Here is a 144179-nt window from a genome sequence, read left to right as displayed (position 1 = left end):
AGATAAATAATGAGAAACTGCTGTGTAGCACAGGGAACTCAACTTCACTGTAGAGTAGAAATGAATACAACATTGTAAAACAACTATACCCCAATAAAAACAGAAAAATAAAAAAGTAAGGAATTCAGAGAAACATGTTAATCTAGAACCCCAAATCAGCATATGTTCTATTTCCTGGCTTTCTATATTATCCTGTTCCTGCTTGATTCAGTTTTTATACATAGGGTTTTCTTTTTCAGTATGAAAATGAGTCACATTAGAAATACTTCACCAGTTGAAAAAGCTAAAATTTTCCTTTTTATTTTAACATATAACTTTTACTTTTTAAAAGTTATACAAAAAACCAATATTTTAACATGTACATTGCTTAGTTTGATAAAGGTTACCAAAGAACTAGGATGGAAATGCCTAAGGAAAATACTTAAGTCCGTCAACTGAAGTTTTTTCTGTAATCCTGGTTGTGTATGTGATTTAAAAAAACAACAACCATATTTTGTTGAGATATAATTGCCATGTAAAAAGTTGTGCATATTTACCGTATACAATTAGATGAGTTTGGAGATGAGTATACTCCTGTGAAACCATCACCACCATCATGGCCATAGAGATAGATGTCACCTCCCAAAGTTTCCTCCCATCTCTTTATTATTATTATTAATTTTGTAGTAAGAACACTTAATGTAAGATCTACCCTCTTGGTAAATTTTAAGTATTCAGTGCAGTGCTGTTATCTATAAGCACTGTGCTAACAATGGATTTCCAGAGCTTACTTATGTGCATGTGATTTGAATTCTTTGGCGATAGTTTACTAGAAAACCACTGGCTTATGAGTCAGGAGTCCTAGGTTGGAGTTCCTTCCGGCTGGGCATCAGCTCTCACTGTGACTGGAGTCCTTGAATCTTTCTGGGTGTCATGTTCAAAGACTGAATCTGAGTACGTGAATGTTCCTCCACCTTTTGTCTCTAGAGACTTAACTCCCTGTCTGTCTTCATTTACTGGGATAATATTCAAATCTACTTAGTTCAGCTGTTCCACTTGTCCTTTCAAAATCACAGCCCTGATAAGACCAGGACTCTTCCGTACTATTCTTGAAACATTCTTGCATTGCTATCTGTATTGACGAGGTTTTCAGGCGATAGGTAGTATCAATATTTTAAAAATTTCTTTTAAATCATTTGACATCTCTTAGTACTCATACTTTCTGTCCAGCAAAAGAAGTCAGTTCAAAAGAAAACTTAAATTTCTTTGCAGCCCTTTTTTTCTACTGCTGGAGCCCCTCAACCCAAATCTTAACTGGGTGAAATCTGAAGTCTTTATTTTGGCCCCAGCCCCCAAACTGCTTCTGCAATGCCCACTCTCAACTTGGTGACTGCCAGTGACACATGTCTAGATTTTTTTTTATAGTAACAGGCTTCTATTTTAGTATTTCGATGAGCTTAAAAAAAAATCAACTACCAGTTTTGCTTCTCTCCCTTAACATTTCAGTGAGTTTTCTTTTTCTTCACCGAATGTGTTCTTGGAGGCCTTGTGGTGCAGTGGGGCTGGGGAAGCTCGCTTATTGCTGAGAGCCCCGCGGCGTTCTTCAGCTCTTGCACACATCCTTGCATGTGGTTTTGATTTTATGGTGTAAGAGGGTTCTTCACTTTTTGATTCATTTGTGGTATGTTGCTGTAGCCATCACTGTAATTAATCTCCTAAGAAGAAATCTGAAGGTTCAAGTCAGTAAAAGGGAACCCAGGAAAAGGCAGCTGAGCATGAGATTTTTTTTCCAGGTGATTTTTCTGTGCTTGGGGTTGTAGATAACTTACTTTGCTCCCTGATCTCATGGAGTGTATTATGCTGCTGCTTCTCCTCCCTCCCGCTTCAGAGGGTGATGAGATGGGAACCGATTATCCAGCCTAGCCAGCTTTCAGGTCCTGTTCGACATTTACCAGGTAGTGACAGCAGTTGTCCCTGGACACTGTTTCATTTATTCATGCTTGCAATTTATTTCTTTGCTTTGTTCATTCCAAATGGGATTTTATTAATGCCACCTTGTAACTTTTGTTACTTTAAAAATATATTTTTCACTTTTAATTTTGATAAACTGGAAATAATCAGAAACATAAGAATAGTAAAATACACATCTACACACCCACAGACTAAAATAAAAAGTTACCATTTTGCCATGTTTGCTTCATCAGTCTATATATACATACTTTTGTTGCTAATTTTTAGTAGGGAAACTGGAGCTGTTTAGTTCGGTGCTATGAAAGAAGTGACCAATTATCCAAAAGGGTGGATTTTACTCTTGTATAAACTCTTCTTAAATTTAAGCATTATTCTGATTAACCGATCTATACCTCAAGTCCAAAATCTTATGAAAGCAAACATTCTAGCACTTAAATACATATAAGTAAAAGACAATTTGTTTTCATTGGAAGGACTTTTTCTGGGCTGTGGAAATTGTTTGAAAATGCAGCAGATATAAAACAAATATATCCTGGAAACACAAGTGGTTTGGAGTGTACTGAAGATTTCCCAATGTTGACTAACCGTAGTGGAAAAAGTAGAGCAGTGAGTGGTCTAGTATTTTTTTTTTCTGAGATTATGGAATTATGTACATGATAGACATTTTAAAAAACTGTAATTCCCAGCTTGGGGTAAAAAAAAAAAAAAAAGGAATGGGAGGAGCTTTACCTGTTCTTTCTAAACATTAGGGTTTTAAAGCTACAGTAAAGCTTAAGCTTATACTTATCAATGGAGAATAAGTCACTTTGGAAAGCCAAGATTCCAAGTAAATGAAAATGATTATTTTAAGTGTTGGAACTTAGAAAAATTGATGTACTTCTATTTTCCTGACTCTAGTAGATTTTCTGTAATTTCACTGTTTCTTTGTGACTGGTATTTCTAATTTTAACTGTTGAGTTATCATGCAGCCTCATTTGGGATGTAAATGTGAATAGATGTTGATGGGTTAGCCCCACTCCCTTTCCTAGCAGCCCTGGAATTTGCTTTCTTAAGGTTCCTCAGGAATTTGCTTTCTTAAAATTTTCTTTCTCATAATTTGACACGTGGCATGTAAAGAGAAGCAGGATACTTAATGGATAGCACCCTAGGGTCTAAGAAGACACACTCTATGTGTCTTCTTCAAGTTGCTCCACCTCTCCGGGCCTCAGTTTTCCTATCTGTTAAATGGATGTTAAGAGTACCTGCCTCCTTAGGGTAATTGTGAGGACTATATAGAGATACCTAAAAAGTGCTTAACATAGTACCTAGCACATAGTAAGGACAAAAAAGTTCTGGCTGTCATTAATTTTACGCAGAAATACTTAGCAAATACATAGAAGCAGTTCCCTTGTATATAGATACTTTCTTTTCACAATAAAGAAATCTTTAGGGTGTCAATCCCTTACCTCATCCCATTACTTTGGGTGAATATTATAAGCACAGTGGACCACAGGCTTCCTCAATTGCATGCATTTTTTTTTTTTTTACATCTTTTTTGGAGTATAATTGCTTTACAATGGTGTGTTAGTTTCTGCTTTATAACAAAGTGAATCAGTTATACGTATACATATGTTCCCATAGCTCTTCCCTCTTGCGTCTCCCTCCCTCCCACCCTCCCTATCCCACCCCTGTAGGTGGTCACAAAGCACCGAGCTGATCTCCCTGTGGTAGGTGGCTGCTTCCCAATTGCAGGCACTTTTTAAAATTTTACCAAGTTATTCACCGAGTGAGAGGCAGCAACCTTTCAGGAATTTTCCTGAGGTGTTTTGAAGAGCACGTGTGGTGAAGTGTCCAAATTTTTCGTTGGTACTAGAATATAGCACTTTTGCTGACAAAACATGAGGTCACAAATTCCCCAAAGTTCCCCTTAGTATTCTTGGCATGGCTTCTGACATATGCAGTATTAAAGACTACAATTTAAATATTTATAATATGCAAAAATTTCAAATGGTGTTTTCTGGTACATGATTAAATTTCATATTCATTAGTAATATTTCATATCCTAGATAATGCCTATAGGTTATATTAAGTGATACTGAAGAGCAGGAAGGTGATTAAAACTGTTACCAGTTACTAGCCCTGCTTCTACTGGGTGACCGCTGGCAAGGAAATGGCTTTCTGGTTGTGGAGTCCTGCTAAATGCTCAGTCTCTAGATCCTACTTTCTGATTCTGACTCATGTAGTTTCCAGTCTCCATCTTTGCCATTTTCCTTTTTTTCTGTTCTCTTTTTTACCTTTCTTGACTTTTTTTTTTTCTCTCCAGACACTTGGAATCAACCGTTGTCCTTAAATGATTAGGATTATTTTTTCAATTATGTCTGCTGACTTGGTTAAAAACTTAGTGTTTTGTCTGCACACCCAAATGGTTTATTTCTAGAAAGCCTGTTATGTGGGATTTCCCTTAACAATTGTATTGGGAGAGGGAACTGATAGGATGAATATTAAAATTTTTGTCCATTTCATGTATAATTTGGCAGAATTGCCTCGACACACCAGGCCAGACTTGAATTATGGGCTGGAAGCACACAGTGTTTCAGACCACTGGCGAGGCCATGCAGTTAGAGATGTATTTTGCAAACGATGCTTTTGTCTCTAGGTGCCAATTTTAACCCAAGAGAACAGTTTACATGACTGGATATAAGATTGTTCCTTCCCTAAAATAAGGGTGAAAAAAAATGACTGGTGATCCTTTTCACTGCTTGTCTTGGTTCTGTTTATTTTTCTTCTTTACATCGTACTGTATTCCCATCTTACTGGTTTGGCTACCACTGAATAGACAATTTTCTTCCTTTCTAATCTTTCGAATAGTCTAAAAGAAGCACTTGTTCAGTGTTTCATGGTATATGTGGTGTGAGAAAAATCTATAATTGTTCTTGATTTGGACATTTCTCAAGGCAATCAAACCCCAGATAGTTTAGTCCAAGATAAATGATAGCACATTTTATCTTTGCATTTGTGAAATCTTATTATGCTGCTCTGCAAATGTATAAACGTTTTCTTTTCATAAGGCCCTAGGCCTAAATTATGGCTTCTCATTAACAAATGATTTCCATACTCTGTTACATGTGTGCAGGGGAGCCTTCTTCAAGCAGCTGCTGCCATCGTTCGCACTGTCTGGAAGAGGGTTATTTAGCGTTTAACTCTACCTGCTTTGGCTTTTTGCCTCTCCAAGATAAGAGGTGTTTCATGTGTTATTGAATATTTACTTATGTGAACCTGAGATACAGAGATTCTCCACTTTAGTGACCAAAGATGGCAAGGTAGGAAGGACAGATTAAAAACATAGCTGTGTTTTATATTACACAGTTTAAGTCCAACCATATCTATATATCCTGGAGTGCCGACTCTATGGCAATCTGAGTGGAGTAAGCAGTTAGCAAATTGTTCACATGTTTTGCCCTGCAACTCACTTAAGTAGATGTAAGAAAAAGTCTTTTACTGTTTAAGATGTATATATCCGTGTAACATACACAGACAAGATGGCTATCTTCTAATGTCTAGAAGAGGTGAATATGATTCACCTAAGCTTATGCTGCAGCTGCATGTGGAACAGACATTTCTTCCCCCTACCCAACGCCCCACCCCCACCAAAAAAGTTTTAATACCTGCGAGTTTTGGTATTTTTGTGAATAGTAAATGAAACATACTTCTTTATAATCTCGAATGTATCATATTATATAATAAAGGGAGAAAGGAATTAATGTTCTTGAGAGTGTTTGGATTTTGAATCCAGGTGCCTAATACATGGGCTTTGTAGTCAAGAGAAACTTTTGTGTTTAAAATTAACCTTTTAATAGCTTTTTGAGGAATTAGAAATATAGATAATAGTGTTACTTCTTGACCTCTAAAATCAGAGTTTTTCCTTTCTTGACCACTTCCTAAATATTCATAGTTTTCTTGACCGCAGAATCAGTGACATTTTGTGACAGTTTGTAAACCCACTTTAGAATTGTGGCATAATCATTGGGACATATCAGCTTTTCACGGGACATGGATTCATTAAGCAAAGGTCTTTTGAGTTCCTGCTGGGTGTCAGGCATTGTGCTAGAAATGATTATTTGTCAGACAGTAAGAACATTGCTTTTGTATTAAAAATTTTAGTGGAAAACAAAATTTTTTCTCCTCTGAAGTTGCTATCGATGACAATTCAAATGCAGTTCTATCCACGTAACGTCCCTGAAAATTCCTGGTTATCAGGGGTTTCCTGGTGGCGCAGTGGCTGAGAGTCTGCCTGCCGATGCAGGGGACGCGGGTTCGTGCCCCGGTCCGGGAGGATCCCACATGCCGTGGAGTGGCTGGCCCATGAGCCATGGCCGCTGGGCCTGCGCGTCCGGAGCCCGTGCTCTGCGGCGGGAGAGGCCACAGTGGTGAGAGGCCCGCGTACCGCAAAAAAAAAAAAAAAAAAAAAATTCCTGGTTATCAAAACAACGTTTTGTACAAGTGGCTCTTTCATTGCACTTTTCCCTGAAGCATCCTTGCCTCTCAGGGAGTCCCTTCCTCTCCTTGTCCCTGTTGGGATGGCCCTGGCTGGGCTGCAGAGCTTTCAGATGCCTTTGCTTCTGGACTGGGTATCACAGTTATGAAGTTCAGCCAAGATGTCATGGGTATCTCTCTAACTTTCTTTCAGATTAAACGTGGAATGAGAGAATGTTGGCATGCTTCAGGGTGAGAGGTGCTAAGACTATCTTTTGTTTTTTTTCCAAGATGGTACTTTCCCCCCCACCAAAGTATTGTGGTAAAATGTATAACCAAATAAAAATAACTATTCTATTTAGCAAAAAGAGTAGTATAATGTGTTGTAGACACAACTTTAGAAATCCTTTCTTTCATTCCTTAATAGGAATAAAATATTAATTATTTGGCACCATTAGAAAAACAGAGCAGATGAAACATAATCCTTACCTTGCTGGAGTGAGAAGAGACCTCCACTGCACTCTGTCAACCCACTGCCCAGATCTCTCTCTAAGGCTTAGACAAGAAGGATTTTACAGTGCGGAATTCTCAAGTGACGAAGCATTAACATTACAGGTAACATTACAGAGCAAGCATTTTCGTCAAAGCAAACTCCCCACTACAAATGGAGTGCCCTCACCCTTGAGGTTTAAAAGCCCCACGTATCGAGGCACTTGCGGTCATGCATTCGCTCTTACCTTCCTCTGTCCTTCATCCACAGTCGGCTGGAGGCCGTTTTCACTTTTCGCAGCCTCTGTCTGAGACTGTTCAACGCCTCCTCCCTCTGGTGGCGATAGCTACCGTTCATTTTTGTTGCTGTGCCCGCAGTACACCTCGGCCGCGTGCTTCACAAGCATTCGTCGTTTCATTCACTCCTTGCACCAGCCACATGCAGTTGGAACGGATTTTGGAAACTTGCAGACCAGGAGTTTAAGGAAGCAAAGAGGCGAGACGAGAAGCTCTTAAAGCTCACGTGTGATAGAACCAGGATGGAAAGCTGGGCCTGACTCCAAACAAAGCGTTTGATCCCCCGCCCCAATTTCCCAGTTTCGTGCTGCCTCCCAGTCTGCCAGTTTCATGCTTCCTTCATCTGTTAACCATCATTGTTGCCCTAGACGCAAAGCTTATCCTGCACCCACCGCTAGTCTAGTAGTCACCTTTAAGGACTCAGATCCTTCACTTTCCCATCCTCCCCACTTTGTCACTTTGGTTCCCTAGGTGTCAGGAGAAAGCTATGTTAAGGACAAAGTTGCTTCTATTTCTTTACAATGACTCCTTCAAGAACTCAACATTTAATGAGCACCAGTACTGAGCTGTAAGGAAATCTGTGTTGCGAGCCATACTGCCTCTTTTCTAGAGTCTTCCTCTTGTGGAAGACCCACCCCCCTTTTCCTGATTTCCCTGGAAAAGGAAGGTCTGCTTCTCATTTCTCTGTGCTTCATCTTTGCCATTGTTTCTGACCACAGTTATTTAGCAGTCTCCTTCTTTATAGTCTGCTATGTCCATTTCTACTGCTTTCCCCTCATTAGCACCAATCTGTAGACATTCAGGATCTTCCTTCACTATCTTCTATTAGCTTCTTCAAACTTGGGTCATAGAGGGTTCCTTTAAATTTAGCACCAGTATGGTGACCCATGAGAGTGTGTCCTTGATCTCATTTTCTCCTCAATTACCTGTTGAAGTGACTGCATCTCAAAACCCTTCTAATTCCTAGTTCTCAAGTTTATATCTTGCATACAATTTATATGGTTTGACCTTTCCTTACCATCAATTAATTAAACTTGTTCTTTGGTAGTCACAGGTCCCTAAATTTCATTTTTTGTGGGCGACTATCAACATATCGGTAAACTCAGAAATCTGACTGAACTTATTATGGTCATTGTCTTAGTTCATTTGGATTGCTATAATAGAATATCATAGATAGGCTGGCTTATAAACAACAATAATTTATTTCTCATAGTTCTGGACGCTAGAAGTCTGAGGTCAGGGTGCCAGCATGGTCAGGTTTGGTGAGGATCTTCTTCCACGTTGCAGACAGCCATTTTCTTATTGTTTTTGTTTGTTTTTTTTGCGGTACGCGGGCCTCTCACTGTCGTGGCCTCTCCCGTTGCAGAGCATAGGCTCCAGACGCGCAGGCTCAGCAGCCATGGCTCACGGGCCCAGCCGCTCCGCGGCATGTGGGATCCTCCCGGACCGGGGCACGAACCCGTGTCCCCTGCATCGGCAGGCGGACTCTCAACCACTGCACCACCAGGGAAGCCCCCGTTTTCTTTTTGTATCCTCACATGAAGGAGAGGGGGCTAGCTAAGTCTCTGACACTTATAAAGGCACAAATCCTCTTCTTGAGGGCTTCACCCTTATGAACTAATAACCTCCCCAAAGCTCCACCTTCAAATACTATCCCATTGGGATTAGAGTTTCAACATATGAATTCTGGGGGACACAAACATTCAGTCCCTAACAATCATCTCCAGACTGCTGTCTTTAGTATCCTAAGCTTTTCCCCTTTGACCTTTTGTGATGTGAATCTCATGCTGCTAAGGGGGATTTGATATGCATTTTGCCCACAAGTGGGATTTACTACTCTATGGAAACCCTTTTCATCACTTCTCTAGGACTCTTTATTGCATTCTCTTTGACAGTGACTTTTCCAAATGTTTTTCTACAATCTTGATCTTTATTCCATGAAGTCCCTTATCACTCAGATAACAACCTTGCTACTTAATTTGCTGAGAAACATCAAAGCTATCCTCTGAGAATTCACTAATCTTTTCTCTCATTTTCACCATATTGTGTCCCCCTGTTACATACCCTGCATACCCTACTCCTCTTAAAACCTTCTTTTAAAAATGTCCCCTATCCTTTTACATTTATTTTTTCCTATTTCAGCGGAAGTGGGGCCTGTCGCCTCTACTTGTACTTTTGCTCCTATATTCCCTTTTCTGAGCTTTTCTCATATAGGATCTGTTTCATTTGTATCTTTTATCTCACATTCCTTGACACTGTCTACTCTTACTGTCAAAAGTCTTTAGGTACCTTCCATATTACATGTAAAATAAAAATATCCTTTGATTCTACAATCCTTAGAATGTACCCTTTCTGCTTTTGCCATTTCTTTCATTGTTCAACTTCTTAGGGAAAAATCATTTGCAATCCCCATAGGATTTTTCTTCCCTGCCACACATTCAGGGTTTATCTAAAATATTGCAAGGAAACAAAACCTGATTTTAGTTCATGCTTTGGGGCTCTCCTCCTAAACTGCTTGATAACTTTAAAATCTCTCTGTAGACCAGCCCTGTGCTTTCATTTGCATGCCGGAGAGCTCCATTTTCATGGCCAACTTGTCCTGAAAATGAATTCTCTGTACCTCCTCCCCCAGCCAAAACTAAACCAATGACACCCACAACTTCACTCACCTTGCTCATCACCGACTTTGCTGTTGTTTTTAGTGATACCTCAATTCTCTTCCCAGGTTGAAAATTTTGAGTACATCTTCAAATATTCTCTCTCCTTCAGATCTCCACACTCATCTATTATCAAGACTTGTTAGTTTTGGTTCATAATGAATCAAGTCCAAATTTTGGCTTGCCAGTACTCTGTCCCAAGTCAATATTTTAGTCATGATTATTGCAAAAGTCTCTTAACTGATTTTTCTCTCTGTTAATCACCCCTCTCCCTCTAAGTTTTACTCATCAGGCTGGATTCGTATTTCTATTACTACTCTTTGATCATGTCATTTTCCTGCTCAGATTTTTAGGAAACTTGTCAGTGCCTGGAGGCTAATTTTCTTGCTTAGTGTGATATTCCATGTTCTGTTTGGTCTGGACCCAACCTACCTTTTCAGCTGTCTTCTGAGACCATTAGGCATTTACTCTGTGCTTCAGCTGAACTGCAGGACTGATTGTTCCCATGCATTTTCTCACATGGTTTTTTTTCTTTTTTCTGTCGAAAATACCTTTATTTCCCCTTACCTCCCTTCTGTTTGAAGTCCAGCCCATCAGACCCAGTTCAGATGGATTCAGTGATCATCCCAGTTGAGAAGTTAGTGGATTAAAGCAGGAAATTTCAATACGTATGTTTATAACACTTACTGCCTGTTAGTAGGGTAGGTGATCTAATGCCTATTCGTGCAGTCCTTTTGATTGGATGGTTTCCAAGGGCTTCAATTATGTCTTCTTCAATTCCTCAGAGCCTTCTAGCAACAGGTGCTCAGTATTATTTTCTTGATTAATCCCTTGTTTACACCGTTTGTTATTTGGCCAACAGTGATAAAGGGTAAATGTGCCTGGCAGCTTGGTAGTCACTGGGACTCTCTTAAGGTTGATGGGAGGTGAGAGGAGCTGGGCTGACCAGTGTGGAGACTGCATGGATGAGCTCAGACCTCTTCACTACCAACTATTTCTTTTCCTTCAGAAAGGAAGCTTATGATAAACAATCTTTCAAACACTTATTTTATTCATTTGTTTTTAAATACACAGGAAAACACACTTGAAGCACTAAAGCCAGGCTGCCTGGGTTTGAATCCTGGCTTTGTCACTTTGTGGCTGAATGACCTTGGGCAACATAGCCTCTTCAGTGCTTTACTTTCACTCTCTGTATAATTAGAATAATAACATATTCATAACATTTTTATAAATATTAAATGAGTTAATGAATATAAAGCATATTAAACAATATGGCAAATAGAGTATTCCCAAATGCTGTCAATTAATATTACTATTAAGCAATGAGGGAATTGCTGCCAGAAAAAGATTTATTAGAATTTGTTTCTAATTTATTTGCCAGATTATAAAAATGCTATGATTTTAACACATGAGGTTAAGTACCCTTAAGGTCTAGAAACTCTTAAGATATGGAGCATAGTGAAAGAGAGAACGAATGGAAATGTCAGGGAAAATTAAGCAATCTAGCCTCGTATTTGTTTGGTAGTCATAGACACCAAGGGACTGAGCGACTGACTTAATTACTTAAGCCATTTTAGAACGTGGATGATTATTTATGTGATACCTAGTAGACACTGAGCAAAGCATTGATCCGGTACTTCCAAGGTGCTGGTAGCATGAAGATGAATAACACATGGCTTTTGTTTTGAGGGTGCTCAGATTTATGACTGCAATAACTACAGCTCAATGTTCAAGTGCTATGGACACAGGTATATACAATGTGCCATAGGCTTCTATGCCTCCTCTTGACAGAGGAGGGTGTCAGAGGAGCTGAGTCTTGAAAGTGGTCAGACTTTTACAGAGGGGACAGAACAACTCTTTTGCTATAGATTTTAGCACATTTTAGTAATGTGAGGTGGGATTTTTTTTGTTTTGTTTGCTTTACCAAGATCTGTGGAGACAGCAAAGTGCCAGTGGTGGTTTACTTGATATGAAGGGAATGCTAATTGTACCAAATATTCTGGGTTTTTTTTTTTTGTTGTTGTTAAATAAAATATCTTTGAATTTAATGCAAACTTTTTAAAAAGTTGTTTTTTAATACTTGGAGGACAGTATGCACAGATTCACAGGATGCCCTTGTATCTCTATCTTTGTAATATATTTAACAAAATCAAGAAAAAGTTTTCCATATCAGGCAGTCCACGGATAGACATGGTCTGTGGTTCCTAAACCTGATAATGGTGAGAATAATCTGGGGAACATTTAATGATGTGGGAGCCTGGGCCCCCCTCCAGATAAACTGAAACAGACTCTCCAAGGAAAAGCTCGGACCCTGCTGCATCCAGGAATCACAGATGTTTAAGCACCACAGGAGAAACCAGTGCTCACTGTAAGCTTGTGCTGTTGACATGGCAACTACTCATTGTGTCTGTGATACTCACTTATACTCAGAAGTGAGATGAAACACAGTAAGAAGACAGATTTGGAACTCACCAGGAAGTATCGTGAAATCTCTGACTTTGATTTATCTGGTGCCTTACTTGTCCTAAGAAGCAGCTACAAGAGGCAGTAATTTGAAGATAACAATATAATTCAGAAAAGATAGATTTCTAAAGTTCTCTTGCTACTGCCAGATACTCAGGTAATCATTTGGTCTTTTGTGTCCATCATATTATTTTCTTGGAAAAGGATCTAATCTTGTCCCCGTCCCCTTTTTTTTTTTTTGGTCTTCCTACTGAGCAATGGTCAAAACTTGGAAGGTGTGTTTACCTGGAAGGAGTTTTCAATAGGTTTCAATTATTTAACATAAAACCACATGCATGTTCTGGCTGGGGGAGAAGCAAAATAGTGCTTGGGGGAAAAGTTGCTACTTTCATTCAAAACATGAAGAAAATAACACTTGGCTTCTGTGTAGGAGTCTGCTTGGTCATGTGAGGTTATCGCAAGATTAAATGTTCCGTGTGCACATGCACATCTTTTCTAGACTTTCTGTTAACCTTCACATGGCTTTGGCCATAGCCTGGTCACAGCAAATCTTCCTCTGCTTTGTTGCTACTGTGGCCCAGCACCCTCTCCGCTGGGCCACTGCAATCATTATTCTGAGTCGTACATAAAGCAGAAAAATAAACATTAAAATTTTTTTATTATGAATTTTTTCTGTCAAACCACAAATAGGGGATACCCCCCATATTCATCACTCAGATTCAACATTTATTAAGAATATATATATATTCTATATATGCTTCATCTGTCCTTTTTATTTTGTACCTGATATTTTAAATCAAATCTCAGATATCATGTATTTTACCTTAACGTACTTCATCATTTATCTATAAAATGAGGTTATTTTATAACCACTGTACCGTTTCCAGAGTTAGCAAAATTAACAATCATTCTTCAGCATCATTTAGTACCTACCACGACCAAATTTCTCAGACTGTCTCAAAAATGGCTTTTTATAGGTTGTTTATTTGAATTGGGAACCTAGTTTGGGAAAAGGACATTTTTAAGGGTGGTACTTAAGACACGCGTAAAGAACGTTTTATTCCTGGTGTAATTAGAACAAGTGGGGGGAAAACCCAGAACCTCATGGGATTTCTTAAGTATTTTGTGGCAGGAGCTAATGCTTTCTCTAAATTTTCTGTCCTTAAGGAGCACTGTGATCTATCCCCTGAGAATGAACGACTCAAGGCAATTTTTAAACACTGTAAACCACAGTTTCTGGTTTAATGAGAGATTACTTTTCACACTGCATTCCATGTTGGTGCAGATACAGTGATTTCATGTTCTAAAGTTAGTCCTGCAATTACCATTTTGATTGCTCTTAGAAAAATGCACACGAAGAATACTGTGACTCAGCGAAGGGTGTTGCCAGTGGGTTGTCATTTTTAGCTCTCCAATTATGATGGAATTGCATAAAGAATGTTCAAGTTAGTGCTGCGTTTTTCTGCCCCCCATGCCTCTCTTTCCGCACACCAGCACCAGCACCAAGCGCATCCAGCCTCCTTTTCTTCATCTTGTTGTTGTTTAAAGATTAACAAGCGTCTGAGAAGCACAGTATACAGGTGAATGGTAATAATACAGGTACTCTAGCGAGAGCTGCGTCTTAATAAGAAGTAAGCTTTCTGTTCCCTTGCAATTACAAAGATTTGCAAGACTATACTTAAAGGAAATAATCAGAGAGTCCAAAGAAGTCTAATTTTGAACATAACTTGATGTTCATGTGGTACCTCAGTCCGTGAAGTACTTGAAGTTCATGTGGTACCTCAGTCCGTGAAGTACTTTATTGCAAACATGTGAAGGGACACTGAGTTGGTGAGACATGGCACCTGCCTTCCAGGCATGACTGTCTTCTGAGGGGGATGGAAGTGGGGCTTGGAGAAGACTAGTGTTTTGGAGGGGAAGGAAGCTGGCATTGGGGAGGCTACCTAGACATTCTTGCTGTAATCTTAGCACTAGTTAATTAGAACTGGACAAGGGTCCTAGCATTGGGTGACAAGAAGAGATGCTAGAAAGGTTTAGAAGTATCCTTTCAACTGGTGACTTATTGGATCTGAGGAATGAAAGAATGGGGTGACCAAGAATTTGTGCCACAGTACACAATAAAAGATATTTACTGTGTTTCTGAAAAGAAACATGAAAATTGATAGGGGAGGTTAATTTTTTTTTTTTTTTTTTTAATTTCAATACCTTCACTTTGAAAGCATAGGCAGCCAAGAGGAAATGTGCCCTGTATCTCTAGGAAATGTGGCCAGGACACAGGATAGAAATGGAAACTACTGATCAACCCTCATGTAATAGAGACCGTATTAAGGTGTTAGTGATAAAAATTTAAGATTGTCTGTCCTCAAGTAGTTCATAATTTATCAGGAATGAAGATGAACGAGCAGGTACTCAGAGGGATAGACCACATGTGAACTATGTAATTATTAAATATTTATGATTATAGGTAGGCCTAGATGTGGTAAAACCAGTAGATGTTGGGTTTTTTTTTTCGTGTAAATTCCTCTCTACTTTTCTTTCCTGTTTTTGTTTTCCTTTAAAAAAAATCTTAATTTTAGAGTTAGGACAAGAGTGTGCAAAGTGTTTTACTGAAGTTGTTGAAAAGGTGGGAGTGCGGCCAGAACTTATATTCGTACTATCTGCCTGTGGTCTAGTCATCGTTCCTGGGCTGGGGCTACCTCCCATACAAGCTGTGTGTGGGTGCATGGGGTGACAACCTCTCCTCCATCCCCTCCCACCCTCTGGCCTCTGCCAATCTAAGCCACCATTGTAGCTTCTGGGCCACCTGGGTTGAGTGACATGTGGGGCACCAATTCTATTTTATTCGATCACCTTTCTTCTCTTCTATTAGTGCCAGAAAGTGGAGAAGCTAGTTACTGTCTACAAAAGACAGCAAATAACTTTTGCAGCTTGGTGGGTCCCTTGATTCAAGGTTACTTTTTTCCCCTCTTCCATTAACAGGGAGAGTGGAAAAATGTGGAAACAAAGTCTGCTAACCAAAGGTTTCATCTTTAGTAATCCCAGTGTCAGTAAATATTTTTACATTTTCACTCATGGATGATCTTGAATTTTTAATATATAAAATTATGGTCTTTTATTCTCTGATTTTTATGTCAGTTCTTATTCTCACCCAGGTGACACTTAATACCTGTATTCCTCTTGTTCTGAAAGGGCATTTGCAAACATAAAAGATTTGGTCTCTTTTAAAATGGATTGACAGTCTACTCTCTGTTTTTCAAAGTGCGTGGTGTTTTTAATAATCAGTAATAAACATTACAATTTATTTTTTCAAGTTGGTAGCATAATAAGGCCGTTTAGTTACACCACAAGAAAAGAAAGCTTATAATGGACTCCACCTGTTTACGCTTACTGCTTCCTGAGTCAAGTTTTCTGCACCATGTAACAGTGATCCATTAGTGATGCAAGATCTTTGGGATATTTTAAGTGCCCTCTTTATAGCCATTATTTGAAGGAAGATTAATCTGGTGGTAGGTTCAAGCCTATAACACCATGACTTCTAAAGAGACTGGTTCAAGTTATGCTTGTTCCAGTTTGGAAATGTAACTTAGATGCATGTCCTGTGAGATACAAGAATAATTTAACAATGGAATTGGTCGTGTCTGAAAGAACTCAATAAATGGGAAACACTAATTGTCTCTCTGGTAGCATAAAGAGTTATCTCGATCCTCAAAAGATACTAACACAGGTGTATAATCATCAGTGGCTAAGTGCTTGCCAATTCTTCAGGTACCCCATGCAAGGATTTCAGTGGAAGATACACTTGATGAAAAGTATCCCATTGTTATACTGTATCTTTAGAAGGAAGAAAACATTGACAGAAATGTGAAAAGAGAACCATTTCATAGCAAGGAATGGCTCTCCTTGTTACATTCTTAAAAACATAACTGATCTTCCTCAGAGTTCTTTTTTTTTTTTGTGGTACGTGGGCCTCTCACTGTTGTGGCCTCTCCCGTTGCGGAGCACAGGCTCCGGACGCGCAGGCTCAGCGGCCATGGCTCACGGGCCCAGCCGCTCCGCGGCATGTGGGATCTTCCCGGACCGGGGCACGAACCCATGTCCCCTGCAACGGCAGGCAGACTCCCAACCACTGCCCCACCAGGGAAGCCCCAGAGTTCTTTTTGACTTGCCTCAACTGGTTGAATTCGTAGCCCCTCATCCGGATTCCCATAGGAACTTGTACAGACCTCTATCATAGCACTTACCATGATGTATTAAGATACACATGAAAATAAAACTAAATGAGTAGGGCATATTCAAGCCAGCAGAGGAACGACTAAAGGATTGTGGGTTACACTCCCAGTCAATTTGTCCAGTTATTTCTGGGCATCCCTGGCAGTCACCATATAGCATCCTCCATCATGGTTTTCCTCCTTTGCTTAGACAGGACTAGTCAATGTCTGTGGTTCATGAAGTTATTTGGAGGAACCTCTCCATGGCCACTGCTCAGGACAGTGCAGGCGCCCGGCAGGACCAAAGACTCTCGCTTCTGAAACATCTCAATTTGCCAACCTGTAGGGTCCAGGAGCCATGCTAGCTTCCATGCAGACGCAGAGACACCAGCGCCCTCCCAAACCCTAAGCTGAACTTTGGTTGTATAAATGAATACTGCGTGGATCTCTGCAGTCTTCTCAGCCAGCTCATCTGATCTGGCTAGGATTTCTTTCTTTTTTTAAAAAAATTAATTAATTTATTTATTTTTGGCTGCTTTGGGTCTTCGTTGCTGCGCATGGGCTTTCTCTAGTTGCGGCGAATGGGGGCTATTCTTTGTTGCGGTGCACGGGCTTCTCCTTGCGGTGGCTTCTCTTGTTGCGCAGCGCGTCTCTAGGTGCCCAGGCTTCAGTAGTTGTGGCACACAGGCTTCAGTAGTCGTGGCTCACGGGCTCTAGAGCGCAGGCTCAATAGTTGTGGCGCATGTGCTCAGTTGCTCTGCGGCATGTGGGATCTTCCCGGACCAGGGCTTGAACCCAGGTGCCCTGCACTGTCAGGCGGATTCTTAACCACTGCGCCACCAGGGAAGCCCCTGGCTAGGATTTCTCACTCTTCTAACTTCTGGAACTAAAATCCAGTCCAAGGGGCTTGCCAGCATCACAAGCTTAGCTGTCTTGTCTTTTTATCTGTCCTAGGACCCTCCCTTGCAGAATTCTTCCCTCCATCCCTGGTACCAAACAAAACTGATCTGGAGCTGAGAGAAGGGTAGAAGGGTCATTTCTGCTAAGTGTTTGAACTCCAGCTAGAAGAATTTAGATAACCTTGTTAAATGCATGTTTTGTGTTCTTCATTGGACTTTGAATTCTACAAGGACCAGGACTGTATTTATTTTGGATCCCTGACACTTAACACAAAGTTAAAGAAGTCAAAGTTAATTGGGAGAAGAATTATTGCAGTGTCTTAGTCAGACTTAATAGTTTTCACAACTTTTTTCAAGCTGGAATAACTCTCGTCAGTACCCTCTGCTTCTCATCCATTAAAGAATATTAAATATGTAAATATACTTATTCTTGTTGCTCAAGTTCTATTTCAAGATTCCCTTTTAGTGGAAAAAATGTTTAGTGTATCTTTTATTTCTCTTGAGTCATCATTGTTCTTGGGAACACTGATTAAACGTCTTGTAGATGCTTTTCAGTGTGAGAGTTCTGTGGTTGGTAATGCTTCCTGAGCCTCTAAATTTGTAGCAAATTAAAAATGATGATTCTTATGGTCTGTTTTCCCCTCTTTTAGGTGTGGAATATTTGAGTATAGGGTATTTGAGCTGTTAATTTTGTATGTTCATAGGAATTTTCTTTTAAAAAAATATTACTTTAAATATTACCATGGTATTTAAATTGATAACAGCCAAAGATACGCTAGGCACTAGCAATAAATAGCATCTGATCTGTAATCCTTACAACAATCCTTAGAAGAGGGCTTGGCAAACTTTATCTGTAAAAGGCCAAAGAGTAAATATTTTAGGCCTTGTGGGTTATAAGTCTCTGTAGCAACTCCTTAATTGGGGAAAAAATGGGACTCTGATGTCAAGAGATTTACTCGAGACCACCTTGCTAATAAGTACCAGGCCTAGGATTTTTTTTTTTTAACTGAAGTAATGTTGCTGTACAATACTATATAAGTTACAGGTATATAATATAGTGATTCATAATTTTTAAAGGTCATACTCCATTTAGTTATTTTAAATATTGGCTATATTCCCTGTGTTGTACAATATATCCTTATAGCTTATCTTACACCTAATAGTTTGTACCTCTTAATCACTCTTACCCCTATAGTGCCCCTGCCCCCTTCCCTGTCCTCACTGGTAAATGCTAGTTTGTTCTCTATATCTGTGAGTTTGCTTCTTTTTTGTTATATTCACTAGTTTGTTGTATTTTTTGGATTCCACAAATAAGTGATATACAGTATTTGTCTTTCTCTGACTTATTTCACTTAGCATAAACTGACTTCACTTTGCCATACTGAAAAAAAAAAATCAATAGTGAAAGATTAGTATCTACTCACTTGGTTAGGAGTGCCTCCTACATGCAAGGCACTGTACAGTATGCTATGGAGATGTTACAGGCCCAGTTATAGGAACCTACAGTTTAGAGGGGGTTGTAGTTGATAAACAGTATTCCTTTTATCTGCCCAAGTTGCGAATGATAACAAGATCAGGGTTTTCAGATGACAAATTAAATATCATTTTTGTTACTTGTGAAGCTGATGCTCAAGAACGTGGCTTTGATGTTCAGCAAAAATGAACTTCCTAATCCCATACCTTGGAGTCAGACAAGCCCATCCAGCCAGGCATAGCATGGAGGCCTGCTTCTATAACACTTTGGCAATGCAAGACAATCCCAGACAGGAAAAGATGGAGAACGGTGCTGGTCTGCAACGCGTAGTTCCTTGTCCCAAATCTCCATACAGAGAACTTCCTCCCTCTTTCTTGGGGAAGAATTAGTGAAAAGGAGGAGAACGTGCACAGCTTATATATACAGATATCGCCCCCGCCCCCCGGGGGAGAAGAAAACACCAGAAGTGAGGAGTAAGTGACCCACCTCTTCCTCCCCAGCATAGTACAAGTGCCACAAGGGAGAAAACAATTGATTTGCTTTGGAATTTACAGTGAAGAGAAATTACCTCCAGGTTTGGAGAAAAGCAAACGTTTGACTGAGAAGGTGACATTTGGGCAAGTTTTTGAATAATTTTCACTTAGATATGTAGAGATGATGGGGGTAGGATGAGCCAGAGAAAGTGAATATCAGAAGCAAAGGTGCATTTGGGAGGTCAAGAGGTCAGTTGTTGGGTTCCAGAACTAGCATGACCAAATGTCTCAGTTTGCCTGAAACACTGGTTCTCAGCCCTGAAAGTCTAGGATCCCAGGAAACGCCTCAGTCCTAGACAAACTGGAGGGGTCTCTTGAGTGTCAAGCTAGGAACCTGAAACTTTAATTTGTTGGATGGTACAGTATATAGAATGGCTACATGTTCGTCAGGTCATTGAACTTCTGGTATATACAGTTACTTCCTCAGGGGACCCACTAGGCTGGAAATAAGAGGTGAGAGACCAAAGACTATCAGTAGATGTTGGGAACCACTGAAGAATTTTTGAAGGGTATGAGGGTTGCGTTGAATCTTTGAGTATGCAAATATACAGAAAGGAGCTTGCAGACTGTTGAATATAAAACCAGATGAGAATATATTAGGGAGTAAACTGAAACATCAAGGAGGGTTCTGTTTTTGAGAAAGATGAAATCCTACAAGAAATATGATCCCTTTTTAATTGTTCCTATTAGGCTCTGAAAAGAGCTACTGGGAAACCACTCCCCCAAACTACATCTATCCTGATCTGTCCATTCTAGTTGGTAGTGGTTTATGTGATGTGATGGGGGTGTTAGCTAAAATGGTGGTAATCATATTGCAGTATATAAATGTATCAGATCAATGCATTATACACCTTATACTTACACAATGTTTTAAGTCAATTATACCTCAATTAAAAAAAAATCTAATGGATAGTGGTGATTAGGAATGAATTGATACAAATTAACTCATGGATTTTTTTTTTTAAATGTAAGCCCTCTACTCTTGTATTTTCCTGGATAAAAATGCACTGAAGGATGCATTTCTAGTAAGTTCCTTGAAATTATTATTCAAGAATTGTTTTATTATCATGACTGTATTGAATGTTCTGCCTGCATGTGGTAGTCCTACCAGACTGACCAGATTACCAGATTGGTAATTCATTTGGCAAAGCCCATGGGGTAGATCTTGTATAGTGGTTTATTGTTGGCACTGAAATGGATGAACCAGATGTAGATGTTATCTGTTTAAGCATCTAGACAGTGTCTTTCATTCAGTAACTATTTGTTAATCAGTTGGATAACTTCCTCTACTGAAAAATCTAAGAGGAAAATGCAGTATTTGGATATGCTAGTCTTTTAAAGTAATAAGCCTTATTATCTAATAAATATCAGAGGTGGTTTTCATGATTTACTCAAAAACTCCAAGAAATATAAAAGTGAAATAGAGATCCGGTTCCTTGGAAAAACCAGAGGTATTTTCATAAAACTTCTTTGTATTAATTGCTATCATTTTTTATAGGTAGTTATTATTTTAATTACTTTGAAATGGATTGGTTATTGCTTCTTCTGCCTAAACTTGAAATCTTATATTGTTTAACTTATTTTGAAATAATTTCAGACTTATAGAAAAGTTTAAAAATTTGTACAAAGAAATCTTATATACCCTTTACCCAGATTCCTTAAGTGCTAATATTTAACACACTTCACAATTGCTTTATCATATTATCTATTTTTTCTGAAATTATAAGGAGACGTGATGCTCTTTATAAAGACATCAGTGTGTATTTCCTAAAAATGAAAACCTGATTTATAACCACAATACATTTAAAAAAAAAACAGTATATATCAGTGTTATTTTCTTTACCTAGCTTATAGGACTTATTCAAAATTTCCCAGTTGTCCCACTAATGTGTTATGTAGTAAAAGAAGAAAAGTCTGTTTCAGATCCAATCCAGGATCATACATTGCTTTATGTTTCTTTATTCGCCTTTTAATCTGGACTAATTCTTCAGCCTTTGTCTTTCACGAAGACAAAAGCTTTGTCTTTTTGACATTTTTGAAGAGTACTGGCCAGTTATTCTGTATGATATTCTTCAGTTTGAGTTGGTCTGATGTTGCCTCATGACTAGATTGAAGTTCTGCGTTCTTGCCAGGGATATAACAGAAACGATGTGGTTTTTTTTTCCAGTGCATCATATCAGGAAGCACATGATATTGATTTGTTCCATTTCTGGTGATACTAATTTTGATCACTAAGGTATCTTGTCTGTAAAGTTACTATATTTCTCTCTGAAATAAGTATTTTGTGGGAAATGCTTTGATGCTATATAAAATCTTTTACTCATCATACATTTACTCAATAGCTTTAACTAGTGCCTGAAATGATTATTATTATGGTGATTCCAAGTGAGGGGATCTCCATTTTATTTAATTAATCAAAATATTTATTTAGTTGGTTGCGCTGGATCTTTAGTTGTGGCATGCAAGCTCTTTTCATAATAGTTGCGGCATGAGGGCTCTAGCTCCCTGACCAGGGATCAAACCCGGGCCCCCTGCATTGGGAGTGCGGAGTCGTAACCACTGGACCACTAGGGAAATCCCCCTCATTTATTTTATATTCATTACTTGGAATTCTGCAAAGAACTTCTCCCTTGTTCATTCGTTCATTCATTCATTCATAGCAATATAGATTCATGGTTTGTTATTTTCTTCTATGGATTATAATCTGTCAATGTTTATTCTGTTGCTCAAATTGTCCTAGATCGGGCCACTGGGACCTCCTCTAAACTTCTATTTTTGGCATGTTCCCAACATTCCCTGAAGACTTCTCTGCTTTCTGGTACAAAACGTCTCAGGCTGATTTTGTACTTTCCCTGACCCTGCCTTTGAATCAGCCATTTCGCCAAGAGGCCATAGCTCCTTTTATCTGAGAATAGTGTTTAGAAAACAGAATCTGGATGCTAGGTATGTTCATTGCTATCGGGAATGGCATTAATTCTAGACCTTCTCAGCAAACAAAGCTAGAAAACATATGCACGTGTGTTTGTGCTTGTGTGTATACACATACATACATATCTGTGCATATATAATCTATCTCTATGAACATATTAAAAGTGATTTCATGATGTTGTGGCCTCCAGTTCCAATCCAGCATCTCAGCGTTCATTCTAGTGTGTTCTCTTTCCATGTTTCTAACTCTTTTCTAACAATGAAAAACTTAACTCTCATCCGCAATATATTTACTCATTTGTTCAATTTGAGAATATATTACATAGAAGGCTTTTAGAAATGCTAACCCATACCACTGTGAAAAACAAACCTACTCAGAATCACTATTTGTTTATAGTTCTCTTTGTCTTTAGCTTAAGGATATGTAGTCAAGATATTGTGTTCAAAAATTACTTAGTTTCCCTCCCACTTCAGTGTGGTTCTGTTCATCTAAAATTCAGTTCGATTTTTTTTTTTTGGTGGGACATTTTCCCTCTTCTCCATCCTTACTGTTTTCATTTATTGAGTATGTCAAATATTAACAAGATTATGAAGGTCAGAACAGTATAAAAGGAGTGTGTGTACTTCCCACACCCTACCCCTTCTAACCTATTTACAGTCCCCTATCTTTTTAACTCCATTTCACCTGCCTACTGAAGGTAACCTATCTCACTAGTTTCTGGTTTATTCAACTTATGTTTCTTTTTGCACAAGTGAACAGACATTTTAAAATTTTCTTATTTATCTCCTTTTCCCTGATACCAAAGGTAACACACATTAGAAATTCTGTTATACTTTTGCACTTTGATTTTTTTTTTTTAACTTAACAGTACATTCTGGAAATCACTCCATATCAGTTTAGAGTTAGAGTTCTCCCTCATTCTTTTTTATAGCTGCATTGTGTCCTGTTGTGTGGATGTACCATAATTTATCCACTTACTCTCCTGTGTGTGGACATTTAGGTTGCTTCCAATATTTTGCAGGGACAAACAAGGCTTCAAAGAATAACCTGGTACAAGTGTATTTTCAGATTAATATAATTTTTATTTCATTGAAGCAACTTAATCTAAGTCTTCTCCAAGTTGTCTTTGATGGAGAGAATTTTGGAGTTATGTATGCGTTAACTTGTTTTTCTTCCTTAGGAAGCATCCTCAGTGTATAAAATTGTTAAATTCTCCTGCTTTTAAACACAGAAACACACCATATTGGGACTCTATACCATGAAATTTCAGTAATTTAATTCATGTTTAATGTGTGGTCAAAAGAGCCCTTATGCTTCCTGGCTTTTTATTATCTTAGGTAATCTGAGTAGCTTCTAACGAGAGGTTCTAAAAGAATTTGGGGAACTGGTTTTATAGCCGTAATTGAGACACAGCTCTGCATAACTCCTTCCATCCACCACGTCCTCCTCCCTGTACAGGATACAGGCCTTAAAGCACATGGCCCTGCTTGTGGTCTTTTCTGAATTAACAGTTGTTCTTTTATTATCAGTAGTCTCCTAAACACTGTACTTTCTAAACACTTGGTTATCTAATATCTATTATCTGTGACCATAACACAATGTCCTATTAAGTAGAACTCTCTATATTGTGGATTTACAAATAAAGATGTTTACATGCTGCTCTGTAGCACTTTTACTATTACCACTTTCCTGTTCAACTGTCACCACCTAAGAGGAAGCCAATCGTAATTTTATTTGTACATCCTTTCTCTTAAGTGTTTGCATTCTGCTGGTTTCTTAACGTCTAATCTAAAATCAAAGCATATCATTTTAGTTCAGATGCCATGTGTTGTGTTTTATCTGATCCTCATGCACTTGAACTCGGGTTTCCTTGACAAAGACTCTGTTGTTTCTGAGTTGATTGACTTTAACCAGAAGCTGGTGTTTTCTAAGCTTCGTTTTTGAATGGGCTCTGAGGGTAATGTGGCGTGCTCCTCAGGGATGCTTAAGTCTTATGATGTTTTTCTTAATTCTGAATTTGTTGCATTTGATTAAAGTGATATAATTTTATTCCTTTGCAGTAACCATGAAGAAGAGTTGTTCTCACTATTTCTGGAGTAAATTAATAAATAGTAATGTGAATACAAAGGGAGTTTAACTTGAAAATTTGATCATTGAATCATTTCATTATAAGGAAGCAATCAATCTATCTCCTTCATTTCCTCTCTTCCTCTTTCTCTCCTTTCATTCTCATTTTAGTTACACTTGTTATACACAGATACATCTTCATTGTCAAGGAAAAAAAGAAATTGAGAAAAGAAAACAGTGAAAAGCATGTCTCCTGTGTTCCCTTTAATTATCCTTCTCTAGATGCAACTATTATTTTATATCAATTTCTGATGCTTTCTATATGTTTGTACCCTCACACATATAAACTCTTAAAGTTTGGGAGCTTGAGGATGAAGGGGAAGTGTTCTTCTCCGCAAAGGCAAGGGTGGGGACTTTAAGAAAAAACTGTTCCTAAATTGTGTTGCTACTGTCAGAAGGTTGCTACCTTTCCTTTCATTGTTGGAAGACACTTAGGCAGTAGACTGTGGCTGTCACTCTCTCTGAAGAAGAGAAAGGAGACTGTGAGGTGGAAACTGCCTCTAGAAGGCAGTAAAGATGGAGCCTGCATATCTGATTACAGGGTGGATGAGATTAGGGATTACAGTCTTGACAGGACCTTTATAACATGGTGGGGAGGTGGCCAGCTAAAGCTTGTATCGGGGGAATACAGTGTGAACACAGTGTTAGCTGGAAGGTGCGGTGAGATTTGTAAAGGGACTACCAAAGCTTAGGGAAGTTGCTATGGGTATTAGCCCCTCCCCAAAAAGGTTCCTGTTGATGAAGGTGATGTCATCACTCTTCCTTCCTGAGCCCTTCGGCAATGAGACCATTAAGGCCAACTAAGGAGAAGGATAAAACCTCATCCTTTGAGTGGGAGACATGCCCTTTTCCTCTGTAGCACACTGGGGAGTTAATGCATCCAACTCCTCTGTACTCCAAGCTGTTAGGGAATTAGACTTTTCCTGCCTTTGTAGGTGGAGTGGAAGAAAGGCGTTGGCTTTATATTAAATCTAAATTGATGTTTTAAAATAAAAAGTAACAGGCCTTAAAAATTCAAGAACTACTATAATAAATTTCATCTTGCTTTCATTTATGGAATCTGCTCAGTATACCTAGGGAATTGATACCCAACTGGAAAGCAGGGGTTCAGGGTAGCAGAAGAGGGTAGCCAGTTTGGGGGGAGAAATCTTATTTAAATATCCCAGTGAGTCAAACTGTCTTAGTAAATGGGTGAATGGTTTATTTGGCAAAGAGATATAATTGATTTGCTTTTCAAATTCGTGATCTCTAAAACATTGTCATAATATTGTTCAAAACAACTGAGACCAAACCTTAGAGATTTTTCCCCTTATTATTTAATGTTGCACTAAATTTGACATATCATGCATACATATCTTGTTAAATTAGATGGTATGGTATGTTTCTGGAGACCAGGAGCTTTATTTTCTAACAAGCTAAGTAAAAGGTCTGTGCACTAAAACTTGTTAATTGAAAGGCACTGCATTTAAGCAGTATGTTCTTGCATAACAACAAACATCTATACTAGATGCAAAGCGCTGAGCTGGACTCTGGGCACATCAAAATGTACAGGAGGTGATACCTGCCTTTGAAGAGTTTACTGTCTACTGGGGAAGACATATAGACAGCTGGTTAATTTCATCATAATGTGACAAATATAGTAATAGAAGACAGTCCAGCATGTCTGAGGGGCCATACTGTAGTGGCCCTTAAGCCCTTAAAAGTTGTTCAAGGATCAGAGACAGCTTCTTGGAGGGGTTGCATGTTCCTTTTTAAGTTGGGAAATTGTAAATTATTTTACTTATCATTGTGTCCCTAGTGTGTGTGACATAGGGAATAATCATAAATATTTATTGAATGAATAATTTAATGAATAAAATAGAGCCTGATATGAGACTTGAATAATGAATATAAAATAACTAGAAAAATAAGGGCAGATGGGGGTTGAAGGTATTCTGGGGATGGATGGTGAAGAATGGAAACAGAAACGCAAGAGTTTGGGGCTGGTGTCTTGTGTAGGGTTGAGGCATAACTCAGAGGTGAGACTGGGCTTGTGGATTCTTAAACGGGGGAGTGATAGGAGTTATTTAATTTTTCAGTCCCTCTGAAAGTTTAGTGGAGAAAGGATTAGATGGAGGTGAGAGTTGGAAGCATGAAAGTGTGTAGGCTTGTGGAATAGCCATGGTAGTAGAAATGCAGAAAAGAGATTGGAGTGAAGGATGTATTGGAGAGTGAAGGTCAGTAGGAGTTGGTAACTGACTGTGGTGAGGGGATGGGAGTCTAGGATGGATGTAAGGTTTTGGTCTCTGAGATATAAGTAGAAGTCTCCTGGATAGGGCTTCTGGAAAAGCTGTCGGTTTCTTATTAAAAAACAAGAGAGACTTGACTGGCATATACCCTTGTCCCTGCCTACATGTAACAAATGCCTCCTTACTACCACAACGTCTGGGAAGTCAGCTTTTTGCCCAGCATAATGCCTCCCTAAAGAGAAACGGGATCCTGAACAAGGGTAGGCAACTAACTAGTAATGTCTGACACACGGTGAGTTACCTGTTCATCTCTCTGCTACTAGTATTAAACAAAAAGCCCAAAGTCTATTCTTTTGAAGAACGCTTTGAGAAAACCATCCTATACAAAAAGGGGATTACTATATTTGCATGAAAAATGTGGCTGTCATATTTTTAACATGCACTCAACCAGCAGGTGCTTTAGCGCTTCCTAAGAATGATTATTGTTCTAATCACAAAGAATAAGAAAAAAAGAAAAACAAAAAAGAAAGGAGGTGATTGTGGTCTTCTCACCCAGCTTGATTTGAATGAAAAGTAAAAAACAAAAAACTTTCAAAGGAACATTTAAAAGCAGCATATAAATGTACGACTATTTTGTGGCTCAGACCAACAGGCTGAGGGAAGCCCACAAAAGGGAAAGCCTACCATGGAGTGTGGGTCAGCTTTGCAGAAATACAATAAAGATATAAAAGGGAAAGGGTTGTATGGGTTATATATATATTTTTTAAATAACAAGGGTCAGTGTTGGATAGTTCAGTGTAACATTTTGAGTTGAATTCATTTTGTTAGGCTTGAAAATATTACAGACTATGAGGTCCATAGACCAGAAATAAAATAATAAATCTTCTATCAAGTTTGCTTTTATATACGCCTCTTTTGTACTTATATTTAAAATCTATATTGTATACACTTAACTATACCACCATATGTCAGTTTTCAAAACTATTTCAAACATATATGCAGTAACATATGTGCAGTTCTTGGGCTGGCATAACGTTTGTTTTCTTAAAGTATGAACTGTTAATTTGAAAACCAAATTCACTAAAAGATCATGGATCATGAAATTCAGAGTACTGGCACTTTTAGATTCTTCATGTTTTATGGAAAAAAATCTTCACATTTGGTAATACATACATTTATTTTTAATGCTTTATCTGGATTTTCTATCACGTCTCTACCCCCTTTCCATTTCTATTTAAGACTTTAAGACATCTTGGCAAAGAGGAACAAAGAGACTTAATTCTTACTGAATATGAAACTCCTTAGGCCTGGATAATGTCTGTATTTTTGCTAAGTCTGGAAAGATGTAAGTTTTAGCCAACACTGGAACAGTTTGAGAAACTATTGAAATCATACATGTATTGTTTTGTCTCTTATGTAGGAAAGTAGTCCTGTGTGGCCTGGTTTTACTTGATGTGGTCCTAGTTAATCTGGTTGTCTGCTTGAGGTCTCTTGTGTTGACCTAAGGGAGGTTTGGGAAATATTGGTTAATATACCACGGTGTGAGAAGGATTTATTACAAACGCCATGTGTCATTAGTATAGGCATTCTTTCCTTGTAAATCAAATATTTTATATAAGAACACATCACAATAACTTGGATTCATTCCCTCATTTCCCTCTGAGTAAAATAAGAGACCCCCCCCAAAAGGGTTCATCATAGAGGTGAACTGTGTGTCCGTTTTGAGACTCTTGCTTTCTGCCAAGATTTAAGTGAAGTCCTCTTTTAGTAGGGAAATATAAATGTGAATTAAGGATATAATTTTATCCATAATTAAATAAAAACATTATGGCAAATAATGTTTTGTTCTTCTCTACATCAAATAAATTGTTCAGTTGCTGAATGAAGGAAGATACTGTACACTGAGACTTGAGATTCTAAAGTCTTTTTTTACTTGCGAACAGTTAGAACAAATCTGGGAATCTGAATATTGTGATATAACTGCTGACAGCCCACAGAATATTAACATTCAGCTGTATGTTTATTTCTGTTTGACTTTGTAAGTGCTATGTAATTAAATCTTTAGTTTGTAATTTCTTCTAATTTAATTGCATAAATTTGAAATTTTCCTAAGTATAGTTAAATTATTCACTACTAATATTACAAGGAAACACCACATCCTTTGTTTTTATCAAAGTTAAACACACATATGGTTTAGAGTCAAATAGTTCCACCAAGATTGCTATGAAAAACTACTGCCCTTGTCCCAATGCCCTCCTGCTAACTGTGCCACGACTACTTTCAATTCTTTTGGAATCTTTGGGTATTTATGGTCATAACTGTTCAAAACATGCTTTTATTGCTCTTGCTGTGCTTTTTAGCTTGGGGCATTATCTGTTGAATTCCACTATGGGAGATAAGGATTTAGCTCACTCTCACTACTTCCCTTCCTCACTACACACGAGCATGCTTCTCCTCTCTGTCCTCTCATGTGGTTATAGTATAAGTTTGGAAGGATGAGTAACTAGTGGTTATATTCTTATAACCATGCAAACACAGCTGGGTCACATAGTATGTATACATTTATCACATTTTGTTTCCTGTATAACTTGTTGTTTTCTCTGGAGTTGGTTTTTCCTTCATATATGCACCCCTCATTTCAACTCTAAATTCTCTTCAGCTTGTGTAAATCTCTTCCTAGTATGTTAGAATATATTAACTATTTTATTAATTGTATCCTTTTGAAGAAACTTCGGAGTTTCTGATGTGGTGCCATCTAGACTGATTGCTGTATAGCCTGCTTCACAGACATCATCTTGGGATTTTCCTTAACCATCATCTTGGGGATTCCTTCTGCCTCTAATTTGTGTTTAATATGCTGTTTCCTAGATTCCATCTTTTACTTTCTTTCTTCTTTTTTAAATTTATTCCCCTGTTTTTGTAGAGCATGTCCTTCAGTAACTTACTGAGAAAAGGTACACGAGATATATATTTTTGGGACCCTACATGTGAGAAATGTCTTTATTTTTCTTCACACTTGACCATTTTGGGTGGTCCTGGATACTTTCTGAAGACTTTCTATAGCCATCCCCTCACTCTCACATTTCAGCCTCAGGCTGGGTCCTCCTGAAGCACTCACTACATCTAACTCTCTTAATTTCCTCTCTAGTTCTTCTCCAGTACCCAGGTGGGTAGTGGAAGTCAGGAGCATGTGCAGAAGGGTATCTTTCCTTTCTCTGCACCCTCACCTTCAAAAGTTACCATGGGTGCCCATTGTCGGTATGTGATTGTCAAATATAACTAGAGCTGGATGGTAAAGTGGTAAAAGCAGATTTTTTTTAAGGAACTATTCCTACAGGACAAAAGAGACCTCAGTTTAGAACTGGGCTCAATTTTGAAGTATGTAGCAAGTTGGGAATTTTAAAGATTGAGGATCAATGTAGTCTTAATCTACTGTTTTCAAAGGGTATACAGGTTCTATTTTTGGCTGCCAATACTGGTAGGAAATGGTAGAAGGCCAAGCCACACAAGAGGAGAAATTGCAGGGTAAGCTCTTGAGCTTACCCGAGAAATAGAAGTAGGCAGATGAATCTATGTTCACAGCGGTGGACAGGTATGAGAGAGAAGCCCCCCAACACCACCAGCAAAACCCAACAAACAAAAAAACAAAGAAGGCAAATTATAAGTATGGGAAGTTAATCTAGTTTGTTTGCTTCTAGTTTTGATGAGGGGTTACAGGATCCCTAAGAATTTTGACTGAAGTCATAAATCCTCAGGAAATGAACTTTGAAATCAAGTGGAGGGCATTCTCTTATCTTTGAACAAGTTAATAGTATACCCACTCCTTGTAATAGACTGATAATCCCCCCAAAAGATCTATAGTGAAATCAGAGAAGATACGAGGAGTCTAAAATGGCCACGACAGAGGATACCTGCCCATGGGAAGAAAAAAAACGATAGGGATCTATGGACACAAGTGCTGTGAGAAGATATGGCCATTTTCCTTTTACATCATGGATGATGTGAATAATATTGATAGTAAGAACACTGCCTTATTCTAAGATTTGGTGAGCAATGGGATTAGAAAATATCACCTTACCCAACTAGTTAGAAACTTATGGAACTGATTACTCTAAGAGGAAGTAGGGGTGGAAAATATAAATAACCTCAAAAATGATTTAACTAAGTTTGTGGATGACAGCTCCATAATGGGTTATTACAGGGAGCTAGGATGTTTTGGGTACACTCCTAACCTTTGAGGCTGACATCAAAGAACAGCCATTCTTCCCACAGCATGTCCCTTGGTGCTATCATCAGAATCCTGGGCAGGAAGGAGAATGAGTCTGATCCAGTGTGGCAAGACGCATTAGACACTGATCTGTGCCAGATTGGTGTGGGTTGTAAATTTAGGGTAAATTCCAATATGAGGGTTGTAAATTTCAATGAATGAAAACTTGAAAACCTTAACTTTTCTATTTCCTAATCTTTGTTAATTCTTCTTTATATAGTATACTATTAAAGCTCGTTTTTCAACTTTTTGGAAGATCTCTTATATGTAGCCTTTACTTGACTAGGATGGTACTTTGTGACCTAGCAGTTTCCCATCCTGTAGGGTGAATAGGGTCAACTAATAACTTTGGAAAATAAATCTTACACCGTTGGAATTTCTTTTGCAAATTAACCTATTTTCAGTTTGTAGTTTGAGTGAAAGAATAAAATGGAAAGATTCTACTTTAATTACGACTTTTGGTTTTTCTGATAGAAAGATACATAAAATTCCCCTTTGAATTGATTATAATCTACGTATAGGGAGACACAAAGGTAGTTTTAGTGTTTTCAGGTACAGAGATTAATTTTCCTTATTACTTTTATTTTGGAGGGGGAGGCTGCATTCAAAACTTGGATCGGAATGCCTTAGATCAATGTGTAGGAATCATGGGGGATCTTGTTTTTAATATGGATTTGGATTCGGTAGGTGCGGGGGAGGCTGGTGATCGTGCTTCGAGTGGGTGCTGCTACCGCGGGGCTGAGGACCACGTTTTACATAGCAAGACTTGAAAGGGCTACTTGCTAATGTAGCCCTGTAGTTTGGAACACCAATCATGGTTTCAGCTTTCCCACTAAATGTTTTTGGAAAGTTTAGGGAATAATTAAAACAAATAACTTATATGAAGAGGATCCAAATACTACATTTATTTGGATGTTGAACTAATCTAGAAATTCCTTCTTTTCCACCTATTCTGAATTCTTCCCATCTCTCTTCCCTTTCCTTCTTGAATATTTCCATTTGGTATTGAAAAGTGGGGACTAAATGACACAAACGTTTCTTGAGTCTATTAAATTTAAATACACACAAACACATGCACACACACTCTTTCAGTTCTGTCTACTTTGGCTAATTACTGGCAATAAAACTCAGTAAAGGGATTTAAGGATTATGAATGTTCTACTTGGAGGAAATTGCAATTAAGGTTATTAAGGCCTTTGGGTTTCTGTGTGTATTTTAAGCAAATTAGGAGTTTTATGTTTTTTAAAGAGACAGTAACTTCTTCCTTGCCCAATTATGCGCCCCCCCCCCCCCAGCGGTGCGCATGCGCCTGCAGTGCCCGTGGCGCAAAGGCACATGGCCTACTTTATTCTTTCAGGTGAATCACCATGTAAGTTACGAATGTCTTTTTTCTCAATTCCATATGTGAAAGTCAGGATAACTAAAAGTAGAAACTAAGAAATGGAGAGAAATTGTCCTTTGCTACCAAAATTATTTTAAAAACCTAATGATTGTTTTAAATTCTTTAAAACATTTTAAGGCAGAATAATTGTCATTTACCTTTTATTTCCAAAATAGCTTTGTTTTCTATTAAAGTGATATGGGTTCGTTGCAAAACTTTATGAAATGCTGAACAGTGTACAGAAAAAGATGAACTCATTCTCTCTCTTCTCATTAACCATTGTTAACGCTTTTGCATCTATATTTGTAAGATATTTTTCTGTGTATATGGAGAATGTAGAAATTTCCTAAGATACACACCCCGGGAGTACAGCAAAGTCACTTTATTTTCTAAGCTTGAGTTTAGTGTCTATCTCGAGACCTTGTTCTTCTTAGTAGTGGAAAATTTATCCTGGTAAATTCATATACTCTGTCAATTAAGTGTTTTTCCATTTTCATCACCAGATGAGCTCTGGCCTTCCCTCTGTCTCCATCCACCCGCTTCTCAGCAAGGTTTGCATCAAGTTTGTCTGGGGAGAGGAAGCAGTGGAGGGCCTCTGTCATCCTGATGCCACTCTCCACGACTGTGTGCAGTTAGCGTTGGTTTGACTCTTCCATGTCTAGCTCTGCATACCTTCTGTCAGGGCATGAATTCATGTCCACGAAGTCTGCGTCTTTTGTCCTGACTGTGAGGCTGTCCCTGGCCTGTGGTCTCTCTCCACCGTGTCTGAGCTCTTCTTGAGATGTGAGGTTATTTCGGATGTTTTCCTAGACTGCTTTGGGCTTGAGAGGCCTTCTCAGGCCCTTTCTGCCCCAAATGCCTCACTCCCATGTCTCCATCCTGAGGCTCTAAGTACCCAGGTTGGAGGCACACACCTGGGCACTCCTTTCTTAGGTTTCACATATATCTTCTGTTCTGATTCCCTAATTTATCTGGACAGGATATGAATATTATTTCGTGCAACCATTTCCCCCAAGGTTAGGGCATATGACTCTTTGTAGAGACCCACTCAACCTAAACTGAGTGTTCTCTTCTCCCTCCCTCCTACATCCCCAATTCATGGGGTCTTTATCCTATCTAAGCAGGTAATTGGCTCTGATAGTCTTCCATGCTTATTTAAGACAGAAACATTTTTCCTCTGTGAAATTTGTCTCCTGTTTTTGAAACTCAGAACTCAGTGTCTCATAACGCAATGAAATTAAAAGAATGGGAAGGTTTTGTCTCTTCTAAGAGTTTTAAAATAGCATTTGGAAACTTAAAATTTGAGCATTTGCACTTCTTTCTTTGAGAAACTCTTCCCTGAGCCAATGAATGCTACTTGTATATTTGAATAAAGAAAAACCTAAGGACTAAGAATGAACTTAAAAGAAAAAAGTCAGTTCATACTGCAGAATATCATGCCATGTATGATAATATAATATGTGTAATATAATATGTGTAATAATATGTGTAACATTATACACATTTGTTTTTAAATAGAGTCTTACATTATTTTTATAATCCGCCTTCTTACATTTTTCTATATGGAAAGAGCCTTCTTTGCATGTTAACTAACATTTCTGTGTATAATAAATTATCTTTAAAGTCAATATTTTAGATCTGATAAATTATTCAGTGTTCTATTGATGGACACTTTGGCTCTTTACTATCTTTTCACCATTAAAACAAACGCTGTGATGTGAATTGTGTGTCTTTATGTATTTGTCCATTTCTTTCCATAGGATTCCTGAGAGCGACATTGCTGGGTCAGAGGAAAAGTATAATATTGCTAAACTATAGAAGATTTGTACTTATTTACATTACCGCCAGGAGTATATGAGGTTGTCATTTTCTAAATGCTTACTGATAGTTTTTAATCATCAATCTCCTGAACTTTAATATATGATGAAGTTGGCTGCTTATTTTAATTTGTATTTTTTGTCACTAGTGAGTTTGAACATATTTTCATGTACATTTTTCCATTTCTTTGATCAACTTTTAATAGTTTGTTTATATTCCCTACTTCCTCTTCTAAAAGGACCATTCTCCATGTTGATCTGCAAGTATTCAATATATACAAAAGCATCTACCCTTTTTGTGTGTGTTGCTGTAATTTTTTCCAGTTTGTTCCTTTGTTTAGTAAGTATTTTTTTTGCTGGTCTGACTTTGTCACACAGCCTTTCAGGAGATTCTTTTGCTTTATTAACATAGATTTTAAAATAGGCAAACCATTTTACAAAGTGATTTTTTATTACATATGTGTGAAATTTGGGTACCTTTAAATATGTTTATAATAGTTTAATTCTTGAATCTAATTTTGGTTTTCACTGATATTACTTAAATAGTAACATTATTTCTCTTTATGCCGACTGCTCTCTACTAGGTTACAGTGAAAAAGCTGCTATTTCATGATTATAAATTCACAAAGAGAAAGTTGCACCGGTTTGTGAGATGATGTACACCCCCCAGTTAGTAAGTGAATTGAATGTTAGGAAAATGTTGTTCACAATAGCATGAACTTGAGCATCTTATCTTCTTTGTGGAAGGTGATCCCCAGAGGCCAGGTGGCTGCTCTGTGCATGAAGTTGGTCATGTGTTAGACCATGGAGAGTGATGAGCTGAAGTGGACAGGGCATGTCTGTTTGATGCAGGCAACTGTCATCCAGCTCAGTTGATAGTTATCAAGCTGGAATGTGGGCCATACCATATGACTATTCAAGAAAAAAGCAAGAAATCTGAATTTCCATTAAAAAATTGAGAGGAACAGATATGTTGTGAGTAAAACAAAGCACTTCTACAGACTGCATAGGGGCTCATGGTCATCAGGTAGGAGCCTTTGCTTTATATTTTTTTGAGGCAGAACTGCTCTATGTGAACAGTGTCCCCCAGAGCTGTGTATAGAGTATAGCCATGTGTGGTGGCCCTAGAAATGCTTCTATACCACAGTGATGGAATGATTTTCCCAGAGAGTAGCTAATGTCCCCCCTCCTCTATTCCCTTGGGGTGTATGGGCTTGCATGCACACGTCTGTGCATAGGTGTGTGCCTGTGTGTATGAGCCTAACGATTGGCTCCTATGGTGGGAAGACACCAGATGCCTCATAATCTCTGTCTACTGTCTCCTTGGTTTCCTCTTTTGCTACAATCCTTTTTGAAATGCGTTGCTCTCAGAATCCTGTGAGTAAAAATGAAAAGAATAAAGAGGAAGAAACAGGTTTCTGCAATATCGAGTTCAGGATCCCTGAAAATGAAATTGGAGACTTAGTGATTACAAAGTAATTAGAAGAAGTACCTATTGACAAGAATTCTTGACAGATGTGTGCTTCTCATTTCATCACATCAGGTAGCACATGAGGCAGTTTGTCCCATTTTTGGTGATACTCAGTCTGATCCCTTGGTTAATGCGGATTCTGCCAAACCTCTTCATCATAAAGGGAACTTCCCCCTTTGGAATTAGTAAGTAATCTCCTGGGTGATACTTTTTCCCAGTAAGCTTGCACCTAATGGTGTTAGGATGGTGATGATTCCTGCCTGAATTAGATTATCGTATTAATGATGGCAGAATGATGCATCTAATTATGTGGCCACAGTCATTCAAATGCAGATTGTAGGATATTCTACAAGACAGCCGGCCTGGACTCTAAAAATCTCAATGTCAAGAAAGACAAAAAATAATGGGGGAGGTGTTCTGAATTAAAAGGACTAAAGAAACAAACCAAATGCAATGCACAGTCCTTGATTGGTGTCTGGATAGATGGAAAGACATTTTTGGGATGGCTGATGAAGTATGAACATAAACACCATAAAATATTATTTTACCCATGATAAATTTTCTGACATCTGACAATGGTATTGTGATTATGTAAGAAAATGTCCTTATTCTCAGAAGGTGCATGCAGAAGAATTTGATGTGAAGTATTGTGGTGTCTGCAACTTACTTATAAGTAGTTTACCAAATATGAGTGTGCTATTTCTATATCTTTCTATCTGTGTGTATATAGACAGAGACATAGATATAGATGTTGATATATAGATAAGGAGAGAAAGCAAGGGAAACTGATTTTTTTTTAAATAATGAGGTTAATTTTGACAGGACTTGTTCTTATTGACATAAACACCGTGATAGGTATTTATGATAATTATTTTAAACTATAAGTGCTTACAACCCTGGTGTCCTAAAGCCTCTTCTAAAATTTGGAGTTTTTGAAATTCAGTTTTCCCAACTTATTGAAAATCAGACATCGATTCATTTCCCTTCTTTAAAGCCCTCCATTTTTTTTTCAGGAATCAATTTCTCAATATTTAAAAATATAAAGATATATTCACTAGGGTCTTCTTGCTTATAGTCAATATTTTTTCCTTAAGCTGTGATTTTTTTTCCCTTTTCACTTTGAAGGTCTTTGTTTTTAATAAATACAAAATGAAAGCAGAAAATAAGTTTTTCTACCTTTCATCTAGTATTACATTATATTAATAATTGGACTGAACAATTTCATCTTGTTAATTTTGCTCTTAAAAATAAAAGTTCCCTATAAACCTTAGGAAAATTTAGCCTTCCTAGGAAAATTTAGCCTCCCTCACATTTCTTTGTGACTAACCTATTTTTCTCCTGAATGTATCCTTTTGTACATGTTGCTTAAAATGTTTGAATTCATCAGAGGACTTCCTATGAAACCTTATTGGATTCTAATAGAATATCATTCATTTCTTTTCCCATTGGGATTATATAAGTAGATTCTTATTTTGAAAATATCCTCTTTTTTTTTTTTTTTTTTTTTTTTTTTTTGCGGTACGCGGGCCTCTCACTGTTGTGGCCTCTCCCGTTGCGGAGCACAGGCTCCGGACGCGCAGGCCCAGCGGCCATGGCTCACGGGCCCAGCTGCTCCGCGGCATGTGGGATCCTCCCGGACCGGGGCACGAACCCGTGTCCCCTGCATCAGCAGGTGGACTCTCAACCACTGTGCCACCAGGGAAGCCCTGAAAATATCCTCTTAATTCCTCTTCTAACTTAGAAATGTTGGCTGCAAAGCCAAACTTGTATCCTTCCAAACTTAAAAAAAAATCCATCGTTGAAATCTTGGATTTTACTTCTAGGGTCGCAGTTTCTGTATATTCTACTCTTTTAAACCCCATGGTAACATCATAGTTTCCATATTCTCAGCAAATTCTTTCTTGTATCCAAGTTAAGTATTGAGTGGCTCCTTTTGCTATTGTCTGAAAGATAGATTGTCAATAAGATAGGCCAAGGTTTATCAGACATACAAGGACAGAGAGTTCAGCATCCCCCAGTCCTGTGCAGACACCTGTGCCCGTACTAGTCCTCCCCTTGGGATATCCCCCTCCAACTGGCAAACTCCTGCTCCAACTGGCAACTCATCTTACCACCTATTTCTTAGCTCTTCCAGGATAAATTTGATCTCCTTCTTCTCTACCCCTAAGCACTTGGTAGCGTGCACATAAAATGCAACTTAAAATCCACAGCACCTTAAAGGGCTCTCAGTGAACAAATCTAGGATAAGTTGAGCACAGATTACAGTAACAGATGATAGTACACTGAATAAAATCTGCGATTCCCTACTGATGTAAACAAACAAGCAGAGAAATAAATGAAGGGGAAGGGAAAGCTCTTCCTAACGCTAGAACACCCCCTAATAAATGGAGAAGAATGATGGAGTTACAAAATCACCTTTGATAACCATCAGAAGAATAGTTGATTTAGGCAAAAGGATCACAGGTGGATGCCAAAACCAGTGTGTGGAAGTTTGAAGAACAGGATATGTATGTAGTTTCACTATATCTCCTCAAAAAAAAAAAACACAAAAACTTCTTATAGAGGGAAAAATAGTGACTTTATAGTATAGAAACCTGACCGACACCACCTTAGTCAAGGGATCAAAGTTAATATCACCAGTAATGCAACCAAATTCATCAAGTGTCTCTTGACCTGCACGAGAAAAGGACACAACATCAATTCATACATAATCCCCAAAATGTGAGATCAGTCCGCCAAATAGATATTCTGTAAATAACTGATCTTCCAAGATGTCAAGCTCATGAAAGAGGAACTGTTCCAGATTAAAGGAGACTGAAGAAATAGTTCAGCTTAATGCAATGCATAATCTTGGATGGGATTCTAGTCTAGGAAAATAGTAGATATAAGGGACATTATTGGGATAATTGAATATGGACTGGGGGTTAGAAAATAGTATTGGATCATATCAATATGGCTGATATTCTAAGACAATGTCCTCGTTTTTGGAAATACATACTGAACACTGAAATTTAGAGGTAAAAGAGTGTAATGTCTACAACTTATACTCAAATGGTTCAGAAAAATAGTATATGCATACATTTATATACACATGCATAAGTGTAGGTATCTATATACACATCTATGTCTGTAAACATGCATACATACAGTTTTGCCACTTTTTTGAGAGTGACCAAACACTATTTACAGTTTTCCAGTAGTGCATATGGAGTTTGCTTTTGGCTTCTGAGGCTTGGAGGGAGTGAAGGAGAATTATGGTTAGTGAGCAGGGGCAAACTGCCCTCAAAGTCTTTGTGTCAGTCTGTCAGTCCAGCCTCTTCACTTTAGCGCATCTTTAAAGTCTAGTTTTGCTCATTTGGATGGCGTAACGAGCCTTTCTAATTACATAGCTATGCTTGCTGTGTTACTTCAAAGGCCCCTTGTCCAGGACACGATTTGTCTTCAAAGACAGTGAGGAGAGTGGCCCATTTGCAGGAAATTGCATGGTTTGGGGGTGATGTTTTTTCTTTGAACTTGTCAATTGGAGTAAAGAGTGCTGGCTTTTTGCTGTATGCCCAAACAGTTAAAGACTTTCCATTTATAATTTTGAAGATTTCTCTTTAACCTCTGCCAGAAGAAACCTGTAACTCAGTTTCCCCCATTATCCTTTGTGCTGTATCAGCAGTTTGACTCTGAAGTGTTTTTGTGGATGGCATCCTAATTTTGTTGGTTTATGAGACTTAATATAGTCCTAGTTATGTTAGGAAAGAGTTAGTATGGTACTCTTAGTGGCTAATCACCAAAAGGAACTTTGATTGTTTTGCTGTAGCTAAAAACAGAGCACAGGGGCAGTGAGCAAATTACAAGGGTACAGTCTAATTTGAAAGAAAGTTCTCACAGTTTTAATCATGGTACAATGCATTTTTTCCCTAGGTGCTGTACATATATCTCTTAATGAGGAAATTAAGAGCGTGGCTTTTGAAATCAGAGGTCAGAACTGGATTTAAATTAGTCACTAGCAAACTGTATGACTTTGGAAAGGTTTCTTAAACTCTCTGATCTGTTTATTCACTTTTGATAAACAGAAATTATGAGTAATAAACATTACTTAGAATGTTTCCCCAAGTTCATTTTCTTTTCTTTCCCCACCCCCATTTTGACTTTTCTCTTTTTCATTTCTTCTTGTTCTGAATAGATATAACTTCTTAGAGCAAGAATGGTTAAGCAGCTAGATTGCAAACTGTGTCTAAGGTATTGATTGCTGTGAAGTTAGCAAACTGACGAAGCATGTTAAAATGAACTGTTGATAAATATTAAATACAGACAATTGATTTAAAAATTACTGAGAACTAAATCCTGTGTAGGCCTGAAGATTTAGTAGTGAATCATTCTGATTTTTATTAGCGTAAGTAATATTTTACCCACGGCGACCTACACTGAGTATAATAAAGCTTTCACCTTTTTTTGCATTATAGTGTATTCCGGAATAATTGTTACATAATAATGTTTGTCAACCCAAAGTGTTTGTTAGTGTGTTTTTCATTAAGGCAACTTAAAAATTTTTTTTAATTATCTTTGTTTGAAGAGACCTTTCTCTAGAACAGTGTAGCTAACAGTGTTCACTCCCAATTTTAAAACACAGTGGTATAATCCATGGGAGTTTCCACATCTAAAACACATGGAGTCTTTAATCTGGTTAGTTATGGCATGGGTGGTTCTTGAGGGCTGTGTTTATGACACCAAATAAGCCATCCAGTTGGCTTTCCATTCATTGTTTTAAAATTAAAATCGTGAAATAAGCAGGAGTTAGTTTATATTCTATTAATCTTTGAATAGACAGGAAGGGGAGTTTTTCCTATAGGCAGTTGGGTAGGTCAGACGCTGTGCGCACTTAAGTTACAGTACTTAGGAAGTATGCAAAACTATTTTGAAGTAGTGTTAGTATAAGAAGTATTTAAGTACTTTATGGAATAAAAATCTGGCTCTGTTTATGAGCAGTTTGCTTTTTTCTATTTAAATAATTGGATTATCTCCTTGTGTAAACATGGGACCATGTGAAAGTGGTGGTTTCACAATCTTCATAAATGTATCTATTTAGATCTGCTCGTGTTGGAGTTACCATTAGCACCAACATTCTGTCAACATTTCCACAGGGTCTTTTAAGTATGTTGTGAAAGTCCAAGCCAACCCTTGGCATGAGTGATCTATACTACACAGCAGTTTCTAGCCACAGCTTAGAGGCTCCCATACATTATAACTTTACGCTTACTTTTCCTCTGGCATTAGAACAGTTTTATGGAGTAAATCTTTTTCTCTTTCACGGTTTCAAGCAGGTGGCTTATTTTATACAACATAAAATATGAGTCTTCCCTTGTTTCAGAACATCATATATCTTTGGGAAAATGAGCAAATCTCAAACCATCTTATATTTTTCTCATCAACTAATTAATGTTACTGGTGTTAGCAGTTGTAGAAGCTGAAGAGATTATGATTCTGGTATTTTGCTTATGTTAATAGTTTAGTTCTGGGATGCGGGTGTTCTGACCCTTAATTGTATATATTCCCCTGTTACCTGTCAGCGTTAACATCTAGCATAGGAATATGCATTAAGATTTTTGTGTCAGAGTTTGTAGCGGGGGTGTGGAGGGAAGAGGAATAATTCTTCCAGGGCTTGGCTTCGACAGTGAGTGTTAATTATGAGAAATACTTCACCATTTGGGGAATTGTATATGCTAACTTGAGGGCTCATTATTTTAATTTTTTGTGAGAGTCTATACATAGCTACTTTTATCTTTTCTTGTGTCTTTTTACTTGACGTTGGGTGTTAACGACTGTTTTTGGAAACCTGTTTCTGGGTCCCATTTAACTCATTCAGATTCTTGTGTTTTACTTCATGTTTAGTTGGTCAGTACATAGAATGGCACATCAAAGTGCTCATTTCAACTTTCCTTGAGCTTCTCTCTGTGGTCCTGAGCCCTGAGGATCAGGACCTGATGGATTCTGATTAAAAAAAAGAAACACTTAAGTACCTTGCATTGAATGTAAGATGTGCTTTCAGAAGCTCTTTGGGGAAATCTCTGGCTCCTATCACCAGATGTGTGACTTGCATCTGCTTCAGCTGCTCACGTTTTGGGTGAAATATGTTAAAGGGATACTGCTTGGTCTCAAGGTAAAATGTGTTGAACCAAAGTAATTTTTCCTCTGATGATTGCAGTGACTGCTTTGGTACATTCTTTCAGTTTCCTCCAGTTCTGGCAGACTCTCTTGAATATTAATGATGATGTGTTAAATTAGAAGGGGAATGTGTTTTATCATGTTCTGGATAGGTTCGTTGTGCCCTCAAACATACTTATGTAAGATTCCATCCACATTTATTTTGCAACCGTATCTTAGCTCATCATCTTTCCTTGACCTGCCCTTATTGAGTATTCTGGACTTCCCTGAGACGTCTTAGTTAATTTATACTTGAAGCATGCATGACATGCCTCATCCAGACTTTCTGCTTCCTGTGATGTGTAAAAAAAAGAAAAAGAAATACCCCTTCCAGTTAACCACACTACAGCCATGGTTAATCGTGGTTGTAACTGTACTTCTGAGGTGCCCGTCTATAAAGGATGATGACTCATGTAGTGCTGACACTGGCGAGAAATCAGGAGCTTACAATTGTGGTCCTTTTCCTCATTTTTTCTGAAGATGTTAGCACTTCATGTGTTAAAATAAACCTGTAATTCTACTTAACTTTCTGCCTCCATATTTTAAAATCTAGTAGCTTTGAGTTTTTATACAGTGAGACACCCACTTTTGTAGGAGCAGCAAAATCATCTGATTAAATTCCTTTAATCCTGATGTCATTAAGAATATTCATCTCTAGAGATGATTTCAATATTTTAGGAGGCTTATAAATCTTTAGAAATAATATTTTCCTAAGGAACATTTCTGAAGATGAGGATATATACATTCTTTCATTCCTAATTAACATGTTTTAGGTGGATAAACAATGGTATTAATTATCAACTAATAACATTTTCAGGCAGCCAATTAATATGGGTTTCTCAAAGCTAGTACTTTGAGAAGTTAAAAGTTTTGTAAGCCTTTTTCCTAAAAATATTAGTATCTATTGAAGGACTCATGATAAAAGATAAAGCGATTCTGAGAAAATATGGTTTAATTCTACAGGTTGTAAAATTTTGGAATTTTTGGCACGTTTGCCCTTTATTCTCAAAAGTTTTTCTAGACTAAATTCATGTTATTTTACCTCCTCTAACACTTTTTTTTTCCTCCTCTAACACTTTAATGGACATTTAGAAATTTATCTCTGTCAAAGCTTTATTAACATTGTTAATTTTAACATCTATTTTCTAAGGCATAATGATTATAATGGTGAACATCCAGAGTGTTAAAATTTGTTGTCTTTGCATCAAAGATCAGATTATTTTATTTTCTATAAATACTTACAATTTAATGTAAAACTAAGGAAAGTATCCTAAGATAGGCATTTCTCATTTTGGTCAAATCTCGTGTGGCTCCTTAATTCACGACCTTGATTCCTTAGTTGAGTTTGCGCTTGGGAGTATACATGATTACATGGTTTTTTATCCCAGTGTTGCCAAGCTGTAGTGGAAGGATCTATGCCTGACTTGATTTGTATAGAATCTGACATGCAAGTTCCCTGTCATTGGTGCCAGAGATAGGGTTTTGGTTTCTAAATATATATCTTGAATTTGGGATTGGGCAGAGATAAATATATTAGCAATTTTATGATAAGATTGATCAATGAAGTTAATAGTAGTTTTTCCTTTTTTAAAAAGCTGTTCAACTTGTAACATTATTGAACCTGCAAATATGGAGCAAGGCTAAGATGCCAACAGCCCATTGTTCAGTCCCATTATTTTCAGGATTAGAAATCTGTACTCTTTGTCAGGAATGGATGCCTTCACCTAGCAGGAATTTAGATTTCTTCTTGTTTGGCAGGGCCTACTCCAGAAACAGGGGAACACTTTTAAAAAGTATTAGGAGTAGATTAGAAACAGATGGTCATTCAACACCTACATAAAATGTTCTATGGGATAAAATGTGAATAACTGGGTTTGATTTAACAAAGGATCAAACTTAAAATATCAGGATTCATGAAAAACCAAACTTACTTTGCAATTTAAGAGGAATACAAATCAGATAATTAGAATCAAGAGTAAGGAGTTTGGGCTTCCCTGGTGGCGCAGTGGTTGAGAGTCCCTGCTGATGCAAGGGACACGGGTTCGTGCCCCGGTCCGGGAAGATCCCACACGCCACGGAGCGGCTGGGCCCGTGAGCCATGGCCACTGAGCCTGCGCGTCCGGAGCCTGTGCTCTGCAAAGGGAGAGGCCACGACAGTGAGAGGCCGGCGTACCACCAAAAAAAAAAAAAAAAAGAGTAAAGAGTTTTACTTATACTGGTTTTTTTTCTCCTTATATACTTAGTGATATAAGTAATTGTTACCTGGTTTCTGCCTCATGATTTTTGTTTTCTGTATCCATATATTCCTTTCCCTGTCAGGGAGATATGTGTGGATTTGTGTTTACACCACTGTCCAGCACCTTTTTGAAGATTTTTAATGTTTTATGTGATATATTTCATCTTTAGAATTTTGGGTGGATCTAGATTTAGAAAAGTGTTTTGGTTGGAGTGATGAGGCTCTGGATGTCAGCAGGCTTTAGGGTTGGAAAAGTTGAAGCTTACGGGGAGAGCAAATAAACACAGTCATCAAAGCTGGGAATTAAGATTTGTTTATTCACCTGCACACTTGAATTAAATCTCATAGAAATAGGCAGAGCCATTTGACTTATTAAGATCCTGACAAAATAAATTACTCTAGTCATGCTTAAAGGTCTATTTTTGCCTGGCTTTAGATACAGAGATTGGTGTAGTCACCATATAACGGATGAAGAAGTTCTTGTTGAATTAAGCTGTTGACGTACAACATAGAGGTGACTAGGATAGTTGACATTGGACAATGGTTAATTAAACCAAAAAGTCCATTTGAGGTTTGGGGCACAAAGCTTCAAATTGCCAAAATTACATGTGTTCTTGTCCTTCAGTATTGAGGAGCACGGTTGAAGAAGATTGGGGGAAGGGAAAGAGAGAGCACTTAGGTTGGGTGTGGCTCACATCACTTTTGTTTTAAGAGAATTCCTCCTGTGTAGGGTTATAAAGATATCTAAGATATGGACTCAGGTAAGTATTCCCTATTTCATTTTCATTGTCAGTTAAGGTTCAAGTAAATAAAGCAATGCTTTATTGATTTTAAGAATACCTTTTAAAAAATGTAGAGTACAATTTGTTGACTCTGAAATCTTTGTGGTCAGGATGAAAGTTGGCTTCTGATACATAAAACAAAACAAAAAGCCTTTAATTTATGATGATTCTCTTAGCTCTGTAATTCCCTTTTCTCCATACTTCTTTCTACAGAGTGTGATTTATAGTGATAAAGAGCTCTTGGTTTAACTTTTGAACTGAAAGTAAGTATAGCTTCAGTTTTACTTTGTGATGACTGTGGTACAGAGAACCTTCTCCTTAAACCATTTTGCTATGTATGTAAATCTTCCAAATTCTCCTTTTACTTATGAAACTACGTTTGGGATTTGGACAACCTTGATCGTACCTTTTCATGTTTGTAGTTAAGTTGCAGAGCAGAAGGCAGCCAGTGAACTGTTCTTAGACGTGCTGCAGAGGACCCTGCAGTGTGGGGCTGCCTTTGATGCAGCTCCAGCCAGCAGCTCCTGCCCTTGCCTTAGTCTCCTGGTTGCTCCTACATAAGGACTTTTTCTTTCACAAGAGAGTCATAAATTTCTTCCCCAAATATCATGCCAGAGGGTCTTTGTGCTTAAGGTGGGTTATGTTCTTAGGCAGCCCTGAAAATTAAAATGTGTTGGGTTCTCCCCAGTCACCACTTCCTCTGCCAAAGCCATTTCATCCATCATACAGCTGCTGAGTCTTCCTAGTTCTGTCCTTTTCATCCCGTGTTCTGCACCCTACCCACCCCACTCTCAGTTTTTTACCCCTTCCTTACACAAAAGTTTGTCTGTATCCCAGTTTTTGAAACTTACATACTCACTCCTTACAACCTGCTCAGGACACTAATAACAAAATGGGAGAATAAAACCTCTTCAGAAGGCAGCTGGGGAAATTGTAAATAGTCTAACCTTATTTCCAGTTGGCTATGTGAAAATGCTTTATAAGTCATAATTATTTCATGAGAGTAAGGGATAACAGAAATCCTGTGATGAAAATAAAAGCAGAAGAGCTGAGCCAACAGTAGAACACAGAGAGAGGTACGTGGGGAGTTGGGGCACTATAACTGTCTAAGTGAGAAGTAATAAGGGCCTGACTTATGAGAAGATTAGTGGAAATTACAAGAGTGAGGGCTGGAATTAAATCTTTAGAAGGAGACATTCTCATTCGTCTAGAAGAGGAAGAAAACTTTCAGTAATGACCCAGCTACAGGAGTTGGGAGGACAAGAGACTGAGAATGAGGTCTTGAATTGAGGATCTGAAAACCAGTTGTGGTCTTCATAAAAGTAGTGTTGGGGATAATTACATGGGTGGGGATGGTAGGTTGAGGCTGCAGATAAAACTGACACTTCCAAGAAATATGAGTGATATTGGTCTGATTCATTGATATGAGAAGATGCTCACAACTTGATTGAAATTGAGCAAGTTATCATACTTCATGTAAAGTCTGATCACAGTTATGAAAAATACCAATTACATATTATAAATACTGTATATGCGTACATATATAAAGGAGTATCTGGAAAGTTTGCCAAAATTTTATTAGGAATTCTATCTGAGGAGGTGACTTTTAATCTGAATTGATTCTTTTTTGCTCCACAATTGCAGGTTTAAGAAAATAAGGTGGTAAATAAGAAATTAGTTGGGAAGCATAGATAGCTTTGCAAGCAAGAGAAAGTCTCTAACATAGATTCACTATGTAAATAAAAGCAGTTTTGAACAGTTGATAGAACAAAGTCCTGGAATAAGTGGGAAGAAGTAGATCTTAATGCCCAATTCAGAGGGTCATCTTGACCATGATTTCTGGTCCTGAGTGTCTTGGTTCTTCTTTGGCCCCTTCTCTGAAAGGTTAGACTAAGCTCTTGTTTGGGAATCTCTCTGGAAGAGAGGCTGCAAGAACAAGTCAGGGAGCCCAGAAGTGGGGAGAGCATGTTGTGGAACTGAAACCTATGTAGATCTGCTGCAAGTAGTTGTAAATATATTGGATGTTAAATCATTATAAATAAGGACTGGTGTGGTATACAATGTACTTTGTTGTATAGCTGCTAGTCTGAATACTGTCGGCTTGGTATTAATTTTATATGCAATAAAGATTATATGTAGGGCAAATAGGATGTAGTCTCAAAGCAGAAAGTTTCAATAATTGATGAATTTTCTGTTCCTTGTCTTATTTCTTTTGTGGGTTAACTCAATAAAATGAAGTCAGTGTGGCCTTAAGCTTATGACCTTACATGAACTTTTTATACTTTAGAAATTATACTAGGATTTCAGATTGTATCATTTCTGAATTTTATACCAGGGCTAGAAACGGAATTTGTTTTCTTTTAAATTACCATTTTTGTCACTAGCTGTAGTGAACTTCATAAGGTTCATATATTTCAGATACTGTTTTTTCTTACATGCTTCCTACCTTTTTAATATTTATATCTTGTTTTGTGCCACAGTTCTTTAAGCCTGTTTTCTAGTTAAGTCCCTCTCCCATTCAACTTGTCCTTAGAATTTTTTTCAGTTTTAGAATTTTAATTTTTCTAATTTGCCCATTTTATGATACTGCTTCTTCTCATGTGATTTCTAGTCATTTCATCTCTTCAAATACTCTAAAGATACTCATTTTAAAGTCATTTTCAGATGGTTCTGTTATTTCTGACTCTTTAGGTATGAAATCTCTTACTCAGACTGACTCTTCCTCATTGAGGTTTGCTTGCACATGTGATTTGTTCATTTTGATGTTAAGGTGGTTTTCCATGAAAGTTCCAGGTTGTAGTCCCAGTCTCAGGATTGTAGAAAATTTCTGTAGGGTTGTTTCATACTTTTTTCTTTGTGGATTTTGCTGGATCTGGGCAAGTTTTTTATGTTAACCTCTTGACTTAGGGACCCCATACTACATTGATGATTTAAACTTGGATACCACACTTGGAAGTCTCATAGATTTGGGGTAGCTTTCTCTCGTGGGTTATATTTTTCTCTCCTGTGCTCACGTCCTCTATGCCCCAATCCAGGGTTGGAAACCTCTTCTCTGGCCAGCTGGAGTGGGGGCTTCTAGTGCTTGTTCCATGGACACACAAGCCTTTACGACTCCAGTCTCCATAGAGACAAGCATCAGCTCTTTACATGCGTATTTCTTTTCTTTTTTATATTGAAGTATAGTTGATTTATGATAGTGTGTTAGTTTCAAGTTTATAGCAACGTGATTCTACATGCATATTTCTTGATCTGGACTGAGGACCCTGCCCTGAGGTCTGCCTCTGTCTGCTCTAGCATCTCCATAAGCCATTCAGTTTGAGCTTCCAGCCTCAACTCTGTCTCTGGGTTTCCTCTTTGTTTCTAAGTTTGGTTGTGTATGAACCATTGTTTTTTGGAGGGTGGCAGAGGTTATTTTGTTTAGCATTTCTATGTGATTAAAGTAAAAGGACAAGAGACACTTGTCTTTTCAGCATGTTGCATTGACCAGAAGTCTGATCATATTCATATTTAAATGTATTTTGTCTTTTCTCTTTTACAGCTAGTTATGTATCAAATCCCATTTGCAAGGGATGCTTGTCTTGTTCAAAGGACAATGGGTGCAGCCGATGTCAACAGAAGTTATTCTTCTTTCTTCGAAGAGAAGGCATGCGCCAGTATGGAGAGTGCCTGCATTCCTGCCCATCCGGGTACTATGGACACCGAGCCCCAGATATGAACAGATGTGCAAGTGAGCAGTCAACTTCTGTCCACCCTATTTTATTGTTTCTGCAACTTAGGGGGAGTTAAGTTGAAAATTTTGATCAAGAAAGAGTACAATTTTAATATGCTACAGAAATAGTTTAAGCTTAAACTTAAAAAAAAATAAGTGAGGTGGTATAAGAACACTTTTGCTTTATCTCTTGTATAGAAGTATATTGTATACACACACTTTTTTTTAAAGATTACCTAAGTATTTTTTCATAGCATGTATCTTAAACACAAGCATGGTAGGCAGATCTTTGTAAGGCGTACTCAGCACTTATCAATAAATAAAGGGATTTAAATTGGGAACATCCTCTTGAGCTTACCACAGTGTCTATAGCTTCTTTTTCTCTTATACTTGAGTTTGTAATACTTGAATTAGTCTAATCTGTAATTTAATACATGAATTTAAAGCACCACTGCTGATAAAAGGTATAACTAAAATACACTTTACTTCAAAGTATTCTAAGTTTAGCAACCACAAAAAGGTTATTAGGGAATGGCATTCTATACATAGGAATACAAGTACAATTATTTTACCTTTTAGTCCAAAAAGTCACTTCTCATTATAGAATTATTCTTAACTTCTGGGTAAATGGTAAAAATTGGAGTTTAAAAAAATGAGTAAGATACCAAAGGAATATCCCCCTTTTTAAGGAGCTCAAATTTTAGGGGATAGAAGGAGAAAAAAGGGGAACATGGAGTGAAATGACAGATGGGTAAGCTGTTTAATCATAATTCAATACACTAAGTACTAGATCAGCAGGCAACTTGTATGTTATGGGAGTGATTTAATTATCTCCAATTAACACAGTGTGCATGACTATTAAATCAGCTGAGGTCTTTAGGTAAGAAGAGACTTTGAATTTTATCATCCAAGGGCAATGTTATTTTGAAAGAAGGCAGAACTACTAGAGGAAGGTTATATAGAATCTGGGAAGAAGAAGGGACACGTTTGTAAAAATAATGTGTTTGGGAAACAAGAAGTCTCCTTTGGGGATGCTGTTGGCATCTTGGCAAGGCAACTTGGCCTGCATTGCCGGACATTTAACATTCTTAGTCCTTGCTCGGTAAATCTTCTTCATTCCCCCAAATCACCGTGACAATAAAAAATGTCCCTAAAAATTTCCAGACACCTCCCAGGGGAACAGTACCATCCCTGGAGAACCATTGAGTAGTAGCTGCTTAGTGTGAGGTGTGGTTGGAATTGAAGATGAAAAGGGAGGCTTGAGTGCAAATGATAAAAGTCTTGAGTGCAATGCTAAGAAGTCTGGATGTTATCTGAGGGTTCTGAGCAGACAGTGAATTAAAGCAATTGCTTTATTTAAGATAATTCTTGCAGAAGTGCAGGAAATGAATTGGAGAAGTCTATTGTAACAATTGCAGATGAGAAATTGTGTTCTGATGAAAGGTTTTTGGGTAATGAATTCCAGAGACGTTTAAAATAGAATCAATGAGACTTAGTAACTAACTAATTTCACAGAATAAAGAGAGAATCAAATTTGATACTAAGGTTTCTAGCTAAGGTGACTAGGTGAATAGTTTTGCCATTAGCAAGATAGAAACATATGGATTTAGAGGAGATTTGTATGGACTTCCATTTTATGGAATTGTTGGGATTAATAACTAGAGGGGTACGGCTCCCCCAGAGTATCAATAGATTGGCCATTTTTTTCAAATATGTACCTTATCCTTAAGGTGTATGATTTGGGCTAGCTAGTAATGTCTATCCTCATAGTTTTTGAACCTTCATAGGAGGATGTGTCCATCTTGAAATGGATTCCTGTTCAGATTGCTTTAGACCACCTATGGGGGGGTGGATTTGGGTCCATGAATATTCTGTGTGTTTTTTATTCCAGACTATCAGTGCACAAGGAAGATAAGAGTGTAGATAGCTCCAGGCATTTATTCCAAGTTCTATGCCTAGCACTCTACACACTGTGTATGGACAATAGGGTGACCATATAATTTATTACTCTACCTGGGACATTGGGGATTGAAAGTGGCTGCTGTTAATAACTATGCAGGGACATTGGGTGTAAAGAAGGGCTGTCCTGGGCAAACTGGAATGGGTGGTCATTCAGCAGTACCTCATAGTCTTATCAACAGGGTCTTCCTTAGAGAGATACCCCAAGGCAGGGCTTAACACAAATATTTTGGTTAAGTTGATCCCTTTTCCCAGAAATGGAGAGGAGAGCAATGACTGTAAATCAGCCTTGGAAAGAGAATCTACACGTGAAAATGGGTTTGCTATGGCTATACTTATTGTAAGTGAATGCAATCGATGTTGCAGTTTACTGACCTAGAAATCATTACTTATCTGGTACAAGCGGGAAGTGCTTATTAACAAGGCTCCTGTGAAGCAAAGTGAAAGTGGAAAATTATTTCTTAATTCTCAGTATATGACTTCAGATGATTATGGTTCATTCTTAGTAATATTGGCTCTTTTTCATAGATGCTTGAAATATATTGCATTGTTATTTGTATTCCATACAGAGAATGAGACAGATTTAAATTGGAAAAGCTGTCACAAACTTAGAATTTGAAATCATATTGACTTTTTGTTTTAGAAGATTAACGCTAGACAGTAGAGAAGATTATACTTCAAGCAACAGTAGCTTTAAAAAATCCTCTAAGTGAAACTTGCTCATCTATTTCCTAATCACTAAAGTAAGATTTCATTGTAAAGAAAAACCTCTCTTCCAAAGAAAGACTTGCCCTATAGAATATTGGCTGAGGTTGGCTTCTTGTCCATACAGTGTGGATCTTATAAAATTCAAACATGCTTATTAAAAACCAATTCAATAATCATTTGCGGCATAGTGTGGAAAAAAACATACTACCACACTGAGTTGCCATTGTCTCTGATACTGTTAGGTGAGATTTCTCTCATATTTTCTTTCTCATTCATTGATAAACTCATTTACATGAAAAAGCTTAATTTTAAAAATTGCTATACATATTCCTTGCAGAAAGCTTGGAAAGTACATAGAACTTTAAAAAAATAAAAAGCAGAAACAAAAATAAATACTACTCAGAGATAACAAAAGTCAACATTTTGGCTTCTATTTTTTTTTTATAATCACACCTGTATATATATACAATAATATTTATTGCTCAGACTAACATTTAAATTTAGCTAGGAATTATAATTTTCTCTAGATAATTTTAAAATTTTTATTGGGGTAGAGTTGATTTACAGTGTTGTGTTACTTTCAGGTGTACAGCAAAGTGATTCAGTTATACATACATATCTATTTCTTCAGATTCTTTTCCCTTATAGGTTATTACACAATACTGAGTATAGTTCCCTGTCCTATACAGTAGGTCCTCATTGGTTATCTACTTTATATATTAGCGTGTATATGTTCATCCCAAACTCATAATTTATTCCTTCCCACCCTTTTCCCTTTGGTAACCATAAATTTGTTTTCTAGGTCTGTGGGTCTATTTCTGTTTTGTATATAATTTCATTTGTATCTTTTTTTTTTTTTTTTTTTTTTTTACATTCCACACATAAGTGATATCATATGATATTTGTCTGGCTTACTTCACTCAGTATGACCGTCTCTAGGTCCATCCATGCAAATGGCATTATTTTGTTCTTTTTTATGGCTGAGTAATATTCTGGCTTCTATTCTTGACATTTTGTTTCTGTGTATATTTATGTCTTTCTTTCCTTACAAATGAGTCATCATTCTGTTTTGTGATGTTTTAATTTAATGAATTATGAACATTTTTCATGTCATTAATTATGACTGCTTGTTTTCTACTGAATGGATATACCATAATAATCTAGCTAATTATCTGTTGAAAATTTGCTTTTAGTTTTCACCACTGTAAGCAGTTATATGAAGAATTTCCTTGTATATAGATTCTTTTGCTTATACACACATGTATAGTTTTACACGTTTTTTCTGATTTATTTTCATAAGATAAGCTTTTAAACATAGCATATTTTTCCAGCTTTACTGAGATATAATTGAGATACAAGCATAAAATATATTTTAAAGACTTTTGATATATATTGCCAAATGGCCTTCTGGGAAAGTTGTACTCATTCACGTCTTTACTAATAGCAGACATTTTCCCTTGCATCTCACCAACACTGGGTATTAGTGACAAAAAGGATAAAATGCATCTTTTTTTGTTTTAATATGCTTTTCTTTGATACAAATGAAGGTAAACATTTATTTTTCTCATGAATATTGGCATTGCAGAATATTTACCAGAATCCTTGGCCTTCTTTTTTCCTCTAATTGCACAACTATTTTCTTAGTAACATAAATAAAAACCTTCAAGTGAAGGATAACACAGAATATGCTCACAGATCATAAACGGAGCGTTCAATGAATTATCACAAAGTGGACACACGTATGTTACCATCACTCAAGAAGAAATGTTAACAGTACCCCAAGAACCCTCATTATATCCTTCCCAATCACTCCCATTTCTCCTTCAACAAAACTGCTATCCTGACTTGTAACCAAAACCATATAAAAGATTATTCATGATGACACTAATCATACTAGCTACAAATTGGAAACAACTCAAATGTCCAAACAATAGAGTATTTAAAAAAGTATATATAGAAGTAGAGATGAACTACTGCAACATGAAGCATCATAAATAAATCTCACAATATAACATTGGGTGAAAGAGGCTATAAAATAATATTTACATACTTTTCGAAAATAGGTAAAATTAGTCTATGGTGCTAGATGGCAGGATTGTGGTTTTTACTGATGTGCATTTATTGAACACCTACTATGTGCTGACTTTGGTACTAGATACCTGAAGATACAATAATGAGTAATAACTAGTTTCTGTCCTTGAGTTGCTTATGGCATAGTGCAGTGACATTCTACCAGGGGTGATTTTGCCCATTAGGGAACACTTTAGTAGTGTTTGGAGACATTTTGGTTAATACAAGTGGAGGGGTGCTACTGGTAGCTGGTAGACAAAGGCCATGGGTACCACTCAACGTTCTACAGTGCAGAGGACAGCCTCCTGCAGCAAAGAATTATGTGGCCTGAAATGTCAGTAGTTTTGAGGTTGAGAAAGCCTGGTCTAGTGGAAAGACAGATAGTTAGTGTATTATGTGGTAAATGCTGCTAACTATTTAGCTTCCATTCTGTGCCAGCTACTCTATTAGATGTACTTTTCCTCATTTTATTTTTCAAATAAGTGTGGAAAGTAGATTATGGTGTTTCTATTTTATGGATGAAGTTACCAACTAAGTAAAACGCACTTTCCAATGGTTGGGTGGATTTCAGCAATGAAGGAGCTTCCACTTAAAAAAAAGCTGTGGGTGTTTGCAGAATTATTAGGATTAAGTATTATAGGTAGAAAAAAGGAAAAAAAAAACACATGGAAAGGTATGGAGAGGCACAAAAAAATCATTCCTTGTGAAGTAAGATGCAGGTGGTTGAGTGCAGTTCCACTGCAAAATCAGAAAACTAAAAAACTAGTTAGGTTGGTGGGGACTAGGTCATTGCAGACCTTATGTGCTAAATTTAGGTAGTAGAAACATCCTGAAAGCCACAAGTAGTCAACGAAGCATTACAAGTAAGGGAATGATAAAGGTTATGGTTTTGGGAAATATTTTTCTTTTAGCTGCATGGAAGATGGGCCAGAGGGGAGTCTGCAATGAAGGCAGCAAGATCAATATTCTGGGTAAAAAAAAAAAAAAAAAAGAGAACAGCTGTATCCTCACTAGACCCTCCCTGGCCAATCTATATAAATTTTAACCTTCTCTATTCCAATATTTCCTTTTTCCTTCTCTTCTTTATCCCTCCCTCTCTTCTTTGCTCCCTTCTTCACTCATTCCTTCCCTCCCTTCTTTCCTTAGCACTTATGGTTGACTAACACACTGCATATTTTACTTATCTGTTTTATTCACCTCTCCCACTAGAATACAAGTTCCCAGAGGGAAGGGATTTTTAGTCTGTATTGTTCAGGCTCTTGTTATGCAGAATAGTGTCTGACACATACTGGGTGCTCAGTAAATATTTGAATGAATAAATGACCTAAGATAGTTATAGTGGAAATGGAGAAGTGGAGAGAGATATTGAGGAAGAATCGATAGGACTTCATAACCAATTGGAGGATGTTAGCCAAAAGTGAAGTGAGAAATTAAGATTACTCTTACGATTTTGACTTGAGAGCTGGAGAGTAGAATTTATCAAGGTACAAAATATAGGAAGAAGAGCATATTTGCTGGAGAGAAAGATCATGATGGTGGAGAATGGTTGGTTTGGGGCATGTTGAGCTTGAGGAAGTATGAGACATCCTGGGGAGGAAGATACCCAATAAGCAGTTAGATGTAAGGGTCTGGAGCTGTCAAGGGAGATCTGAACTGAATTATTGAGAAGAAGAAAAGAATATCAACTGAGAGAGAAAGAGTTCTGAGGATTGAAGCCTGAAGAATGGGGACATTTTACAGCAAGGAAAGAAAAGCCTGTGGCAGAGGCCATGACAGAATCACCAGGAAAATAGAAAATTAGAGAATGATGTCCCAGAAGCAAGTAGGAAGACTTGAAGTATCAAGGGGTCAATGTCAAAGTTGTACTGTTTAAACAAGAGTTGTTGACCTCGATGGGAGTTGTTTCATTGTTAATGTTGGAGTGCTATCCTGATTGCTACGGTTTCAGGGAGTACATTGAGTCTTAGGGAAGCAGCCAGGTGACTGTAGACCCTCCTTCTCTTTCCCTTCCCTGCTAAGCTTGTTGCAAAAGAGTATCTGATGATAGCTAGAAGGCTCACAAATTAGGAAATCGTGTGTGTGTGTGCGTGTGTGTGTGTGTGTGTGTGTGTGTGTAAGATGGAAGGAGACTTGAATGGGAAATAGCCAGTTGAAGTGGAGAAAGAGAGGGATGATTAAGGCAACAAAATCATTAAAGAGACAGAAGAACATAGGATCCAAAACCTAACTGAGGAAATTAGCCTTGGACATTAAACAATTGTTTAATCAGCAATCTATAAAGTATCTACCTCATGTTAGTCAAGGTTTTTGTTTAATTCATGTACAAGGAAGGGGATCAAAAATAGGCTGAAGTGAAAGAAAATGGACTAGTAAAGTTTTTTATGTATAAGAAAATAATATATAATTGTCTTGCCAGAGGCAGTATATTTTTAAAAATCATTTGCAAGCAAAAAATTATGGAAATGACATTTTGCAGTTCTGTATCCAGTGAACTTGCTACTTTTGTTTTCTCTCTGCTATATTTTATGATTCTGCCCTTGTTTTGGCACTTTGTGAGAAATATCTTTGGGGCCAGGAGAATACTATAATTTGTTTTTGAAATGAAAAGACATAGGTTTAAAAACTAGGAATTTTGAATGTATAAGAAAATTCAAAGTTAAGTATAACCATCCCTTAATTTGTGAACCCCAAGATCAGTGTTTAGGTGTTTTTAAAGAATTACTGCATGTCAAGTTTGAGTCCTTTTGGAAACCCCTGCCATTCTTGAATCATGCAGTGTGATGATGCATTTGAAAAAAGATCAAGGTATTTAGAGTTAAAGAAATATGTTTAAGATGTTTTAAATCAAATCTGGATAATTGTGAACTACAAATAAGAGGACCTATATAATTACTCTGAGTACCATAAAGTCTTTATAATTGTTTAAAGATCTGTGAAGATGCAGACCTCTAACAAATATGTTGATGTAACCTCAGTATTTGTGGGATTACAGGAGAAGTAAAATAAAACTAAAGAATGTCTTTATTTAGAAGATACTTACAAATTGACTGAATACACATTTGGGTTGCACGTGAAACCGATACAGAATTAGACAGCAGTAATATATAGCACCATTACCTAAACTGCTGCTGAAGCACACAGGCGAATGGGGTTGGTGTGTCACATAATTATAAGAGAGGTAAGAGAAGGGAAAGGTTAGTGTTTACGTGAGAACAGTCTTTCATGACTGTTGGAAATGGTATGGAAATTGTGTAACTTAATTATATTATCTCCTTCCTTCACCATCTAGCCTGGGTAGCTAGGTCAGTAGTGAAAAGTTAGGGGGTCCAGAGGAAATGGGTGAGCATGATGTGTGAAAGTGCCAGTGATGAGACCTTGATGGGAAACCTGGAGATGGTAAATGATTGTTACTGCTCCAACTCAAAATAATATTCAAATTTAGGGACTATTCTGATTACACTTAAAAGAAACCAGAGGGCTTCCCTGGTGGCGTAGTGGTTGAGAGTCCGCCTGCCAATGCAGGGCACGTGGGTTCGCGCCCCGGTCTGGGAAGACACCGCGGAGCGGCTGGGCCGCTGAGCCTGCGCGTCCGGAGCCTGTGCTCCGCAAAGGGAGAGGCCACAGCAGTGAGAGGCCCGCGTACCGCAAAAAAAAAAGAAACCAGAAATGTTCTAAATCATGTATTGTGTTAGAGCTATTTTACTTTAGGTTTGATCTTTAGCAAACTAGCAAATGGATTAGGGATCATTGAAGGAGCCTATCATATTCTTTATTTTGGAGTAGAGGTTGCACTACAGTCAAGGAAGCGTAATCATGAAGGGGCCACTTGGGTAGTCTGCCCGGTGCTAATAGTATGTATTTATCTGGTGAGGAAAGAGAGGGCACTCTATAATTTGGGCGATACTTTAGACTGCTTAATAAAGTGTATAAATGTAGCAAACACTTAATGCATACCTTTCTTACACTATGCAGGGACAAATGTGTGTTTTTAGAAAATAATGCAAGGGAATACAATGTGGTAGGAATTGTGACAGCGATGCACTGGGTACTCAGGGAACCCATGGATGTCAGCTAATGTGCACTTGGAGATGGGTGAGTCTTAAGATTTTCTAGAGAGTATATTATTATCTGAAATGATCCCAAAGGGAGGAGTAGGGTGAGTAAGAGCAAAAGGGAAAAGGACATTCGTAGCAGACAGTCAGCTGAGAGTTGGCACATAAGGTTTGAGAGTGGAATCCTGGAAGATGAGGATGGAGAATCCCTAAGCTGGGCAGACACTTTACTTGTTTTAGAATGTTCTCTAGTGGCAGCAAGGGAGTAAAGTGAGGTGGTTCTTAAACTGAAGGCTGCATCAGAGTCATCTGTAAAAACACTGATTGCTGGGTCCTCCCCTAGAGTTTCTGATTTGGTAGGTCGGAAGTGGTGCCCTAGAACTTGCCTTTTTAGCAAGTTTCAAGGTAATGCTGCCATGGCTGGCTCAGAGACTACACTTGGGGAATCAGTGCTACAGTGTAATAATTATGTTGTCTCTATCTGTCGCTAATTCGGGAGTACAAGGCTTTGCCTTTAGTAAAAGACACATCTTAATATCCTCTAAGCATATTAGGATATTGTGAAGAAACGTCCCTCATTAATTATCAACATCAAAATCACTAATCATATATCTGATATGGACTCTACTGAGTTGACCATGGTAGAATACACGGGCTGTCAGGTCAGGCTTCTAATGCTTCCAACTCTCTGCTGACCCCTTTTCTGCCTCCTTTACTTTCTCATAACTCCCTCTTCCTAATTCTCTAAGATTCCAAGTATTCTGGCACATATGGTATTCTAATTTATAACTGTGTCTTGATATCTTAGAATCTGATTCCCTTATGTTTTGATTTTGTGGATAAGGTTTTGACGAAAGATTCTGATTGAAATGTGGCTTCTACATGAGTAGAAGCATTGTAAACCTTTATTTTGGACCAGACTTTGAAGGGAAGAGCAGGGGAGTGTTAACTGACAGAAAAGTGGGATCATGGTGACTACTCAGGCAGAGAGGGGCCTTCTGTTGGCTTTGTCTGCAGCTGGCTCAAGAATGGAGATCAACCAGGTATTCTAACTTACTCTTTGACAATGGGTGAGCCTCATGTTCTGAGCCCCAGTGTCCTTATCTGTAAAAACTAAGGGAGCCTATGAAATCATTGCTCTAACATTCTGGGATTCTGAATGCCTTCAGAAATCACTTTTTGTTATTCCAGCCTAGCCCCTCTTCTCAAACTCTGGGTGGGAATGACTATTCCAATATTCTCTTAACAATTCTGTCGCAGATAAATATTTGCATTTTACCATTGAAAAGATAAGCTCAGAATGGTTCAGAAGCCTACCCAAGGATACACAGTATGAAGATGAGCTGAGTCTGATTCCTGTGTTCCTTTAACCATACCTTTCTGCTTCTCTTGGAGAAAATAACAAAAATCACATTATTAGATAAGTTTTAGAATCTGTCTTTTTTTTGGAGGGGGCGGGGAGGGTAAGGTCTTCACTTTCAACTGGCATTCTTTGAAAGAGTACTTTCCTGAGCTGCTTTCTTCCCTGAAGAGGGACCTTGCCTTGGGGGCCGTTCTACAGAAGGTTAACAGGTTGCTGCCTGCTGGAGAAAGCTTATTGTCCTAAAGTGGCTTGACATTGAAAGAGCTGCTCCTAGCCAGTTAATAAACTGACCAGGACTTGATAAGGTTAAAGAATAGTTCCTTAGAGGGACCACAGACCGTGACCCTCTTGTCCCCTTATCAGAAGACAATTGAGATGTGATTACCTGCTGAGTCTCTTGATTCTTATGCTTTCTTCTCAATAAAAGCCATCTCTGCAAGAGAGCTGGCTATATTTTGATGCACCTATGACTGGGATAAAACATTTCTCAACTGATTTTAGTTTTAGGGGGTTGTATCTAAAAGCTTGGTCTCACCTGCTCCACAGTTTAATTGGCTGAGGTCAGCTAGTCAAGAACTTGGCGTTCTAATAGGGGCTCAATATATATGAATTGGATGATTGACATATCCCAGGTGGCTGGGGTCTCTGAGAGTAAGAGGGAGGGCTCAGTAACGCTGGCTGCTCTTCTGTGAAAGACACCATGTGCTTACTAGTAATAATGAAGACTTATTTAGCGCTTTCCTTCTGGTTAAGTCTTTTCAACCACTTATGAAGTACATACATGACTGTGGGAAGCAAGTAAACTGAGTCCTAGAGAAGTTAAATCACTTGTTCAAAATCTGGTAGTGGAGTTGATACTGGAACATGTGTCTGCTGACAACCCATGTTCCTTGTTCCTGGGCTATATGCTTCCTGGAATTCTTTGCAATTTGTTTGAAAGAGGGATCACTTTATAAATTTGTGGAACAGGCAAGCTAAAAGTTGAAACTATTTTTGCGTTTTACGAAGACATTTATATTAACTACTTTTAGCATTTAAAATCATTTAAAGATAAACAAATTTCTTGCTGAAATGCTAAACATGATTATCTAGGAAGGTGGTGGTATAATGGAGCAACCTGGTAGGTTACTATTGACCAAGTGACAGCCCTTTTCAATTCTTTTAATGAGCCAGCATTGATGATAATGAGGATAATTGGGTGATTCTTTTCTATTAAATTTTTTTGTGTGTGAATGATACATAAGTCTTTATTGAAGTATAATTGATTTACAGTGTTTAGTTTCAGGTGTACAGCAAAGTGATTTAGCTATATGTACATATATATCTATTTTTTCAGATTCTTTTCCCTTATAGGTTATTCCAAAATATTGAGTATAGTTCCCTGTGCTAACCCTAACCCTATACAGTAGGTCCTTGTTGGTTATCTGTTTTATATACAGCAGTGTGTATATGGTAATCCCAAATTCCTAATTTATCCTTCCCCTCCCTTTCCCCTTTGGTAACCACAGATTTGTTTTCTATGTTTGTGGGTCTATTTCTGTTTTGTTTATAATTTCATTTGTATCACTTTTTTAGATTCCACATATAAGCAATATCATGTACTTGTCTTTCTCTGTCTGGCTTACTTCACTTAGTTTGATAATCTCTAGGTCCATCCATGTTGCTGAAAATGGCATTATTTCATTCTTTTTTTATGGCTGATTTATATTCCATTGTATAAGTATACCACATCTTTTTTGTTTTAATGTTTGCTACCATTCATACTTTAAAAAAAATTATTTATTTATTTATTTGGTTGCATGTGGGTCTTAGTTGTGGTAGGTGGACTCCTTAGTTGTGGCAGGTGGGCCCCTTAGTTGTGGCATGTGACCTCTTAGTTGTAGCATGCATGTGGGATCTAGTTACCTGACCGGGGATCGAACCAGGGTCCCCTGCATTGGGAGTGTGGAGTCTTAACCACTGTGCCACCAGGGAAATCCTTATACCATATCTTTTTTATCCATTCATCTTTCTATGGACATTTAGGTTGTTTCCATGTCTTGGTTGTTGTAAATAGCGCTTATGTGAACATTGGGGTGCATGTATCTTTTTAAATTATGGTTTTCTCCAGATATATGCCCAGGAGTGGGATTGCAGGATTATATGGTAGCTCTATTTTTAGTTTTTAAACGAACCTCCATACTGTTCTTCATAGCAGTTGTACCAATTTAAATTCCCACCAACAGTGTAGGAGGATTCCTTTTTCTCCACACCCTCTCCAGCATTTATTGTTTGTAGACTGTTCAATGATGGCCATTCTGCTCAGTGTGAGGTAATACCTCATTGTAGTTTTGATTTGCATTTCTCTAATAATTAGTAATGTTGAGCATCTTTTCTTGTGCTTTTTGGCCATCTGTATGTCTTTTTTTGGAGAAGTGTCTATTGAGGTCTTTTGCTCATATTTTGATTGGGTTGTTTGCTTTTTCTGATATTGAGTGGTATGAGTTTTTTATATTTTAGAGGTTAATCCCTTGTCGGTTGCATCATTTGCAAATATTTTCTCCCATTCTGTAGGTTGTCTTTTTATTTTGTTTATGGTTTCCTTTGCTGTGCAAAGGCTTTTAAGTTTAATTAGGTCTCATTTGTTTATTTTTATTTCCATTACTCTAGGAGATGGATTTAAAAGATATTGCTGTGCTTGATGTCAAAGAATGTTCTGCTTATGTTTTCCTCTAAGAGTTTTATAGTATCTGGCCTTACATTGAGGTCTTTAATCCATTTTGAGTTTATTTTTGTGTGCGGTGTTAGGGAATGTTCTAATTTCGTTCTTTTACATGTAGCTGTCCAGTTTTCCCAGCACCACTTACTGAAGAGGCTGTCTTTTCTTCACTGTATATTCTTGCCTCCTTTGTCATAGATTAATTGACCTTAGGTGTGTGGGTTTACTTCTGGGCTTTCTATCCTGTTCCATTGATCTATATTTCTGTTTTTGTGCCAGTACCATACTATATTTTTTGAAGTATAGTTGATTTACAATGTTATGTTAATTTTTGTTGTATAGCTAAGTGATTTAGTTATACATATATACATTCCTTTTTATATCCTTTTCTATTATGGTTTATCACAGGATATTGAATATAGTTCCCTGTGCTGTACAGTAGGACCTTGTTGTTTACCCATTCTATATATACTCGTTTGCATCTGCTAACCCCAAACTCCCACTCCATCCCTCCCCCAGTACCATATTTCAAATACTGTAGCTTTGTAGTGTAGTCTGAAGGCAGGGATCCTGATTCCTCCAGCACCGTTTTCCTTTCTCAAGATTCTTTCGGCTATTTGGGGTCTTTTGTGTTTGCATACAAATTAAAAAATGTTTTATTCTAGTTCTGTGAAAAATGCCATTGGTAATTTGATAGGGATTGCATTGAATCTGTAGATTACCTTGGTGGTACAGTAATTTTGACAATACTGATTCTTCCAATCCAAGAACATGGTATATCTTTCCATCTGTTTGTATCATCTTTGACTTCTTTCATCAGCATCTTATAGCTTTCAGGGTACAGGTCTTTTGCCTCCTTAGGTAAGTTTATTCCTAGGTATTTTATTCTTTTTGATGCAATGGTAAATGGGATTGTTTCCTTAATTCCTCGTTTTGATCTCTTGTTGTTAGTGTATAGAAATGTGACAGATTTTTGTGTATTAATTTTGTGTACTGCCACTTTACCGAATTCATGGATGAGCTCTAGTAGTTTTCTGTAGTAGCATCTGTAGGATTTTCTATGTATAGTATGAAGTCATCTACAAATAGTGACAGTTTTACTTCTTATTCTCCAATTTGGATTCGTTTTATTTCTTTTTCTTCTCTGATTGCTGTGGCTAGGACTTCCAAAACTATGTTGAATAAAAGTGGCGAGAGTGGACATCCTTGTCTTTTTCCTGATATTTAGAGAAAATGCTTTCAGCTTTTCACCATTGAACATGATGTTAGCTGTGGGTTCTTTTCTATTAATTTAAATTGGATATACTGTGAACTGTTTCCTATCTTTTCAGTCTGTAAACAAAGTTCAGATAAAGGTAAGCAATAGCTTATTGCTTTGTGCTGAGGAAAGCAAGTACTAACAACATATTTCAAATAGTTCTTAAAGGAGATGTTTTGTTCAATTAGTAAACACTTTCACTGACCAACCTGTGTGTGTGTGTGTGTTCACAACCCTACAAGGCCTCTGTCAGGCATGTAGAAGTTCTCTTAAACTAATTAAAAACTGTACACATAGATCTGGAAGAAACCTAATTGATTCTGTTTCTTCTTTCCCTCTCCACCCAACCCCAACAAATGTGCATATTGAGGCTTATGAAGGAAGTGCTTCCCCAAAGTCATACAATTTGTCAGTAGCAGGGTGGCCTAAGTGTCTGAGTTACTGACTCCAATGGAATATTCTTTTCATTATACTGTTCCTTAAAAATAAACCATGTGATGTAGACAAAACTATTATGTACAGTTATAAACCTGAATATTAGAAAAATCTCAAAGTTTCTTTGACAATTTTTTAAATGAATGGTCAGTTTAAGTGTTTAAATCCCATTAAGGATTGCAAACCATTTGGTTTTCTAAAGAGAGAACTCAATTTGTGGAAAATCACTTTAAGAGAACACTGAGGACTTCACTGGTGACAGTGGTTAAGAATCTGCCTGCCAATGCAGGGGACACGGGTTCGATCCCTGGCCCAGGAAGATCCCACATGCCAGTGAGCAACTAAGCCCATGCGCCACAACTACTGAGCCTGTGCTCTAGAGCCCACGAGCCACAAGTACTGAAGCCCGCATGCCTAGAGTCCATGCTCCACAACAAGAGAAGCCACCACAATGAGATGCCCGCGCACCGCAACAAAAAGTAGCCCCCACTCACCGCAACTAGAGAAAGCTCGTGCACAGCAATGAAGACCCAACACAGCCAAAATAAATAAATAAATTTATAAAAAAATAAAAGAGCACTGAATTGGAAGGAACTCTGAGCTGTGATTTGAGCTTTTGCACTAACTAGGTTTACAAGCTTAGACAAATACATAACAGACGCTGGAATAATAACCTTCTAGTTCTAATAATTCTCAAGAGTATCTGTTAAGAAAATACTGGGTAACACAGTATTATCTGCTATTGGCTATTCACTTCTTTAATATTGATCTCTTTGTGACTTTATATGAATTTTAAAGTCTAGTTTCTGCTGTGTTCAATCTCTCCTTCCAACCCTTATCTCTACTTGGTTTACAGGAATATGCCTACTTTTATGTCTTATAGAAAGACAAAAAATGAGACATCAGCGCTTCAGTGTAGTTTATGATAAATTGGTGCCTAATTTGGAAATGGAGATTTTTATAATTTAAGTATTTTTGTTTTAAACAAACAAGGTGAACTCTGTTTCAGTGTTTATTCTAACCTGAAAGAGATTTAATATTAAATTTGTTAGTCATTCAGTAGATACATCTGTTGTCATCTGTTGTGTCAAGTACCCATACCCTGTGAATACTGAATAGAATAAGACACGCTCTTTTTCATGGGCTCTCCATTAAATAGGATGATTATAATGAACATAGTTATTAACAGCTATGAGAAGAATTATTGTCATGGGCATCTGGGTGCTGGGAGATTATGGGGAGTCTTAAGGAAACTTCATGGCTAGGGTGAAAGGTACATGGTGATGAAGTGAGGATAGTAGATGGGTATGTCTATCAAGAAGGATCTTGTGTTTGAAAATCGAGGGTTTGAACTGATTCTGGAAGTGAAAGGGAGCCACCGAAAAATTTTAAAGCAAAAAAATGACATGACTAACTTGTGTTTTTGAAAGATCACAGAGGTCCTCATGCAGCTGCAGTCGAACAATCTTAGTTTGAGTATTATGATTTGAAGCACCGGTATGGTTAAACTATCAAGGATTTAAGATGTAGGCCAGGTTGGAGATACGGTTAACAACTTCAGTTACGGTTATTCACCTTCACACTGCAGATGTTTAATATACTGGTCTAGGGTAGCAGTGCCATGACTACTTGTTGCAAGAGAGACCCTTTTTTAATTGTATTGGGTAACTGCTAGAGAAAACTCAAAGGGTACTCTTTCTTGCTATTTGATCTGGATGACAAATTATATCAAATAGATACCCTAAGAGCTAGGATGTATATTTTTCTCCCTGTGGTAAACATGGCTATGTGATTTTCAATACTACTTATATTTAAAAATTTTAAATGATGATACTAATATTTGGAATGTTAAAAGTCTGTTCAGATATTTAATAGAGGAAATCTTTTTCAAGCTTACATTTAATTTTCTTGTGGGTTTGGTAGCTCTCTTGAATGAGCCTATTATTTCAGGATAGACCCAAGTTTGACAGCATCATTCTCTGTTAAAGGCAGATGCTACCTTGTGCTCTGTTTCCCTGTGTCTAAGTAAGGCATCTATTTTGCACTTTAGTTTTTAAAGTGCTTTCCTGTACATTCTCTCATTTGTTGCTGACAATCCTATGAGGGAGATAGTATTATCCCTATTTACAGAGCAGATAACAGAAGTTCTGAGAAGTCCACTTACAAGCCTAAGTGTTGCCTGCCACTACATGGCACAGTGAAGGCTGTATCTACTTTTATCATCAAAGCTACCTTCACAAACAGAGCTGGGTAAAGACATCAGACCATAGGACTAGATATAAACATGATGCAGGTTTTAGCCAAAACATTATTTTGTAAAATTATTCTTTTCTCTTCAGTCAACCCCTTCGCTGACAAGTCAATGCCACACATAATCAAGAAATTAAAAGCTTATTAAAATAGGGTGGAATTTTGACCTATTACTAACTGATAAGGAGTCACCCTTTTTTATTTATCAATATACTGTGAAAAACATTGAAGTAAAACATTGAAGTAATATTATCCCTATGTTGAAATAATTTCAGAGTCCTCAAATTCATTTGATATTTGTCTTACACACACTGCCAGATGGTGTGTATAAGACATCACTATGCCTCTCTAAGTTTAATGCTACCATTTGGTGTTTTAAAAATGAAATTCTTTTCTTTTTTTCCTTCAATGTACTCCATGGATTTCCATCATTCTCTAGGCATCATAGTCAACATACTATGACCAGTGGTAAAATCAGTCCTGTCACCTTTTTGGTAGGACCCTTGAGGTGAGAATAGCTTTCAAATTTTTCATTGGTTGGAAAAATTCAAAAAGAATAGTATTTTATGACACACAAAAATGATATTAACTTTAAGTTTCAGGGTTCGTGAATAAATTTTTATTGGAAAACAGTCATGCTTAATCACCTACATACTGTCTGTGGGTGCTTTTGTTCTACAACAGAGGTGAGTGGTTTAGACAGAGACGGTGTAGCCCACAAAGCCTAAAATACTTTCTATCTGGCCTTTTACAGGAAAAGTTTGCCTATGCCTGCTCTTGCCTATTTGGAGGGTGAAGGGATTCAGAGAGTCTCCTTGTTTTCCTTGGATGGAGGTTGAGTGGAGGGCAAGACATATATTAGCTTCCATATGCTTTTCTGTTAGTTGGGTGGAGAGATTTGCATTTTCCAACATTTGGAAAAATTCAACTAAGTCTTTTTTAGGTCTGAAATTTATTAACCTGCCTTGGTTCCACCTTAATATGAAAGGGTGACAACTTCCCAAAAAAGGAAAAGCACAAGGAGTAACCAAGATGAGAGATCTGCTACTGGTAGGAATTTGAAATCTGATAAGAGATATTAATTTGGTTTATAATTTTTTTAACTTTTTTCATTACTGTCACATTTCTTTCCTATTTTATTCTGAGGTAGTTGTCCTTCTCTCTCATCCTCTTTAGATGGGGGGAAAAAAGCCCTTTAAACACCTAGCTTTGTATTCCCAGCAAACGTGTCCAAGTTTTAATTTCATTTGTTTTGAGAATGATTTCAAATATCCATCACTTGAACATATGAGAAATGACGCCAACATTTTTATAGTTCCTTATTATTTGACCACATGGTTTTACACAAGCCTCAATGTTTCTTCAGATTTCTTTGTGTGGGTGGGCAAGATATCATTTTTAAAATAGTCAGATGTCACAGTGAAGCTCCCAGCAACATATTTTACAAATTTGAGGGGTTTTTTTTAAGAAGTGTTGTAACACTTTAAGTTAAAATAAATCAGGAGGAAACAATTTTTGATAGCATATATATCCTGTGAAGTTGAAATAAAGGGCACTCTGGGCATATAAAACAGAATTCTATAATTATCTGAAAAGCAATGTATACATTTCTGGATTGAGTCCATTCATCCTACCTAACTGCAATTTGAGAATTAAAATTACTCCCAGGCCATGATTTTTCCCATCCTTGTGGTCACTGCCCTAACGGCCATGACGGACCGTGTTTAGTGCACTTCATAAATTGACCATCTTTATAGAGCTTGGAAGTGGGTGCTGCATGTTTGACGCAGTATTTGTTGAAGGTTAGGCTTATTTAGCTCTAGGAAGTAATACACATTTTATGTGGTACCTTTTAACCTTTTCTTTTTGTTCTCACCTTTAATTTGATACTCTGAACAAAGATATGATATAGGTAAGTCAGATATTTTCTCCTCCTATCTGATGGGGAAGGAAGTAGGGCACAAAAAGCATGTAATTTCCCGCCCCCCCCCCCCAGTTCAGACTTGCATTTAGATCTCAGTTTTCCTAAATCCTGGCTCTGAATGTTTGAAGTAGATGACTTTCCATGTAGGTACTCAACAAATGATTGTATTCAGTTTGTTTAGCCGTATGACCTAAACAAGGGTAAAGCTACTATGTTTACTGTAGACAGTGGTCTTTGGATAATGCCTTTCATTTAAGTAGTACATTATGTATGTATGTGTGTGTGTATATATATATATATATATATATGTATACATATGTATATAATTAAAATTTATTATATGAATGTATAGGATATAGAATTAAAATAATTATACATACATATACCCATATATATACAGTGTCTTGGTACCTTATTTGATCTTCCTTCCATCCGCCATCTTGGACTATCCTAGTTGGCAAATTTTTATACTCATAATAGCTCACGTTCTCTTCTCAGATATTATGCTGAGATCTTTGCCTCTATTAAACCTCTGACTTCTCTCAACTCTGAGATAGGGCCTGATGTTACCTCCTTTTTAAAGGTGAGGCAAAGATAGCTCTACTGACTTGCTGATGGTCACACAACAGTAAGGGAGCCAAGATTGTAACCTCAGACCCGCTCACCACTGTACTATTTGAAAGGCCACTATATTCTCAGCATAGTACTTATTCCCTGCCTTGGCTTTTGTTTGAAATGTCCTGTTCTGCACTTGACATAGTTGCATTTCACTCTATGCTAACTCTCCTAGCTAATAAAGGCAATCTTTATTTAAATCCACTCTGGTGGGTTTTACACAGACTTCTACCCTGGATCTTCTCTTAATTTAGTGAAATTAATGCTGGTTTACTGCATCATCATTCAAATAGCTCAGTGGTAAGTATGAAACACTGAGTCCTGAAACCTCTGAATCTGTCCTTTATTTTCTTTAGGTTGAAATATAATGAAGCTTCTGATGAGCTGCATGTAACTAGACCCTACTAGAAAAAATGTAATTTTAGATTTTAGGTCATAAGTTTTCATCAGCCCCTACTCTAATGGGATTACTGCAATAGTACACATTAGAAAGGCATGATTTGTGTAACATAAAGCTTAAAAACTTTATTTAGGGATATTTATAAACCATTGCAAGTTTTGAGAAGGAATGTTAAACAGCAGTATTTGAAGTTGTTAGAGAAGCCTAAAAATATTTAAACAATTTTAAGAAACCTCATATGAAGTTGCACAGTCTAGTACTTTCCATGTGAAAACACTGCTAAAAGTCTAATTTCAACTGTCTTTTGGAACAACCTGTCCCTTTAATATCTGTTCAGATGTTAGTATACACTGAGCCAAGAAACCTCTAGGGTTTTCCAGGGGTTGACTTGATGCTCTTTGATCCTTGCAACTGCTAACTAAAGACTAAATCTCCCCCCCAGCCGCCCACCATGGGTGTGTATGCCACGTTCTGAAGGAGGTGCCAGGAAGCTGACACGAAAGGGCAATTAGAGAACAAGAAGCGGTTGGATATTCACAGTGTGCTGAGGAGCCTGCAGCCCACCGCCCTGGTGCCCAAGAAATAACAGATTCCTCAGTGTGTGTCTGAGGTCCTCTCTACCTCACTGATTCTTTCCTTTCTCTAATAATTGATTGTAACCTATAGAATTACGTGTTCACAGTTGGGTTGAACAGAGGTTGCTTTTTCTCTGTTTTTCATTTTTTTGTTTATATTATTAGCCGCTCTGAGATATTCAAATAAGAGGTGTTTTTTGTCATCTAGATTTTGCTGGGGAGATAAATAAGACTCTCGGTGTGTCAAGGCCCTGAGAGCTGCGGCACCAAAGGAAGAGGCAGGGGAGGGGGATGACTGGATCTTTCTCTTCTCTCAGCTCATCTTCTCCTCCACCCACTTTGTTGGTTCTGTTGATCCACTGTAACTCCTTTTCCCATGACTGTTAGCTCTTAGAGCATGAGGCTCTCAGTGGTTTTCCCTACCTCCCCTCTATCCCTGCTTTCAGGTAGCTTAATTTCCTGAAAATACCCTCTTCCCAGTTCACTGTAAAGACTTTAGCGTAGTTACATTATTACCTCGTTGCCTGCCTGGGTACCTTTCCTATTAGTAGACAGAATATCCTGCAGTGCAGGAACTTTGCTTCTTCATCTGTCCCTCTAGCTATCATCCTGGCACCTGGCCCCAAGGGGCTGTTATCTGCCAAAATGAGGGAACAAACCAGATACCATTTTGATCACGTTATTCTCATGTGTAATCTATGGGGACCTCTTACTGCTAGTTAGACCAAGCCCTAATTTGAACTTTACTTCAATTTTGTTCATTTTAATTGTTACTTAAATACTTAAAACCACAAATAATGTATAATTTTACCTCCTTTTTTGAAACTGAATAAAACAAGAGGTGAAATTCTCCACCCACAGCCATCTAAAGCCGAGTAGCCACGTCACCCATCTAACCCAGTTCATTCCGGCCCCTCCTCATCGGGTGTCATGCACTACGTGAACCATCGCCGTTGTGTTACGATGGAGGAGTCGCCCTCCCAGGACTCTGCTCTCCCCTCTGTCTCTCTCAAACCTGCTCAGCGGAGGCTCCAAATTCCATAGCACACATGACCTGCCACACATCAATATTTGCGTTCTCCATTATACTTGTTTTCAGGTGTTGGACTATTTGTTCCTCCCATAAGATTTGTAGTCCTTTACCAGCAACCATAGATTTTCTTTTTCTATGAAAGATATTTACAGTGCATTTGAAACAATCTCATATTAAGCATTCAAATGAGATTTTAAATATAAAGGAATTGAGTTTTTAAGTGGCATTCACTTGGCAAGCACTAAAACTCGACCATGTGTCCGGCACTGTGTTAGAAACAAGGAATTCAGAGCTTGGAAAAAAAAAAAGTTTGTAATGGCAGAACAGAAATGGATCTTCTCTGCCTCTAATGTACCCAGCACATGCTTCTGATATCTCCTGTGCTATGTTGCGATGCCCTGAAAGTGCCACATGGCCCCCTCTCTTTGGCTTTTCCACCTCCAGGACAGGGAATGGGTGTTACAATTTTATGTTCTCATAAAATGGCACAAAACCTGGCACATACTCAATTTTTGGAGGATGTTTGGAATGAGCTATTGAACTGAACTAGAGTATAATTTGAGAAATGTTATAATGGAGCTGGTATGGCTACTGTGGAAGGACAGAAAGGGCACCCAGGCTATTTTTCTGTTTCTTGGCCAGAGCAAGCCTCCCTTGCCAAATGACAGCCCCATCAGATTGCATTTGGACACAGTTTTACTTGGACAATAATTTTACTTAAACCGATACTGGCAGCCCTCACTTGGTGGATTACAGTTTTGAGGAGGCACTATAATTTAGAAGCATGTAAATTGGATAAAACAGGGTCTTGTATTTCTGAACAAGGACTTAAAGCCCAGGTTTCTAGAGACAAGACCTGTGTTTAGTAAAGTTTGATATACCCGTTTTCTTAGTCAGTATAAAGTTTTGCAAAGTTTTTCAGTCTGTTGAATGATCCCATTGGTGTTTTAGAACTCATTTATTTATAAAATGGACATAAAGATTTTCCTGAAGTGTTAACACAGTGGCTATTTCTGGGGAGTAGGCCCGATGTGTCATCAGGTAAGGAAGACGTTCTATCTTTTCCTTTAAACCTTCTGTACTGTTTTGAATTTTTATTCGTAATGAGAATGTTTTATATATATATATATATATATATATATATATATATATTTTTTTTTTTTTTTTTTTTTTTTTTTTTTTTTTTTGCGGTACGCGGGCATTCTCACTGTCGTGGCCTCTCCCGTTGCGGAGCACAGGCTCCGGACGCGCAGGCTCAGCGGCCATGGCTCACGGGCCCAGCCGCTCCACGGTATGTGGGATCTTCCCGGACCGGGGCACGAACCCGTGTCCCCTGCATCGGCAGGCGGACTCTCAACCACTGCGCCACCAGGGAAGCCCTGTTTTACTTTTGTATGAAAAAATGAGTTAGTAGAATTGATGTGAATTCCTGAAAAGAAGCAGACTGGCAGTGTAGTTGGTTTTATGCCGCTGTTAGCTTTAAAAAGCTTTCGGCTCGGGCTTCCCTGGTGGCGCAGTGGTTGAGAGTCCGCCTGCCGATGCAGGGGACACGGGTTCGTGCCCCGGTCCGGGAAGATCCCACATGCCGCGGAGCGGCTGGGCCCGTGAGCCATGATCGCTGAGCCTGCGCGTCCGGAGCCTGTGCTCCGCAACGGGAGAGGCTGCAGCAGTGAGAGGCCTGCATACCGCAAACAAACAAACAAACAAAAAACTTCTCGGCTCAAAGGTGTTTGTGAGTGAACGCATTGTGTCAGTTCAGGCTGCTAAGTATGTGGGCGGCCTGCTTTGGTTTTATGTTGTGGCGAAGAGTGACGGAGACCAGGAAGATCAGTGGTGCTCCTGACGTCGTTACAGCTTTGCACCAATCAGAGCTTTTATTTAAATGCTTCAATGAATAAAAAAATGTTTAACTTTTTTCCTAATGATTTGGAAAGCACCATTGAACATATGAAAGCAAAGGACACTGGCAAGAGCTGGTCTAATGATTATTTTGAAGGCTAAGGCAGGTTCAGCATTATCATATAACGGGTATAACCTCATGCTCCCAAATCTGAAAAAAAATTGGGATGGGATAACATTCCTTTATTCATTCTTGCCTGTTTAAAAATCAAAAGAATTTCTTTTAGAGTGTAAATACAGCGGCATTTTCTGTATATTTAAGTAGGTCACAAATGTATATTGAAATATCTTTTTCTCTTTTACTTTTAATACACAAATACATTGCAATTAAAAAGATTCACATGACTCAGAAATATAATTTTTAACATTTCAAAATTCCGCTATTTCCCCTTCCCAAATTAACTTCTCACGCTACTTCATATATGTACACATACACGTGTATATGTGCTTTTATTGCATCATACTCTATATATCCTGCAACTTGCCATTTTTCATTTAATGATGGGGCTCACAGCTTATTCTCAGTCATTGCTTATAATTCACCTTGTGCTTTGTCATGGTTATAGTATTTTATAATTTGAATTCATCAGATTTTTATTGTATTGAAATTTGAGGACAAATAATTAAGCTTTCTTCTAGCCAGATTTATGCCTGAAGAAGTCCTAAGGGACTTTAGAGAGAATGATAGGTATTTCAGAAATTCCACATTCTGTGAACTGGTTTAGGAGCATGGAATGAAATGAGGAAAGGGAGCTACAAGTAACAATAAAGATCAGGAAAGGACCTTGTAAAATTATTTCCAAATGCTTATTGCTATAACTTTTTGGCCTAAAAGCTCATAGGTGCAGGCCATGTTAAAAAAAAACAAAAAACAATCAGATCTTATACATAACAATTGACTTATGAAATGTATAGTCCTTTTTTAAAAAAATATATAAATGCTTTGTTCTCTTCACCCTTTAGTTCTGTTTTATCCTTTGGAATGTTTATCATTATTTCTTGGAAAATAATTCTGCTAACAGGAAGGGCTGCTTGCTTTTTCGAAAAATGTAGCAAGAAAACCAACAATTTGTGGACATGATGGTCATGTATTTTGACCATGATTAAGAAGCTACTGACCAGCGATAGACCACCGTTTTATAAAAATACAGGTTACAGCATTTAAGGCTGCAAATGAACATTTTATAGGGTGATAAACCATTCTTCTGTGTCCACTATCCTCCCCTGAAAGAGCAATAGTGTAATTTGACTATGGACTTTCACCCACACAGAGTTGGTTTTCCCATTGTAAATTTGGGTAACATTTTAGAAGAATTAGCTGCTTCATGGTGGTCACTTAATACATGCAGACATGTTTAGACTCAAACTTGAAAGGTGAAGATTGCCGTTTTCTTTTTATAAGTCTAGAAACTGTCATTATTTATAATGTAATCTATTTTAACAAACTTTTTTAGTGTTTGTATTTTGGCTTTATCTTCTCAATTTTCAAAATTTTGATATTCAATGATTTCATGTTTTGGTTATATTTTTTATTCAATTATATCTTCGGTTGTGGAAACTAGTTTTTAAAGCTTTTCTGAATCGTTAAATCACCAAATATAGTACTGGCACTCAGAGGCTTGTTAAAAGAATAAAAGTGTTGCCAGGGAGTTTTCGTAGAGCTTTATGTGCTGTTAATTGCCATCAATTAAATCTGTTACAAGTAGTAATGTACTGTAATCTGTCGAAAACCTCTCCTTTCAATTAGCCAATTCTCCGACTTTTCCTTCCTTCTCCTTGAAGAGTAGTTTAGAGTTTATTTATTTTCACCCCTACAAACCAATTACCTCTGGCCCAGCTGTTCCTCGAATACAGGGGAATCTGACCTAGAATACAAGCCTGTAAATTATTGCTTCTTTTTACACCTTGTAATGTGAATGGTTTAGTGGAAAAATACATGTTTCTGTTTCTAATTCACTGGTGCTTCTATCTGCAGACTACCGATTATGAGCTAGTCGATTTACATATATTATTGTAGATCCTCACAATAACCTTGTAAAGTCAGTGACATCCCTGTTTTATACAGAAGGAAACAGGCTCAGAGAGGCATGTAGCCATTCAGAGTCACATAGCTGGTAAGGGCAGAGCTGGGATTCAAAACCACACCTAGCAGAACTGAAAGCATTTCTCTTTCACCAACTGTTTCCAACGAAATTCAGTTAGTGTGTTATACAGAAAAGAGAACAGATTTAGAAGACAGTCCATTTGGGGGCTTTCAGAACCAACTCAGCCATTACCAGCTTTGTGACTTAAGTCTCAGGTTCCTTATTTGCAAAATAGGGGTACCATTGCTCACCCTGATGGACTGTTGTGAGGACTAAGGAAATGTATTACGGGTTTTCCAAAAAATGACTTAAAGTACCCCTCCTAGTTAAGACACCCTCTGATGAAAGTAAATGCATTAAACAGAATTTTAACTTACTGTCTTGGAACAGAATATACTGATTAGAGTGTTCCCATTGTGTTTTTCATAGTAGGTCTTTGGAAGAGCAGAACAGATTTCAATCCCACCAGCAATGTAATTTGTAGGGGGAGTGTTTTTCTTTTTAATCCTTCGTTTTAATCCCATTTGGAGTTGCAAAAATTTCTGAAGGGTCTCATGCTGCCTAGGGCCCCGGGCTGGAATTTTGTCTTAGCCTATTGATGTGGTGAGCTGTTGGAAGAGGTAGGAGTGATTTAGAAGGAGATGGCATGAGGAAACAAATGAGTTGAACACATATTTCTCTGACCACTAGAATTCCAATTGAGCTAACCGGTGAGTTTGTGAAAGTTTTATTTGCAAAACCAGTAAATTTTTGACTGAAATTTTCTCTTTCTCTTTAAAATTGTTTTTAGGATGCAGAATAGAAAACTGTGATTCTTGCTTTAGCAAAGACTTTTGTACCAAGTGCAAAGTAGGCTTTTATTTGCATAGAGGCCGCTGCTTTGAGGAATGTCCAGATGGTTTTGCACCATTAGATGAAACCATGGAATGTGTGGGTGAGTAGTTTTCCATGTAACTTTCAAACTTCAACTTTTATTTTAACACCCGTTTCTTGGGGGAAAAAAATGCATGCTGGATGTATTCATCATAGAAACAAATCGGTTCTCTTGTTATTTATTAGAACTGAAAATTATTTAAGTTCTTTGCTGACTTTATGCTGTTAGGCAGTACCATATATTACATTTTGCTTCAAAATTTGTTAGTTTTACATCTAAGTTAAACCGCTTAAATGCTGAGAATAATGTTTTTATTATCTATGTAATACATCCATTTCTTAATTAGCTTATAAAGTTATTAGTAACCGTTAGAGAAAAGCATTTTGTTTAGAAGAAAAACAAGATTTTCAAGCCGTGCCGTGTGCTTAGCTGGTCTGTCACTGTTGTTATGTGTGTTAATTATGGAGCTTCTTGCTTAGCCATTTGTATGAAAAAAATTCAATTGGGAAGAGATTTTTTGTGCCAAATGTACTTTGTTGATGATTGACTGAATGTTGCAAAGTGCAGTAAAACAATTTTACTTTTACTAAATTTAGATATGTAGAATGCATAATTTAATATACATATATATGCTGTTTGTGAGTAATAATTAGGAATACACATTTTATACATTTTATATTTTTTGAGTGTTTAAAAAAAGTTCGGTAATTTTATACCACTCATTAAAAGGTAAAGATCTGTCAGTACCTACGTTTTGATAAATGCCTCTATCTAATCTTAGGTGTGATGGCATCTTCACCACTCCCACCTCTGCCATGCCTGAATTTTATTTGACATGTTATACATCTGATATGGTGTACAACAGAACAATGTATTCTAAATGAGGCTTTCCATCTCTTTAAAACGGAGAGTTAAATTGAGAACGTTTTCCCTGTAGAAATTTTGAAGTAGTCTGTAATTATGTATTCGGAAGCTTGCAGAGAACACATTTAAATGAGAGGTTTTTGAAGAAATGTGTACATATATTCCTATATATGTGTGAGTTAATACATGCATACAGGCAACACCTTACTGCAAAATAAGAAAGTCACTAGAAGAGCATATTCAAAACGTTGAATTCGCTTGAGAGGCAAGACCCACACCTATTACAAATGTTCAGTGGAAATGCTTATGAAACCCTTAACTATTAACAGATTAACCATAGAGTCCTATGCATTCCCCTAAATAAAAATCTTAAGTAGCTTTGAAAAATCTAAGAGTTCCCATGACGCCTGCTGAGATCTGGAATGTGGAAATACTAATGGTGTGTGGACTCTAGGCCTGAGTCCTCATCTGCTAGTGTGATGGGGTTTTTAATGGTGAATTTGAGGAGGAGGTTTAACTTTGCATATTTTTATGCTTTTATCTCCTCCCCCTTCCTCTCATCGCAGGGTATTGGAGAGTAACCTACTTTTCCACTATATGAACTTACAAAAGGGGATGCTAAAAGCTTACATATCTAGGCAAAACATACATTTTCAAATATCTGACCATATTTGTTTACTTTTCAAACTATGGTAATGTGCGGTATCAATTTAGGGAGTAAGAAATATATACTGCAGTGTAAGACACCTTTTAAAAGAATTGAGACAATCAGAAAATGCGAAACACTCACTATCCTTTTCATCATATACTTACTTCCAAAATAAAACTAACACACTTGTGAATTTCGGGGGGGGGGTGCATGCAGAATTAACCTGTAAAATTTTGTGTCCTGTCATGGTATGAAAAGAGTATATTTTACTGTAGGTTTTAGCTGTTGAACTTTTTAAAGATTATATATTTCAATGTCTTTAGAATGGACCAGTAGCATCCCTTCAAAAAATGAACTAAGACAAATAGTAATTTTTAAAGTACTTATGTGGTAGTTATTTACTTTTATCTATAACTTCATAATTCAAAGAGTTAAAGCTCCTGAAAGGTGTATACAGGTCTTGTGGGCTGTACAACTTAATTCTTGGTATCTGAAGGTGGGGGAGTTAGAGAAACACTGCTATGTAAATTTGGTGATGGTGGAGAAATGTATACCAAATTGTCATCTGTGTTTGTTTTCTCTCTATTAGAAGGATGTGAGGTTGGCCATTGGAGTGAATGGGGAACTTGTAGCAGAAATAATCGCACATGTGGATTTAAGTGGGGTCTGGAAACCAGAACACGGCAAATTGTTAAAAAGCCAGCAAAAGACACGATACCATGTCCAACGATCGCTGAATCCAGGAGATGTAAGATGGCCGTGAGGCATTGTCCAGGAGGTGAGTTCAGATAATCCCTATTGTGGGCTGTGTGCTTTCTGAATTCTCCTCCTGTCTAATCACCCTCGCTCCCAAAAAAGTATTTATCTATGAGGGAAACCTGATAATAACATTGGTGTGAATATTCCACGTTACACTTCCTTAGAGACGAATGCTTAAACTGTGAAGAATGTAAAGTGAATATTTAATTTCATGGTACCTTGAAAATAATTTAGAAGACTACATTACAAATGAGCTTTTAAAATGAGATTTCTAAAAGTGTGTGTGTGTGTGTGCGCGCTGGTTTTTTACTTTTTCTTTTTTTTTTGCTAATGTACCATAAGAGCCAGTTCTTATGAAATCAGGCCTTTGCTCTAAGAGAAGTAGCCAACTTTCAGCTGAGAACAGTTTAGATTAGAAAGGTTTATGGAATCTGTAAAATCATCTGTATCATTACTAGTTGAAGATGACAACTTAAAATAAACTTGCCCAAACACTGGGAGGAATAAACATTGTCTTAATGTTACCACAATTAGCCGGTTCTCTTTGTTTTGATAATAATTTGTGGAAAACAGCTACTGGTATGTGTATGTTTATTTGTGTCTTTGTAGTAATTGTGCTGATTTGTAGTAATTATTCTGTAATAACAGGATTAGCCCCACTTACAAATTAGGAGAAGTGTATATAGCTCAGGTGCTGGCTGGAGCCGAGTCCGTATGTTGAAATGCAGTTCTTAGCGCTGGTGCTGTGCTTCTGAAAGCATAATCTCTTGTTACTATTTATTTTATCACTAGCGGATGCCGCATTGCCAAAGATGAAGTTAGGATTTTTCTAGTGCACAAAGTAGGAAAGCAAAAAAGAAAGTTGTGTTTAGAAAATTGCCCTGTGAAACAGTCAAAACTTTTGTTTGCTTTCGTTCTTCCTGTTGGGCATAGCTTTTCAGCTTCGTGGCTATAGCCCAGAGAGGGAATATATATCTGCTTAGAATGGATTTATATCCATATTATGCTGCCTCATAGAGAATGTCTATGATCCATGGAGGAAGACAAAACTTAAGACTTGAAGACTCCAGTCGGCCTTTGAGAACTATTAGATCCAGATTCAGAAGCTACTATTAGGAAGGCAGCTTTTCCTCTTGAATTAGTTTTGCTTTTCTTTGCTGAGTCTTTGAAACAAAGTTTTTTTGGGTCTGCTTTTCACTAACAAGGATGGTTTTGTTCAGTTAAACTGGGTATTTTTCAGTCAAAATATAAGAAAATATTTTCTTACAAAACTAATAAGCCACTTCTTGGATAGCTGAGAGCATTTAACCTGCAACCTTGTACCTAAAAACAAACCTGATGTATTCAGGTATTGGAAATAAAGACTTTCTTTGTTGTATATTGTTTATATAACTACCCCCCCATTCCTCTTCCAGCAACGTGGTCCCCCAATTGTGGTTTACGTTAATAGCAAAAATTAACCTGAAAATGCTCCTATAACAAACATGCTTATGTGTAACAAGAGCCAGCACGTTCCCCTCCCCTCTGAAACTATTTTGACTTAGCCCCAGCCTTGCTTGAGAATTTTGTAGGTAACAGCTAAATTTTTAACCTGTAATGTTTATTGCATTTTAATTTTTTATGCTTCAAGCAACAGTGCATTGTCTTAATAGATACAACCTGACACTGTCAACAATTAAAATTATGTCAAAACAAATGTTTATGTATCATCTGTTAATATTCTCTTTTTGACAAGTGAACCAGCAATGAACTCTTATTTAATTTACATTTAGGTTTTACCAAATATTATTTATTAGGATAGACTTTAGGAGAGACTAGCTATTGCTCTAATCCCTGTATCTACATATTCAGTTTAATAAATTCAATTTTTAAGTAAACTTTAAAGTTAGTAGGTTTAAAAAATTATATTGGAATTTGTTTTATGTTTTTAAAAAAGGGAACTAACATAGGGTTGTTGATAGAAATGGAAAATGACTCTGCAATAAAATAACTTCAATTTACAAATGTAGGAAATGAAAACTAGAAAGTTAATTTTGGAAATTGAGCACCAATTGATAAAAATTGGCATAACTTCCAGTGGAGTATCCCACCTTGCCTCAGGTGAGAGAGGAAAAAGTTCCTTTCTCCAATAGGTCACGGGGATTAATGGAAGAATAGAGAAGAAAACCACTTTATCCCATTTTACATCTTGACTTGATTTCGGTGATCTGCTTTGACAAACCATGCAAAAATGTAAGTCGTAATCAGGTTGGGAATACAGGCATTTTTCAGATCTTTTCAACATATGTATGGATTTTTCTCCTGTTGGAGCCAATCTTAACCTGATTGCACACAAACGCAGCCTTAGCCTCCTTCACACTGGAGCATGGGCACATTAAAATCAGCTGCTTTTCATTACTGGAAGCCGTAAGTTAGAGGTCAGCGAAATGGAGTAGTCCTAAGTATATAAGATATTACACTGAAAACTATTAGAAATGAGACAATAAATGGCTGTAAGATTTAAAAACAACAGCGTAATGCTTTTGCCTATTTTCCCTTAATTATTGTATGCTTATTTGCTTTTAAACAGTGAAAGAATATTTGGAAATGTCTTAAGTCATGGATTGATGTATGACTTGAAGTTACTGTTCATTTCCAAACTTTTCTTGATTAGTTATCCTTTCTTTCATTTCTGATGACATAATCTGTGGAGTACCTTGGGCTTTTCTGACTCTCACTCTTCAGGATTCCGGTCTGGTGATCAGGAGATCTGGGTCTCTGCACCATGTCAACTCATTAATTCTATGACCCTTGGCAAGTCACTTAACCTCTCTTGGCCTCTATTTCCTCATTTTAAATTGAGGGTATTGAGGTAGGCAATCTCTAAGATCCAGTCCAGTCCTAAAATCCAATGACTCTACGACTAATTGCCAAAAGATATGGGTAGGTTTTGTGGCTGTCATATGAAGGGTAAGGAGGAGAACTGTAAGCCCAAGAGCATTGTTTTACGACCAAGAACTGACCACTTTTCCAGTAGCTGTACTGTGCATTTGCCAAGGCTTCTACATCTGGCAGTTTTCATCCTCTTCCTTCCTCCTCCTTCCTTTTCACAGATAGTGAACCCTCAAAGACTGTCCAAGACTCTTGTAAAGTCTGCATATGACCTATGCTTTAGCTACCAAGATAGCAGCAGGATGGAGAAAGAAAGAGGAGGGGATCGTAAAAGACGATGGGAAAGAGGGAAAGACTGACAATGAGTTAGAGGAAAAACAATTGAACAATGAGTGTAGGAAACAAGGGGAAAATGAACAGACTACTAAAAATGAAGACTGTACTCAGAGCAGATGTAACTGTCTTCACTCCCTTCCCTCCCACCCTGAGCACACTAATAGAATTCATCCTCTTGGGACCAAGTTATTCTATTAATATATAACCTGCAGCTTTATTATGACTTAAAAAAAATTTTTTTTTGGCCACACCATGCGGCTTGCAGGATCTTAGTTCCGAGACCAGGGATTGAACCTGCACCCTTTCAGCAGTGAAAGTGTGGAGTCCCTACCGCTGGACTACCAGGGAATTCCCTAACTTGCAGTTTTAAATGGAAGGACTTTCAAGTGTGGACTATGTTGTACATTAGACAATATATTAATAAAAAAATACAAACATGCTATGATGAAATTTAAATGACAAATGGAAGAACAAAATCATGGTTGCTGCAGTACAAAGTTGGAAAACATTCACGTACAGGGAGCAGGGGTTGGTGGGAATGTCATTTGGAGGTGACAGTAGTCTTTCATAGGATTGGCCAACACCACCTCAACCTGAAATCTTCTGTCCTGTATGTAAAGTCCCATGATAACTAATTTTAATTTATTCATCAGGTGTTTATTGAGCAGTGCTGTGTACCAATCATTGGTCTAGGCATGGTATTGCTCAAAGTTCTTACGGTGTTTTTTCTAGTGGGATCATGGCAATAAAAAAGTGGTTGAGTGCATAATTTCATGTGGAGATGGGAGCTATGTGAAGAAAAATAAAGCGGGGTAAGGAGCTAGTGAAAATTTGGATTGGGAGTGTATTATGTAGGGTGTTCAGGGAAATTGAGGGAGTGACATTTGATCAGAGATCTGAATGAAGGAGATCTTTTGAAGACCTAGGGGAAAGATTTTTTAGCTCTTGACTCAATAGCTACGTTTTATGAACATCATTGATTCTTCCATTACGTACTAGGGAAGAGGAAGGAACTGAGATCCAGGAGGCTCTGCCTGGTCCATGGAGATGTAGCAAGTTATTAATGGTAAAGCCAAGAGTAGGACCAACATCTTGCCCAGAAAACTCAAGTTTTCCTGTACCTTTTCCTTGTTCCTTATCATAAAATTCAAAGATAAAAGCTATGGTTGTCCAACATCGAAGAAGCTGACTTTAAACGGTCTCTCCCTCCACCCCAATGCATCATTTTACTTTGTTTTACAAATATTTTTTAAAAACATGACACTGCAATCACCACCCCTCCCAATGTCCTCCCACTTGAAATAGCTGGTGAAACATACCCCAAAGGTCATTTCACAAGTGCCGAAGTGTTGAGCCCACTGGCTTTGTTTTGCTTCAGCCATTCCTACTAAGGCCATCTTCTTCTGTAATTTTAGTATCTTTGGTCCTCAATTTGTTGTGGGGGAAAAAATGTGATTTCAAGATTATTCTTTCCATCCGCAGTCTTTCACGGTGGCCCTCCCCCGGAGGCTGTCTTGGTGGGACCACACCCAGCACTCCTCTCTGCCCCTTTGCTCCCTGGCTGTCCAGGAGCCTTGGGGCTCTGAGCCCCTCCCTCACATTTAGTAGCTCTGTGTCTGGAATGCCCTTTCTCTTTCTGACCCATCTAAGCAATCAGACTGCTGAAGTACTTTAGGTGATGCTTTGACAGATGGTCAGATAGCTTTCTGTCTCTTTTGCTCGTGGCTGCCTCAGCTCACAATACTTCAGGTGTTAGTAATAATATGGCGCAATTCTTTAAGCCCTCGTGTTTTCGTAGTATTTTCTCAGGATTGTGCTACAATTTAAATATAAAAACTGCCCCTACCTACGATTTCAACTTGAAAACAACTCACTCCTCTTATTTGACATTACTTGACCAGCATCTACTTTTTTTTTTTTAAGTGGCTTTTAACTTGGTAGGATACAAAAGAAAATACTATTTAGCAACTTAGAACCAGAATCTCTGCAAGCATCTACTTTTCAAAAGGCAATAGTAATAAGACCTCTCCAATTTTTGTTTTCTGTATATAAACTGACAGCAACATGTGGATTAGGTATTAGAGACTATAACTAAAGATGGTTGTAGATTGTGATGGATTAAACCAAGAGCAGGAAATAAGCACATTTTCAGTAGGATAGGGTCAAGAAAATATGCTTTAGACATATGTTCTTTATTTCTCTACATTTTGTTTACATTTGAGTTGCAATTTATGTGGTCTGTTTTATACATGCCAACCTCAAGAGTAGTTTGGGAGAGGATAAGAGAAAAACCTCTTTTCTTTTGAAACTTTCAGAGTTGTCAGGAATGTAGATATTGAAATTTTTATATGAATAAGAGAGCATCTAAAAAAGGGCAATTCTTGTTGCCTCTTTGCTATGCTAAATATGTTGTTTCCTTTAAAATCAGGGATTTGTGTTAGTCACTATAAATTAAGCAAATTGTACTATTTCCCAGGTACTCTGGACACACGGCAGTGAATGGTAATGTTTATTTTATAGTGATTAGAAACTGGGACAGTCATTCATAAGCAGCCACATCTCAAATGTAAATGTATGATTATCTTATAAAACTGAGGTTTAACCAAGATCCACCTGCTCCCAAACATTTCTCTCAGTAGCTAAAGTATCTGAAATTCCTGCCTCATCTGTCTTAACAATGAGCCTTTAGGCAGTATCTTGGGACGTATCCCCTCCCTTGCGGCTCCGCCCACAACTACTTTTTAAATTTTTTTAATTATTTTTTTTGCGGTACGCGGGCCTCTCACAGCTGTGGCCCCTCCCGCCGCAGAGCACAGGCTCCAGACGCGCAGGCCCAGCGGCCATGGCTCACGGGCCCAGCCGCTCCGCGGCACGTGGGATCCTCCCGGACCGGGGCACGAACCCGTGTCCCCTGCATCGGCAGGCCACTTTTTAAATTTTATTTTATTTTATTTTTTTTACTTCTTTCTGGGAAAGTGGGTAGGGGATAACTATGTGGGCACCTGGTGGTGGTGGTACTTTTTGTTTTAGTTTCTGTATTTTTTTTTTAGCAATGATTTCTTTCAGATTTTCTGATTCTCACATTTCAGAGGGTAAGGGTCTGAGGAAATTGAGGAGCAGAAAAGTGGGCCCCGATGTGCTGTGCATGGGAGCTCATGGAAAGTCCAGAGAGGGCAAGATGAAGTGCAATCTTGGACTTAGACGTAGAAATCCAAGGGCGTGCCAAGCACCAATCGCATGGAGGCTGATGGAGGGCATATAAGACAACCTCTTCTCCAGTTGCATTTTGAGCCTGTCCTGGTGCCAGACTTGCTTGTCGGAGGGGCCAGGGAGTGAGTGAGCGAACCCACACCTCTGTGCCAGTCTCTACAGCTTCCCATCTGGAATCTCTACTTAGCCCCACTTAATTATAGTCTGGAGCAACATGTACTAGTCTCTTTTATGGGTACTTGTAAAAGGCATTTCTCAACTACATATGCCACCGAAGGCCCGACAGTCTATGTGTAACCAGGCAAGGACAGGAAAATTCCAAAGGAGCCTTTCTTTTATGAATTCTACCCAGCAGTACGCTACTCTGATCTTAATGTAAAATATATAAAACAATTTTTACAACACTCTAAAATAAAAACAACTTTAATAGGACACACATGGTGTCAGTGGTAGATTTTTTTCCCCCCTCTTACAGGGGACTTTTTTTTCCTTATGAGATAAGACAGTCTCAAGTATAAACCCCTAATGATTTCTTGGAACAACTTATTTTCTTCATCAGACACCTCTCTGGGATTTTTAAACGGTGTTGATAAAAAGAGCGCAGGCTGTTTGCTCATTGAGATTTCCTGTAAATACTTCTCCAGCTACTGGATTGACCTAGACTTGGACTTGTGGATATCCTCCAGGATTAGGAGGCAGAAAGAAAACATTTTCGTGGAAATAATGACAGAGTTCTACTCAAATCCCAGAGCGATTCATGTTGTCATCGTACAGAAGTGGTTAAGACGACAAAATTACTTTGTGCAGCACAGAGGGGCAAAAGGTTCAGGTAGCAAACTTTATTACAATTTAAACTAAAAATGTAAGGGCAGTAGATTTTGCTTTACAATTGACTCTTTATATAATACTTGGGCCTAATATCCTGTGTGTCAGCATTATTTTCTTGTATTTGAGGACTTTGGAAATGAGGAGTAAAATACTTGAACTTGCATAGTCAAGAGACATTTAATAATTGGTATTATACCCTTATAGACTGCCCGTTACTCAAACGATTTAATGATAACTTAATGTAAAAAGTATTTGATAACATGCTAAAACAAAACAAAGCCAAACAAATTTTAAAAGAGCAGAACTAGGGAAAACTTAGACTAGGAACTCAGGATTGACAAGGAAAATAGACCATATGAGTATGTGTTGGTTGAAATAATTGGGCCAAAAATTTGTCCTACCAGGCAAAGGGAAACCATGGATATGATTCTACCTTAATTTAAAATAAATGATTACTTATAAAATACAGTATCAATTTAATAACAGCTTTTGGAGAGAAAATCACCATGTATATACACAGCACATATGTACACATACATGCACACAAACATGAATAGATACACATGCACACATACATGTATATATGGATGTATACCTACATATATATACATATACACACATATATACATGGCACACACATTTATATGAATACTTCAATTTCAGGCACATTAAAGTGTGCGCAACCTGTGGGACCTACATTGTAGAATTAAGGAAATTAATAATTCTCATAGTAAAGGGAATATTCTAGTTCCATAGGGAGATAAACACTAAACAGATTTCTCAAATGGGGAGTCACTTCTGGAGCATTGAGTAGTATGGTGGACAGTGTCTTCAACAACATCTGCACCACAAATATCTGCACTACCTTCTATGTTTCTAGAAGGTAGAAGGCAGCTTGGGAGTGTTTATTCCTCAATAAAAGCTGAAGGTATAATAGTGAAATGTGAGATATAGAGGAACAGGCATCATGGAATCGGGACTTTCTGGCTTACCAGTTATATTTGAATGCAATCATCCACTGGGTTCTTTCAGTGAATATTGAATCGTTTAGAACTTCATGGTATCTAGAGAATCTAGAAATGTGCATTTGTGTGGAGGGTCAGTTACCCTTCGAGCTTGTCAGTAAGCCAGGTGTCTTTTCTACCTAGTAAGATGTTCTTAAGTAAGATCAGAAGTTGCATATTTAGATGGAGAGTTATTTCTGGTGATTATCTCCCACCCCGCACTAACATTTTAAATAACCTTTTGTGATTTTTGTTTTTTCTCTAAGGCTGGACTTCAATTATTTTAACCTGTAAAGGCTATTTGATATGAGAGAACCATGTGGATTTTGAGTAAATGCTTACTGAGTTGAATTGACTTTATTAAAATATTTTACAAGCTGCCTTCTAATTCCTGTTTCGAATCTACTTCCCCAATATAATTCAGGTGTTAAGCGATGGAGCTGAGCTTCGAATGCAATCTATGATTTTTCCATGGCCACATCTACAGGTTCAGCAAATCAATTATTTAAATCAGGTTTTAAAGAAATGGGCAAATTGGCAGTGGGGAGTGATAGAAACCAAAGTTTATAGTCTAGTTAGGGATGAAGAAAATGCACATTACAAAATAACAGAAGAAGCAAAATAGAATTTGTAAATGTAAGTATCATCTTAGGCCCTGAACTGATATGAGAAGTATCCTATTTTAGCTGTTGTGGCTAGGGGATGCTTCCTGAAGAGCAAAACATATTAGGAGAGGTGGGTGGAAAACACCTTAAAAAAAGGAGATGATTTGAGACAGAACCTTTTAGGGAAAAGATGTAGATGCCAAAGAGTACCTCTTGTGTCCAAGGGAGGATAAGCCCAAGAGCCTGGCTGGAACTCAGACTTTGAGAATGGCAGTCATAGCAGCTCACAGCAAAAATGTAAGTTGAAAACTGAGTGTGCGAAGCACCTCTATGGAAAGGACAGGATTTTGAATTTTACCTTGAACACAGTGGGGCATGGAAGTATTTTAGTGGAACACTGATTGAAGGTGGAAGTGACTGAGGGGTGTGTCAGTAAGATGTATGGAAGAAGGTAACTTGCATGTCCCCGATTTGGAGCAGAGCATTAAGCAGAGCCTGAGTTTGGGAGAATTACCAGAGAATACTTCTGGGTTCTGATGTTTATGCATTTTTCTGTAATGCTTTGCTCTTCTAAAGAGCGCAGGATTTTGCCTTGACTTGCAGTCCACTGTGACACTTAAATCTTTTTCTGCCAACTTTCTAAGCCAAGCCATTCTCCAGTTTATATTAGTTCAGTTTATTTTTAAAAATCTAGACACATTTTGCATTCACCCTAACTGAACTATATTTGCTTTCTAACTGCTGCTTCCATTTGCCATTACCAAGACCCTTGGATGTATTAGCCCCTATTTTCTAGCTTATGATGTTAACCTTTTAATGGGTTTCCTTTACCAGCTAGCTTGGAATACTCTGACAATTTAAAGTACAAAAATTAAATATTATTCAGGTCAAGGATAAAAATGATCCTACAAGACCCAATGTCGGTTGTATAACCTAAGATGTTTTTATCTAGCATGTCGTTTACTAGCAGCTGCCTGGAACACTGGGTTGAGAAGGAGTCTGAGTTAAATGCTGGGTGCAGGAGAAAACGGTATAGTTATCAATTTGTGGTGTTTGTGGTGTGTGGTGGGAAACAATGTCTCATGTATTTGTTTGCCCTAATCCTTTAACCCTCCAAGCCCCCAAGACACACTTGGCTAACTTTGACAAATACTCATCAAGCTTCTGTTTTATACCTTTAGTGACAGTGAATGAGTGTATATTGGAAAAAACAGTGTGAAAAAATAGTGGAAAGAGTTATAAATTTGGTACATACTGGTCTCGATCACATATTGGTTGAATGGCATTGGTCAGATTACTTAATTTCCCAAAGTTTAGTCATTTATGAAATGGGGATAATAATATGTCACAGGATAATTGTGAGGAGTAAATGAGCATGTATGCAAATAGGTGAATTGTTATTATTCTGCTACATTTTGTTGTAATTCCATTGTGAATTCTGCTATATTTTCCATTCTTCCCATGGCTTACTCTTACCTCTTCATGCTCTCGTTCAGATGTGACTCATCTTCCATTTGGGCCCCAATCCCACAGTTCTGGCTGTTGATGGGCATCTTCCTTAGAGATCCTGCCAGCATGCCAAACCAAGCGTAGCTGAAACATACCTTACTATCCTTTCAAGATCTTATTTTTCTGGGGATGGCTATCCTTTCCAAAGGCATCACTAGCCTCCCAGTTACCAAGGACCTCAATCCCACCTTTGAATCTCTTCCTCGCATTCAGACAAGTCTTTGCTCAACCACCTAAAAAGAGTGCAAACTTGAGAAGTTTATTTAATCTCTTTAAGCTTCAGTATCTATATTTGAAAGATAATAACAGATGCCTGCTTCATAGGATTGCCAAGAGGATTAAGAAACATCATTCATACCTTGCCTTGCACAGAATCAAGGATCAGAAAATGTGGGTTGTTATTATTTTATCTTTTTAAAATAACTGCTCACCCAGTCCTGTTTCTCCACTGTTCATTCATTTTTATTTCTATTGTCTCTACTTGGCTTGAAGCCTTTTTATTCTCTTTACCGAGAAGATTGTAATAGCCTTTGGTAGGCAGAGGGAGTGTAGGTTAATTTGCATTCCAGCTAGCAGATGTGTCAACGTATTCAAAGTTAAACTCATTTCAACTCATTTACAGTGTAATCTAGGTGGTAAAATTGAAACAGTGAGTTCTAGAAATGGTTTGGACAGCCATTGAGTATCCTGATTAGCGTAGGGGCTAGGACAGAGCAAGCCTCAAATATTGAACGGGATGAAGGTTGCAGTATGACTAGAAAAGGTTAATAGTGGCTGAAGAGGTGATGCATTCAGAGTACAGACCTGGAATCATGGGAGGATTTGACTAAGTGAAAATGAGTAGAGGGTGAAGGGAGAAGATCAAATGAGCAAAAACGTGAAAAAATGGGATGTATATATGCTGCCATATATGTAAACACGGAGAATCTACTTGATATAATGTGTGTGTCAAGAAGCAAAAGGGGGGAAATTAGGGCAAAAGGAGTAGAAATAAAGAGAAGAAGTGAACTCAGCAGATACTTCAAAATTAATAGTTACTAAATTGAGCCTCATGGATTAACCAGTGCCAGAAAAATTTGAGACTGACTGAAGAATTGCCACAGGGAGGAGACAGTTTCTGCTCATTTATGATGATTCATTTGCAAACCTCAAGTTCAGGTATGTAGTTATTCAAGAAGCATGGGTCTAGCATATGGCACATAGTTTATAACAAGTGAACTAGCTACCTACGTCATAAGAGAGTAATGAGCCTAAAGTTAGGAATGTGGTTACAGATGTATAACAGATACAGTAATGTGTGTTGCTTCACTGTATCTAAAGACATTTTTGCTATGGGAATTCAGTTTCTTAAACCCATATGTATCAGTCATTTAATCTCGAGGAGAGGGTAGGATCCATAAAAGGGAAGAAATCTCTAGCTGTAGATCCAAGAGTGCTCAATCTAATTCTATTCAGGATTTCATGGTGTGTGGCTTGTTTCGTGGCTTGTGGGGAGGAGGCCCAGCAGGTAAGGATCTGGCCCCTCACCCTGGCTGAATGAGAGTAGCTTTCCTTTTTTCTTTTTTTACGTTTTGGGGTTTATTTTTATTTATTATTATTTATTTATTTTTTTTTTTTTTGCGGTACGTGGGCCTCTCACTCTTGCGGCCTCTCCCATTGCGCAGCACAGGCTCCGGACGCACAGGCTCAGCGGCCATGGCTCACGGGCCCAGCCGCTCCGCGGCATGTGGGATCTTCCCGGACTGGGGCACGAACCCCTGTCCCCTGCATCGGCAGGCAGACTCTCAACCACTGCGCCACCAGGGAAGCCCTATTTTTATTTTTAATATTTATTTATTTATTTAGGCTGTGCCAGGTCTTAGTTGCATCATGTTAGCTCTTAGTTGTGGCATGCATGTGGGATCTAGTTCCTTGACCAGGAGTCGAACCCAGGCCCCTGCATTGGGAGTATGGAGTCTTAGCCACTGGACCACCAGGGAAGTCCCCGTTTTGTGGTTTCCGTAGGAGTTTTCCTTTGGGGAAAAAGGAGCATGTCTTTCTCTAAAACAAAACTTTAAGTTGCATTCATTTACATCCCTTCCTTTACATGTCATGAAGCTAAGGTGCAGAGAGGCTGAGTGAATTCCCCATGGTAATGATAGAAGATAAAGGCAAAGCTTGTTTCTTGCTTAGACATCAAACCTAGAGCTTTCTCCCATACAGCCTCTTTATTGTTCAACCTATAGTAATTTCTGGGAATCCTTCAGAGGTACTGCAGCTAGGGTTTTCATGTTCTTGCATACATATTCTCTGTAGTGATTGGCCCTTTATTTTTGCAGTATTTTCTCTCCAAATAGTGGTATGAAACTTAGCTCAGACTGATTCAACAATGTATCTACTTTTTATGGTTGACTCTGCAAGATTCTATGATGAACCAATAAAAAACCCCAAATCCTCCCTTAACTTGTTTACAGTTATTCATTTTGGTATACAAATTATGTACAGTTAAATATGGTATAAGCTGGACAAGCACATGATATGCTCCAAACACAACTTTGTTTCGTCTTGAGCTGCCTCTTTAACGTTTTTATTCAGTAGGTATTATCTTTCCTTGCTCCTAGGAGAAAATTCTGGCAGGTCTCACATCTTTTCTGCTCACTTTTTGGTGAAACAGTCCTAGGGTCATTTTGTCATTGATAGCCTTAATTTAGTTATTAGAATGTCTAGTCCAAGATAATAACCCAAAACTAGAAACTTGAATTAGTAATAAGTCTTTGATTGTTATCTTGGACTTATACACAGAAAACGTACAACAGATATTGGCTGATATGAAGCATCTATTTTCAAAAATATCTACATATAGAAAAATCTACTTTCCAAACTATCTGTTGCTTGAAAATTCTAGAGGAAATAAACCTCTGATGAAATGAAAGGGTAAAAAGTAATCCCTAGTGCTAATCCCTGGAAGATAGATATTGTGTCGACTCCCATTCCTTTCTTCCTCTCTTCCTTTCATCTTATGTCAAAACCTGTAGAAGGAAACCATATGCATGTCTTACATGTGTGCAAAGATTTCTTGTAGTATTCTTGTATTTTCATGTTGAGAGTGGTACTGCTAACTTGAGTAATTTAAAGTAATTTCTGCTTCAAATGTCAAGTGTTGTAGCATTTCAGACCTTCCTCTATTTGGTATAATTGTCAGCTCTAAGTGCACAGATTGACCTAATATGGTCATCAGATATGCTTTGAGTTGAGTTATTTTGCTAACTTCTGTAGCCCTGTTTGAAGCAGTGCACTGTGTTGCCGTTACCAGTTTACTTCTACTTTATCAGAAACATAAGACCTGTATATCCCAAGAACCACTATGTGAAATTTTCCACCAGGTGGATGACATGTGAGCATATCTAGTTGCAAAACTGTAACATTGGTAGTAGCATAATTTGAACCATTCCTTTTATAATAGCTTACATTTATTAAGAACTTGCTTAAAGGAGTTCAAGTAAGGGAGGTGACCTCTTAAGCACCCATATTTTAAAACTTTTTTTAACTGTACAGCCCTTAAGATGTTCATCTTTTATGCAACTTTAGTACTTGGTAACAAATGATTCCACAATCAGTATTATGCAGTGAAAGCACAAGGAAAGATGATTGAAAATTCAAAATATGTGGTCATTTATTCTTGTACACACGCGTATGTGTGTGTGTGTGTGTGTGTGTGTGTGGCGGGGTTGAGAACTAGTGGTTTCAGCACTGCATTTAGGGAAGCGTTCAATGTTGTGCTCCGCATTTTGTTTGACAGCTGTCACATTGTTTTCATTGTCTCTCCTTTTGTTTATTTCCCTGCTTCTTAAGCAGCCTGATGAAATCTCATCAGCTAGCTGGGATTGAATTTTGATGAGTGCCAAGTTGCTTTGATGAAATCTCGAGTAATTATCTTAAACTCAACTTTATTTGGCTTTCATGCTGGCATTTTCCGTACCGAGAAAATTAGTGCATTTGTCTGCTACTGGAGATAGAAGTCCAACAAGAAACAAAGATAGCTCAAAAACAAACACAATTGAAGTTCATTTTATACCTCTGTTTCAGAACTAGCTGTCCACTCATTCAGACTTTTTAAAAAATGTTTTAGCATCTATTCCTTTTAGTAACGATAAAATCAGAATTAGCTATTAGCCAAAACTACTTCACCCGTGAACTTAGAGAAATAATTTTCCTGTTGACCAAAAAAAAAGCTTTGGTGTCCCATTATGTGGATTTTCCTAAGGAGGACAAAATTTTTTTAGTATTTTAAATACAAGATGATATTTCGTTTTGTCAACCAAGGAAACAACTGAGCTTTTAAATTGTACTTCCTAGTGATATTTTAGGCTACAAAGCCAGTGCTGTAAAGGATTAAAGAATTTTGGAGTCAGGGGCTTCCCTGGGGGCGCAGTGGTTAAGATTCCACCTGCCAATGCAGGGACACGGGTTTCAGCCTTGGTCCGGGAAGATCCCACATGCCGCGGAACAACTAAGCCCATGCACCACAACTACTGAGCCTGTGCTCTAGAGCCTGTGCTCTGCAACAAGAGAAGCCACCACAGTGAGAAGCCCACGCACCGCAACGAAGAGTAACCCCCACTCACCACAACTAGAAAAGCCCGTGCGCAGCAACGAAGACCCAATGCAGCCAAAAAAGAATTTTGGAGTTAAAAGATTCCTAAATTTAAATCTTAATTTCTGATACTTATTATGCAGAGGAAATTAAACTTGCTGGACTCTTATGTGATTAAATTAGGTAATACCATTGTTGTATCTCTTCAGAGATCATTATAATGCCAGAATTTCAAGAGGTGTGGGCTTTAGGTAATGGTGCTGCAATAGGGTTTTCAGAATGTTCACATAGTCTGAAATAGGACATTTAGCTGTTTGGCCAGTATATTTTCCCATCTTAACATAGGACGCCAGCACCTTCTGCTGTCCCCGGGGCTTCTAAATCTAATGTGTGTTGGATGTGGAATTGGAAGAGACAGACTGCTTTTATTCAGTAACCATGGACAACCCAGCCACCCTCAAGGGTTCTTAAGGAGACTGGGGCTGCTTTTTGGACACTTGGAGATTAGTTTTTACTTATCTCAGCTTTCTGGTTTGAGGTTGATTCCCTAAAGTTACCATAGAATTATTTATTTATCTATCTATCTATATATTTATTTATGGCTGCATCGGGTCTTCATTGCTGCGCGCGGGCTTTCTCTAGTTGCGGTGAGCAGGGGCTACTCTTCATTGCGGTGCGTGGGCTTCTCATTGCAGTGGCTTCTCCTGTTGCGGAGCATGGGCTCTAGGTGCATGGGCTTCAGTAGTTGTGGCACGCGGGCTCAGTAGTTGTGGCTCGCTGGCTCTAGAGCACAGGCTCAGTAGTTGTGGCGCATGGGCTTAGTTGCTCTGCAGCATGTGGGATCTTCCCGGCCCAGGGGTTGAACCCATGTCCCCTGCATTGGCAGGTGGACTCTTAGCCACTGCACCACCAGGGAAGTCCTCCTATAGAATTTTGACCTGCAAAGTCTGGCACAGAACATCCCCACCCAGAATGCTTACTGATGGTGGCAATTTAATTGAAGACAGATAATTGATGGCAGAAATTGAAGGCAGTTCTATAGCCCTGAAAGAAAGTTATATATATTACAATACATTTCTTCAAAATCATGTGTTTTTATGCCTTTGCATAACTAATTCAAATATATTTCCTTTTCCATGTTTTTTTTCCTGGGTCAGTTTTCAGTGGGCATAACCTACCCGATTTATTAAACACTAACTGTAAAGAGTTCATTTCTTCGTTTTACTACATTGTTTATAGAGTGTTCAATCAAGGACCACTTCAGAGTTACAGCATTACTGGGTTCTGCCAACTGTGAAACCAAGCTGCTTTCTATGTAAAAACAGAATGGTATCAGCAAAATGCCGACTCCTCACTGGTTAAGTTTACTCAGGGTCTGACTGATGCCCATTCTGATGGAAATGAGTATTCATCAGAGTAGTATCTTATGGTGGTGTAAATTTCATTTCATTTAATATTTTAAGTAATCCATGAACTATCTGCAAGGGTTATCTTAATGGATTTTTCAGATATAGCCCCAAAACACAAAATAAAAAATGGTCTACATTAATTTATGTACAGTGTGCAGAAATTACCTCTCCATAAACGACTTCAATGTACTCCTTGTTATAGTGATTTTTTTTGCACTCACTTATTTGACTCTTGTAGCTCTTATTATCATCATCATAATCTAGATGAAGAATGTGTTGAGGCTTTTGTACACCCAAGTCCTAGACTTTCATGAAGTTTGATTTAGTGTAAAGCTACCATAGAAGATAATCTCTAGAATGAAGAATGTAAGAGAGTGAATTGTAACAGCTCTGTTCTTAGCCTCTTTTTTGGACTCTGACTGTGGTCTATGCCACAGCTCCAGATGGGTTGCAAATAGTTATTCTGGAGTCTGGATACAATTGCTGTCTTCTTGGTAAAGGGTTTCCTGATCAATAGACTTGAAAGAAATTAATAAAATACGCATTTTTCTGGTAAGATGCATGGCTTGTCATTATAATAGGTATTCTACAAACCATGAGCTGTGTTGATTCAAGATTTGAAAAGTTTAAAAGCTGCTACAGCTGAAATTAAAGCAAGAACCAAATGCTGAAAGCAGGAACAGGCACCATAGAAAAATGTTGATGCCAATTGCTTGAGGTTCATAAAGGAAGTATATTATACCTTTTATTAAAAAAAAAAACTTTATCAGAAGGGAGCTGTGATTGGTGTTTTCATCCATGGCTAAAACAGTTCAGTATATTTGATTCTTTTTCATCTATTTGTTAAAATTTTTCAAATTGCTTTTTCTATATAATGACTTTTCTTTCAAAATTGTGCTTATGTTCTTTATATTTCCAAGTTCTTTTAAAATTTATTTTTATTTTTTAAATTGCGGTAAAAGCAGTACATTTTTAAGGTGTACAAATCCTTTCTTCTTGGATATCCTGGCTCTCCATCACTTGCGAGGCCCAACTTCACGAAGGGGCTTGTTGAGGCAGATCTTAAATGGCTTTGGGCCAAGAGGCCATGAGCAAAACACCTACAGGCACACACTGGGAACTGAAGCATTTCTAAGAGAAACAGACCATCTGACTTTTTAATTAGAAAACTGTCTAAGTCTACACCTCAGTGTCATCTCTTGGGACTTCTAAACCAGAATCTAGGGTATCTTTACTAGTGTTTTTCTTTTATAAAACATGCAATAAAAATGTAGAACCATAGCCAGGGGAGAGATCAGGGGTAAGGGGGTGTGTCTCAAGGGATTGATAACAGGATTAAAACTTTATGGAAATCATTTGCATTTCTGGCTAGCGTCTGTTATAAAACACACATACTTAACTTGGCTGCAGCTGTGAAACCTGGTGTTTTACATTTCAAGTTCCTTTTAGACAAAATGCAACACTTGATCTTCTCAGCAGAAATGACCACCTCTGTGAAAATTTAAGAACTAGCCCTGAGCTCAGGAAAGAGTAGATCAGCATGAAAGGAAGTCCCCTCATGACAAAGCATTTTCTTTAGCCAGATAAGTGGCAAAAGGCAGGACTCCTTTCAAATTGTTTGGGTGAAATTGAAGATGATATTACAATAGCAAAATCAAAAGGGTCTAGGGGGCTACAAGCAACAACGTTGAGGAAGCTGTGTTCTATGTTGGACTTCTGGGATGTCAATTTGGATCTGTTGGTATCAGAGATTTCCTTAAAGTTATCTCTGGTTCAAAGACGATATTAAGCACTTGTAGTTTTTTGGGTTTTGTTTGTTTGTTTTAGGAGAGATTCTATTTAGAGAAAAACACCTAAAATAGGCATTTTATTTGTAAAACAGCTGCAGAAAAATCAAGGATTGGTTTTATTTTTTTATTACCAAGTTTGTAGCACACACTGGACTTTGAGACTGTGCATAGTTTTTTTTCTTATTATGTTAATAGGACGCAGGCAAAGTACTTGGCATTTAACTTACTTGCATCTTTTGTCTCACGTTTCTGTGTGGCTCAGCCAGTGCTTCATGGGGGTCAGTAACACAAGGAAGAGTACAACAAATGTTTGAAATGTTACTTCTTTACTTTCAGCGTTTCAGGCTGTGCTCTTGCACGTGTTCTCCATTTTGTGTGGTTGAACAGCAAAACAGAGGCAAAGGCACAATAGAGACAGCTTTAATGCTAATAATTTAATTAATTTAAATTGCTGTTCTATATAACTGTCACATAATAACTTTTTAACCATTGTGCACTTTGGTCTAGTAACTTTCTCGGTACCTTTCTCCGTCACCTCATTCTCCCTGCTAAACAGTTTGCGAGGGATCAGCTGTACTACCAGGCCGTCAAATGTATTCAATTTTGGAAGCAAACACTTCATGGTTGTTTAAAAATCCAAAGTATTCACATGGGGAAAGTGTGGGAGGTTTCAAGTTTCTGAAACGTTCTGCAGAAAATGAAGTGATAACAGTTCCTGCCGGTGGCCATATGACTCAATGATAACTGGAAGAAAAAAAAAAGTTTGTTTAGGCTTGGCCAGAGTTAATAACAAGAGTTGTAATCTTATTTTTGCTCACAAACATGTTTCTTTTCTCCGTAATCCCTTTTCTCATCTTCTGGAGACACATCGGTCTTTTCTGAGACCTGGCTTCACTCTTGGAGAGATGTGCAGTGTGTATTTTGTGCTGACTCAAGGCTTTGTTTTGATTCCTACCATTCATTAAAAACACAATAACAGCAGAATCTCAAATCTCTTGCCACAGTACAATGTTAGCCTGTGTTATATGGCAAAATGTGGGGAGCATTTGTGCCCGGCAGGCAGGGGTAGGTGCTTAGAAGTTTTTCATTTCATGACTTATAGCCTCAGTTCATCAAAATGCTTTCCTCTCAAAGATTTCAGGATACATTTGGCACCAACATGTGCTAACATGAGCTTTTGTTGTGTTTAAATTCCTTCTCAGCTTGGTTGGCCAGATCTTTATTTTATTTTGGTCCATAGGCACATCTGTCACCTGTCTCCTCAGAGATTATGTGCCTCTTGGGAGGGACTCCTTTTTCCTGAACCTATGCTTTGTGTTTAGCTTCCAAATACTTTTCACATTTCTAGAGCCACAGTCAGGTGACTGTCAGGTACACAGTCAGGCTACCCAATTTTTAATCCGTTTGGTGGATGGGCTGGGGAGTTAGGGTCTGTTTTATTGTATTTATTTATTTTCACTAAGTGGGTGGGATATTACAGCTTTAATAAATGACCTTTTGTGCTGATAGTGTTGTGGGCAGAGAGACTGTGTATTTTGAAAAGAAAACCTTTTACTTCAATATGTTAAGTAATTCTGCAGGAATTCATAAATGAAAGGTTTGAGATAATGTTTTTTAAGGAGGGTTCTGGGAGCATTTGCCTAGGAAGATGGTGGGTAGTTGTAAACTGTCATGAGAATGAAAGTATCTGAACATTTCTGGGTTAATTTTAATTTCTTAATATTTTCAAGCTCTGATTTCATAAAGACTTTACTGTAAACAGAAGCAAAACATTTGATTTAATAAACATGCCAAGAAATGTAGCAAAACTAAAATTTCTATCTGTAGCAATAAAACTACTGAGTCTATTAAATGCTTTATCTCTTCTAACTTGAAATTTAAACTCTAAAGGACACTAAATGTTTATGTTATGAGACTGTCGCCCGATAAAGCACTACTAGATTGCAGTTTCAAGAATCCTATTGTGGACAGGTTCAGGATTTTAAGCAAACATACTATCAGCATTTATATACCTCATTCATTCATATTGCCTTTGTATGTGTGTATATACGACCAAGATGTATATGTTCTTAAGTGGTCTGCTGAAAATATGGAGGAGGAACTCTTCTTACGCTTACTGTAACCCAGTTACTAAATGGCTTGGAGAGAAAACATTCCAGAAAAGTCATAATGTAGAATTGCAGGTTTACACATCCAGGGGTAAATATTCTGGAGTCTCACCTGTGAATTGTCTTAAGTTCCTTGATGACCTGCCATCTCTATTTGATGCCAACCTGTTCAGCCTTGACATCACCATAATCTGGGACTCCACTGTGGGCCACCTGCTCCATCTGTTTCTATTTTTTGCAACCCTCAAATGATGAGAGGCAGAAGAACAAAGGAGTAAAGAGAGAAAAGGCTTTGCAGTTGGACCGTCCTGAGATTGTCTCCCCAGGACGGCCATTCATTAGCTACTTGCCCTTCAAGAGTCTCTGATACTCTTGTTCTTTTCTGTAAATTGGGGACAGATGATGGAATCTACCTTTCAGGCTTGTGAGGCTTAACGGAGAACACACAGTGTCTGTACATAACTAGTATTTCCTGGGTGCTTACGGTTGTTTATTACTGTGAGTCTGTCAACTCCTCCAGCTGACCTTGGATGGCTTGCTAGGATGCTAAAGAGCTTCAGCTTCCAGAAAGTAGTAGTACTGTTCCAGACTCCTAGCTCCTTCTCTTAGACACATAAAGCTAGGTCATTTATTCATGAGGTACTAAGGGCACAATTCTGCCATTGAGTAGAGTACTATTTTGTGGCCCTGGTGCATCAGTCCCATGCCTTTGTGTCTTCTGATTCTTCCCACCTGCTTGTGTTACTGTCCCCAGTTGCTTGGGCAATTGTCTCTAATTCAGACCCGGTCATGGTTTCCCCAAACCTTGACCATCTTCCCACGGGGATAAGGATTTCTCCCCAATCCAGGACCCAGCAGAAAGCCATGAGATTGTAAAACTCAAAGATGAATATGTAGATTACATCCATTTTGAGCCTTATCTGATAATGGGTATCTTTTGTACCATTAATATATATTTTCTGAAATAAGTTTTAAAATGACTAGCTTATAGATTTATAGTAGTACATAATTTTTGTGTATCTGGACATTTTTATACATATTAAAGTCTGACTATTGTGTAAAATATATGTTAAATTATATATATAATCGTCTACATATATTACATATAAGTATAATCGTATGTAGATATATGATATATATAATCATAGGAATAAGAAGATGCTTTGCATGTAATAATCCTATGATTTTTTTTAACCATACCTAAATTATAAAGTTGAACACTTAAGATTTTCCTGCATTTGAGATTCGTTTTCTTTTGTCAGCAAGGCTCCTGAACAAAAAAATATCAGGATGGAAAAATCAATATCACCCCTAGTCATAAGTATCAGCCAATCAACCATAAGCCAACATGGTTTATGTTTATGATGGAAAGGATTGTCACACCCACTACTCAGTCCCCAGTGTTTAGAAGTTCCTTGCATATAAGTAGGTAGTCAGTAAATAGCTGAATGAATGTAGATGCGTAAAAATGTTCTTCCTTTGTACGTTTTGCAAGTTTTAAATTTTGTGCAGATAACAATGTCTTAGTATTATAATCAGGAAAAAACCCTGAAGTTATTTTACAAGAAAATATTTTTGTGATTATTATTATAAATGTTCCAATATTTTGAATTATTTTCTTAGAATAGATTGAGTAGTAGAATTACTGTATAAAAGAACATCAATTTTTTGCCAACATTCATACTGCCAAATGCTTTTCCAAAGGGCTGTATTATTGCGCTACCGGCATAATATGAGTATTAGCTTTGCCACACCTTGCCAGAACTACGTTTTACATTTTCAAACAGTTGTATTATGTTTTTAAAAATATTTCATCTGTTTTCAATTATATTCATTTATTAATGAGGGGGATCCCTCTTCCATTCCTTTGTTTACCAGTTGCATTTCCTCTTTGGTGAATTGTCTTCATAACCTTTGCCCATGATAGGCAAAGAGCATGTGCATTCCTTAAGAAGCTTAGAAAAAAAGAAATATAAAAAATTATGTGGTAATTTTATTTTTTAAGATGAGGGGTCCAAGACTTCCACTATGGAAAAGAGTTTTGAAATTATCACAGCTGGATACTTATGAATAGATTGTCAGGTCCAAGCACAAGGTTTTTAACTTTTAGATGGATTGAAATGAGTACAAAGTTGCACAAAAATGCTGCATTTATAACCTTCTGTGTTGTACAATGATAGTTTTAGCTTCTGTTCTTCTAAGCTTTCTAAGTCTTGAGTGGTGCCAGCTAAAACAAATAGAATTAAGGACATGTCAGCTTCTTTTTGAAAAATTGTTTTATGAAAATGAATTTTAAAATATTTCTTCGAGGTAAAACTTGGCAAATGTGCTCCCCCAGAAATCTGTTCATGGGTTTCAACATGTTTTAGAGTTGTTAATGTGGTGAAACTTAAAACATTTTTTTAAGATAAATATGTATTTTTTTATATAGGTGATAAATTTGAGACCAGCATTTTTTATGAGCATTGAAGTAAATGAAAAAGAATGGATAATTTAAATACATGTATATTTCATATGAATAAATATGCAATCTCTTAGCCAGTTTCTTTTCAAAAGTGGACTATTTTATGTGAGCTTCAGTTTACTTTTATAGCAGGCCTAACATGTGTGTGGCTTCGTTTGTAATACTGGAAAAATTATGCCCTCTGATTTTTTTCATGTTGATAGTGACAATGTTCATTTAAACTCAGCATCAGATCAGAGAGGCATATGTATGTATAAGTGGAGGTTGCATCATGGGCATTAGTCTTTCTGTGATTGAACAACACACACAGGCTCAGCAGGAGAGGCTGGAACTTAGCCTCTTCTTCTAGTGCTTCAGAATCCCCCAAACCTGAGTCAGTCTAAGGTTGAGGAAATCACAGACCGTGTGGACAGAACACTTCACAATCTTAGCAAATTCCTCAGCCCAGCTTGAAGATCCCATTACTTCTCTCTAAGCTCTTTCTCATTTGTCACAGAAATTATTCCTAATCTTGACTCTTCTCAGAGATGATGTCTTCTCCTTATGGCAGACAATTTTTTTTTGAATTTTATTTCATTTTTTATACAGCAGGTTCATATTAGTTATCTATTTTATACATATTAGTGTATATATGTCAATCCCAATCTCCCAATTCATCACACACACAACACACACACCCCGCCGCTTCCCCCCTTGGTGTCCATACATTATGGCAGACAAACTATACTTCACCTTTCTTCCCATCTGTATATCTTCAAATACTGTACCTACTTAACTTGTATTTTCCCATGAAAGAGACAAACCTCTTTCTTTCCAGGCTACCCCAGTATTCCTGAATCTTAGCCCTTCTCCACAAGGATCTTATTTGTCTGTTATGACATTTTCTTTATTATATTTTCCCTCTCAGTGCCTTCATTGCCCCAGCCCCTGACCTGACATTTCTACTTGGTTATCTCAAATGTACTTCAAATTTTAAAAATCTAAAATGACTTCTAATGCTCCTTTCAAACAGGCTCTTCCACCTACTATGCCCTATTTTAGAGGCTGGCATCACCTCCTTCCTCATTTTGGCCTGGAAATCATCCTACTCCTCTATCATCCTTATTTTCCATATCCATTTGGTCACTTATTCCACTTGATTCTACCACCTGAACAACTTCTCACTCCCCCTCTTTACTCAGTCCTACTCTTTCTTCACACTGCCCACCATGACTACTTTAGTGGTCTCTTGACTGGTCTTTATTTTTTCCCCTCAAAACTAACTGTAGAAGAATACCTGTTTAGTATGTGAAACTAGAATCTTTTTGCTTCATCCAGGTATTACCCTGAAACAAAGAAATATACATGTTTATGAAATGTTGCTGAAATTTCTAGGTTAACTATTATTTAGTGATAGTCTTTTTTTAAAACACATGCTGCACTTGTTCTATTAGTGTCACCTCACTTTAAATTTTAGCCAACATTGGGGCTTCCCTGGTGGCGCAGTGGTTAAGAATCCGCCTCCCGATGCAGGGGACACAGGTTTGAGCCCTGGTCCGAGAAGATTCCACATGCCGCGGAGCAACTAAGCCCATACGCCCCAGCTACTGAGCCTGCTCTCTAGAGCCTGCAGGCCACAACTACTGAACCCATGTGCCATAGCTACTGAAGCCCATGCACCTAGAGCCCGTTCTCTGCAACAAGAGAAGCCACTGCAATGAGAAGCCTGCACACCGCAACAAAGAGTAACTCCCGCTCGCCACAGCTAGAGAAAGCCCATGTGCAGCAATGAAGACCCAATGCAGGCAAAAATAAATTAATTAATTAATTAAAAAAATTTTTTAGCCAACATCTTGTTTCATATTAGTTGTTAGTTCCTAGTTTTGTGTAACTGGACTTCTGCAAATTTTATTTTATTTTTTACTTTTCTATTTTTGGTACAATATTTGTTTCCGTAACTTGACACCAAAAATGATTCAATTAGTTTTGGGAGCGCCAAGCATCCAAACATAAGTTATGTGGAGTGATAACATTCATGTATTTTGACAGCATTTAAAGGGAAAATAAAGGAGGCTTGTGTCAAAAGTGTACTGCAGATCTCAAATTACCAAGGGCATTGCTGGACTTTGGCTATCTTGGAGCCATAAGTATTGCAAAACTATGATTTGGAGGATATGTGAAGAATAAAGACCCACTTTATATTAACATTTCTTTTTACTATAAAGGAAATAGCATTAATTTGAAGAGAGTTAGTTTACACAAAGTAACTCTTGTCCATTGTTGGCTTCAATTTTTAGTGCAAGATTAGTAAGAATTAAGTAGTTTAAACCTTAAGCTTGCATTTTGTAATTAGCTTAATTTCGTGTCACAGGTTTTTATGGGAGCCATCTAAGCTTTTTTTTTCCCCGCTGGCAAAGTGCCATTATGTTACCAGCCTGGGTAGAGGAATGCTGGATTTTATGCATGTCCTGAAACAAGTTAGCACATTTTGGTTAAAACAGCTGCCTAAATGATGAGGAACAAATTGGATTATGAAATCCTACTTGGTAGTTCAGCATGTCAATTAGTTAAGTTAGGATTTGAACCATATCATAGTCAATGGGATGAAAAATGACACATGGTGGTCAAGACCAGTCTGGTAATAGGTCAACCTCAATGCCTGGCTCCGCTGTTGATCTAGGGGATGGTGTATGTGCCCCCTGACAACAGTCCAGTTTCTCCAAGTGTGAGATCAGAGTTGTATTTTTAATAAGGCTTTATGGAGGACCCATCACGAGTTAGATGACTTATTTAGGGATGAATAATGATTCTTCAAAATCATTGCAAAACCAAGACTGTATAATTTTCGCTATTATTCAACTTTGTGGTTCAGACTGCATCTGCCGTTCATGAGAAATCCTGGTGGCAACATGGCGTCATGCAGGACATTTATTAGGTCAGGTCTCTGAGTGGACTTACCATGTTCATCAACAGTAATTGAGCAGTTGGAGGATCCATGCTGCTTCAGAACTGGGGACCATACAGCAATTAGAGTGACAGAGATCAGGCTAATAGAGCCTGTCAAGTTTAAATCTTTTTCTTTTATCTTCATTATTCTTTCAAATCTGGTTTCCTGTACTCCACTCCTACTTTATTTCGAACTCTTGAAGCTCTTACATAACTGGGCGATACAACATATTGTTGAAGGGTGAAAGCTTTGGAGTTTAGGTCCTGACTCCTTTACTTAGTAGCTTGGTGACCTTTGCAGCTGCTTAACTTCATCAACCCTTAGTTTCCTCATTTGTAAAATGATAATGGCTACCTCAAAAGTCGTAATGAATACTAAGTGGATCAGTGCCTGGCATAGTACCTGGGTACATATTGATGTTAACTAATAATGATGTTGATAATATCAGTCCATTTAAGAACACAGATAAAGCAGTCTTAGTGGTGCTCATCTAGAGAGAGGATCCAATCCAAGGAGAACACATCAGAATCACCCAGATGGCTTAAAATAGGTAGGAAAATAGATACATAGTTTTTTTCTTTTTTATATGAATACTATAGCTGAACAGAGGCTGTGTAATCCCCACTGGCAACATTTTTCCTCACCAGCAGGTATTTTGCCTTATAGCTTCTTTAAAAACCAGAGTTAATAGTATAGACAAGAGACAAGATTGCTTTCCATTTCCCTTCATAGTGGGAAACCTATTTGGGTGGGTGGAAAAAAATAGAAGAAAAGCAGCTATTGAAATATTTATCTAAATTTCCTACAACTTAGCTAGTTGTAAGATGGGAGCAAGAGAGAAAGAGAGTTATAAAGCATCCTTTAGAGATTTTGTAAACTTAATTGAATGTTTCTACCTTGGCAAAGCTGAACCCATTTATCTGTATAATCTCTTCAAGCTTGGAGTTATTGAAAAGTTTCTGTCTTTTCTCTCTATTCTTAGCCGAAAGCAGTTTGCATGTTATTTGCTTACTTGGGTGCAGTTCTGCAAGTTCGTGTATTTAAAGCTTGTGAGGGAGCCAAGCCACAGGATCTGGCTGCCTTTCAGCTGCTAAACAGGGGGCATGTAATTTGCCATTGGTCCCCAACTGCGAGAACTGTGGATGTAATTTCTTTTTGGTCAACATCCATCCTGAAGTGAATTTATCTCCTCTACACATTTGTTTTCCTTTGGGTGTTTTCCTTTTGTTGCATGATCCTTACTTTGTTGAACACAAGTACTTCTGTAGTGTTACTTATCCTCTCAAAACAACGAAAAATTACTTTTGCAAAGCTGTTTAAATCAGAGGATGTAGAGTAAATCCCATCCAAACCAGCCGTTACCATCCATCCGGAGATGGGAAGAGCAACTTCTAGTACAAGTCAGAAAACTCACAGTCTGTGGCGTGAGTGAGCTGGGATGGCACAGCCATGACGGGCTTACAGCAGTGTCAGGGAGTGTGGTCCAGCCTCCCCTGTGGAGCCATGACGGGCTTACAGCAGTGTCAGGGAGTGTGGTCCAGCCTCCCCGGTGGTTTGGCTGTGAGTTAGACTGTTTCATGTGGTTGGTTTAAGGAAGGCTAAGGAGATCTCTTCCTCCTCTCTGTCTCATTTATAGTCTTTTTTGTTATTATTATCATCACCACCACCACTACTAACATACATTCAATGCTTACTACATGCCATGAATTGGGCTAAAACTTTATTTCCTTGTTTAATCATAACACACCAACTTTATATGGTAGAAACAACTATTTCTCACATTTTAAAAATGAGAAACTGAGGCTTAGAGAAGATACTAGCTATGAGGCTTTGGATAAATTAATGTGGCAGAGCTAAGGTTTATACCAAGGCTCTTCATCTCTGAAGAGCATGTTCTTAACCTCCTATGTAATATTGCTTTCCTGAACTAAGATGACTGTTGGAAAGCATCCACTTTAGGAACTCACCACTTTTAAATGTTCCATACATAAAAATTTGGAATGGCATTTCTCCCAGTTCTGTTACTTTTATATAATGTAAGTACCTCTAGTAAAGAGAATCAAAAAGAGAGAGTGGCATTGACATATATACACTACCAAATGTAAAATAGATAGCTAGTGGGAAGCAGCCGCACAGCACAGGGAGATCAGCTCGGTGCTTTGTGACCACCTAGAGGGGTGGGATAGGGAGGGTGGGAGGGAGACGCAAGAGGAAAGAGATATGGGGATATATGTATATGTATAGCTGACTCACTTTGTTATACGGCAGAAACTAACACAATAAAGCATAAAGTATAAAGCAATTATACTCCAATAAGGATGTTAAAAAAAAAAACAACCCATAGAATAAAAGGTATATGATAAAAATTAAAAGAAAAAAAAGGGTTAGGCTAGAAGCAGTGTCGGAGAAATCTTTACATAATTTGGCAAGACTAAAATTTCAGTTTCTTGTTTAAAATAAATGTGACATTACAAAAGAAGAATAGGCAGTATTTACACAAAGCTAGTTATTTATGAAAACTTTCTCAGCTAAGCTGTGCATCTGTTAACTACATACTTTAAAAAAAGGGTAGTATCAATAGTGTATATATGTCAGTCCCAATCTCCCAATTCGTCCCACCACTCCCCCTTGGTATCCATACATTTGTTCTCTACGTCTGTGTCTCTATTTCTGCTTTGCAAGTAAAATCATCTATACCATTTTTCTAGATTCCACATATATGCATTAATATACAATATTTGTTTTTCTCTTTCTGACTTACTTCACTCTGTATGACAGTCTCTAGGTCCATCCACGCTACTGATACTATGTATAAAATAGATAACTAATGAGAACCTACTATATAGCACAGGGAACTCTACTCAATACTCTGTGGTGACCTAAATAGGAAGGAAATCCAAAGAAGAGGGGATATATGTATATGTATAGCTGATTCGCTTTGCTGTACAGTAGAAACTAACACAACATTGTAAAGCAACTATACTCCAATAAAATTTTTTTTAAAAACGGTAGTAAAGGATGATCTAATAAGGTTTAAAGAATATAAAGATGACATAGAACCTGATGGCCAACTATTTTTCTCTTTGAAGAACTGTACTTATATAACCAGAGAAGAGGACTTGGAATTCACATAATCGAGCTCCTTGGTACTTATGTTTATTAAGAATACTTTCGGTCTCTAAATACTTTTTCCAGGATAAATTGATATAGACGCATTTTAAGACACATGTATGGAGTAGATGAGCCCTCAAATTTCTGTCCAGCACTGCAATATTTTTTGGCCCACAGTTCATAATTCTAGTTGGGAGATTTTTAGAATTTCGCATTTGCCATTGGTGTAAACAGAAGAGAATTGGACCTGAGAGCTGTTCTCAGTCATGTAAACTTGAGTTTTAGTATTTGAACATATTTAGGATTAATGATCAATGGCCTGTGGTTTAGAATGGTACCTAGATGGATTTGCCTTTGCTACACCCCTCCTGACTTCTCACTAAAAGCCTTATAAGGATGAAATGGATGACACTGTAAAACAAAACCAACAGGCAACCTGTCATAAGAATCCAGAAGGACGTTCCAATAACTAAAAACCAAAAGGAGTCTGTTTAAAAACATAAGTGGAGGGTCATGTACATTATGCTACTGATGACTCTGGCTCCCTGAAAGCTAGAAATGCTTTCTCCCCTCACAGCCGAATTGCCCCTGGGTCAGAAATGGAAGTTCCATATCAATTAGAAAACCGGACAGATGTCATTTTGTTGTGTGGCCTCTGCTTTATAACAACAGAATGATAATTATAACTAATAGTGAATACTTGTAATAGTCCAGATATTGTGTTAAATATATGAGCTCATTTAATTACTGCAGTAATTGTGTAAGTTAGATTCTCTTCGTTTTCCTGATTTTCAGGTGAGGAAACAGAGGCACAGAGGTTAGCTGTGTGGTTTGAGCAAGTTGAATAACGGAGCCAGAATCTGAATCTAGACCGTCTGGCTTCAGGGCTTGTGCTCCTAGTGACAAGGATAAACTGTCTATGCCAGATTCCTCTTTCCTACATCTTTCTCTCTAAAGCCTGTTGGTGCTGTGCTTCTTAGAAATACTCAATTCCCAGAAAATAAATACATAAGAATGCATACTGTGTCCTGGAAAGTGTGGGTCCCTTAAGTGCTATAAGTCAGGGGAATGATGGGAAGAAACCTGATGGGAGTGATTGTTAAAGATCATAACTTAATGTATTTCCCTTCAGTGTGTCAGAAATCTAGACAGTCATTAAGAGAAGGTTCCATTTTAGTTCAGCATAGTCACAGCAGAGAAAAAGTGCTAAACATTGGATTCGGTTGGGGGATGGGTAAATCAAGTGCTAGTCATGAGTTGGAATGAATATGGAATTTAATCAATACCCAGATGGGTAGAGACTGTCCAAAGGCAGTCCCCCCACTTCATCTCTTAAATCTGAGTAGACTTTACTTTTTTTTTTTTTTTTGAGGAAAAGATGAGTTTATAGAATAATTACTGTAGAATAAGAGGGAAGTCATTCTAAAACTTGATGAAGTTCAGATTCCTGACATTGCTGCATTATAAGACAGAAGAAAAATTTAGGGAAAAAGTTTGTCCTCAATAAGGTACAGGGAAAACATAATATTCATAAAATAGCTTAGAAAGCAATAGTAAATAGAATGAGATAAAGGGAAAACATGATCAGATTAAAAGAGAGATCAGGTGAGATAAAGAATTGAAGGCAATTTGAGCATAGAGTAGTCACATTAACATTTTCATTGGGGAGTGTCAGGCACAGAATTGATCATTTGGAAAACAGAATAATGACATGGAGGAAAAACTTGGGAAACGAACAGAATTTTAGAGGATAAGGACAAATTGCTGAAAATGATGATGGGAAAAAGATGATATTAACAGTATTAACAGTAAAAACTTGAGTTGAAAAATGGCCTGGTTTTAGAGAGCCAAAGAACTGTCTGTGAAAGAGAGATCTACATATAGTCATAGCCTGGCAAAAACGTTTGAAAAAAAAGGATAAAGGAGAAAATTCTAAAGAAAGTACTTTATATCCAAAGGACAAAAATCAAAATCAAGCTGTCCTCAGACTTCCAGTTTGGGTGTTTAAAAGAAAAAAAAATAGTGGAAATAGCATCTAAGTTTTGAAAGATGAAGACTGTAACTCCAAAATCTTGTAACCCAGCTAAGTTATCTTACGGATACACCATGATACCAGAATTGTCACTATGGGAATATTTGCTATAATAACTTGCAAAAAATTTTACTCCAAATTTATGAATCAAACCCGACCATAATGGGTTCACATGCACTTGCCGGCAAAAACATTTCAATGGTGTGACTCCAAGCAAGGAGGATGTTCAGTGCATTTCAGTCTTACCTCAGTAGTCTTCCCAGTTGCGTAGTGTATGCTCTGGTTATCTATTGCTGCATGACAAACGTTCCAAAAAAACATTTCTGGTTATTTTTATTTCTTTATTTTTCATGGAAAGGCCTTTTATTTTAAATTATAGCAGTGTGTACATGGCGATCCTGAACTCCCAATCTATCCCTCCCCCTACCCTCTCCCCTTTGGTAACCAAAGTTTGTTCTCTAAGTCTGGGGGTCTACTTTTGTTTTGTAAATAAGATCATTTGTATCTTTTTTTTGTTTTAGATTCTGCATATAAGCCATATCATATGATATTTGTCTTTCTCTGTCTGACTTACTTCACTTAGTATGATAATCTCCAGATCCATCCATGTTGCTGCAACTGGCATTATTTCATTCTTTTTATGGCTGAGTCATATTCCACTGCATATATGTACCACATCTTTATCCATTCATCTGTCTGTGGGCATTTAGGTTGCTTCTGTGTCTTGGCTATTGCAAACAGTGCTGCAATGAACATTGGGGTGCATGTATCCTTTTGAACCATGTTTTTCTCCAGCTATATGCCCAAGTGGGATTGCTGGATCATATGGTAGCTCTATTTTCAGTTTTTTAAGGAAGCTCGATACTGTTCTCCATAGTGGCTGTATCAATTTACATTCCCACCAACAGTGCAAGAGGGTTCCCTTTTCTCCACACCCTCTCCAGCATTTATTGTGGATTTTTTTAAACATCTTTGTTGGAGTATAATTGCTTTACAGTGTTGTGTTAGTTTCTGCTGTATAACAAAGTGAATCAGCTATATGCATACGTACATCCCCATATCCCCTCCCTCTTGCATCTCCCTCCCACCCTCCTTATCCCACCCCTCTAGGTGGACGCAAAGCACCAAGCTGATCTCCCTGTGCTATGCGGCTGCTTCCCACTAGCTATCTATTTTACATTTGGTAGTGTATATATGTCCATGCCACTCCCTCACTTCATCCCAGCTTACCCTTCCCCCTCCCCATGTCCTCAAGTCCATTCTCTACGTCTGTGTCTTTATTCCTGTCCTGCCCCTAGGTTCTTCAGAACCATTTTTTTTTTTTAGATTCCACATATATGTGTTAGCATATGGTATTTGGTTTCCTCTTTCTGACTTACTTCACTCCGTATGACACACTCTAGGTCCATCCACCTCACTACAAATAACTCAATTTTGTTCCTTCTTATGGCTGAGTAATATTCCATTGTATATATGTGCCACATCTTCTTTATCCATTCATCTGTCAATGGACACTTAGGTTGCTTCCATGTCCCAGCTATTGTAAGTAGAGCTGCAGTGAACATTGTGGTACATGAATCTTTTTGAATTATGGTTTTCTCAGGGTATATGCCCAGTAGTGCGATTGCTGGGTCATATGGTAGTTCTATTTGTAGTTTTTTAAGGAAACTCCATACTGTTCTCCATAGTGGCTGTATCAATTTACATTCCCATCAACAGTGTAAGAGGGTTCCCTTTTCTTCACACCCTCTGCAGCATTTATTGTTTGTAGATTTTTTGATGATGGCCATTCTGACTGATGTGAGGTGATACCTCATTGAAGTTTTGATTTGCATTTCTCTAATGATTACTGATGTTGAGCATTCTTTCATGTGTTTGTTGGCAATCTGTATATCTTCTTTGGAAAACTGTCTATTTAGGTCTTCTGCCCATTTTTGGATTGGGTTGTTTGTTTTTTTGATATTGAGCTGCATGAGCTGATTGTATATTTTGGAGATTAATCCTTTGTCAGTTGCTTTGTTTGCAAATATTTTCTCCCATTCTGAGGATTGTCTTTTTGTCTTGTTTATGGTTTCCTTTGCTGTGCAAAAGCTTTTAAGTGTCATTAGGTCCCATTTGTTTACTTTTGGTTTTATTTCCATTTCTCTAGGAGGTGGGGCAAAAAGGATCTTGCTGTGATTTATGTCATAGAGTGTTCTGCCTGTGTTTTCCTCTAAGAGATTTATAGTGTCTGGCCTTACATTTAGGTCTTTAATCCATTTTGAGTTTATTTTTGTGTTAGGCAGTGTTCTAATTTCATTCTTATACTTGTAGCTGTCCAGTTTTCCCAGCACCACTTATTGAAGAGGCTGTCTTTTCTCCATTGTATACTCTTGCCTCCTTTATCAAAGATAAGGTGACCATATGTGCATGGGTTTATCTCTGGGCTTTCTATCCTGTTCCATTGATCTATATTTCTGTTTTTGTGCCAGTATCATACTGTCTAGATTACTGTAGCTTTGTAGTTTAGTCTAGAGTATAGTCTGGGAGCCTGATTCTTCCAGCTCCATTTTTCATTCTCAAGATTGTTTTGGCTATTCGGGGTCTTTTGTGTTTCCATACAAATTGTGAATTTTTTTGTTCTAGTTCTGTGAAAAATGTCATTGGTAGTTTGATAGGGATTTGAATCTATAGATTGCTTTGGGTCGTATAGTCATTTTCACAATATTGATTCTTCCAATCCAAGAACATGGTGTATCTCTCCATCTGTTTGTATCATCTTTAATTTCTTTCATCAGTGTCTTATAGTTTTCTGCATACAGGTCTTTTGTCTCCTTAGGTAGGTTTATTGCTAGGTATTTTATTCTTTCTGTTGCAGTGATAAATGGGAGTGTTTCCTTAATTTCACTTTCAGATTTTTCATCATTAATTTATAGGAATGCAAGAGATCTCTGTGCATTAATTTGGTATCCTGCTACTCTACCAAATTCATTGATTAGCTCTGGTAGTTTTCTGGTAGCATCTTTAGGATTCTCTATGTATAGTATCATGTCATCTGCAGTGACAGTTTTACCTCTTCTTTTCTGATTTGGATTCCTTTTATTTTTTATTCTTCTCTGATTGCTGTGGCTAAAACTTCCAGAACTATGTTGAATAATAGTGGTGAGAGTGGGCAACCTTGTCTTGTTCCTGATCTTAGAGGAAATGGTTTCAGTTTTTCACCATTGAGAATGATGTTTGCTGTGGGTTTGTCATATACAGCCTTTATTATGTTGATGTAGGTTCCCTCTAGGCCTACTTTATGGAGCGTTTTTATCATAAATGGGTGTTGAATTTAGTCAAAAGCTTTTTCTTCATCTATTGAGATGATCATATGGTTTTTATTCTTTGATTTGTTAACATGGTGTATCACAATGATTGATTTGTATATATTGAAGAATCCTTGCATTCCTGGGATAAACACCACTTTATCATGGTATATGATCCTTTTAATGTTCTGTTGGATTCTGTTTGCTCGTATTTTGTTGAGGATTTTTGCATCAATGTTCATCAGTGATATTGACCTGTAGTTTTCTTTCTTTGTGACATCTTTGTCTGGTTTTGGTATCAAGGTGATGGTGGCCTCACAGAATGAGTTTGGAAGTATTCCTCCCTCCACCATATTTTGGAAGAGTTTGAGAAGGATAGGTGTTAGCTCTTCTCTAAACGTTGCATACAATTTGCCTGTGAAGCCATCTGGTCCTGGGCTTTTGTTTGTTGGAAGATTTTTAATCACAGTTTCAATTTCAGTGCTTGTGATTGGTCTGTTTATATTTTCTATTTCTTTCTGGTTCAGTCTCAGAAGGTTGTGCTTTTCTAAGAATTTGTCCATTTCTTCCAGGTTGTCCATTTTATTGGCATATCGTTGCTTGTAGTAATCTCTCTTGATTATTTGTATTTCTGCAGTGTCAGTTGTTACTTCTCTTTTTTCATTTCTAATTCTGTTGATTTGAGTCTTCTCCCTTTTTGTCTTGATGAGTCTGGCTAATGGTTTATCAATTTTGTTTATCTTCTCAAAGAACCAGGTTTTAGTTTTATTGATCTTTGATATTGTTTCTTTTGTTTCTTTTTAATTTATTTCTGATCTGATCTTTATGATTTCTTTCCTTCTGTTAACTTTCGGCTTTTTGTTGTTCTTGTTCTTCTCTCTCTCATTGCTTTAGGTGTAAGTTTAGGTTGTTTATTTGAGATATTTCTTGTTTCCTGAGGTAGGATCATATTACTATAAACTTCCCTCTTAAAACTGCTTTTGCTGCATTCCATAGGTTTTGGGTCATCGTGTTTTCATTGTCATTTGTTTCTAGGTATTTTTTTATTTTCTCTTTGATTTCTTCAGTGATCTCTTGGTTATTTAGTAGCATATTGTTTAGCCTCCATGTGTTTATATTTTTTACAGTTTTTTTTCATGTAATTGATATTTAGTCTCATAGCATTGTAGTTGGAAAAGATACTTGATACAATTTCAATTTTCTGAAATTTACCAAGGCTTGATTTGTGACTCAAGATATGGTCTATCCTGGAGAATGTTCCATGAGCACTTGAGAAGAAAGTTTATTCTGTTGTTTTTGGATGGAATGTCTTATAAATATCAATTAAGGCAATCTGGTCAACTGTGTTGTTTAAAGCTTGTGTTTCCTTATTTATTTTCATTTTGGATGATCCGTCCATTGGTGTAAGTGGGGTGTTAAAATCCCCTACTATTATTTTGTTTTGTCGATTTCCCCTTTTACAGGTGTTAGCATTTGCCTTATGTATTGAGGTGCTCCTCTGTTGGGTGCATAAATATTTACAATTGTTATATCTTCTTCTTGGATTGATCCCTTCATCATTATGTAGTGTCCCTCTTTGTCTTTTGTAGTAGTCTTTATTTTAAAGTCTATTTTGTCTGATATGAGAATTGCTACTCCAACTTTCTTTTGATTTCCATTTGCATGGAATATCTTTTTCTATCCCCTCACTTTGTCTGTATGTGTCCCTAGGTCTGAAGTGGGTCTCTTGTAGACAGCATATATACGGGTCTTGTTTTTGTATCCATTCAGCCAGTCTATGTCTTTTGGTTGGAGAATTTAATCCATATACATTTAAGGTAATTATTGATATGTATGTTCCTATTACCATTTCCTTAATTGTTTTGGGTTTGTTATTTTAGGTCTTTTCCTTGTCTTCTGTTTCCTCCTTAGAGAAGTTCCTTTAGCATTTGTTGTAAAGCTGGTTTGGTGGTTCTGAATTCTCTTAGCTTTTACTTATCTGTAAAGTTTTTAATTTCTCCATTGAATCTGAATGAGATCCTTGCTGGGTAGAATAATCTTGGTTGTAGGTTTTTCCCTTTCATCACTTTAAATATGTCCTGCCACTCCTTTCTGGCTTGCAGAGTTTCTGCTGAAAAATCCTCTATAACCTTATGGGGATTCCCTTGTATGTTACTTGTTGCTTTTCCCTTGCTGTTTCAATATTTTTCTTTGTATTTAATTTTTGATAGTTTGATTAAGATGTGTCTCGGCGTGTTTCTCTTTGGGTGTATCCTGTATGGTACGCTCTCTCCTTCCTGGACTTGATTGACTATTTCCTTTCCCATGTTAGGGAAGTTTTTGACTATAATCTCTTCAAATATTTTCTCAGACCCTTTCTTTTTCTCTTCTTCTTCTGGGACCCCTATAATTCGAATGTTGTTGTGTTTAGTGTTGTCCCAGAGGTCTCTGAAACTGTCCTCAATCTTTTCATTCTGTTTTCTTTATTCTTCTCCCTGGCAGTTATTTCCACCATTTTAACTTCCAGCTCACTTATCGATTCTTCTGTCTCAGTTATTCTGTTATTGATTCCTTCTAGAGTATTCTTAATTTCAGTAATTGTGTTGTTCATCACTGTTTGTTTGCTCTTTAGTTCTTCTAGATCCTTGTTAAATGTTTCCTGTATTTTCTCCATTCTGTTTCTGAGATTTTTGATCATCTTTACTAACACTACTCTGAATTATTTTTCAGGTCAGTGCCTATTTCATTTACTTGGTCTTGTAGGTTTTTACCTTCCTCCTTTGTCTGTAACAAATTATTTTGTCATTTTATTTATTTATTTTTCTTTTTTTGATGGGTGGTGCTGTATTTCTGTCTTCCTGGTTGTTTGGCCTGAGATGTCCAGTACTGGAGTTTGCAAGCAGTTTGATAGAGCTGGGTCTTGGTGCTGAGATGAGGACCTCTGGGAGGTCTCACTCTGATTGATATTCCCTGGGGTCTGAGGTTCTCTGTTATTCCAGCGGTTTGGACTCAGAGTTCCCACCACAGGAGCTTGGGCCTGAACTCTGGTCTGGGAACCAAGATCTTGCAATCTGGTCACTGGTGGTTCCTCCCATCCACTTAGGTGTCCATGGTCCCCCACCGGTGCCTGGTAGGTGCCCTACTTGTGAGGAGACATGAATTCCATGTCCTCCTATTACACCATCTTGACTCCACCCTCTGTTTGTGGATTTTTTGATGATGGCCATTCTGACTGGTGTGAGGTGATACCTCATTGTGGTGTTGATTTGCATTGCTCTATTAATTAGTGAAAAACATTCCAAAATTTAGTAGCTTAAAATCAAGAATTTGATTATCATTTTGCATGGATCCAAGAGTGGACAGGTTGTGGCTGGGAGGGTCTCACCTGGGGGCACTCATTCTGTTGTGTCAAGTGACTGCTGAAGGTGGACCCATGTGTAGGCTTCTTACTCCCATGTTTGGATCCTGGGCTGGCATGGTGGAACAGTTGGTGCTGGCTGTTGTCTCTCTATTCACATAGCCTCTCCATGTGATCAGCTTGGGTTTCCTCGCAGGATGGTGGACCCAGAATGGAGATGCAATGCTTCTAATGAAAGAAGTTCCAGAATATTACCTCTGTCATGCAAGCTGCTAAGGCCAGTCCAGATTCAAAGGGAGTGGAGGAACAGACTCCTCCTGTGGATGAAGTGTGGCATACGCGTACAAGTAAGGAAGAAAATGATGGCAGGAAGAAAATAACAAAACAAAACACACTATAGTGTTTCTCACTGCTCACTTTACTCCCCAATATAGAAGGCTTCCAGTACTATACAGTATCATTGCTTGGTTAACACAAACACATCTATCAGAGTTTATTGAATTTTATTAAACGGGTAATTAGGTTATTTAAATTTCTTTTTTAATTCAGAAAGCCTTGGTTGGATTATTGCATAGATGTTTTCAAGGATTTTAGTGATATTCTGGGAAATTACTTAGGATACTTTCATAAACTGGAAATAAATTACTTTTTCCATTTTGGAAATAGAAGACAGGTCTCCATTATCCAAAAATTTGCCATCCAGCATGTTTTCAGGAATGAATTATGTTCAGATAATGAGGATTACTGTTTTGAAAAGACAGAAATATACTTAAATATACAACAATTATAAAGTATAATGCCAATGTTTTCATTTCTTGAAAAAACATTGCAGAATATCTTACGAAACCAAGTAGTTGATTAGCATTTATGATACAGTAACACTTTTGTTTACAGGATGTATATATATATAGACATATATATATATGTATGTGTATATATATATATATATATATATATATACACACACACACACACCTTTGGTTAACTATGGTTATTTCTGGGGGTTGTTTTTCTATTTGGGGAGTGGATATTTTACAGTGATTTTGTATTTTTTAAAGAAATATTATACTTACTAAAAAGTACACGTAATTTATATTTACTGTTTAAAGAACAATGATAAAATCATCCCTGTACCCTACCATTCAGTTTATAAAGTAGAAAATTATCTCTGACTTCACCAAGATTGCAGAGTAGGAGATCCCCAGCCCCCATCCCTCCACAAAAATCAATAATTAGACAGCTATCCACAAACAAAAACAGCTCTGGGAGAGCTCTGGAATCCACTTGAGAAACTTCAGCAACCTAGTGGAACAAAAAGTCCTGAGAATAACCACACAAAAAGAGAAGGAAGAATGTTTCCTTTCACCTCCATCATCCTATCCCCCAAGGCTGCACTCTTGGCACCAAGGAAAACTCCCCAGCTGGAAAGAGTTTGCCTCACAGGGAGAGGAAGAGTGGGGTGAATGACCAGCTTCCCCAGCCTTTTGGAGTATTACATGAAGGACCCACTTCAGTCACCACCACCAGAGACCAGCAAACCTGAGACACGACCCATAAAGATGTGTGGGAACGAGGAAGAAGAGCACGGGCTCCAGTGTCAGATACACAGTGAAAGAAGCCACTGCTCCCAGTGACGTGTCCTACGGATGAAAACAGCAGCTTTCACTACTGAAGAAGCCAAGGGCCAGCACAGCCATCACAGATGTCACTGGGTTTTTGCCCCCCGGTATTCATGTTTGCTGACACCAGCCACCTGAGTCCCTCCCTGCTCCCCTCTCCCTCCCACCCCAGCAAAAGCCCAGGATCCTCTGTGGCTGCATGCGTACCAGATGCCAGCCCAGAGCCCCTCAGCTGACCTTGCTGCTGTGTGTGCTCTCTGGGCTAACCCCTCCAGCTGTGTAGCTGCACACTGCTTATCTGACCTCCACTGCCATGTGTGCACCTGTGACCAGGTCTTACAGCCATGGAAGTGCATGCTGATACCCAAGGCCTCCACAGCTGCTTGTGGTCCTGGATCTGGCCTTGTCTTCTGTCACTGGCCTGCACCACTGGGCTCATCTGCAGCAAGCCACAGCTGCATGCCTCTGGCCCAACCTCCATCACTGGAGAGACTACACAGCCACAGGAGGGAATGTTGACAGCCAGGGCCCCCACAGCTGCTTGTGGGTCTGGATCTAACCCTGTCTCCTATCACTGGCCTGTACCACTGTGCTCACCTGCAGCTAGCTGCTCCAGCTATATACCACATGCTACCAGCCTGACTCCTGATGCCAGGCTTCACTGCTGGCACCAGAGATCAGAACCAGAAGCCAGCACCCTCACAGCTTCCAGTGCACTGCAGTTGGCCTTAGCCCTTACTGCTTGCCCTGCTTCCCACCAGTGTGTGTGTGTTTGCAACTGGCCCCTGCCACTACACAGCTACCTGCAGCTGGCTTCCTAAACCTGAGTGTGTGCACACCACTGGCTCCAGCCACTACTGCTGCCTGCCTTGGTGCCTAACGTCTGAACTGGGAGTCACCAGTGAAAACCCCAAAAGCCCTTGTGGCCTCTGAAGACATCCTTCCCCCTGCAGCATTCACCAAAGACCATGCAGTTGAGAGGGTGCCTACTCTTACCATTCAACATATTACTGGAATTCCTAGCCAGAGCAATTAGGCAAGGAAAAGAAATAAAAGGCATCCAAATTGGAAGGGAAGAAGTAAAATAGGCTGTTTGCTGATGGTATGATCTTGTTCCCAGAAAAAATTTAAAACTCCACCAAAAAATTGTTATACCTTATAAACAAATTTAGTAAAGTTTCAGGATACAAAATCAACATACAAAACATCAGTTGCATTTCTGTACACTAACAATGACCTACTGGAAAAAAGAAATAAAATAATCCCATTTATAATAGCATTAAAAACAGTAAAAAAAAAAAATTTTAGAAATAAATTTAACTGTGGAAGTGAATGTTCTATACAAGATATTAATGAAAGAAATTGAAGAAGACACAAATAAATGGAAAGATAGCCCATGTTCAGAGATTGGAAGAGTTAATATTGTTAAAATGTTCATACTACCCAAAGCCATCTATGGATTCAGAGTAATCTTTATAAAAATTCCCATAGTATCTTTCACAGAAATAGAAAAACAATCCTAATTTTCATATGGAACCACAGAAGACCCCGAATAACCAAAGCAATTCTTGAGAAAGAACAAAGCTGGAGGCATCACACTTCCTGATTTCAAACTATATTACAAAGCTATAGCAATCAGAACAGTATGGTATTGGCATAAGAGCAGACACACAGATCAATGGAACAGAATAGAAAAGCCCAGAAATAAACCCACACATATCTGGTCAACTAATATTTGACAAGGAAGCCAAGAATACTCAATGGGGAAAGGATTGTCTCTTCAATAAATGGCTTTAGGAAAACTAAATATCCACATGCAAAAGCATGAATTTGAACCCTTATCTTACATCACCAAAAATTAACTGAAAATGGATTAAAGACTGAAATGTAGGACTTGCGACCGTAAAATTCCTAGAAGAAAACATAGGGGAAAAGCTCCTTTCAGAAGAGTTGTATTACTTTACACTTAAACCAGACATATATGTAAATACTTCATTATTTTTTTCATCTACTTCATATTTTAATTTGTGCACTTATTTTGAATGTATACATATATAGGTACATACCAATCGTAGTTGATAGTATATAAAATTCCCATGGAGTAGCACTTAGGGAAAAAACTCTTTGCCTGCATAACGTTATGCGTTAAGATAACCCTTAATGGGAACTGATCTAATTTCTACCTATAAAATAAAATTTTGCTGGCATTAGGGAATATTTATTACTCAATGGGAAAGCCACAGTATTTCATCAGTGTACTCAACTTACATAATGTGCAACTTGTGGAGTTATGTGGAATGAATTTGGAAAAGGATTTATGCTCAAATATTACTTTTTTTTCCCTTTAACTTTATTTATTTACTTTTTATTATCACAGTTTGGCACAGAGAATACATTTATTCAATTCTTTCCTGCTGGAAAGACCATTAATTTTTTGGCTTTCTCTTGTAAAGAGACCTAGGAATGACAGTATGAGGAAGGAATTAGGAATCAAGGAAGGTTATTAAACATGTCCGTGGCCTCTGGATTTCCATGCACTCCATAGACAGAGCGATTTACACAGGAATTAGTTTCGATTGCTCAAATCTAATATTACCAGTTAAGTCGCTAATACAGTTTTGCCTGGAGAGAATTCCTTATCTTTGCTTTTTTCTTTATCTCTTTGATAATGTGAATGTGGCCAGGCACATTGTAGCCATAGAAGAAACCATTTCTACCCTCTGTTTGCTTCTGTTCCTCAGCCTTCAATAACCTCAGATTCCCCCATCCTGAAGAACCCCTTGCTCGCCTCTCCTGTCTCTCTCAGAACAGTGCTGTGTAGTGGAGCATTCACTCTCATCTTCCCTCTGACTTACTCCAGCCCGCCTGGTCTCTGCATTCAGCATCACTGAACTCCTGCCTTAAAGGTCACTGATGACATCCTAATGACCAAATCAAATGCCCATTTTCTTTTCTTTTCATTTTTAAATAAGAATTGTATATACTTCACGTGTACAACATGATGATTTGATATACATCTACATAATGATTACTGCAGTTTAGCTAATTAACATGTCTTCTCACATAGCTACTTTTTGTGTGTTGGATGAGAGCACCTGAAATCTACTCTTAGCAAATTTCCAGTATGTACTACAGTATTAGTAAACTGTAGTCATCATACTGCCTTTTTACCTTTTAAGTATTTCTTTAATACTTAGAACAAAATGGCATATGACCCAAATGTTGCCATTTTGTTTTTGTAACATCTCCCATGCCAACTTCCCCAAAGGATCATGTGTTTAGAACCTCTTTATGATTCAGTCTCATTGGTGTTTTTGTAATGGAAATCCTTAGGATAGGACCTATGACAAAGCAATCTTTATACCAGCTTTATACCAGCTTATAAGCTCTAACTAGTAGTAGTATAGTAAGCCTTCAAAAATCATATCCTATCATGATGAAAATGTTTCCTTGTCATTTGGGTGACATCAGTGATTGATTTCTAAATGAGGAAATATTTCTAAAATGGTCCCCTAGACCAATTTGTATTTGAGTTGAGTGGTAGCCATAATAATCATTTATGTCTCCCTCCTTTTCATTCCTTCCTCTCTCCCTTCTTTCCTCTCACCACACAACTTCCTCTTGTCCAGATTTTTGGTTGTTTCCATATTTTATTTATCAATACAGGAACTGGAGGAGAGATCTTAAGTCATGCTCTGCTCTTAGTTAATAGGAATCATTTTCCTGTATTTTATGGCATAAAAACTGGATGCTTAAAGAAACTCTGCTCTTCAGTGCAAAATGTTCTGTCAGAGCCGGAAAAAAAGCATTGATTAGTGATGACTCCAAACCATAAACTTTTACTGGAGCAATTTTGCTACTCCTTTTGAGTTTATAATTAAAATTAAAATTAAAAATTAAAAATTCCCGAGATTTTTTTTAGTCTTATCTTAAAAGAAACTTGTAATTTGTTGGTCGTAATCCTAAAGAATATAATTTTATGCTGTAAGATAAACACACATATATTTACATGAAAGTAAGCTGTTCTCTCAACTAATGTGCCCAGATAGTCTATGGAGGCGGATATATTTTGGATACACATGCATTGATGAATACACACACACCTCAGAGAAATTGTCTCCAGTAGTTTTGAATAGCCTACCTCATTGCTACTGAAACTTTTAATGACCCAGAATTTAAGTTTAAATAGTCATTAAAATATATCTGCAGTTCTCTTTCAGAAAAAGACTTGATTTATGTTAGAACCAATTTAGCTTTTAACAATATATTTAAATGGCATTATTTGGTGGAATTTTAAATTTTTCTATAAGAAGACTTGGAAACACATTAATTTAAGGCAGTTTAAAAATATTTATTCCTTCAAAAAAGTATCAAAGTATAAATCTTATATTTATCACCCATACATTTTTTTTCTGTTTTGTATTAGAATCAAACTGATTGGAAGCGATTTCCAGAAGTTTCTTAATTCATTCCTTGTTTTCCAACTGTGTTCTAATTAAGCTGTTGTCAGAAAAATGGTTACCTAATTTTTGAAAAATGCTACAGCAGAAAAGCTTTTCATATCTGTTCTCAGTAACTCGGTCTTTAACTTCCCTAATAGATAAAGAAATTATTATGGTTGTATTATAGCTTTGTAGCTATAATTTTATGTATTTTTGATTAGCAACATAGTGAAAAGTAGAAAAAAGTTCTATTTTAGAAGATAATCTTTCACATATCCTGTGAGCATTGACATCTTTTTTTTTTCTCGGCAAAGCATTCTCTGTAGTCTTTCCTCAAAGTCCTTTTTAAAATAACCATTTTCATGTTGATGCTTTTAGGTCAAGTTTCAGCTCAGGTCCTGGAACCTGCCCTGCTCAGACTGTGAGAGTATGTATTCTATAACATAGTAATAGCTCACTGATATTCTTTTATGTAGTTTTTCTTCTCAAATTCCAGGTGATGTCTTTACTGAAATTATAGTAGTTTGGAATGCAAGACTCCTCTTGGATATCTGATTCAGTGATGATTTATTTTAAATAATTTCCATTACATTTAAAATTTTTTCATGTTATATGTAAGCTTTTCATTTCTCCTTTTTCTTTAACACCTAAGTCAAATAAAACTGATTAGGACATAGTGATATAAACATGACCATGAGCAATGCTTGGGAAATACTACAGACGCTTATTATGTAAATGAGTGTCTGTGTGTGTATGGATGTTTAGCACTTTCTTTTGATTTCAGTTTATATTATATGTTTAACAGTCTATGTACTTTTTCTGGAGAGTGAAATACCATTTCCAGTTGGGGGGAAGTAAACTCATTTTATTAAACAGTAGGATGTTTGTGAAAAAAATAATTATTAGCTATATTCTGCTCTTTTAATATCTGGCAATCACCAAGATATTAGGATTCAAGAAAACCCAGCAAAGGTTGCAGACTCTTTGAAACCTTAGAGATGTGATGTCTCTAATAATCATTAGGTGTGTTGAACATGTTATTTAGAGTACCTTGTAAAATATGTTTCCTCTGATTGAAATCCATTGCTGCTATTTGGGTGGTTGACAGAGATTCTACAGTGACCAAAACATTTGTCTGGTCTTTACTTATAGATGGAGACTATTTATTTTGGCAAATATTTGTTTATTTTCCTTGTTCTGCAAGAATAACAAAGAAAATATGCCCTTGATCATCTTGGTCTTGTAACAAACCAATGATGGTCCCAGCCTCCATTTTATGAATTTAGTGGTTCAACCCTTTGACTGAAGACCTATTCATAGGGTTTGTGGGAGTTTATGATTAAAGGGAAGAGTGTAACACTGACTCCTTCCTCCTCTTCTCCCTCCAAGGAGATCACATTTATTATACCACAAAGGTGATGAGAGAAAGTATAGCATAATGGATAAGAGTGTAAGCTTTGGGACGAGACTGCGTTCAAATCCAAACTCTACCACTTATTGGCTGTGCCATCTTAGGTCACCTTACCTCTCTGATCTGCTGGTTCTTCTTCTGCAAAGTGGTACCGAAGAGAGTATCTATTTCATAGGAATATTTTTAGTATGAAATGAGTTGACATATGTAAAACACTTAGTGCCTGGCTCACAGCTAACAGCAGCAGCATGAAGATGATGATGATTTAATAACATGGAGGAAACTCATAGTTAGCATCTTTCTGAAAGAAGGAAAAAGACTTGTAATATGCTTCCTTCTTTCTGGGATACAACCAATAACATTTTATTTTATTTATTTATTTATTTTGCGGTACGCGGGCCTCTCACTGTTGTGGTCTCTCCCGTTGCGGAGCACAGGCTCCGGACGCGCAGGCTCAGCGGCCATGGCTCATGGGCCCAGCCGCTCCGTGGCATGTGGGATCTTCCCGGACCGGGGCACGAACCCGCATCCCCTGCATCAGCAGGCGGACTCTCAACCACTGCGCCACCAGGGAAGCCCAACCAATAACATTTTAATACCTCTGGTATTTGCGTCACCTGGTCTAAGGGGTCCTTTTTTGTTTGTTTTTCCAATTTTTGAAGTGCCACATCTGTATCCTAGTAAAAGGCAGAAGCTCCAAATTTGATGATAATTTTAATTGTTTTCAACCATAGTCTTGTTTTCTTTTTTTTCTGTCCAACTCCTTAGAATTTCTGCAAACCAAGTAGATTGTCTTTCAAACCAGAATCTGTTGAGTGAATTGAGAGATTCTTTAGAGTAAAGCAAGTTTGTGGAATATAACCACAGGAGAAATGAATCTGCTGTAACATGAGTGACCTACAACATGAGTGACTTAGCTTGAACAAAAAGATAAGGGACCCTTTCTTCATGTGTACATTCCTCTCAACACAGGCAGCTTGATCTCTGCTGCTTTCTCGGGGCATCACCACAAAGAGAACCTAGGGAAGGGAGTCCGGGCACAAAGAGGCTTGCTTCGTTGCACAGTTCGGAAGCTACCTGTCAGCTCAGTCGGGAAGGAGGAAGCCATTCATTTTGAAGGGATGCCTGGCACTCCTTTCTTTATCCTGTTCCAAAGTCCTTTCTCTCTCCTGCCCACACCCTTTTCAGCACAGCGTTATGCTCTCGACTTGCATGTATCTTAACTTTGCACTGAATCATGTCTGAAGCTTAGCAAAAAAATTCTGGATTTTCCCTCCTGAAGGTTTCATTCAGGAGTCAGTGTATGGCTAGGAAACCTATATTTAAAAAAAGAAAGAAAACTCCCTGGAGGATTATACTATCTCTGGCCCATAAACGAGCTTTTGGAACCACAGGTCTAAACTTCTTCCAACTCTCAGCTGAAAAAGAAACATCCCGTGTCATCTTCCCTTGAGTTTTACCACGGGCGCACTGTTGACACTGAGTTGCGCTAAATGTGTTGCTTGACCCCAGGAAACTGAGGCTTTGAACGCCTTTAACCCAAGGAATAATTAATATGAGAAACAGAGGTTGTAGGCCAGTCCCAATGGGGAGCTAATATGGCCCAAGAGCACCCTGATGTGCTGGGGGACTGGGTGGGGATCTTGATGCCTCCAGCCTAGTATTTACTGATTAATTTGTTTGTTCAGCAGCCATTTAAATGATTATGAGATCAAAGAAGTTTTGCTGGGCACAAGGGATCCAAAGAGTATAGTGGAAAGAGTACAGGTTTTAGAATCTGCCAGATGTTGGTTTGAATCACTGCCGAGCTATGTGATCCTGAGCTGTTTACTTAACTTCTCTAAACCTATTTCCTCATCGGCAAAGTGAAAATAATGCTTACCTTGCGGGCTGTCATAAGGATTAGAAATAATACACACGAGGCACCTCATCTGGTGCTAGAATTGATTTAGCATGTACGTGCCAGGTATAGTATCTGAAACTTGACACACATTTTCTTTATCCTTTACAGCAATGCTGAGGTGGGTACCATTGATATTATTCGTTCAGAAATAAGAAAACTAAGCCTTAGAAAAAGTAACTGATCCAAGATCACTAGCTTCTGAGAGGCAGAGCTCTGCTTTGAATCTATGACTGTCTGACCCCCAAACCCATGTTCTTAACCATGTATCCTGGATGCCTGCCTAGTCCAGTGTCATGTGACTCACCCACCCCTCCAGGCTAGACCTGGGAGTGACCTATCCATGGACCAGCCAGGCATCCATGACTCTGTAGTTTAACTGAGGGGGAGTAAGGCATGTTGAGTTCTTCTCTTGGGAATATGCAATTAAGGCAAAAGAGATTGAGGCCGTTATAAGAGGGAGGTAAGCTGGAAGGTCATGGGTTTATTCAGGGCCAGGGCTGCCTTCATAAACCATGCGTAAGCTGGAGTTGAGAGCAGAAGCCATGTAGAGTCCAGGAAGAACAAGAGAGTTCGCTTGATGATGGATGACAAAGACCCTATGGTTTTGGTTCCTGACCACATTCAGCGTTCAGATCTAGCCCAGACATCTTTGCTCTAGCTCACCATATTAATTGAGATAAATTTGAGTGAATATCTGTAACTTAATTTTTAGGAAGCCTCTAACCAGTACTCTGTGGCACATATTGGCATTACATTGCAGCTATTTGTAATTATTCACAAACTAGTAGCCATGAAATATAAGCACACATAAAATTGCAATAAAGGGTGGTAAATTTTTTAGTTAGGGAGGTTCAAAGTGCTACAGGGGCACAGAGGAGGGGATGCAGTTATGGAGGCTGGAACATGTATCCCCTCATGTCACCCTGTGTTGACTGTCCTCATGTAAGGCCTGCCACTTAGGTAAGCCATAGGCTGGACTGATAACCGACGCTCTGACGTAGCTACCATGTAGAAACCATTATTTACGTTCTTATTGCTTGTAAGTATGTCTTCAAGTTCCAAATTGTGTTGAATCCAAATTAAATAAATGCTTGCTGTATGATGATAGTCCTACATTTCATTTCTTGGACTTTTTTTTTTTTTCATTTAGTTAATGGTTATCGATTGAAGCCCAAGATGAAGGGATTAAATCATCTTATTCAAATGGAGTTATCTTAAAAGGTACCTTCCATTATAGTATGAAGTCAGCTTTGGAGCAACTTGGAATTCTTCTCTGGTTATCCCATCACTCCTAATCAAATGAAATCAGTATCATTTTCTCTGCAAAACCTGATTTTTTTTCTGACTTAATTTAAGAGTGGCAAATGAGCCTGATTGTTTTCTGCAAATTTTATTTATTTTGAGTACATTCAGGGTGCATAGCTGCATGACATTCTAGCAGAACGGTTTGAATGCTTAAATTTTTTGATGATGTTCAATTACATGAGAATGTGTCTGAAGCACTTACAGTGCATGGTCCATAGCAGGACTGTCCACCAATCCACTTACCCCACCAAGAAATTTTATAGATTGCATCTTGATAAAAGGTAAGTAGAAGAATAAGCAATGAATCAATGCAGTGTATATTTACAGAAAGTCTCTAAGTTACAGATAAGTTGTCATGTATGCCGTATTAACAGTTAATAATGGGTTTTCAGTTATGATGAGGCCATGGGTTTTTCTCATAGAACTCTGTCAAAGTAATATTAGCCGTCTTCTAATGCTCTTCTGTCTTTCTTGAAAAATAACTCTATTGCTGTGTTCTTATCCAGGGACTTTTATTTTTGTTTCTTTTTGGTTTTGTTTTTTTTTCTTTTGCCATACGCGGGCCTCTCACTGTTGTGGCCTTTCCCGTTGCGGAGCACAGGCTCAGCGGCCATGGCTTACGGGCCCAGCCGCTCCGCGGCATGTGGGATCTTCCCGGACCGGGGCACGAACCCGTGTCCCCTGCATCGGTAGGCGGACTCTCAACCACTGCGCCACCAGGGAAGCCCCAGGGACTTTTAAAGCTGTAAAATTATATAAGAGAGAAATATTGAGACCTGGCTGCAAGTCCAGCTCTGCTGCTAATTAGCTGTAGGAACTTGGATAGGTCACTCGGATTTCTCTGTGCCTGGCTTGCTTTATTTCTAAAGCATTTAGCAGAGTTGGACTAGAGGGTAGTAATGTCGGGTATACTTGCTGTCTCTCCACCCTCTCCAACATGGTCCACTGCCTGAGGCTGGGAAGCCAACGTGATCAGAAGCCTTGCTCAGGAGTCACCACCTAACAATCAGCTTTTGTACTTGATATTAAATCTCTGTGCACTCCCTGCACCAGAAGATAATGACGATCATTCTTAGATCTACAACTCTATTCTTTTTTTTTTTTTTTTTTCCTTCTGCGGTGTGTGGGCCTCTCACTGTTGTGGCCTCTCCCGTTGCGGAGCACAGGCTCAGCGGCCATGGCTCACGGGCCCAGCCGCTCCGCGGCACGTGGGATCTTCCCAGACCGGGGCACGAACCCGTGTCCCCTGCATCGGTAGGCGGACTCTCAACCACTGCGCCACCAGGGAAGCCCTACAACTCTATTCTTATAGATAAGAGACCTAAGAGCAAAGGACCTGTTCTTTGCAGGTAGTTTATGTTAACTTTCCCCGTAAGAAAATGGGAACCTGGGTTTGTGAATAATGCTTTTTTCCCCTAAATCACTGTTTAAATAGCAGATTTCATCTTTATTTTCTTTTCTCTTAGCCTCCTTTACCTTCAAACATCTTTTTAATAGAGATGTAATTACATTTTTCCTCGTGCAGCATTTGGATCTTGCTACCTATCCTTAGTCCACCACAGAGCTTACCATTGGCTAAAAAGAAAAAAAGGCGACCTTCACTTGGGGTTAAAAGAAAGTATTTAAGAAGTTAGAACCTAAAAGCTCCCCTGTATATATATTTTTAACCAGAGATACTCTTACAGTAAAAGTGAATTATTGCCCCCTTGTGGTAGAGTTATATATTTATTTTTTTCACACAAATGAAATTTTCGACAGGATGATTTTAGTTTTCACTACTCTGAAACTCTTTGTCCTTGACGGTGAACCTAAAGTAGTCATGAAAAGAACTCGAGACATTTGTGAAACCACCTCTTTTTGTTTATTCTCACCTATCTTAAACTTCATGGAATCTTGTCTAAACTGATTTTTTTTTCTTTCCTGTTTGAGGTACCAGATTTCTAAGAACTTAAGTTAAACAAATCAACTAGAGCGATCAATGTTGTGTGGAACAAACCTAGATATTATTTAGGTTACTTTTCTGTAGTCTCTACTGCTTCAAATGGGTTGGTAAGGGCTTGGTAATAGAAGTTGTATCTTAGACCTGAAGAACAATAATTTTCTCCAGAGCTATACAATGAGGAAATTTTGAAACACCATGTGCAAGAAATCTTAGTGGTGATACACTTAATTCATAAAGGTTCAGGTCATCCTCAGGATTAGCTTTTCTCTTCCATTTTCATCAAGTTGAACAATGCAACAAGATTTTTTAAACCAAATGGGACTTCCTTTCAGCAAAATAGGCAAGAGACCTCATGCCTACTAAAATGTCTTTGAGTAGAGGCCTCGGAGAGAAAGGAAGCCATTTTGTACTCTTCTTTTTGCAACAAAAAATATGGTAAAATTTTACAGATAAAAGAACAGTAACACACAGTCAGAATCGGCTTATTGAATCACAGCTTACAAATTAGTATAAATCTGCATAAGTAGTAAGTATTCTGAATTCTGAATGACTTTCATGTTTGTATGTTTAGAGAAGCCCATTTTGTCAGTTGTCACTCTCCACCAATAGCCTTGTAAGATGAACAAGCCAACTGGTAAGCTATCTCCAGATTGTGTATAGATTTTTGAAAGCACATGCTCTTTTTTTTTTTATAAAGATGAAATGACTAAGTGACCACTTGGAAGTTTCAAGTTATGACTTGAAATTCAAGATGTCCAGTAAAGTTTCCTTAGTAGATGGCTTGTTATTTTTCAACACTATGACATTTATTGGTTTGTCTCTAGATTATTTTTTTCTCAAAGAAAATTTGATCACAGTCATCAAACAACTATTGAACAATTTACCAGTCCTTTAAAAAGACAACGATCTCTCTCTGTGAAATGTTTTTAGTAGAGTGTATTGTTGAAAAACCAGATAGATGTTACTTAAAATGCCAATTAAGGAACTCTGTACTGTAAAGGAGCCAAATAGGTTCACTGGCTTTACTCGTTCTAGCTCACTGTCTCTGACTCTCCAGCTGATGTAAATAAATAACCATCAATATGTTGTTCTGAACCATTATGAACAGTGGAAAGATTTTTATCTTGGACGATGTAGAATATAGAGGGGTAGATCCCAGTCATGCTCATCATATTTGCCTAATTGGACACCTTTCTAGATACAAGAAGCTTTGTGAGCCAACATCCATTCTTAATGTCTAAAATATTTAGGTTAGTAGTTCTTAAACTTTCATGTGTTAGATGCAATTGTGATTGATCCCTCCACTAAGGAACCTGCTTACCACCACAGTAGGAATGCTTTTGAATTACAGGCTTTTCCTTATACCCATTTATGACAAGTTTTAGGGACAAGTCATAGTAGTACTCTTGGGAATAAATTTAACTGTCATGGCCTTAAAGTACAAAATACTTCAATTCATAGCTGAAAAGAAACTTTATGATTTCTGTAATCATAAAAAGAGGTCATAAAAAATTGTAGTTGGACATTTAGGTAATTTGCAATTGTTCCAGAATTATAGTAAACATCTCTATGCAGAAATCTCTGTTCAACTTTAGGTTATGTTCCTAGGATAGATTCCTAAATCTGAGTCAAAAGTTAGGAATATTTTTAATGCTTTTGTATACATTGCCAGATGGCTTTTCAAAAAGACTGTATCAATTTTATATTCTCATAATGCATCCTGATGCTGTCTTACCGTTTTCTCACTAGCTTTTTACATATTTTTACTTTTAAGAATCTTTGCAGTGGCAACTCATCTTAGTTGGAGGTTTTAATTATGAGATTTGATTCTTTAAATATATTTATTAGCTATTTTATTTCCTTTATGAATTGTATTTAGGTCTTTTGTCTCTTTTTTGAGCTTTTAAAGTATTTTAGGAATCAGCTGGCATTTTTCCAGAGAATTATCAATCACTCTTAAATAAATAAATCTCTATTGCTACTCCTTCTTGGGCAAACTAAAGTTGCTCATACAAGAAAAAGAAATAACCCAGTTACTATTTATTGTCTATATCTCAGTCCTTGTGGCTTTAGATGTGGAAGCAACCTTATGTTTCACCTCCAGCACATCCTCTGAAGTATGACAAGATTCATCGAGTTAGTAGTTACAGACTTCTTGTCCTCAGTTTTAGCTGCTTTGAAGGATGACTGGAGGTGATTCCCAAGTCTCCATGGTGAATTTCATAAATACAGTGAAGCCCAGGTTTCAAGTCAGCATCACAGACTTACCATTAAAATTTAGTAAAAATTGGTACTCGTTTCAGGTGATTAGCCTTGTCATCATAGTTGTGGCTGTAACAATGGTAACTATAGTTAATTACATTTGCATGATGTAGCTTACTTTGCTCAGTTGTGTGTGTATGTGTTTGTGTATATATATAGAGAGAGAAGCTTTTATCTTTTTCCACAGTCACAGCTACTGAGTTTATTCTTCAATTTTCTTTCATTGTATTTACCATTAGGAAGTCTTTCTCAAAGCACTTAGTAATCATAATGCAAACCCTAGACAGCCTTTGTACCTTACTGATGTACGTACAATAACCATTGCTCCGATGATAAAAAGACTCTTACCTAAATCTAGTGAGAGGAAAAATCATTTGAAGACCTTCCTAGAATTGGGGAGCTTATGAAAGAATGAAATTCATGTCTGACTGGCAGTGGAGTCAGTATTTTCACAGCTTCATGTAATTTATAAGTCTGCCTGATATCTTGGTTCAAAATAATCTGTCCTATTCCTGATTCTAAGAGTAGCAATCTACGGCTGGATGTTACAAGTATTTCCATAAGGGACTGTTCACCTTTTCCTGTAGAAGAGTTGATAGGTTATTCTGTTGGACCATTTCCACATGTGTGCAAGTCAGTGTCATTATGTTGGTTAGAGTGTGGCTTTGATAGCATCTTTCTAACTTTGTTCATTTTGATAATAACCTTGTCTCGCTAGTGATGGTTTACATACATTTTCATCCTAGGAACGCAACTTTTTCACACGATGCCTCATGACTTTCTAGTGAAAGATAATTGTAGCATCTTCATCCTATAAATGTAGAAACTGAGAGTCACAACCACAATGTATTACCAGACATCTCAGTTACAAGACTGCCTACCTGCCAGGTTTCCGTCCTCTTAGAGAGGACCTTTCTCTATTAAACCACATTGTTTTCCTTAAAAACTGTTATATCTGGGCCAGTCATCTTCTTGCATTCATATAACAGTGCTGTAAAGATTTGCTCTGTAGATCAGATTCTGCCTGATCTTGAAGAGATTCCCCCAATAGTAATTTAAGGCCACTGCATTCTTCAAGTACTCAGGACAATGATATGAAGAATTTTTCATTGGAGTTGGACATAGCTGAAGGCTGACAATCTCCTCATAAAACTCAAACCTTTTCTGCTCATCCTGGGCAGTATATTTGCCGAGTCTTCTCTTGTGAACTGAGAAGTAAGAAAGTTAAGTCCATGGGTTGAATCACTCTTTGGGTGACTGGCATCATATTTGCCCTTAAATGCTCAGGGTGAATGTACTTGATAATGTGGAACAATCTGAAACTACACAAGTCATTCTCTGAGTCTAAGTTCATAGTCACAGATGTAAAGAAGTTAAGTGGAAACAAATTAGCACACTTGTAGGTCCAATATAACTTATTTTCAAATATATAGATAAGAATAGGGATATATATTTCTGTTAGCCTTAATATTACCAATTCCTTATATTTGAAAATCTTAGTAGAGTTCAGAAGAAAATGTGTGCAAGACCCTTTTCATACTCTATGTTAGGTTATGTTTTAATATTTTACTACTTTGAGTTGGCTTAAAGTCCAAACAACCTACTATGGACCACAAAATATTTTCAGGTAATTTAGAACTATCCATGGTCAAGTCTTGGCTAATCGTCTTAAGCCTTTGGTATTTGCAAATATATCCTACGTGACACGTGGCTGACCAAAAACAAAACCAAGCAGTGAACAAATAGCACAGAGATGTCATTTAAAAGAGGCATCTGAGGAAAAATTTTAGGGTTGTAATAAGGTCTCCCAAAACATCTCTAGTTGGAACCAGTACTATAAAACTTATCGCCAATGGGATAACCATATAATCTATAAAATAAGTTTTCAGAAGCATTTCTGAATTTTTTGTCCCAGTATTAACTACTTCATGCAAATATTGAGGAACTTCTATTACACAATGTTCTATCAGCTAGCAAACACAAAAACTACTTGATATTGACAATTACATCAGAATAATATATTGATAATAGGTAAATGACATGAAATTAACCTTCTTTGAAAATGAGAGTTTGCAATCACAGCATAGATTTGCTGTTAGTGAAGGAGTACACATCTAACATTCAACTACATAATTTATACAAAGAATTGAAATGGTGATTGGGAAAGGTTTTCTCTAAATTATATTCAGTATATTTTTATCTTAACAAAACACATTTTAAAATCTAGGAATGTTTGCATTATTTTTTCATTTAATTTTATTTTGTTTCTAAAAGAAACTCCAGCCTTTAAATAAATGAAACACAAACTGAATTTTTACATGGTAGTCAGCAATGATTTTTTTTTAACTAAGGATTTTTTGGTTGTTTTTGAGAGAAAATATAGAACTAAGAAAACCTTCCTCATAAAACTTTATAAGTGAAACTTCTTTTTAAATATGCTATTTTATGTTAAGTATTTCATCTCTCTGTCCTTATTAGGTGTGTCTCATCATTAGAAACAGTGTTACTAAATAGTTGTAACTTTACAGTTTCTTTGACTAACGATGCCTTGGACTAAAGTTCCATTGGGTAGGATTAACTACGTTTTAAGTTGGCAAAATGCCCTTATAACATAATGCCAGAACTTAATGAGAACCAGACGTTAACTTCAAGGACCTTCATAATTTAATATGAGGCATGCTTATATTCTTATTATTTTACTGTGGTATCCTATTAAAAATAAGTTATTCTTTTTTATCTTTGTTCTTGTGATAAAAAGTTGAACTCAGCAAAGTTTTACTTATTGAATCTAGGGTCTTACGAGTAAGACTTTTCCATCCTCAAACAAGACAGACCCTTTCCGATCAGAAAGAGCAGAAATGAGAACCATCTCCCTTACTTAAAAATCTCATGGCATCCTTTAATCTCCTGTGACTCTGGTTTCCTGTGGCTCAAATCTGTCTTCCTAACCTGTGGTCTATTTCTTTTCCATGTCTTATATCAGCCACTTCTCCATTGCCTGGATTGAAAAGCTGACCAGCTATATCCCTGTAATGAAAGGATCTTGGGAATATTGAGTTTCTTACGTGTGGGAAGGATGGAGAGCATGGATTAGAACGGAATGTTCTATTTGTGGTACTGATGACTGTGGTGTCTAATAGCTATACCTCACAGGAAGAGAAAGCTTAAGTTTTGTGGAACTACATGATAAATTGGAAGTAGGGACAGGTAGAGGAGGAAGAAGAGCTGACGGGAGGATTCTTTCTAGTCTGTGAGGAAGAACCTTCCTGTCCTGAAGGTGTATAGCACCAAACTTCTAATGCAGATGAACTTTCAAGCTCTTTTCTGTTCTAAAAATCCCATGATTCCTATATGCTTAGAACCCAAAGGACCTAAAGCAAATGCCTATATTCCTTATTCTTTTTTCTCACAGTCCTACGTAGACATACTTGCAAAGAAACGCTGAGCCCTTATAAAGACTGGAAACCATACCACAAGATGGAAAAAGTAAAATACAGCAGAGGCAAAGGGAAAACTGCATCCCAAAACTCCTGATGGAGGAAAACCTCAACTATTTAGCTGTGGTCTGTGCTTCCTAGTGGCTAAGGCAAAGAGGGAAATAGGATAACAGGGTGTGATTTTCTGGTAGGAAAACACACACCTATCAGCTCTTCAGAAATAAGCAAGCATTTTTCTTGCTCTCAATAAGACCAACTTGCCTAGGAGGTTTGTATAAGAAGCCATAAGCCACATAAAAATGATGTCCTCATGAATTTTTATAGAAAATAAAGTACTCCACATATGTCATTTCATTTATTGGCCTTTGGAGAACACTGAGGGAATAATGTTAAAAGCTAGACGTTTTCTTCTCCCGTGGGGGCAGGGAGAGGGGCGTTTGAAACTTCTGGTATATTTACTGTAGATAGATGCTTATTTTCTTTTGACCCACTGACATATGGAGCAGTAGAAAGATGTAAAGATGTCTAGTAAAGGGTAGCCTTGTTAAAAGGAGGAGGGGATAAATGGAATTTTTGTGGCAGAATGATATTTGCAAGACTGATCAGGCCGCTGGGAGGTTTTTAAATATGCCAGTTCCCTGTAACAGGAAGATCAGTCTCTGTTTGAGACAGCATATCCAATTTAGTAAATTATTATTATTCCGTCAAAATTAATGTGAACAATTTTCTCTTTGAGGCTGCTTTTTCCATAGGTGATGTTTTCCAGATGGGCTTTGTATAAAACTCTTAATGTTTTGTGTTTTCTTTCCTAGAGAAAGAGCCTTTTCTGACATGTCTTCATTTCTTTCTCTTCCCCCTGTTGTAGGGAAGAGAGCGCCAAAGGCAAAGGAGAGAAAGAACAAGAAGAAGAAGAAGCTGATAGAAAGAGCCCAGGAGCAACACAGCGTCTTCCTTGCTACAGACAGAGCTAACCAGTAAAATAAAAGACACAGGGTGGTGTTTTTTTTTTGTTGTTTGTTTGGTTTTTTTTTCTTGGTTGGGGGTTGTTTTTGCAAAAGTGCACAAAGCTACTCTCCACTCCCGGACACTGGTGGGTTGCATTTGCGCTGCTCGGACCAGTACCTGTTCCCAGTCACGTTGTGAGAGGAGGAGCCACGAGCGTGGTCTCTGTGTTATTTATGCTTTGATTTGCATCTGGAGACTGTGAAGGCGGGAGCTTGCGACCTGCAGCAGTGGCAGCAGGAGTAAGTGTACAGCATGTGACTCAGCTCGCTGTGCCCCCAGAGAGAGCCACCCCTGGTCCCACAGAGGGGCAGAATGTGTGAGGTTGCAGACCCCCCACTGGAGAATTGACTTGTGCATATTTATGGAAAGACAGCGCTTGGCAGGCAAAGTGCTATTTCGCTTGTGACATTTCTCATATTGCATTTTCAAGGATCAAGGTATGTGGATATCTGCTTAGTGTTACCACACGTGGTTCCCAACATCTGTTACCTTCCAACTCTTGTGCACGGAGACTGCTTTTAGCTGGGGTTCCGCTGCAGGAATTCCCGTTCAGTTTCACAGCAGCTTGGATGTGTACATACTCTGCTGGGGCTACATATAAACCTCTTATTTACTGTATTTATGCTTTCTTCTGTGCAACAAGTCATACCTGATTAATATTATGTCACTTTGTTTCTAGTGGTTCCTAACCATTGTCTGGTAAATGACTGTTCTAGTTTTGCGAATTGATGAATGTTTTTCTGCCCCTTGAAACTTAACTTTTCTTTTCTTTGTGGGCTTATTTCTCATTGTAAGGATAGGATAAGCTAGTTTGTACATAGGGTCAAATGACCCCTGTCAGAGAATTTGAATATCAATAGACCTTCCCTACTCCTGACCCCAGCTAAAGCTTGAGGCCTCTGGCAGTCAGAAGCCAAAACTCCCTTTGAGTCTAAGATGTGAAGACTTTATGAAACACAACTGAAAACATGAGGAATTACATGCAGTCACTTGTAGTACTCATCATGCAGTTTCACAGGTCAACCAGAGAATTTTTCAAACTTTTAATTGCAAACTTCAATATGTATAGTTTCCATTTAAAGCAGTTCCTGACTTGCAATGACAGAGCATCTATCAATATTCTTAGGTCAGTGTAGAAATTACCATCTTATGAGACCATGCGTAGAACTGGAGGAGAAACATAATTCCTACAACTGCTGGTCAGATCTTAACAGGACTCCTTTGAACCAGAATTTCTTTCTTATCCAAGACAGAGAGGAACACTGTGCAGACTTCCCAGGTGACTTTCAGAGCAGTTGTTTCAAAAACATCACTGTCCACTTGGGGGAATCAGTTCTTAGAGGGTTTTGAATCGGCTTCTTCCAAAAGCATCACTATCTTCCTGGATGATCCAGAAGAAAATTAGAACAAAAAGGAATGGCTGCAGATTTTTGAGGAAAAATACAAAGGTAAAGCCTTTTTCTCACCTTGCATTTGCTAAACTACCTCTTCTGTATTTTTGTTTAACTTTTGAGTCAAAAGCATCTTACCAATAAATATGAATGTCAAATACGTCATTATGAAAATACTATTGCTATGAGATAATAAGCCATATATGAATGTTGTATACAACTTTAGGGTTTGCATTTAATCCTAAAGTGTTCGCCTCCTTTCACATCTATTTACACTATATTCCTATTTACTAAGTGGGGAGGGGGCTTCTTTATATAGTGCTTCATCGTTAATAAGTCAATACCTGTTCTGTTTCTGGGATGTTCTTTTAGTGCATTAAAAAAAATCAAAATTATTCTTGTGGAGATATTCTTTTCTTTAGAGATATATTTAGGGGAAAAAAATATTTAACAACTGTACCGCCAAATATTGGTCCTTAAAAAAAAGCAGACAAATTTTTAAAACCTATGTTTGTAACTACATGCAGGACACTAACTAGTTCAGCTATAAAGTGCACTGCAGCAGAGTGATTAAGAGTGGGGATTTTAGAGCCACACTACCTGAGGTCTAGTCTAGACTCTGAAGGTCGCCTGGGGCAAATTATTTCATCTCCCCAGATCTCAGTTTCCTAATCTGTAAAATGGAGGCAACAATATTACCTATGTCGTAGGGCTATGTCTTAAAGACTAAGTAAAATATGTGTAGGGCTGTGTCTTAAGGATTCAGTTAGGTAAAATGCATAAAGTACGGTCAGCACAGCATGGTATAAACTAAGCAATGCACAAGTTGTTACCTGTTACTCTTGTTGCCTCTGTCCTTAGCTATTTATTTCAAAAATAATTCTCCCTACCAACAAAATAGAATATATTTATGAAATCATCACTTCCCTTCAATCTATTTTTTTTATGTCTGGATATTACTTGCTCAAACTTTTACTCTTATGGGAATTGATTAAAGCTACCTGATTTCTAAGCCTTTACTTATAAGCAAATACAAACCAACAGAGAGAGACATACTATAGAGTAATTTACAGCTTCATGGTAATTACCCAAAGAAGATCTCGTGGTTTTCCACAAATGGCTATACCATTCCTATACTTCACACAATGTATGTTAAGTAGAACATATGAAACTGGTTTTCTTAGTATTTTCGGGTAGCTTAGCATCTGTAAAAGTAAAATATGGGACTACAACTTTCTCCAAGAAGCTTGAGTGGTATTCTGATAGGGATTACATTGAATTGTAGATTGCCTACAATCTACAATTGTAGGTAGTACTGTCATTGTAATCATATTAATTCTTCTAATCTAAGAAAATAGTATATCTTTCCATCTGTGTTATATCTTCAATTTCTTTCATCAGTGTCTTATCATTTTCTGAGTATGGGCCTTTTGCCTCCTTAGATAGGTTTATTCCTTTGTATTTTATTCTTTTTGGTGTGATGGTAAATGGGATTTTTCCCTTAATTTCTCTTTCTGATAGTTTGTTGTTACTGTACAGAAATGCGATAGATTTCTGTATATAAATTTTGTACCCTGAAACATTACTGAATTCATTGATGAGCTCTAGTAGTTTTTTGGTGGCATCTTTAGGATTTTTTATGTATAGTATCATGTCATCTGCAAACAATAACCGTTTTTACTTCTTCACTTCCAATCCCTATCAAAATACCAATGGCATTTTTCACAGAACTAGAACAAATTTTAAAATTTTTATGGAAACACAAAAGACCCCAAATAAGCAGAACAATCTTGAGAAAGAAGAACAGAGCTGGAGGAATCACACTCTCTGACTTCAGACTATACTACAAAGCTACAGTAATCAAAACAGTATGATACTGGCACAAAAACAGACACAAAGATCGACGGAACAGAATAGAGAGCTCAGAAACAAACCCACACACTTATGGTCAATCTACGACAAAGGAGGCAAGAATATACAATGGAGAAAAGACAGCCTCTTCAATAAGTGGTGCTGGGAAAACTGGACAGCTACATGTAAAAGAATGAAATTAGAACATTCTCTAACACCATATACAAAAATTTTTTTAATTGGATTAAGGACCTAAACTTAAGACCAGAAACCATAAAGCTCTTAGAGGAAAACATAGGCAGAACGCTCTTTGACATAAATTACAGCAATTTTTTTTTGGATCTGTCTCCTAAAGCAAAGGAAATAAAAGCAAAAATAAACAAATGGGACCTAATTAAACTTAAAAGCTTTTGCATAGCAAAGGAAACCATTGACAAAATGAAAAGACGACCTACTGAACAGGAGAAAATATTTGCAAATTATATGACTGATAAAGGGTTAATATCCAACATATATAAATAACTCATACAACGCAACACCATAAAAACGAACAACCCAATTTTAAAAATGGGCAGAAGACTTGAATAGACATTTTTCCAAAGAGGAAATGCAGATGGCCAACAGGCACATAAAAAGATGATGCTCAAGGTCAGTAATCACCAAGGAAATGCAAATCAAAAGCACAATGAGATATCACCTCACACCTGTCAGAATGGCTATCATCAAAAAGAATACAAATAAATGTTGGCAAGGATGTGGAGAAAAGGGAACCCTCTTGCACTCTTTGTGGGAATGTAAATTGGTACAACCAGTATAGACGTTTCTCAAAAAACTAAAAATAGAGCTACCATATCACCCAGCAATGCCACTCCTGGATATATACCTGAAAAAAAACCCCACTAATTCAAAAAGATACATGCACCCCAACGTTTATAGCAGCATTATTTATAATTACCAAGATATGGAAGTAACTTAAGTGTCCATCAACAGATGAGTGGATAAAGAAGATGTGGTACATACATATCTACAATGGAATATTACTTAGCCATAAAAAAGAATGAAAATTTTGCTATTTGTAGCAAGATGGATGGACTTGGAGGGTATTATACTAAGTGAACTAAGTCAGACAAAGAAAGATGAATACTGTATGATATCATTTACATGTGGAATCTAAAAAATACAACAACAAACTAGTGAACATAACAAAAAAGAAGCAGACTTACAGATATAGAGAACAAACTAGTGGTTACAGTGGGGAGAGGGAAGAGAGAAGGGGCATAATAGGGGTGGGAGATTAAGAGGTAAAAACTTATGTATAAAATAAGCTACCAGGATATATTGTACAACCCAGGCAATATTGCCAATATTTTATAATAACTATAAATGGAGTATAACCTTTAAAACTTGTGACTCACTATATTATACACCTGTAACTTGTATAATATGGTGCATCAACTATACTTCAATAAAAAACCTTAAGTGGGGGTGGGTGAAGGGGGTCAAAAGAGCAAACTTCTAGTTATAAAATAAGTCTTGGGGGTGTAATGTACAGCATGGTGACTGTAGTTAATAATATGTATGGCATAACTGAAAGTTGTTAGAAGAGTAAATCATAAATATCCTCGTCACAAGAGAAAAAAAAGTTTGACAGATTAGCACTTGGAAAAAGCCAATTTTATGAATGTCTTTGTTCTTTTTCAACATGCTAATATCAGTCACTGTAAACATGAAATTTTCATGTCTTGCTAGAGACATTGGGAGAAGAGTTAACACTCAGCCTCAAGTGTGTAATTTATATGTAAAGGTGATGTATGATTCTTTCAACAACTACATCTTTTTTTGCTTTAGAGGGGAGCTGTGGGTAGGAGAGAATGATACTTCTGTTCATTTTAGAGAAATTTGTGCATGGTGGATACACTTGATAACACCATGTTAGAAAAAGCAGAATTAGTAACCTTGCACATGTTGACCAACCATATTATCTTCCCTCTTCTTTCCAAAGGGATAACCATTCCATTTCTACTCTTGATCCCACCCCGTCTTTTGTGAGATCTTCAGTATCCACTCCTTTGATGGCTTCAGCCCTTCCTCTCCTTCCAACTTAAGGTATTCTTTCTTTCAAGGTCTTTATCATCCAGTATCCTGAAAAAGTAGCTTACATTCATTGATGTCTTCAGCCTCCTCCTATTCTCATTTATCTTAACTCATTTAAGTTAATTGTTCTGACAAACGTAGCAATACATTTCCTTTGCTAAACAGAAAGGAAAATATTTGCCTCAATCCTTTAATGTGTTCTATCTGCTATTTCCACCAAGTTTGACTCCACTGGGCCCTTTCCTTGAGGAATTTTGTTTCTCATTTGGCTTCTGTGACATTCCTAACCTGGGTTTCTACTTCTCTGGCTACTCCTTTTCAGTCTTCAAGTTCTTTCTTGACTTAAATAAAAAATGTTGATATTTCAGGGGTAAACCCACTGCTTAACACTTTGGGTTTAATCTTTCCATCTCCTCACTCCACCTGGGAAATCGAACCTTATGGCTTCAACTACCAACTGTAGTTTTTGCCTTATAAGCCTGTATCTCTGTCTCCAGGTCTTTGTTAACTATTTCCAAGTCTCTACTAAATATCTTGATCAGGGGGCCCCATACTTAGGCTCAGCGTGTCTAAAACTGTATTTATTACTGTATCAGTCAGGGTCCAGTCAAGGGAAAAACCAGTCTAGGTATTTCAAACAGGAAATTTAACTTAATTGGGAATTGGTTATACAGGTGATGAATGAGATGAGAAGCTAAAATTGGGATGGCAAGACAACCAGGAGATTAGCAACAGCAGAAAGCCACTACCAAGAGGGGTAACAGGAAGAGCTGGAGTTCCCAGAATCCAGAAGGCAAAGCCACCCAGCTAGAGCTAGAATCATAGCTGAGGCTAGAGGTACGGCCACTGAGGACGCTGGAACCAAAGACAGAAAGCTTGTATAGCAGGAGGTGAAATCTCGGAAAAGATTCCAGTCGCCAAGAGAAATGCTGCCGAAGGCAAAGTGAGAAAGGAAGAATACTCTGGCTTCTCCCTACTGCCAAATTCCAGTCTTCCACCAGCATCTGCCATTGCCCAAACTTGCTTGGAAACCAGGGGCCCTCGGTAATGTGGTTCTCTGTGATGCTACAGCATAATCACTGGTTTGCCCCCCAAACAATTCCTCTTCCTGCCTTCTCCATTTAGTAATTAATATTTTTACCTACCTAGTTGGTTAAGCTAAGACCCTGTATTCATCATTTACTACCATTGTTCCATATATCTAATCTGTTACTAGATTCTAGTGAGTCTACCTCAGAAGCATCTCTTGAATTTCTCCTTACCTCTTCACCTTCTTTGTCTTAAACCTGTTTGGTTCTCTTTGTCTCTCTTCTGAACTGTTCCATTATTATCCTAAATATTCTTGCCCCAGCTTCACTCACTTCAACTTTTCATTTATGTTTCTACCATTTACTTTTCTATTAATATATTTGTTCTATTCTCATTTAAACATCATCCTACCCTTGTAGAATAAAATATTAAAAATTTTCATGTGGAATACAGTGCCCTTTTAACTTTCTTCTTGTTTATGTATTTTGTGGGGATTATGAAAAGACTGAATGGACTGGGATGATCATTATTGTAAAATTTTCAAGGATTCCTTTATGGTTAACTTGGACATGGTCTCCATATTTGTCGATACCCCTTGAATCATGAAGGCAGAGATGTAAGGGCAACTATGGCTTTGAAAGTAGATGGTAAACATTAAATCTGATTAATAGGTTAAACAGTCTGAAAAATATGTCAAAGATTTAGACAGATTCTCATATTAATCTATGATGAATCATTAAAGCAAACTGCCATGCACTACCTCCCCCAGCATTAGAACACATTGCTAATCACTGCTGAACTAAACACAAGTCTCAGAATCCCTCCCAATAAAGGTGTTCCAAGGAAACACTACCAATAGGTTGGAGTTGACAGGGGACTTATAACCTTTAGGAGTTAAACCTTTTTGATTCCCAGGTCAATTTAAAGCCCTAGATGGTGACAATGTCTTCTCTCAGAAATACTCTTTGTGTATTCCATGAAGTATTTTTCAAACCTTCCCACTAAAGTGCCCTTAAAGACAGAGAAAAGTGAATTTACAACTCCAGGATTTTAACCTGAAGCAGGCTTACTTCAAACTTGAAGTGTCTTTAGCACCCTAATTTTAATATAAAAATTATTCATGCAACAAAAAATTTTAATACAAAAAAGTCATGCAAATTGTGCATTCTACTCAGTAAAATGGCTGTTTTTAAATATGAACCTACTCCCCCAGCCTTCAGCATCCCCCCAAAAACCTGGAGTGAAATCATGTTCCACGAAGATGTTTCATGCTTATTTGGTCCTGTGGCTTCACATACTCCCTGGCACATAGTCACTTATACTTGGAGAAATGCCTATCCCCCTCTAAGAAGCTCAGCAGTGGTCCTTTGGTGATGTTCTGAAGTTCTCTAATGGCCTAACCAGCTCATTCCTCCTTGGGCTTTATAACCTCAGCTTCCATGGCAGCATGCTGTCTGAGTGCACATCCAACTTGAATTTAATTCTCTTCTACTGGCTCCCTTTCTCCCTCCTAGTTTAGTTATAAACTCAGCCTTCTTCACTAGGTCTGTTTTGGAGAAGAGAGGTTATCAGACTTTTTCTGTAAAGGGCCAGAGAGTAAATATTTTAGGCTTTACAAGCCACATGTCTCAGTCACAACTACTCAACCTTGTACTATTGCAGCACAAAAGCAGCCATAAGACAGTATGTAAACAAATGGCTGTAACTAAATTGCAATAAAATTTTATGTACAGACACTTAAATGTGAATTTCAGTTTTCACATGTCATGATATATTACTCTTCTTTTGATTTTTTTCAATCATTTAAAAAAATGTAAAATTGTTATCTCACCAGCTATACAAAAATAGGTGGTAGACTGGAATTAGCCCACCGGCTGGGTTTGTTGACCCTTGATATTGAAGGTAACTTGTTGGCTCATGGACTGTCCTTGCAAACTCTTTGAGAGGCTGCCTCTAACTCTGCCTCAGCTCTCCACACTCTGCCTCTGGAGGCATCCAATAAATGTATTGAATGCATATGCCCTGTTAACACGACCCTGTGTATGGAGATAAGTACCAAATTTATATTTCCACTCTTGATGTCTCACTCCAGTTCTAGCTTTATCCCTTGTTGGCCATAGACTATTACTATATTTCTGGCCCAAACCTAAAGTGAAATAGTAAAAACTCAAAAAGCAAAAAATTTTTTTCTAAGTTCTCTCCTAACTTCTTCACTGCAGTAAGTAGATCCCCTGTCTTCTAGCATACCTGAGCCCCTGCATTCTATTCAGAGAGTCATATACTTTCTCTTTATCCTCTATCTCTTCAACATCAAGACCTTTCCATCCTTTCTCTGTAATAGGTGTACTCTTCTTTGTTCTTATTACCCTAATCTACATGAATTACTGCAGTGGACTCATTTTAAACACAGCCCAAAAGACTCTTTTTAAAATGATTATTTGATTACACTTATTGGCTTCTTTATACTTCTGGGATCTAGAATTCCTTAACTGTATCTCCCATTATCTTAGTGCCTTTTCTTTCCATTAGAGTTTGGTCTTCATTTCCTGTATTAGCCTATGAATACTGAGTATGCACTGAATGCCTTTTAAGAGTAAAACTTTATAGTCAATAATTGTAGTGCCCCTGTTTTCTGGCTCGTTCATTTTAGTTGCTAGATGATTTTTAGACCAATGTTTTGTGTCATCTTGTGCTCCTCTACCAAGGACAATGGAAAAGATTACATGATAATGGCAGAAATGTCAAGGAAGACATCTTTCAGGGGCTAAACTTTGGCACAAAGCCTGAATGCTGAGTGTATGATGATCTGAGAAAGAAGTAGCCCAGACACTGGAAACAACCAGTGCAAAAGTCCTGAGGTGCAAACAGCATCAGAATGATCAAAGTACAGATAAAAGGGAAAAGTTGCTAGAGTACAGTCAGGAGGAACGTGAGACATACATGAGGTTAGGAGTATTGAAAGGCAAGGTCATGAAGGGTCACGAAGGGCCATGAAGGCTTTGGTGAAAGCTTTTAGTCTAAGTGCTTGGAAAATCACTGGAGGACCTAAGGAGGGGACTGATGTGATTTGGTTCCTTTGCCCTATTCACTTGGGCTGCTGTGTAGAAGTGGGTTTTCAGAGTGAAAGCAGAGAGAAAAGTTAGGTTATTGCAGTAATCAGATGAGAATTAATATGACTTGGGCTGCTGGGTGGCAGTAGAGAAGGAGAGAAGTGGTTGTATTCAGGACATAGTTTGGCAGAAGAGTCCACAAGACTTGCCAATGAGATGGATGTAGGGGGTAATCCTAAAGGAAAAAAGAAACAGGATATGTCCCCTAGGTCTCTTGCCCTATGCAACAGGATATATAGAGAAGGCAGGGAAAGCTGGAGAATAAATAAATCCATTTTTCACATGCTTAGTTTAAGATGTCTGCTAGACATCTAAGTGGAGATACCAAGTAGGCAGCTGGATATAAATATGGAGTTTAACTAAAAGGGTCAGGACTAGAGACATAATTGTGAGCTATATCAGTGTATAGATGGCACTTGGCACCAAGGAACTTTATGGGCTGATGCAGACAGAGAATGGACAAAGAGAGGAAAAGAAACATAGAAGCACTCAAGCTTTGATATCAACCAAAGAAGGAGGTACCAGTAAAGAGACTGAAAATGTGTCCAGGGAGGAAATCCAGGAGCAGTCAGCTACTAAGAGAGAGCACAAGAGCTGGGATTCAAGGCTTCCATAGTTCCTTTCCCCCTCATTTTAGAAAAAAATATCAGAAGTGAAGGACAATTAGGAAAACTTTGTAACAATCAAGGAGTTTGGTCTTCTCAATTTTTCCCCCTCATTTTACACTCCAAAAGTGAAACTTACCAATAGTTTACATTCTCCTTGAAAATGGTATCAATATTGGAAGAACTTAAGTCAATGCTTAAAAACCATGGAAATTATTCTTCACATAAATGTGATAATGATACTTAATTTTAGGTTACCATATTACCCATGAATTTCATCTACATTTATGATGAAATGATTATCTCAAGGGCCCTACAAAGAATTTTCTAATTTCTTTAAAAT

At 37.8% G+C, this 144179-nt stretch overlaps 1 protein-coding gene across 1 annotated transcript; it reads left to right on the top strand.

Moving 5' to 3' along the window:
* Positions 1-48313: 48313 nt before the first annotated feature.
* On the top strand, positions 48314-135501 carry RSPO2 (R-spondin 2). The gene is made up of 4 exons (XM_073794371.1): positions 48314-48579; positions 74675-74818; positions 76861-77049; positions 133617-135501. The coding sequence occupies exons 1-4, from the start codon at positions 48498-48500 to the stop codon at positions 133727-133729; spliced, it is 528 nt and encodes a 175-aa protein (XP_073650472.1). The 5' UTR covers positions 48314-48497; the 3' UTR covers positions 133730-135501.
* Positions 135502-144179: the final 8678 nt, after the last annotated feature.

Source organism: Tursiops truncatus, chromosome 17, assembly GCF_011762595.2.
Source record: "Tursiops truncatus isolate mTurTru1 chromosome 17, mTurTru1.mat.Y, whole genome shotgun sequence".
Taxonomy (NCBI): domain Eukaryota; kingdom Metazoa; phylum Chordata; class Mammalia; order Artiodactyla; family Delphinidae; genus Tursiops; species Tursiops truncatus.
Note: the sequence above shows the minus strand (reverse complement) of the source record. Positions and strands in the feature narration are given on the sequence as shown.

Bases quoted from the DNA above. Each gene is read 5' to 3' on its own strand.
- RSPO2 (XM_073794371.1), top strand. From the start codon at position 48,498: ATGCGCCAGTATGGAGAGTGCCTGCATTCCTGCCCATCCGGGTACTAT. The intron at 48,580-74,674 runs GTGAGCAGTCAA...AATTGTTTTTAG, and splicing joins AGATATGAACAGATGTGCAA to GATGCAGAATAGAAAACTGT. The intron at 74,819-76,860 runs GTGAGTAGTTTT...TCTCTCTATTAG, and splicing joins TGAAACCATGGAATGTGTGG to AAGGATGTGAGGTTGGCCAT.